The 144,179-nt window shown below is 37.6% G+C and overlaps 6 protein-coding genes across 23 annotated transcripts in view; 2 read left to right on the top strand and 4 right to left on the bottom strand.

The window, feature by feature from the left end:
* add2 (adducin 2 (beta)) overlaps nucleotides 1-4,311 on the bottom strand; it is a 14,500-nt gene extending 10,189 nt beyond the window's left edge. For 3 of the 12 annotated variants that reach the window (XM_067520212.1, XM_067520213.1, XM_067520215.1), the window contains exon 1: nucleotides 3,950-4,309. The gene's annotated coding sequence lies outside the window, so the exon portion shown is untranslated. Of the gene's footprint in view, nucleotides 1-814; nucleotides 984-3,949 lie in introns of those variants that run through there. The other 9 variants (XM_067520207.1, XM_067520210.1, XM_067520211.1 and 6 more) reach the window with 6 other exon arrangements.
* A 1,604-nt stretch (nucleotides 4,312-5,915) lies between these two features.
* figla (folliculogenesis specific bHLH transcription factor) lies at nucleotides 5,916-18,342 on the bottom strand. 2 transcript variants are annotated; one of them, XR_010915627.1, is made up of 6 exons: nucleotides 14,666-18,342; nucleotides 13,424-13,570; nucleotides 13,236-13,325; nucleotides 11,944-12,096; nucleotides 8,708-8,779; nucleotides 5,916-6,049 (listed from the first exon to the last, which is right to left on the bottom strand). XR_010915627.1 is itself a non-coding variant. In XM_067522567.1 (6 exons), the coding sequence occupies exons 1-5, from the start codon at nucleotides 14,870-14,872 to the stop codon at nucleotides 8,762-8,764; spliced, it is 615 nt and encodes a 204-aa protein (XP_067378668.1). In that variant the 5' UTR covers nucleotides 14,873-18,342; the 3' UTR covers nucleotides 5,916-6,049; nucleotides 8,715-8,761. The 2 variants fall into 2 exon arrangements, 1 of the variants encoding a protein (XP_067378668.1); XM_067522567.1 differs by having other exon boundaries at nucleotides 8,715-8,779.
* Nucleotides 18,343-22,981: 4,639 nt separating this feature from the next.
* On the top strand, nucleotides 22,982-57,356 carry hk2 (hexokinase 2). The gene is made up of 18 exons (XM_067521404.1): nucleotides 22,982-23,250; nucleotides 24,634-24,796; nucleotides 28,034-28,182; nucleotides 30,371-30,490; nucleotides 31,272-31,367; nucleotides 34,799-34,898; nucleotides 36,722-36,905; nucleotides 39,858-40,019; nucleotides 40,453-40,686; nucleotides 41,685-41,989; nucleotides 43,349-43,497; nucleotides 44,421-44,540; nucleotides 47,846-47,941; nucleotides 48,572-48,671; nucleotides 48,822-49,005; nucleotides 50,388-50,543; nucleotides 54,809-55,045; nucleotides 55,457-57,356. The coding sequence occupies exons 1-18, from the start codon at nucleotides 23,188-23,190 to the stop codon at nucleotides 55,599-55,601; spliced, it is 2,763 nt and encodes a 920-aa protein (XP_067377505.1). The 5' UTR covers nucleotides 22,982-23,187; the 3' UTR covers nucleotides 55,602-57,356.
* Nucleotides 57,357-59,417: 2,061 nt separating this feature from the next.
* On the top strand, nucleotides 59,418-77,382 carry LOC137136645 (uncharacterized). Of its 6 annotated transcripts, none has more exons than XM_067522238.1 (7): nucleotides 59,418-59,561; nucleotides 64,972-65,983; nucleotides 66,206-66,361; nucleotides 67,321-67,413; nucleotides 67,643-67,760; nucleotides 69,780-74,457; nucleotides 74,551-77,382. In XM_067522238.1, the coding sequence occupies exons 1-6, from the start codon at nucleotides 59,518-59,520 to the stop codon at nucleotides 69,842-69,844; spliced, it is 1,488 nt and encodes a 495-aa protein (XP_067378339.1). In that variant the 5' UTR covers nucleotides 59,418-59,517; the 3' UTR covers nucleotides 69,845-74,457; nucleotides 74,551-77,382. The 6 variants fall into 6 exon arrangements, with proteins under 6 accessions (XP_067378339.1, XP_067378333.1, XP_067378336.1 ...); XM_067522234.1 differs by lacking the exons at nucleotides 69,780-74,457; nucleotides 74,551-77,382 and adding exons at nucleotides 61,426-61,569; nucleotides 63,344-64,137 and having other exon boundaries at nucleotides 59,441-59,561; nucleotides 67,643-69,283; XM_067522235.1 differs by lacking the exons at nucleotides 69,780-74,457; nucleotides 74,551-77,382 and adding an exon at nucleotides 61,426-61,569 and having other exon boundaries at nucleotides 59,440-59,561; nucleotides 67,643-69,283.
* A 6-nt stretch (nucleotides 77,383-77,388) lies between these two features.
* Nucleotides 77,389-87,241, bottom strand: LOC137136208 (neuropeptide FF receptor 1-like). Its single transcript, XM_067521350.1, has 2 exons — nucleotides 87,171-87,241; nucleotides 77,389-86,659 (listed from the first exon to the last, which is right to left on the bottom strand). Exons 1-2 carry the CDS (start codon nucleotides 87,239-87,241, stop codon nucleotides 85,651-85,653), a joined length of 1,080 nt encoding a protein of 359 aa, XP_067377451.1. The 3' UTR covers nucleotides 77,389-85,650.
* Nucleotides 87,242-94,433: 7,192 nt separating this feature from the next.
* Nucleotides 94,434-125,029, bottom strand: LOC137136646 (neuropeptide FF receptor 1-like). The gene is made up of 3 exons (XM_067522239.1): nucleotides 124,823-125,029; nucleotides 105,633-105,993; nucleotides 94,434-96,462 (listed from the first exon to the last, which is right to left on the bottom strand). Exons 2-3 carry the CDS (start codon nucleotides 105,973-105,975, stop codon nucleotides 96,455-96,457), a joined length of 351 nt encoding a protein of 116 aa, XP_067378340.1. The 5' UTR covers nucleotides 105,976-105,993; nucleotides 124,823-125,029; the 3' UTR covers nucleotides 94,434-96,454.
* Between the last annotated feature and the right edge of the window lie 19,150 nt (nucleotides 125,030-144,179).

Here is a 144,179-nt window from a genome sequence, read left to right as displayed (position 1 = left end):
CAGACTGGAAACCAGCACAGACCACCCAATTTCCCCACCCTGACTGACTATTGTAGGTTTTCGCACAAAGTGGAGAGTGGACAGATATGCTTGCAAAACTCACTACTGTCATGACACCCACAACACACCCACAGCAGTCCAGTACCAACAGAAGCTCAACTTCAAGAAATGAAATTCTGTGACTAACAATGGCAGTTGCATGGGGACGGAATCCAGCATTTAGCTAGATTCACAACATTAACTAATCCCAATGTAGTACATTTGCTATTAAAATATTATACATTTGATTCCATTTGTGTATTCTATTTCAAAATATGTATGTCTGAAATACAACTCGAGAACAGCCTGAAGATATATCATGATGCCATCAAAAACAACCATTAAGTTATTGGAATAATGGACCAATTCATGGTAACTAGACAGTGCTAACAAAATTCAAATAACAAGCTGTGTTGGATAGATGAGACAGTAAAAGGGGGAGATAAGATCATTAGAACTTAAATAAGTTACAAAATACCAAATCACACTTATCCTACATTAGAGCAATTCCTAAGGATCCAGGAGTGAACACTAGAGCAGAGTGAGGTAAAATCTCAGTAGAGATCCATCAATGATGATCCACTATTAAATAACAATTGTCAAATCAATATGCTTACATATGTACATTTCAGTCGCAGTAAATGTTATTGTATTTGCATTAACATACAAACTGAGCTTGTTGCTGGCAAGAGCACAACAAACCTTATACTGGTGTCCACATTAAGCATTGACTCCCTTGTATTTACAAATGACGGCATTAAGACAAAACACCTACCCTTACATTAAGGATGCTGTATTCCTCAGGGCACGGGCCAGTGGAAGTGCAGAGCTCTAGAAAATGCAGCATTAGCACTAAGAGCTCACGGCAGTCACCAGCATCAGAACCACTAACAGGAAGTTAGTCAGTGATATGGTTCAGTAATTGAAAAAAGTGAAGAGTTGGCGTAAGAATATTCTGAAAAAAACTGGCCACTCCCCGAGTGAAACATATTTAACTCTCTCTCTCCCATAGACACACAAATACTATGCTGCAGGGAGCAGATAAGGTCACAAACACACCACACCCTCCCTCATGTGCCACATCTAACTAACTGACTCAATAACTTACCTACTTGATTAGTTGCTTTACTGTAAGAATCTATTTCTTCATTCCTGATCACATGCACTCTCAATCTCTTATACCTCATCTGCCTCACATTCAGTTCAAGCTTTCAAATTTGAATCCTTAGAATGGAGAGGGAATAAGAAATGTGCATCAGATGCACGGACATTAGTAAATCTCATTGCATTGCACACATTCCAGTCTGACAGATGGACTCAACCTTTAATGGAGTTTCTGGATAAACTGCACTTTCAGCAGTCATTGTTGGGTTCCCTGGGCTCAAAAGCAATACATTACTACATCAGCTACCCCAATGAATCAGCAGTACCCTAAAGAGGGGGGTTCTCAATCCTGGTCCTCCAGGTCCTCTGCGCTGCTCGTTTTCAACTAATCCTGCACTACATACTGCGCTGCTGATTAACTGGACCAGGTGTGTTCAGTCACTCACAAGCTGGAACATACCATTTCACTTTGTCTTCCTCCCCCAAACCCTCAAAGGTGGTATCATCTAGCTTCCCATTGACTGGTAGTGCATTGGGTTAATTGGAAAAGAAGCCAAGCAGGGGTCCTTGGGGACCAGGATTGAGACCTTCTGCCCTAAAGCATTATCTAATCTGCTCTTAAAAAAATATGAAAAACTGTACTGTTCAAGTATTGAATCTAATATATTCATTAAAGAAATGTATTATGGTTTTAAGCAATAAATGCAGATATTCATCTTTATAGTATCTTTATAGTAACATTCAAATGTATTCACGACTGTTTTTAACAACTCATTTATTTTAAGCAGCAGTCTCACAATAGAGGATGGTTCACAGGGTACATTACTCTGGGGCCAGAGGGGGCCCAGCTGCTGACAGGCAGCAGACAGAAAGGCTCTGTCTCTCCGGGGAGGATCCTAATCACTATGGGGAGACATGCAGATCTGGCTGCTTGCTCCATCCTCCTATCATTCTTAGTTGCATTTTTACAGTTAACTGTGCTGCATCATCACATTACTTCATAAAACCAAACAGCAAAAATCTGAATTTCAGTGTCACTTCCACAATTAATACCAATAAAAAAGTAAATAAATGTAAAGCTGCTTCGTTCTTCTGAGAGGGATTATGACATCTTTGACCCATCCCACCATAAAAAGAGGCAAACTAAACTAATAACTAGATTTTAGTGTATATCATCCTGACGTCTGTATTGACTGCAGTGCATCTACCCATTTGGAAGGAAGGAGACAGGTATAAGCAGATCTGAATTGATTTTCTATGGCTCCACTTTCATTAGGGTTCATGTCATATGTCATGGTCAAGTTTGTGAGACATTTTCAAATATTTTAGGTATGTTAAAAACATTCAACCTCATTCTTTATTTTATAAGCTAAAACAATAATGTTTTTACACTAGTGAAGACAACATTAACGGTTTTCTTGTGTATAGTATAATGCCTGTCTAAGGAAAAACACAATACCAAGGTCCCTAAACTAAACTAATTTACTGAATATTTATATACACATTTTTTTATATTATAAAAAAATGTATATTTATATTTTTATATATTTCTATAAACAAGAGCAGTAGACAGCACTAAGCAAATGTACAATACTGAAATTGACGACAATGGAAAAGCAGCTAAAGGAACCTCTTTCTCAATTACTTTATATTATGGGATTATGTATCTTATTTAGAGGACGTGTATAAGGCCTAAAGGATGAAAATTGATCATATCAAGCAGATCATATAAGGTTTAACAAACTTCTTAGTTTAGTGCTTTTTGGTCAGAGCACAACATATCCCATGATTGTTACAATGTGTTTACTTGTCCCTCGAAATCTCAAGTTTGCGTTTCAATAGTTACACATTTTATTTTAAGATGCAACTAGAAATTTGTATACGGAACAATGATGAGTGCATATCAGAAACTGGATTGAGAGCAAAAACTAGTATCAGCTTCCACATTACTGTGGCCGGAATCTATTCCAGGTTCAATGTATGCCATTGTGCTGTGGAATTAAAAACATCTGCACACCCCAATCCCAGAGCCCATAATGTATCACATGGGGGTAGGAAGAGAACACGCCTATTAATCAGACAGTCATCTGAATGCCGCACACAACATTGACACTAATTCTGCGGCCTCGTATATCAACCTAAAAGCAAAATATGGTTTTATGGGTTATAGCATCCTACGCTCTTCCTCCAGGGCAGCAGCCCGCGATCGACATGGCTGCCTAGCAACACTCGCACGCGCTGCAGCATCAGCACCAGCAGAGCATCCGCTAATGGCCACCCGCAAAATGCAAAGGCCATCGGCGACGGCACAACGCAACACACCCGCCTTCTCTCCGTGAAGAACCGAGCAAACACAAATACACATTCTTCGCGTTGTTCATTTGCTCACACAAAGCACAAACAGTCTGGGCAACGTGAAAATAACAAATAGCCATCACTGGCACGCTAGTGGCGACATTAGACACTCCATGGCTACAGAACTGAGAAGACACGGTCCCCACAGTCTTGCAGTCTCACTGAACACTAGACACAGGCTTCATCTCAGAGTAAGTGCACTTATCTCGGCACTTAATCTCCTGACCAGAGGGACAAACATATGATTCAGACTATCCATGGAAAGCGTAGTGCATCACCGTAAACATAAAGCGGCCATCGTCACAGACGGAGACATCAGTGAAATGCACACACACACACACACACACCGCTCATGCATGCGCCGGGTGAACCCTGTAATACGCCCATCATTTCTCCATGGTTGTGTTATTCGACTTAACTAAACACAAGCGTGATGAGGCCGTGAACTCACCTCAGTGCATCATCAGGACGGTCTCCTCTGTGCGGGTGCGGAACACCCACAGCCCAACGCCGTCCTCAGAATAAGCAGATGTTAATTTTAAGTCTGTCAGTGTTCGGTTTCGACACCAGGGTTCCTTTGTCAGACTATTTCAGGCCTTCCGCTGATACCAAGTCGGTGGACCCTGATGGTTTTCAAGGACCTGCCCACTGCCACGCCTGTCCTCAGTCTGACACCCAAAGGCTCCCTCTGAAACAACTACAATGCGAAGCTTTAATGTACTTGGTTATTGTATTTGTAAAGTATAACCCTGGTGGATTTAATGTCTGCTAAAAGGACAAATTGCCTATAGGCCTAGTTCATGTCCTACAAAATAATAGTCCACCATACATGCGCCACCTGGTGTGATTAAAGGGAGTTGTTTCAAGTACTTCTGTCACATTGCAATGCAAAAAGACATCTGCAAACCATGGTGGGAAATTAGCCCATCGAGTCAGAGGTAATATTACTTTAACTTTTAAACATTACTGTTTTTATTTGATTTGATTTTAGTATTAGGCAAATTCCACCACAAACAACGTAACTTTTTTCACCATGTGATTATTTACTTTGAAGAAATTAAGGCAAATTAAATAAATGTAGGTAATACTAAATACCCCCCATGATTCAGTAGATGGTAGATACACCTTTAGCAGCAGTAACTTGAAGTGTTTCCTATTTCACCACCAGTTTCTCACAATTCTGTGGAGGAATTTTGGCCCATTCTTCTTTAAGAAACGCCATCAGTTTATTGAGGTTTTAGGGGATTTGCTTCAGCATTTCAGTTGGGTTGAGGTCTGGACTTTGACTAGGTCATTCTAAAATGTTGATTCTGTCATTCTTCCAAATGTTCTGATGTAGATTCCCTTGTTTGCTTTGGATCATTGTCCTGCTCCGTGACCCAATTTCAACCCAGCTGTAGCTGTCAGACAGATGGCCTCAGATTTGCCTCTAGAAAACGCTGGTATAGAGATATTCATGGTCGATCCAACGACTGCAAGGTGCCCATGTCCTGTTACTGTAAAACAAGCCCAAATCATCACCGCTCCACCTTCATGCTTTCTGCTAAAATACGGTTTTGTTTTTACCAAACATGGCTAAATAACTCCACTTTGTTTTTCTCTGACCATAGGACATTATTCTAGAAGTCGTGTGCTTTGTTTGAATTAAGTTTTGCAAACTTCAGTCGTGTTTCCATGTTGTTTTTAGACAGAAGAGACCTTTTCCTGGGAACCCTTCCAAACACACCGTACTTGTTCAGTCTTCTTCTAATCATGCGGTGATGGACTTAAATATTCAACATGCTTAATGAGTATGATGGTGCTCGTTTATTTATTTATTTATTTATTTTATTTCTCTGTGCATTGTACAGTCTGACATTGTGGTGAATGTCCTGGGACCTTCAGGACGGCAAGAGATGAATCTGTTGATCTGCCATTTACATTAGTTTAAACAAGCTCCACTTCAACCAGAAACAACATGCAGGTTAAAGGATAATATTGGTCATTTTGTCCATGACCACCATGATGTTAGTGCTCTGTAATAACAAGTCAATGTGTATCCAACACTCGGGAGTGAAACACTTGTAGTTCGATAGTTACCTGAAATAACCTTTAAGGGGCTTTAATAACAATTTACTTATCATATATTAAAAAGCATGATCATTACTATTAATGGTATTTTATAGGCCACTTGCTACTTTATTATTAACCTACTGATCGTGTGGACCCTGAGATAGACCCCCCTGCCCCACACCCCTTTAGTGTGTGTAAATATAAAAATTCATGCTTTTGAACATATGGAGTAAAATATTATGCAATCTATAATGTAAAGTAAAGTAGAATTACATAAAATAAAAGTTGAATGAGACTTATGCTGAATATATAAAATCTGTTTTATTTTTCTTGAAAACACTTAATAGAAAAAAACAAATGATACTGTCCTGTAAATTTATTTGAGGGCTGCCAAAGATACAGTTGTGAAATATTTTAGAGAAACACATGAACAAAATTTGAATTTCAAAGTAAAATTAAAACAGTTTCTTCAAGATTCTTCTGTCAAAGCAACAGGCCCCTAAACAGACAAAATAAAAATTATTTTTGTAGACCACATTTTCAAAATCAATTCAAACCACTGAAAATTACAAGTAGTGGGATTATTATTTACAGTGCTTTGCAGAAGTATTTATACTCCATGAACTTTTCACGTTCTGCATGTTAAAACCCAAAACGTAAATGTATTTTATTGGGAATTTTATGTGATAGACCGGCACTAAGAACATCTCATGGAGCACTATACAATCCATCACTTAAAAAAGGGAAAGAGTGTCGCACAACTGCAAACCTACCAAGGCATGGCCGTCCACCTAAAATCAACAGGCCAGGCAAGGAGAGCATTAATCAAAGAAGCAGCCAATAGGCCCATGGTAACGCTGGAGGAGCTGCAGAGATCCACAGCTCAGGTGGGAGAATCTGTCCACAGGACAACTATTAGTTGTACACTCCACAAATCTGGCCTTTATGGAAGAGTGGCAAGAAGAAAGCCATTGTTGAAAGAAAGACATATAAAGTCCCATTTGCAGTTTGCGACAAGCCATGTGGGGAACACTGGAAACATGTGGAAGAATCGCTCTGTTCAGACAAGACCAAAATTTAACTTTTTGGCTTTTCTGGTGTAAACCTAACCCAGCACATCACCCTGAACACACCATCCCCACCATGGTGGCAGCATCATGTTGTGGGGAAGATGGGTGGAGCCAAATATAGGACAATCTTAGAAGAAAACCTGCAATGGTTTAGATCAAAGCATGTTCATGTGTTAGACCCAGTCCAGTCAAAGTCCAGACCTAAAGCCAATTGAGAATATGTGGCAAAACATGAAAATTGCTGTTCACAGATGCTCTCTATCCAATCTGACTGAGCTTGAGCTTTTTACAAAAATTAATGGGCCACTCTCTAGATGTACAAAGTAGGTACCCCCTAAAAGACTTCCAGCTGTAATTGCAGCAAAATTATAAAGTATGGAATCAGGGAGGCTGATGCTCGTCACACTTTTTCAGATATTTGTAAAAAAAAAATTCAAACCCATTTATCATTTCCCTTCACTTCACACGTATGTACCACTTTGTGTTGGTCTATCACATCAAACACAATCCCAATAAAACATATTTATATTTGTGGTTGCAATGGAACAAAATGTGAAAAATTCCAAGCGATATAAATACTTTTGCAAGTCACTGTAGTGCAGTTCATAATACATGAGAAACCATAACATAAAAATATATAATTAAACAATAAACAAGAATAAACAAGCCTGAGGGAGCAGGCCATCACTTATAATATATACCATATAATAATACACTTATAATATATACCATATTTTTGTCTGAGCCTATTAAGACGACGGTCATTTCAAAATAACTCTGTACCCTTTGTTTAAAGGCAAACCCAGACAAATCCTGGACTCTCTACCAGGGGGACACGACACATTTTCTCCCTTTCCAAGTTGAGTTAGTTAACACTGCAAACAATGTTTTTCATCGCTAAAGTAACCTTACTATTGTTTATGACACATACTTACCTGTATATTTATCATGGCTCATATGTAAAATTAGGCTTTTATTAATGTAGAATTCATGAATAATGGTGATTCATTAGTAATTCCCTTAAAAAAAAAAATGATTTGTCCATGTATGAACTGTAGCACTCTAATACACAAAAGGACTTGTTTCACACAGCAGAAGAGATTACTGATAGAAACAGTCCAACTCCCTCCTCGCCCACAGTCTTTACTTACATCATGAAATTGTGATGCATACTAATGAGAAATAAATTCTGTGGATTTATTGAAATTTGGACTTTGCACTCAAGTTTTTTTGTTCCTCATGACAGAAGTTTTTGTACGAAAAAGAACAAAATATCAATAATGCCAAGCTGAGGACAAATCCAGGAGTCTTGAGGCTTATTTTATTTGTGGGATATTAGCTACAACCTGGACAGTACCATCTGTCTCAGCTTTTACCATAGAGGTGTGATGGTTTATGCATGACACAAAGGACTTTTATGAATGCTGACTGCGTTAGCAGGTGTTCACTACAAGTTTGATGGTAGATGATTAGAATAAAACTGCAGATAAAGAATGAATGATAAAGAATATGATAAAATGTTTCAGCTTATTTGTCTAGTGTGGAAAAATGACAGGGAAAAAAGATTTGATTCAGTGGACGACAGGAAAGAATCAGATTTGACTATTTTTTTTTAAAAAATGTACACCCTCAATTACTTATATATGCAAGATTTTACATTGCATTACATTATTGTAAAGTATCGGTCACAGCTTTTACTGCTAAGTTTTTTCCCCAAAAGTGTCAGAGTGTGAAAAAAAACAGCAGCATCCAACCAAACCCTCAAACTGAAGCAGTTTTAATGGCATCAATAGGGTTTATTATTTCAACAAGTGTGTTTTTGGGACATATCAAGATTTCTTTTTTGAAAAAGTCAGTTTTGTACAAACCATAGATAGAAAATGCCTTAAAATTACAATGACTATTTAAACCACAAGGGGGCAGCGACTGTATATTCTTGGAATAACAATCCAGTCTGGGTATTGGTACTACTACCAATGCAATATTTAAACTCTTACCAGCCTTTGGTACGTTCTTAGTATTCTAAATTTGCGTGAAAATGTATGATGGGTAACTATATACAACTTTATGCATTTAAAAACTCCAACCTCGTACGTTTGTAGAAGCTTGTACTTGTAGAAGCCATCTGCTCTAAACACCACTCAGCAGGGTTGCGACATCTGTTGAATGGAAAAAAGAAAGTGGTAAGTGTTAATTTTCATGGGTTCATATTTTTCTTCTTCCTGTTCAAGGAAGCAGTAATTTGTAATCTGTAATCAGTGAAACAATTTGGTAAGGAGAAATCTTTTGTGCTTAAGCTTCAACTCTGTAGGGGAGGAAACAGGCATGGACAGCTGGAGACTCAATTTGAACAATAAAGAAACAAATTAACTCCTTAAGTACTTTGTATTTCTGCCTGTATTTTTATGCTTGTTTTTAAATTTTCCAACTGTAATCCCAAAAATCTTGGGAGCTTATTTCATGTCCATGGAATCATCATGTACACATAAAACTGTAAAAAGACCTATTTAGCATATTTTTCCTCACTCATACTCCTGTCACAGGTTAGTTAGAACACACCGAAACATAGATCTGTTTTTTCTTTTTCCAAAAGATAGAACATATAATATAACCAAAGAATCATAATCACATTTTAAAGGCAGACTAACGAAAGTGACACCAAGTTCAGAGCACAGAATGTCTCAATACCTAGAAGTGAATCACAGTTTACATGTTTTAAATTAGCTTCAATATCAAAATGTTTTTATGGCTGCAATACCAGATAGGGGCCACGTAACAGTACATAGGTCCCCTATTTTTGATCATAAGGGGGATTCTGATTGGTTTGTTTTGGTGATGGGGTATACAGATGTGAAGTGACATTATTGGTCACATTATTTTCATTTCCTCTAATTCACCTCTGCCGTCTTTGTTTTTGATGTCTAGGTTGCTAAACAAATAGAAACAGTGGAATTTTATTTTCCTGTAATTGTTACTTTGGTTTGGACATAGGTAGGCTGGTTTAAAACTTAAACATGCAATGCCAACAGTGTGAAAAGGCATAACATCATGACTGTGGCAGGTATGAAATAAAAAAAATAAAATAAAATAAAAATAAATAAATCTCATCTTCAAACCTCTTCAACTTGAATTATCCAATCAGATGATAAGGTACTTATCAGGACGGTTGATTGTTTCGGATTGTTAGGGCCACGTGACACTGAAGACAATCAAATGCATTGTGCCGATTGCCAGTTATAATTGTAGTGCATTTCAGCCAGATCATTTCAGGAATTAAACATATCCGATTGCCTATTGTCTGAAGGGTCTGTCTCGCATATAAAATCTGCTTGTCTTGTGTTTGAAAGGTTACACCAATAATCTAAAACTGCATTCACTTTGCCTATCAGAATGATTAAGTAACAGAGAGCTTTACAACTCCAAATTTTAATAAGCCTAGGGAAAACATTTAAAGCCAAAAAGCTTTAGGAATAAACGTTTTCTCCAGTTCCTGTGAGAATTTTAGACATTTACTTGAATGGCTATTAATGTTCAAAACTTGTTTTAGCTGGATATTAAAATTCTAAACAATCCACTGGACAGCTAAGCTGATTAGAGACACTGGGCAGACACTGCTTTCAAAGACTGGACATTAGACTCTTAAAGTTCATTTCCACCAACTGTCACAGATATCTAGTCTGACAGCAGATCTCCCTCGATTGTTGCTGATATCAGTCGTACAATTTAAACACGGTTAAAATAATCTTTGAGAATGACTGTTGGCAACTGGATATTGAGACAGAAAGCCCAAGTAGTATACCAAGGATACACTGTTCCTCAAGGACCCCAGTCCCTGAATTACCATCATACTTGTATCAGTAATGTTCAGTCAATCCGAGACTGGAAGATACCATCTTAGATCAGGGTGGGGTGTGGAAAGGCAAAACAAATAGGCATCATTCAGCTTCTAATTCTGTGCGATTACATGGACTTAAGTAACCAGGTTACACTGCTTTCTTGCGGAAGCTGGTTTCTTAATTGTCATGTAAATAGGAAAGCTGATTTCCACAGTTAGATTTCTGTCAGAGAACACAGAATTCTTTGCCACGTATACCTGTAATCAGGTTTTTAAATTAACTTTTTCTAACTGCACATGCACATACAGAAGGCTGAGACAGGAACACGCAGCTGAGTGAAAGGCTGAATGAAAGGAGGGATCATTAACAGGGTGATGCCACCTCATTTTAAAAACAAAGTCCACCTGAAGTTTTTTGGGGAAAAAAAATAAATCAAACGACTCACATTTTAACAATTTTACTTAAATCTAAATAATTTTTCTTGCCATTGGATTTTCTTGAGCTTAAATCAGTATAATTCAACAAAAAATAAATACATTTTACAGCATGAGGAAGACTGTGCGTGAGCCTCTTAAGTTTTTGTTAGTTTTTCCTGATGCACCTGTGGCACGTTCATTTTCCCTCTGATAAGTTTTTGCAGCAATGTGCTTGTTGTACAGCAAAGCCCAATTGTGCATCCACTCATCTTGTGGCACTTTGTGTTAGCTTAATTTTGAAAAAAGCACCAATTTCTCTCATTTACTATAGTATGGTACATTGTTAGAGTGGGATCCTGACACTTGAAATTAACTTAATTTTCTCATAGATATACATTTCCCTTTACCTTAATATGACCTAACCTTAAGATAAATATCTACCTCTGACTACTCCCAAGCCTGGGGATCTAATGTTTCCCCCCCCCAACATTTGGCTGATACCTTGCACTCTCACCTGACTGACTGGATTAAATGCAGCAAGAGCACGCATACATTTCTGCCAAGATGACCACACAGTGGCTCTTAAACAATCACATCAAAATAAGACTTAGTATAAAATACTTCGGGTCTGAACCCAGATCAGAGTCGCTATTGACCACTTGTGAGTTTGCTCTTTTGCCCGCAATAAATCTGCCCGACTGTTTGACAGGATGCTAACAAGGTTTAGCTAGTAGGTGTACAATCTTGTTGTGTAGAATCTTTGGCTAAATTAAACTGTCACAGCCTGGATGAAAGAGAGTGAGCTTGGAGTGAGGGGTAAAAGCATCACGCTGTGAAGGACAGGAGTGTGCTGAATTTATAGCAATACAAGAGTATCACTGCAAAACAGAACAGGGTACAAAAGTTTTTTTATGACAATCGGAAGCCATAATCGTAATTGAAATCAGAGTTCCAATAACTGCACAGCCCTACAATTTACTGGTTTAATCTGCAATACAGCTTCATTTTAACTGCGTGTATGATTAGAACGTAAGCAAAATGATCAACATTTTGATAATTTATAGGACTTACCGAAGACTGATCAGGTGCTAGTTGGATGATGAATTGGTATGCAGGCATCACACAGTGTTGCAACACCAGCCTGCTCATATCTCCATCCTCTGTTACCGGTTCTGGGGGTATTGCAAATCCATCTTCCATACGCTCATCTGACATGTTTAGCAGCTGTCAAGTAAAGGCATGCAAGCAATTCAAAAAATAAAACATGGGCTCGCTTTAAACTTAAAAGATGTTACACACTCCAAATCCTGCTTAAACAGAAATTTTGCGTGTTCTTGTACGAATACAAATATGGTGGCAACCGGGAACTTTTTTCTTCTTTTACTCATAAATAGTTAAGTTAAAGACAAAAAAGGACAATGCAGACTACAGGTAGAAATAAAAGTAAAATAACTAAGTAAAACAGTGTTACGTTCCGGTAAAGATGTACTTACTCTAGGTCTGCCTGACATCATCGGTCGCCGATACCGGTCGTAAATATTGAACATGTTTAAACTTATCGTTGTGAGAACGATTGGCAGAGACTCGGTCTTAAGACTAAAGGCTAGAATCTTTAGACAGCACACAATTAACAGTTGTCTCTGCCGACTATCAGCGCTGGACTGGAAGCGGTTGGGACCACCTAGGTCCAACCAGTCATCACAACTGCATTTATAGTCTAATATCATATTAAAAAGGCGAGCGCACATAAACACAAGATTAAATACATTCATAACCGGCCTTACAGCCGTTAAGTGTGTGCCAGCCTTAAGGTATTTAATTTGATACTAAACATTATGATGAGCCTGTTTTTTTTTTTTTTGTTTGTTTGTTTGTTCCAAGCCATCAGAACAGTCAGCCGGAATATCTAAAATCTTGTGTAAAACACTTACGCTTGGCCTCTTATTTCTATTTGTTCAGGTTCTGTATTGATGTTTTTATTTTTGTCATTAAAAACTCCTTGTTTGTAGTAATGAGTACCACTGTCCTGCTGTGTTGTATAATAAAAGGAGTTTGTTGCACTGTTTTCTCAATATGGATCTAAATGCCATCAAAACACTCAAGCTCATAGTCTGTTCTTAGACTAGACAGCTAAAGTTTTATTTTAAATGCAATATTCAGGAATACTCAGTGTTTAATATCACATGTACATTCATAAGGAGTATTTCCACAAAATCCACTACTTATGCAGGGAATTTTGACATAATGACATCCCCACATGAACACTTTAATCTGGATTTTTGCTTAGTTTCCTATTACATGTCCTCATTAAATGAACTAAATAGTGTGAAACCACCATGGACAGTGAAAAATAAGTTACTCACATCATCCACTCTCCATAAGTCATTGCCCAAGCCATCAGTCTGACCATAAGTGATTGCATTCTTTAGGAAATCAGTCCCACTGCCATCATCCTGAGAGACACAAAATAACAATAATCAGCATTACACAATAAGTGGCAGTGCTCTCCTTGGGAAAACAACAGAAGACACTTATTAGAGAAAGTACTTACACTGTCAGCATCCTGCAAAACTGCAACAAGCAATCGGATGTATTCTGTTGCAGCTTTAAGTGTGTCGACTTTACTGGGTTTGCGGTCTGGGCGCATAAGTGGCACCATTCGCTTTAAGCGGGAAAACATGGTGTTCAAGTTCCGGATCTGCACAGAAGCTCGGGGGTCAATTTTTTGTGGCAGATTGGATCATTGGAAAATTCTTTCACATGACAGGTAAACATAATTTAAATAAACATAGGATGAATAAAAAAATATATATATATTGAAAGACGTACACAAGAATTGAAGCAATGGCATCTTAATGTTGGCACAATTTCATTATTCACTGGCAGAACCAGGAGGAATTCAGTACAGTACAGCTTTCAATGCATTAGCTTTTGAGATTTATGTACATTTCAACCTTTTATTCAACTTAAAATTACACTTTGATATGTTACTTATTTGCCACCTCTGGAAATTAAGTACATTTAGTGAAGTACTGTTTTTGAGGTACTTCTACTTTGCTGTTACTTTTGCTCTACCACATTTCAGAGGAAAATAGTGTACTTATTCTCCACTCTGCATTTAAAAGCTTTAGTTCTTACTTTTTGTAGATGTGGATCCTTAAGACAAAATTTAGCACTTTATAATCTATCATTCTGGATTTACAACTTGTCATTACACAAAATAGTCAAAATGTGTTCAACTTTTTACCATCTATATAGTTTTTGTTCTACACGTTTTAAAAGTTACCATAATTTGTCTTTGCCCTAATATTTAGCTTACAGAGTTTGTGAAATAAATTTAAACTTAACATTTCTCATCAACAGCATGAAATTCAGTAATGTGTGCAATAGTTTTTAGTGGAGTAGTTGTACTTTAGTTACACGTAGCATGTACATTTCTAGTTCAACTTGAGTAAAGAATTTGAAGAGGTAGTGGGGTATTTTTTTATACATGGTATTTGAATTATAATATTTATTAAAAGGCAAATAGTTGCACTTTGACTTGAGCATGAAAACCACCAACACATTCTTGTTGTAATTTGTGGAATATTGACAGATACATGAAGTAAACACACACACACACGAAAAAGCACAGTATGCTCGATAACATATTTAGTTTGCTAACGTACAACTTACTTGTTAGCTGAGGTTAATGTTGGACCTAAGTGAGTAAGTTCTGACGGAACCTGACTTATCTTAGCCATCATCCCGTCAAACACACCAATAATGGAGTAGTGTTATTAAAAGAACTCACTCTCAGTCGTTCCTTGGCGTTGACCAATTCTCTTTTTTTGACAGTTTCACTGAATTCTTCGGCGACGAAGTACAAGCCGTCCTTAGTCCGTCTGAATTTCTCAATGTTGCTGTATACGGGGAGGGCGGACTCGCCCGTTAAACGCATCAAAATGTCACTCATTAATTCCTCCTCTGGCACCTTCATTTCAACACGAAATGCTAACATATACCCAACCTGACAGACTCTTACTTTCTAGCAGTGTGTTTTCCACTCAGTCCGCATGGAAACACCAAGGGCAGAGGCTGCACGAGGGCGAGCTGGGCCCGTCACACCTGTGCCCCACGTTTAATTAGTCCTCTGCCCTCATAGGCTGTCCATCACGACGTCAGGGGCGGATCTAGAAAAGGGTGGCAAAAAACTACACTATATTTCCAAAAGTATTCGCTCAGTTGGTAAAGGCAGTCGTCCACGGACCACAGGGTCAGTGGTTCGATCCCCGCCCCTGGCTATAGGTCGAGGTGTCCCTGGGCAAGACACTGAACTCCTAACAGCCCATTCCCCTCCCCAGCTGTGCAGTGCCGGTCCAAGCCCGGTAGAAATTGGGGAGGGTTGCGTCAGGAAGGGCATCCGGCGTAAAAACTGTGCCAAATCAACATGCGGACAATGATCCGCTTTGGCGACCCTGAACTCACGGTATAAGCCAAAAGGAAAAAAACAAACAAAATAACTGTTTCAGATATAAATAAACTGTGAAATAATAATAATGTGTTTCAAGGTGTTATTCTAGAATTTTTTTTTTACTTAAAGTAGTCAAACACATAACCATAAACAGTTGGGGAAAGCTAAAATCCATCCCTTGAAGGGATGAATGTACCTGATTGAAACTGCTACAAAATGTGTAAAATCATCTTAAATGTACACAATAGTATTATGGTCATTTATTTCAGCTTCAGATTTTGTCAATTTTTCTTTTGCTGAAAGTACTACAACAGGTACCAACCCCTTTACACTCAATCAGATTTGGTTGATGTCTCCCCTTCTGGCTCTTAGGGGTCTAACTATCCATCAATCTCGATCGATGCATCAGTCAAATACCCAACAATCTGATGTTTTTGATGCAAAAAAGTCAATGTACAGATAAATCTGAAGATCAATCAATTTTTTGATCCTGGACAATACATAATAAGTGACACAGCAACTTAGTAGCAACCAAGAAAACTATGTGAATACACAAAGTTTAGACTGATACACCCATGCAAAAAATGTCAGTAAAACATAGAATACTGTGTGCTGATTGTGGAGCACAGATGGCTGGGCAACATGCACAACAGGAGTCTTTGAAACTGTGACCTGTTATTATACCTGTGGGTATAGGATGAAAGAAGTTGAAGGACTTGATAAAGAAAGGAAAATGAAGACAGTGAGTAAATAAATGACTATGATTATGGCTTATTACATTACCTTGAATTTTGAGACAAGTCGTTGTCAGAGACCTTGTTCTGACCTTGAAATAACAGAATTGTTAACTCAGAAAAGAGTTTGAAGGAGCTTTCATCTCTTCTTTATGAAGAGAAAAGGTTAAACCGAATACAATTACTTTTTTTGTTCACTAAAAGCCCTTTATGTAGCCTACAACCATGATCTGACCCTTTAAAAAAATCTTTATTTAAGGATCTTTATCCAAGCACCAATTTTGTGTTTGAGAACCTTTTCTGTCATATTGGTTTAGTAATAACCTGCATCTTCTCTTCACTAATAAAATGAATAGAAAATGAATTTGAATTTTTATTTATTTGTTTATTTTCCTTTATTTTTATGTCGTATTAAAATACTTGAACACATATTTCCACTTTCCATATCTGTTAAGAATCTCATAATTTTTAGTTTCCGCCTATTACATCCATCATTGGGCACATCTGGTTACCAAAGATAATGGATGGATGGATGCTTATGTAAATACAAAGTAATGCAGAGGAACATGAAGATACGTACTTCTATCAAGCTAGACAGCCTGGAGAATATAGATTGATATAGACCGATTACAGTGGTACAGTATTCATTTTTGGCCAGTAAGTAAAGAGAAACTGCAGTACAGAAATTCTGCACCAAAATAAATAAATATATCTGTTAATATATTATCAGATTTATCAGATACTTACTATTGTTCTCCTTTGTGGGAAGCTAAATTTATTCAACCATAAACATTATTGCACTGAGAACTGAGACAGAGATTCATTTATTAAAGAAAGGCAGCCACATGCACTAGTGCACAGTGGGGTTACAAATGGCCGTTCACTCTGTTTACTTGGATTAAATCATATACAAATAACAATATTTAACTAGAATGGGCATTTCCTATAGAAAATACATGTGATTGCGAAAGCCAGCTGCTACAGCTGTAAGATCGGACGCCCTGAACACTTTAGAAGTGAAAGCACAAGAAAAATTGTTTTTATTAATATGAAAAAAAATATTTATTGCACTTCCATAAATAGCCACAGGGTGCCGTGCGTTGGAGGATTGAAGGCATGAACACTTTAGAATGGAAAACTGATGTAAAATAAATATTTTCACATTTGCAACATCATAACTCTCCAGCAGTTGGTGTTATGCTGCTATTGCTGCTTTCATCCATTGCTGCCAGAAGAACTGAAGCACTAATTAATGTGGAAATAAAACAAATATAAAATTGCTGTTCAACAAACATGTTGGAAGGTAAAGAGCACTATACAAAACACCTAAAAGAAAATCTTTTTTTATAATTGAAATTCCGTGATGCTGCTATCGCTGCCTGCTGCCATCACCCCTGTCTGATTGTCAACATAGAACAATTTAGAAGTGAAAATACAGAAGGAACAAAAAATAAATAAATCTTCTATTGCAGTTCCATAAATGGTCAGTTGGTTGCGTGGAGCCTACCAACTGAAGAAGGAAGCAGTACATCATGATGCAGTCGTGTACCTACTTTCAGTACTCTGACAGTTGTAGTTTTTGAGATATAAGGCCTTAACTTCAGCCTGAACCACCCCTAGTTGCAAACCTGCATGTTATTGCACAGGCGTGTGCAGAGTGGCATGCTACACGTATCCTTAAAGTAGTTTGGTTTGTTGAAGAGTTGTGCTCTAATGTCTATCACTGGCCACATGGTGTTGTTATAGAGGCCGCACTGTAATATGTGAAGCATTTCATCATGGTGCAACTGGGCACAAAGTTTCACAATGTTACCATGTGTAGTTTTTCCTGTTTATATGACCAGTCCCCTAGACTGCCATTCCAAATAATAATTCATAAAAATATTCATAATGTTCATTAGCTGTCAGTATACAAAGTAATAGCACACAATAGCACAAATATAAGCTAAAATAAAATATTAGCTGAATATGACATATTAAACTTTATACTAATACTAATAAGACATGATCATTTTAAAAGGTGTAACTTACTGAAAGGTGGCCACAGTGTAATTCAAAAATGGACCAGTTAGAGGTGTTTTGCTCTTAGCAGCCCAGGTTTGCCGTTGAGTAACTGCATTTCTTAACTACAATAACTCGTACTTTACATTTCGGATTGTAAGCTGAGATGCTCCCTTAGCTTTGCCATAGTTTGAAAATGTCAGCTTTATTTATGAATTTATGAAGAATGCTTTCCATATTTTTCTTTTTTACTGCTGAGAAATAAAATTCCCTTGTGTGAGCTTTAGAAGCTATCGGTCATTTGACAAAGAAACCCTGTGGATTCCCTCTTGCCCACACAGTCACTTAGCATCAATAGGGGAGAGGTCATCTTTGCAAATCTGCTTGCGCAATCATGCCAAAAGATGGTGTAACTCTAAAAATTCTAAAATGTAGTGTTAATGCATTTATTGCATTATTCAGCTACAGCACAAATATCATGCGGAAAACTGAAAAGTCAAGCACTACATTTTGTCATGCTGCCAAAAAAAATGGTTTTATATTGTAAATCTACTACTTTTAAAGCAAAACTCTACAGCTTTGCTGGCGGTTCTAAGGCACAGTGCTACAATGAAAAAGCTAACATGCAGACGTCACACAGGTATTATAACCCCCAAACCTTAAAGCATTAGGATTACAATCATATTATTAGCATGAGAACATTTGCTAATAAGCAGTAGACACAAAGTACATTTGAGCTAATTGAAATGCCACCACTTAATTAAATAAATTGAATCTTGGACCAGATAAACCAAAGAGGATCACCTCTTTAAAATCATATCAGTTTTATGGATATTAGTTCAATAGATGTTAATAGATTCTACTGAAAACTCCAAACGTGATTTTTTTGTTGCAATACAGGAAAAACAATCCATCACCAATTTCAATAAGATTCAATATGTGGGAACTTTGAATGTTTGTATTAAATTTGATACCAAACCATCAAACAAACTTAGAGATATTTCACAGAATGGGGGGAAGCTTTGACCTGGTGCTGGAACTATAGGGAAGTCAGCAAAGTCATTAGCATTGATCCTCTGGGCACCGATATTAGGTTTACATTTTGTGCATGGATGTATGGATTTGTGTATGGAAACCTAAAGCCAAAAAAGTCCAGATAACCTGTCATAATATGTGGAAGATTGCTTTTCTTTCCTTTTCATTTCCTCTTGTCAGATTGGCTGGTTTTGCCCAGATTTGCTGCAAACAGCAATCACAGTCCTCTCCACTTAAGTGGAACATGGTGTTCTCTTGATTACTTAATTTTTTATTTTTATTTTGCTGACCTATATAACACATAGATTCATAAATTAATACTGTTGTTTAGGACCATGTTTGTTTGGATAATCCACATATTGAAAATGATGAGATAATAAATGGTTAATGTTTTTGTATCTCATTTTGCAACTTTTGTGTTGACAAGTCCAACTATGAAAAACTCATTCATATTTGCAGCTGTTTAGTGACACTCCGTGTTCATTAGCGTATATATATATGATTTCTATCTCACACATTGTAGGACAAACATTCCAAATTCCCAGTGATTTGGAAAACAAGCTCATTATGATGAGATGGAAGCTTTATATTTTATATGATCTCTCGCAACTACATGCATGATGTACTGTTTTAAAACCCGCACAAGCAATCCTATTCTTTTGCCAAATGCCAATATAAAGATGACTATTCAGCCATGAAAAATAAGATTTGACAGACTTGGTGAAACCCTTTGAGGGAAACATACTGTGAAGTGGAAAAGACTGCCAACCACATACATTCTGAAATACTACACTGTATCAGTCTCTCTTGTAGTTTACCCGAACCTGACTATCCACATACCTGTCAGCCTTTTTTATTTCCTTATCTTCTAGGTGAGTCTGTGTTTAGGTCCTTGCACCTGCTGTGACAGCTGCACTTCTGTTCATTCTAATTCTAGAAAGAAAGAAAAAGAAATACATGCTGATAGTTGTCCCTTCGACAAGTTTAAAAGGTGAATGGTACTTGATAACATGCTTAAACCAAGAGCAATAATACAAAGAGGGCCTCCTTCTACCATCACTTACAGAGATATGTGTATGCTTATGTACAGGCTTAGGTATCAGTCAGTCTGTTTCGATCCAACTCAAGAGCAGGCAACACATGTGGGTTGAAGTATTTCTCATCTCCATCTGTTTCTCCATAAATCTCAAAGTTGGATTTAACAACTTGTCACGGGTTGAGTATTAGGATTTAAGGACCCAAGTAAGGAGACTGCAAGAGGAGGATTTAATGTTGAAGGGGGGTGAAAATTGCTTTACAAGGACGACAGGAAACTACATACAGAAAAGGCAACAGAGTAAACCAAAACTAATCCAAAACAAAGCTACAGAACATCAAGCAAATTTAACAAGTGAGGGAAGATAACTAAATTGCCACTGTGCCAGGAACAAGGGGAAACAGGAAACATAAATACATGCAGGGTAAATACAAAATACAGTAAACCAAAGAGGGTGAAAAAAACAAATGATCTAGAGAAGGAAATAACTAACCAAAAATGAACAGAGATGAGCAAACAAACAAACTGAGGGTTAAACCGATGCTGACTGAAAGGGAGAAATAAATAATCAAACCTCAGATCAAAAATAGTGAAAACAGAGTCCAAAGACAGAAATAAGGCAGAAGAGACTACTCTCTTCTGCCTCATTTCCCAAACAGGAGGGCACAATGTCAGGGGCCATGAAAAGCATAAGAAGAACTGGCAGGGAAATGTGGGGAAAACCCAGTTTAAATCTACAGGGTGAGAATGATCAGGGCTGATGATGAGTGGTAAACAGACTGATGAGGTTAAAGACAGGAAGTAGGGATGATGGGCTACAAATTAAAAGCTGGTAATAGGAAGTGAAGCAGGGGAAACAGGGACAAAGTAAACTCAGGCACCAGGATTGGGACATAATTAAGAGGACTTTTGTCCCAAATCACCCACTGGCTTGTGTTTAGCAAAATCCTTATCTATGATGATTTTTTTTCTTTTATTTCTCCGAAAACAAAGATATTGATCTTCTAATGCTGCGCTCACTTTTCGTCAGCCTGCTCATTCTTTGGGTAAAACTAATCCTGTTTCTGCAAACTGTTTGAGTGTCATGTTTTGCTTTTTAGCCATGATTTGACATCGAGAAAGCATGTACTCACTAAACTGACTCACTTGTCACCTCTGACTACTAGGGTAAGCAGCTTACATCACTGCCTAAAGAAAGTTCACCATATGGTGTATCTTACACCCAAAGAACCATTTGCAATGCTATTTCATGACACGTTTCCTCTTGCACGAAGAGCATTTCACATTTCTGGGTTGCTGGATTCCACTATGTGTGGTAATATGTTGCTTTAGCCAGCACCCATGCTGTAACCCTGTGCATGAACAGATATGTCATAATGCAGGAGAAGCCCCAGCCTAGTTGTTTGTCACCTATTTTAGACCATAACTCATTCTGGCTTAAATTTAGATCAAAGTGGATTTTAAAGTAATTGGCACTTGTCTTGGATTATTCTTAATGGGAGTGACTGTTCGGTGTGTTTCTGGCTTGGGGCTGTAAACATGCAAATCTGCCTCAAATGTCTTGTATGTTATTTGTATGTAAAATATTTTTGATGACCTAAGGTTTTTTAAAATGACTAAAAGCTGCCCATGTCAATGTATTAATGAAGTACTAATATACTTCAGGTGAAGAATATGTGAAATGTATGTGGCAATAGATGGAAGATTTTCTCCCATTCTTTCACTACAGTTACAGGAATTTATCTGGCATCTGTTTTTGTCACTATTTTAACTTTAAGATTACTGCCAACCCTGTGACCAAACATAACATGTAAGCTAGGCTATTAATAGATATTCATATGATACCTGAATAGTTATTTTACCATGAGGGGTGTACTGGCATGCTTTCAGGTGTGTGGAAGTGAAGGTGATAAGCACATATGCACAGAAAGACAAAAGGAGGATTTCTTGCTTGCTCTGTTCCTATTTGGTATGAAATTATATAAACTTTAGTAGGAAACTGCTACAGGCCCCAGGAGTGTGTCTATGGAAAATAACTGCTTAAATGAAGGAGAGTTTGTAGATTAGGCTTTCAGACTGACATAAAGTACACTCTATCAACACAGAAGGCGCTGTATTAATAGAAAAAGTTGTACATGTATTCCTAGTCTTAGCTCACAGCCAGGTTTAGTTTTGAAAATGCTGTTTGGGTGTGGTTGTTATTATTAATACACGGTTGTCAAAGAGTATTTTCTCTATATTTGAACCATTACAAGCAATGCACAAGCAATATTAAAAATCTTAAGTGTTGGACATAGAAAGCAGTATGAAGGATTTTAACTATGCCACCTTCTTAAATTTCTTTTAAACTAGCAATAAAAGTGTAAAAATAGGAATAGCATATGCTACAACTGAATAAAGTGTTCAAAGTAAGTTCAGAATAGCTAAAGTCATTGAGCTATAGTTATGTATTTGACTTTATAAAAATAATATTTACTAAATATTTTAGTGGTTGAGATGGAGCTAATTTTAATGACTTAATATACAGTTTGTCTCACATCATCTTTTATAATTTTATCATGTAAGATATTTATTTTCATGGTAAGTAGCTTAACTCAGATAAATGTAGTAAGGATAACACTGAACTCATTATGAGTATGTAGCAAAGTGAAGCATAAATAAATAAAGGGTAATATTTATGTAAAGTACTGGATTAAATTGACAGTTTTGTTACACATTTTGTAGTCGAAAGAACATAAAAGTCTGTCCAGAGGTGGACTGAGTTATGTCTATCCTCCTGTTCCCCCGCTGTGACTACTGTAGAGGAAGAATAGACTATGCCAATACTTCTCTCTAGCCAATCAGCGCCACGAGCTCCCTATGACGTCAGCCAACTACCAAGTTAAGGAAGCTGGAAGTTTCTGTTTCAGGACGACTACGTTTTTATTTACAAGTTTGAGTTAAAAAATATACCAAACGGAGGGCGAAACTGCTTTTTTGTATTTATTTTAGAGACTCTGTCTTTGTAGTTAAAGCAGAAGAACGGAAAGTGACTCGCATCACATCACTAAGTAACGATGTTAGCCTCAAGTCTTCTGGCTAATTATTGCACCGAACTCCATGATGACCAAGCAAACAAAGTGAGTAAAGTTACTGCTTTATAGGCTTAACGTAGGTTTGTTTCAGACACATTTGGCGCATATTTACGGGACATTTGAGAGTGTTGCCCTACAGGGAAAAGTAAAAACAGGGCCAAGCAGGCAGCCTGGCTACTAGCATACATGAAAAGTCAGTAGTGTTTTTATTGTTTTCTTAGTGGAGTAGTTTTACTTCTGTACAACTACCCGTAGCTACAATATAAAGGCCGTTGCTTTTAAAGTTAGTTTATCAAGTAAGAAAAGATGCAACCTCACCAATTTTAAAATTAATACTGGTATTGCCTTTGTCAGAACTGAAGTATTGATTAGCTCTGGGGCAATCAGCACTGTCAGTCACTTGAAGATATTCATTCATTCACACATTTGGCAATTATTTCTTTTGCTAATTTCCCTACTTATTTCTTTATTTTCTGGACACAATAGCAAAGATCACTGATGATAGAGGCACCTCCTATTAAACACTTTTGACACCAACAGCAAAAAGTGTAAGCTATCTAAGGGTAGATGTCGGCTGTGGTCATCATTTGCTGCTGATGTAACAGAAACTAGCTGCATGACCATCTGTTGTTTCGAGGAAACAATGCGGTGCCGATTTCCACTAACCTGACATTTGCAATCTATTTGTTTGTAGTGTTCAAAATGATAATGACCTGATGACAATGATTCAGCTAACCCGATGATAATATGGTGCTAACTATATGTAAAGTGTATCCCTCTGTTTAGCTGAGGTCAGTGGAGAAAAAAAGAAACTGTGCAACATAAGGTTGTTTGTTAGAATATGCTGCTTTCTTTTAAACTTCTTTTTACATAATTGTCATGTACAACAATAATTTCTCCCTATTTCTTAAAAAAAGTTGGATGATGTTCTGTACTTTGTTTTGGTGCTGTTTCTGCTATAAGGAAATGAAAATCATAGCACTATGTGTTTTATGCAATCATAAACAGAAATAAACAAGACAACCAGTTTTCAGAATTGGTACTAATACCGATATAGGTACAAACCTGTCAAAAGCCATTCTTACTTCCACACAAACCTAGATGGTTCCAGCTGGCCAATCTGACACAGGGGAACCCAGTGTAAATGTCCACTACTCCCAAAGGCTATTGACAGTGTGCAAAACTAAGGTTATCGTCAAACTAATATGGATTAATTGAGTGTTATCCTATTCATTTTTAGAATATAATATTTAGTGCATAGTGAGTTCTTTGTTTATACTCTGTTCATACTACTATTGACAGAAACACCCCCAGTTTTTAATTGTTATGACAGTACATTTACAGTTTCATTTACTTACTAACTGCCATAGTGCTATATGAGATTTCTTAGCTTAAGTGTAAATGTTTTTCCTCTACAAAATGGTTTAGGTGGACAAACACCTGTGCAGTTTTCAACTCTCAGATGAGAGATTGATGGATATATCACTAAGATTTCGACGAGAGATGGATAAAGGCCTGTGCAGAGATACCAACCCCACAGCTGCTGTCAAGATGCTGCCCACATTTGTGCGTTCCACTCCTGATGGAACAGGTAATATTTTCTGTATATAGAAAACATTCAGCCTACAATGGACCCAATTATATGACACTTCTCCTTTAGATAATTCTGGTCATGTTTTATTAGATACTCACTTCTGTAACTGTTGTTGTATTTGTATTTTGAGTTCACTTTAAAATCTTTTCACACCTACCAAAGCTATCTACCATTTAAAAGTACAGCCAGCTTGAAAATGCTTCACCTTCACACACAGTAAGATTTTGCAGTTTAGTTCTGCAAAATTACTTTGGGTAATTAATATTAAACCTAATTAGATCAGGTAGTCTCACTGAAACAGTCTGACTGTAGTTATCTTCAGTCTCCAGGGTCTTGACCTTGCATTGTCAAGTGCCTTTAGAGGACTCTAGTGACTTTCCACTACATAAATAAAACTGAATCTAATTAAAATGGATAGTCATTAAGGCTCAATCAGGATCAGGAATGAGTACGTCAGAGGGAGGTTTGTTTTGGAGGTAAAGTCAGAGAGGCCAGATTGAGGTGGTTTGGACATGTTCAGAGGAGCGACTGTGAATATATCAGTAGAAGGATGCTAAGGTTCGAGCTGCCAGGCAGGAGGTCTAGAGGAGGACCAAACAGGAGATTTATGGATGTAGTGAGAGAGGACATGAAGTTACTTGGCGTGAGAGAAGAGGATGCAGAGGATGGAGTTAGATGGAGGCACATGATTCGCTGTGGCGACTCCTGAAAGGGAATAGCCGAAAGGAAAAGAAGAAGTCATTAAACCTCAATCAGCTGTGAAAGAAATATCCACAGACAACACAAAATTGTGTAATAAACTTTTAACTATGTGAATGTTATAAAAATCTCTTGATCTCAGCTTTTCTTGACTTCAGTGACATATGTGAAGTTAGAGTAAAAAGGCCCAACACCAGGAAAAGTCCTGGTGATTTGAAAACTGTTATCGAGCTCACTGTGCTCCTGGGAACACTCAAAGGAAGTGACTTCATACACTTTTGCTCATCTATATTTAACCACAGTCTACAGTGGATGTCTACAGAGAGTTCCGTGGACCTCAACATTGGGTTTTTGTTTTGACCTGCCATGTGAATTGTAAAACTGTGTGTCTTGCTAAACTGTCCTGTCAGTTCAATTTGGCACATATTCACACCAATCAAATTATAGACACATGTCAAGGACAATGAAACCAAAAAGGATTTGTATTGTACAACCACAGCAAAGGGTCATAATACATTTGTACTGTAAGTGAATCATTTAATCCCCAACCCTTTTCTAGCTGTGACTAAACCATAAAATTCTGCTGAAAGCCTCTCTTCCTGTATGGTTAATAAGTGCAACAGAGGAGTGAGCTGTGGCTGTACTGCTCAATGTAACATGGAAAGAAACCATGGATGCATCATTAGAGTTGGATATAGCTTCACCTGTCAACTTTCCTTCCCAGTGGCCACTAGCGGTATTGCAGTGTAAAATCCTCATGCTGCAAAGAGTATTTTTCTAATTAGGACTGTGTGATATGTCCAAACTTTCATATGCTATTACAGTGGATTTCATATCCTTATAATATATTGTGATGAAACATATTTTCTGTAAATTAAATGAAAATACAACTTGGCCAGGCTGATTTCTTATTACAAATTTAAATTTATATTCTTGAACAATTTACTTGTATTTGATATTTTTTCTGCTGATAATCTAGGTGTTAATCTTCAAATAAGCATGTCAAAAAATGTACAGATATTTTATGGCTTTTTTCCGAAGAGCTTTACCTATATTATATTCCATGATTCTTGCTTAGGTTGTAGTTGCGATTGTCTGAGGAGTTAAGGGAAAGATCAGAATAATTAACATATTTAAAAGCTCAGGCACAGTTTTTATGTCAGATGCCCTTCCTGACCCAACCCGCCCCAATTTCTACTGGGCTCAGGAGCAGCACTGCGCGGCTGGGGATAAGGGTGGGGTATTTGGGGGTTCAGGGTCTTGCCCAGGGACACTTCGACATGGGTTTGGTAAGAGCGGGGTGCGAACCTCTGACCCTATGATCAGTGGGCGGCCACTCCATCAACTAAACCCCTGCCGGCCTTTAAGGTGGATTGATGTATTAACAATAACATTAACTAGTCCAGAAAGAAATGAAATGATTCTATACATTTTGATAGGTAATAATATCTGTAACTTGTCTTTATAATGGAGCTTTCTATTGGTGGTTTATTTGCTTGACACAAGTAAATAGATAAAATCTACCCTTTGGCATACTGTCTCCTACGCTTCCTCTCCCCTGAATGGCTCTTATATTCAATCTGTTTCGCATGTGTTTGTATTGCTATACTACTGCATCTGCGCCTTGTGGAGAAAAGCTGCCGTGTAGTGTCAAAAATATTTACATAATATACCTGTTATATATGTTTATAAAAAACCTGTGCAGATAAGGTTTTTTGTAATCTGATGTCAGTATAAAGTTGTGGGCCTAACAGAAGCCTATGGATTTGGTGGGGAAACACTAATACACTTGCACGGGACCATGCAATGCAGAAGCAAACCTAGGAGATATAAACAGCCATGAGAAGCTACTCTCAAACTTTTACATCTAACAGAGCATCTGATTCAACTTTGTCACTATGAAAATGTTTCCTTAGACTAATTTGAGTTGCATACTGTGTTATACTTGTTTAGTGCTTGAGTTAGCTTCTGGTGTGTGTGTGTGTGTGTTTGTAGAGTTGTAGTATTTAATTGTAGCCTTGGTCTTATATTTAGTTTTTCTTACTGTTTATGAGTCTTAAATATGTTGTTAAACTGAATACACCACAATTAACAGTGGATCACGTTGTGTTTATTCTGCAGAAGAATAAATGTCATGTATATAGAGTTGAATTTCCTGTTAGGTGTGTAACAATTCTGAATTTGAGACTAAAACCATGATACAAAAATCCATGATATTGTATCATGATACTGGAATGTGGGATATTGATATTTAAGTCAGACTCCAAGTGAGAAGTGTGGGAACATTTTGGTTATCCAGTGAAGCATAGGGTTAGTAATTTTCTTAAAGATGAAATAGTTTTGCCATCATATTTTGTAGTGTTGTTCTTTTTAGTGTTCAAAAATAATTGAAAAACTTCCAGAATTTTTTTTTTCTATGTACCCCTATGAATATAACCCTTTTGAACCTATATGTGTTTTTGTTTGTGTGTGTGTGGTTTTTGCTTATATTCTTTTGTTTTGTTTCTTTCTTTTTTTTTTTTCTTTCTCCCAAAGAACAAGGTGAATTCTTGACTCTTGATCTTGGCGGATCCAATTTCCGTGTGCTCCTAGTCAAAGTCAAGGCTAATGGCGAGCCAAAAGTGGAAATGGAAGATCAGATTTATGAAATTTCTGAACACCTCATGAGAGGGAACGGGTCAGAGGTAAGAAGCATTATCTATACATTTTACCTTTTGCCTTGACTGTTAACTGTTAATTGTGTTCATCATATCCTCACATCTAACCATTGACTATCATCTTAATCCTTATTTATGTCATCCTGTTATCCTCTTTGTTGTAGTAGTAGTAGTCATCTTGAAAAATAACATAATAACAGTACCTGTTATGCCATTAATGCATGCATACACAAATAAAATATTGACAAGAAGCAGCAAGTGCGATGGAGACTAACCATAATGGAACTTTAAGGTGACATTTTGTTATCTAACAAGTGTATGTTGGGCTCTTGCTCTGATGCTAACGTACATATGGAAGATGATTATTAGCGAAGCATAAGTATAAATGTACACTGTCAGTCATAACATTATCATCACCTGGTTGTTTAATTACAAAATGGTTATTTGGTTTTTAAAAAGTACAGTGAACAAATAACCCATGCTGATAAATCAGCATATAACTCCTTGTAATCTCATAAAGTGGTTGAAATCAGCTACACCTTTACCAAGGGTGATCTTTAAGCCTTTTTTTTTTTTTTTTAATTACTCGACATGTTGTCCTCTAATTCCCATAGTCAGTGTTGTTTAAAATACATTTTCTTAGTTGAGTATGTTTACTTTTGTACTTTAAGTTAAATGTATATAATCTACCTAGTACTTTTACTGAATTGGTGCTTGTAGTAGAGAATGTTTTTACGCTAATACTTGCATTTTTTTACTTGAGTGTTAAGTTTCTGTACTTTTATCACCTATCTACAGTATATCAGTGTGCTGCCTATGGGCATGTTTAGACTGTTCAGATTGGCCATGCTCACCCTTGTCCCCCTGTGCATTGTTGTGTTTTATTGATGTATACACAACCTAAAAAAAGTGAATCAATTTTCAGGTATTGAACATATGGAAAACATTACTTTTCTCACAGTGGAGAGAAAGAGAAGAGATGTTTCCATGTGGAAATATACAGTGTTTTATGTTAAATAGTATTTAATTAATATTGTGACAGTGTTAATTCGTTTTAGTGGATTAGCTCATATTAATTAACAGTATATTAATCTGTGTTTTAGACATTTCAGTTTCAAAATGTTCCTTTATATCTGAGAGACCATATCTAATCTGAATGGACAGACGCACAGATCAGAAAAAGCCCAAGAGCAAAAACAGCTTAGGCTGCTTAATTGTCCCTTTGCTTGTTGATTGAAAAATGGCCGTCTACTGGCAAACACCTAAGTGCCGAATTAGAAAGAAATTATAACTCTGATTGCAGAACAAAGAAAGAAAAAAAGAAAACCTAATCAAACAATTGGGCAACAACATACTAATAGTGCTTGTTCCCCAAAAAGGTGACTGAATTGACATGCTAAAGTATAAATTTGCAGATGCACTGAAGCCCTGGATTTTAAAGTGGGGGCTCCAGACAGAGCCAGGGCGTCTCAGCAATTTTGAGGAAAGAAAAGTTAATGTTAATAAATAGTAACAAGTAGCCAAGTATGGTGCTTAAAGGAGCACAGGATCAGCATCACCAGCTCCTGCTAAGTCTGCCTGTTCATTTGGCAGCAGCACCAAAAGTGTTTTCCCCTTCACCATTAACTATTTTCACAGCATCACAAAATAGTGAGGAACAACAAATCACCATTAGTAGAAAGGCACAGCAAAAGCTCAGCGTACCAGTGCCAAGTGCCTAAAAGAGAGAGAGCAATTTATCAACCGGAATATTTTGCAGATAACTTGAGAGCACTCATATTTCCCTGCAAACCGGTCTAATTCCTGAAAGTCAACTTAAACGACACACTGATTTACCTGTCGAGTACTTTTTAGGTTTACATGAAGTTGCTGAACAGAAATTGAAAAAAAGTCAGTTTTTATTTTGGTGTGCTTAGGGAAATTTTATACTGTATACTAGTCAGGAGTAAAGAAGACATATTTTAGTTGCCACAAGAAATATCTTCTCACCCTTGTTTCATAATTGTTATAATTTACCACCCATTGCTTGCCTTCCAACAATGGATCTTGCTCCACTAGCTACCAACTATACACATACACACACACACACACACACACACACACACACACACACACACACACACACACACACACACACACACAAACTACACAGAAAAAGAAACCTGTATTTTCAAGTCTCAGTTAATAAGAATAATGACCTTTCTCTTTCCTGTAGTTGTTTGACCACATAGCTGATTGTCTGGCTAATTTCTTGGAGAAGATGGGCATAAAGGACAAAAAGCTTCCCCTGGGCTTCACCTTTTCTTTTCCCTGTCAGCAGACCAAGTTGGATGAGGTGAGTGATGTAGAGGCTGCAGAGGTTCTTAAGTAATATTTGAATCACATCTGACAAATTTCTGAAAACTTCATGAGCAAAGACTCAACTGTTGGTAATATACATTTAGTTCCAACTTACCTAATACCAATACCTAATACCCCTGCAATTTCAAAGTTCCGTTTCCAGATATGTTTGCACAAACTTCAGATAAATTAAAATCACTTTAGATCTGTACATTTCAGTCATAAATATTAAACATGTTTAAAATAATCTTAATGAGAATGGCCATTAGCAACCAGATCTTACGACTTTATTAGAGCAGGGCTTGGAGTAGGCATTATGTTTGACGTGGTCAGTTTTCTTAAAACACCTCCAAACTGCAGACAGTTTTCTACCATCGCCTAATGGCTTAACCAACGTGAGATCAATGTGGTATCAGGTGCTGTATCAACAACGTTTTAAAGTACAACTATACAAGGGCAGAATGGGACCTGATACCCAATACTGGTATTGGCATCATGACATCTCTACTCTTTGTCAAAGAGCTCATTTGTACTTTTTAGGTCAGAAAAAATAGATTTGTGCAATTTAATTAATAATCTTTATATAAAAATGCGTAGTAAGCCAATGTAACAATAGTTATCTTTTAGCATTTAGTATATGTTAATAAATTTAACTTAAGCTGATCATTTGATCTGATATGGATGATGGTAATGATCACTTGAGACTGTATTCCATTCAGATGGTAGCTAGTGGAAATTTGTAACTCAATTTGTTTCTTGTTGTTTTTTATTTGTAGAGTATTTTGTTGTCTTGGACCAAAGGATTTAAGTCAAGTGGAGTAGAAGGAAAGGATGTGGTCAGCCTACTAAGGAAATCCATCAAAAAAAGAGGGGTAAGTGTACAAATATACAAAGACCTAGAAATTTCCTTTATCCCAAATAATATATATATATTTTTCCTCATTAAAGTCAAAGACCTGAACGAACAGATATAATGTACAGTATCTGGTGACATAGACTGGTTCAGTCTGAGGCTTATTATCTAAACCTCATCTCCATCAGTATTGATTTCTCCATGCCAGCTACATACATGTACTTGTACTTGTAGGGAACAGTAAAAAAACAAGAAATTAGTTTACAAAGACTAAAAAAGTAAGCAAACAGCTAGAGCTATTGGACAGGCAGTCATTAGCATTAGAACTTGTGACGTCAAAGCAATGCTCGTGCCTCTCACTGACAAGCACCAAGGTACACTACCACCATTCCCAAGCTTGCAGAAGCCTACCAGTGGGCCAAGGAGAGTGAGTACATGGACACAAATGTGTAGTTGCGGGCATACAGACCCAAAACGGAGGCCTGTTTACTGACAATGTTCAAATGTAGGAATGTTTTGGGAGGGACCAGAGAAAGTCTCTGGGAGCCTCTAGAAAGCCTCAGGAAAGTCTGGTAAATTAGCAGACAGACACAAGCTTTGGTTTTGTGTGATATCATCGATATATACTTTTATCTGGAATTCTGGCATTGTTAGCACTCTTAATCATCATTTATAAATTATAAATTATGTTATAAAAGATTTTTGGAGCAGCAAAGTTACAGAAAAGATACACAAGACTAAATCAATTGAATAAATCCTCACTTCGCGAAGGTTACAATATTCAGTTTTTGTTGTAACGCTTGACACTGCAGTCTACTGTTGAAATGCGTTGGGTATTACTAACAGGCGATTCTATCATTTATTTTACCACATTTGTATGAATCTCAGTAAACTACAAAAAAACTTTTAACAGCAGTGATTAAACAGCAGCTCAATAAATTACTCTGTAACAGTTTCAAATAAAACTGGACTTTATCATGAAGGAGTACTTACTGTAGGACTCTTGGATTAGACTGATTTACTAAAAACTGTCAGTGAAAATGCGTTTATCTACAACAAAGAGACATAAACTCAATACTTCCCTTAAATTAAAATCTATATAAAATAAACAACAGTGCTAACATTAATTAAAAAAGTGTAAACAGAATAATGGATCGGTAGAGGGGAGGGAGCTAGTGTCGTAGATGGTAAGTCTGCTAGAACCTGCTTCCTTTTAACGTACTATGAAGCCAATTAGGTAGCATAGTCTACATACAGCCAGCTTTTGTTTTAGTTGTTGCTAGTGACTATTGATTATTCACAACAGAGCACTGGTTTAACACTTACGTTACCAATTGTGGAGAGTGTTCCTGCAGTAGCTCACATTACAATAGTTATTTTCTTTCTCAACTTTTCATTTTGTTTAACAGGTGTTTTAATACTTTCCATTGGCTTTTACTCAATATGCTCCCATTACTCTCCTGCTGCTGCCCAGAGCAGATCCTGACCTTTGACCTCTGGGCAGAGAGGAGAGACTACATAAACATCACAATTTTCAGATCTATGTGCCAATTAAATGTATCCAGTTGAATACCAGTCAAATTGTTGACATTCATAATGGAATTGAGTATTTCTACAACATTTTTAGGACTAAGGACTTTTTAAGGACCTGGGGAAACCCTGAATGAGAGAATTTATTTGACCCCAACCAACAATTTTTCAGTATGTTTTATTCTACCTCATGTTTCAAATTATTACAACATGCTGCAAGATTCTAATCTGTTATTTGCAAACGGTTTAATATTAAACTTGTTCAATATTTCAGTTGTACTCTAAGGAGACCTTGGATAAAGTACATGGTGACACATATAGATACGTTAGTGTTATTGTGTGTCAGTTGTGTCTAGGAAGACACATCAGCACACTTGGTTTTGATAAATAGCTGTGGCTCAGGTTGCTCTTAGTTCAATTTGCAGAACTCTCTCATGAGAGTGTTAAGCTGTATAATCCAGTCTTTTATTTATGCCATAGTAAATACTCAAAAGACCATCTTGTTAAAATCCATTTACTGCCATAGCACTAACACACACATTCTTTGGGCCAATTTGATAGTTGATTTAGATTGGATAAAAATCACACACCTACATAATTAACTAAAAATTGTAGACTTGATGCTGTTTGAAAAGGGATGCATAAATAAAACAATGTATTGCATTGTACTTTTGAAGGTCGCAAGTTTAAAATTTGTATTCAATTTTTTCTTCAGTATTCCTGTTAAGTCAGTCAGTATACCAATGCACAGTAACACATTCTATAAGTTTAACATAAAAATTTTATTGCCTAAATAATACACTTTCATGTTGTTTAAAAAACGACTGTGTCCATTAATGTTTGTCTGTGCCCCTACATTTTTTGTATTTATGAGTAAGCAGTAGCACCACTGATAGCAATGCCTTCCCATCTAAAGATGAGTGGTAATGTGCGTGTGTCAGATCCTATAGCGACATACATCAACTTCACTGGCGTATTAACAGTTAAAGAACATGAAAAAAGGTTACATCATTGTTTACCTGTGATGGCTCTGCTATTACGTAGATCGCTGCTTCTCTCTTATCAAAGCTTAGTATGGGCTAAAGTTAGCAGCCTTCCATTTTGTCCACATATTTTCTCTTGCATGCATTCAAGGTGGTCTTAAAAAGCCTTTTATAATGTTTAAAAAAACTTTACCTGCAGAAAGGCTGTTATTAAAAATGGTCATGGTGTCATTCCTACCCTAATTTCTCTCTGTAATTCAATATCTGTGACCTCTTTTCAATAATATTAAATGTCACCATAGTCTAACCAACAGCACAGCTTTTATGCAGAGTTTGTCTAAAAACAAAATCAACATAAGGAAATAAATAGTCTAACCATTTTCATAAGGGATTAATAAGTTCATTATATCTACCCATTGATCCTTTGTAGCACTGTGACTGCAGTCTGTCATTTAGATTTTGAACATCCTTACACATTTTGCATGGAGATAACATGTTCAGAGATGCTCCCACATACAATCAGCAATGTTTCTACAAAGACAGAACAGTAATGGCCTGGCTTTCCAAACAGTGTTTCTGCTTGAGAACCTTCCATTGGTCCAGAACAGCTGGCTACTGTGGCAATGGATAGTCAGCAGTGTCAGTAATACTGATGTTGTCAGCTTTAAAATATGGCCAGAGCCATTATTGATTGTCCCAGCTACAAAATTATTTAACATGGCAGAAGCCATTGGCAAATCCAGGAAACAGCTAAAAACATTTTTTAAAAGTTGTATGGTTAAAATTTCTGATGTTTTTACCCTTTTTAAATGTAGCTGTGATTTATCCAGATGCCAGCAAATTGTTCCGCTAAATCATTTTATACCTACCACCGAAGCAAAAGTCAATAAGGTTTTTTTTGTTTTAATGCATGAAAATGAATCAAATCTCATTGCAGGACTTTGACATTGACATTGTGGCAGTGGTCAATGACACAGTGGGAACCATGATGACCTGTGGCTATGATGATCATCACTGTGAAATTGGTCTGATTGTTGGTGAGTTTATTCTAACTGAATGTGAATCAAGTAATAAGGATCAGGGAAGATCAGAAAGTGGTAATGTAAGCTTTAACATTACACAATAAGCAGGATGGAATGCATTGTCTTTTGGGGATGGTTAACATTTATCCTGTGTTTTCCTGTTTACTCTTTTTAAGTGTTGGTGAGTTAATCGACTGTAAACAGGACCATACTTAATTAAATAATCCTCTTCAAATAATTGTTCAGCTCCGTTGAGATGGTAATTGTGAGGGTCGTAGTACATGATTTTCATTCAATATTGATTTATATTATTAAAAAAATTTACCAATAATTTACCAATACTGATACTATACTGTTTTATAGGCTAATAACTGTTATATATTTAACCATAATGAGTAGAATAAGTCTACTTTAAAATGCCCCCTCTTGACATATTTAAAGAAATGTATAAAAATAGAGTAATACAATTCTACAGATAGTAATTTGGCTCCCTGGTTAGCTCAGTGTTTGGCATTTCAAATGAAGAATGTGTGTAAAGATGTGGGAGAGAGGAGGGAGAAGGATAGGTCACCTGCATATCTTGTAACAACTATTGCTTCATTCATTAGAATTCATCAGAATGCCAAACCACTAATAACCCCATCGAAATCACTGATATTGTGTGAACTGCCTTTTCCTCAATATAATTATCCTCTGAGGCCTTTTTAGGTTGTGTTTACACAGAAATAAAGGAGCGAAAGAAGGAGAGAAGAAAAGAAAGCAGAAACCACTGCTCTCCAGAAATGCTTGAGAAAAAGGTGTTATACAGGCCTTTTTCAAACATTTATTACCTTTAAATGGTGGCAAATCATCATTATACAGTATTACTTATTCTACTACTACTACTATTTCTGGAGTATTAAAGTAGTATTGGCAGCTGCACCATTTGCAGTATTAGCAAATGTTTTTATAGTTTTCCCAGACTGCTTCACGTCTGGATCAAAAGGTATCACATTGCGGCTCATTATAAGCCAACTGGTACTGACAAACCTGCCTGATTGCTCTCTTGGAAGAGATTATATCAGTACCCACGAGAAATGCCTATCTTAAATTAAGCAAAAACACTTATTCCACAATTATTATTTATTAAATGCTCTCCACGCCAACGCTTCACCCACACAGATTTTCATTTTTTTTGCTTGATTAGAAATCTCAAGATTGTGTGCATCTGTGCACTACATCACAGGTGTTACTAACAATGCTAATATTACACTTCGTTCCATTCAAGTCTTCCTTTCAGCTATTATTTTGCCACAGAAAGGCATTTACATTTCATTTATCCATTTTTCCTCATATGTCACATCTGTATGTCTCTGTAAACAAAAAATTCCCAGCATAACTCACCTAACTATAAATCCAGCAGGTCTAAAAAAAAAAAAAAAAAAAAAACAAAGACATGCATTGGTAGTAACAACAACTCACTTCTTGTTGCAGATGTTTGGTGCTTGGTTAGCTTCTTTATGTTTTATTGATTATACTGTGTTTTCTAGCATCATGCATCTCTAGTCTTGTCCATGTGTAATGATGGCTTGGCAAACTCTAGTAACAGTACAGTGATGTGTGTTTTCATTTTCAAACTGTCTTTTGTGTGGAAGGTTTTTAAATTATTGGCCCAGTGTGCAGAGACAAATGGGATCTTGGACTGAATAAAGAGTAATTCTTAGTTTTAAGAGAGATGGTGACAACATGATAAATTAGGTTTAAAAATGACACAGCAGTAACATTTTTCTGTTGTTTGGATGAGAACTGCTGAGTAAAATTATTATTGTTAACTTCACTAATTTGTTCTTTCCCTCAAGGAACGGGGACCAATGCCTGCTACATGGAGCAGATGAGGAATCTTGAGGTGCTGGATGGTGACGAGGGGCGGATGTGTGTTAACACGGAGTGGGGTGCTTTCGGTGATGATGGTGCCCTGGAGGACCTGCGCACTGACATTGACCGTGAAATAGATTCAGGCTCTCTAAACCCCGGCAAGCAGCTGTGAGTATCTATGAGTTAATCTTATCGTTGTACTACATAAAATATCTGTCACTAATGGTCTTTCTTATCGCTTTACTCACTAGTGGATTTACTCACCCACGATTAGGCTTGTATTAGGTTTTATTTGAATTTATTAAGCTGTTATTAGTCATTTCCATTAGTATGTATAATTTTTTGAATTGCTTGAATGACCTGCTCTTGTTATATTTAGTTGTAACTTCTGTTTGCTGTTTATGAAAGATCCATACCCTTTGTTATGACTTATACAGCATAAAGTATATTTGGGCCTTTCGAAATGTGGTCAACTACCCGATTTATTTTATGCTATTCCCGACAGCTCTACTTCTGTCAGTGAAACTCAACACTATCCGCACAGATATTTCACCTCATAGGGCATTATTTCTCTTGTGGCTAACAAGTTAGCTAGCACCATTTGACAACTTTACTTGAACAGTAAGGCAAATATTGTCACTCTAAATTTTACATTTACATTTACAAATATGAAAAAGAATGCTTTCCAGGGCATGATTCAAACCTTCTGATGGAAATACTGTGATTGTGATTTACTGTATATAGAATACAGTAAACTGTTTATTTTATTTTATTTTAGTTTAAATACCATGAGCTAAAATATCAGTTTGACTTCTTGTTAAATTCATATTATCAACAGATTTTTAGATCACTTTGTGGTCACAATTGTGCATCTTTAGTCTAATTGGCTAAATCTAACTGTTACATTACAGCAGTTAAATGCCGATTGTGCTTTGCTTTAAGAGAAATAACCCATTTCCAACTTTAACCGCTTTCTGTAACTGTACCTACATCTGCAAAGCTGGAAGGTGAGAAATCTGGGGCATTTTTACGCTGGTACCATGAACGAACACTGATGTTATCGGGTTAGGTAGTAACTTTGACTTGAGCTGTGTGCTGCCTCTCTGCTGCAGACAGGGACACTTAGCTGAGCTCCGTCCTCGGTCATACTCAGAAAAAAGAAGCTGCTCCATAACTTTTTTCATTATATGCTAATCTCAGTTGCGTCTTGAAAAATTCATATCTTGTGACTTCCGAACACAAATATTAATATTTTTGTGCTCTAGTTAACCTTAACAACTAAATGCACGCACTGTGAGCTCATTTATTATTTTGTCCCAGATCCCAAATCTTTCTGTCCCCCAGAAAAAGGGGCAACATTAATTTTGAGCACTGGTTGTGACTCATCGATGCATGTTATATAAATTGATTGTATTTTCATAATCGATTACATCAACACATCGCCCCACCCCTACTTACAAGCGATTGTCCCAATAAATAATTTTCATAATTTAAACATCTTTATTGGTCCCATAGGGAAATTGTATTGCCTTGTTACAGCTGCTCTCTGCATGAAAAGTAGAAGAAAGGAAAATAACTACCATCAAACAAAGACAATAAATAAACTATTGATCAATATGTAAGAAAAAAACCCCAGCTAGAGGAGTAAACATAAATGAAATAAAACATAAAAATTTTTTATAAAAACAATACTAATTATCCATTTGGACCATTCAGCCCCCCCCTCCAACTCAGGGAGATGAGTTGAACAGTTTAATGGCCACTGGGAGAAAAGATCTCCTCTGTTGTTCTGTGGAGCACTTGACTGTGATCAGTCTCTGGCTGAAAGTGCTCCTCCGTGCAGCCAGTACAGCGATTGTCCAGGATTGAGAGGAGTTTGAACAATATTCTCTCAGTTACATCATGCAGAGGGTCCAGCTCCTCCCCAGAACAGAACCAGCCCTCTTTATTAGTTTAGGTACTGTCTGCTACCTTCATATTGCTTCCCCAGCGAACCATAGCCAAAGCAAGAAGATGGCACTGGCTACCACAGACTCATAAAACATCCGCAGCACAGTGCTGCAGATGTTGAAGGACCATAGTCTCCTTAGAAAATACAGCCTGCTCCATTCTTTTCTGTATCTGGACGCTGCATTATCTGACCAGTCTTCCGGATGTCTGGTCTGGAGTCTGGTGTATGATGTCACATGCGCCGTCTGGCGATCAATATGGCGTGTGAGAACTCTCTGGACATGTAGTATAAACGGAGGCCCAACGCCAGCAGTTCAATGTCGGGACAACAGACTCTTTCAGACTTTTTTTCACGGGGACATGACCAGTATGAAACCACTCGTTCATGTGCAGGACCAGACCCCCTAGTTTACTCATTCCGCTCTCCTCTCTCTTCCGTTCCGCCCGCACTGTGCTGTAGCTGTCAATACTGATGCATGTGTCGGACATACCGTCCTGCAAACACGTGTCTTGAAACACATTGGACTACACTCTCGATAATTTCCATCCTCGCCAGTGCAGTCAACTCGTTCACCTTTTTCTCCAGAGATATCACGTTGCCCATAATCAGAAATGGGATATGTGGCTTGAGTTTTCTTTTCCACCCCCCCCGCTTTACCCTCTCTGTAACCTCTCACTGTTTCCCTCCATATTACATCCTATCTAAAGTGAAAATAGCTCCTGGAGAGGTCATAGTTTAAAAGGTAACAGATTTATTGTGAAGTCCAACACTCTTTAAAAAATCGAAACAGTTTAGAGATGTGCAGCTCCCTACATCTGCCTGTGTAAAGAGTACTGTGTGTAATGAAATTCAAGGGTGACTCCTTCACCCAAGGAAATGATCCACTCAAAGTTAAATCACGATTAACTAAGAATAAAACCTATGTATAAACATATCCTGTTGTCACCTGTATTGTATGTATTATTTTTCTCCAGAGATTCGTGAAATGTCACTTATTTTCCAAGTAAATGTACATGGTTCAATGTCTGTCAGGGTTTCAGTTACCTGCATTTGTGTTATTATGTGCATGTGTAGATACAGTGATGTAGCTAGTTGACTTCGGCTAGCTTAGACTACCTGATGACTTTTAGTAGATGTAGATGTTACCTTGTTTTGTTTTTTTGCTTTAGGTTTGAGAAGATGATCAGTGGGATGTATATGGGGGAACTGGTCCGTCTCATCCTGGTGAAGATGGCCAAAGAGAAGGTGCTGTTTCAGGGGAAGATGACCGCAGAACTCCTTACCACTGGAAGCTTCAACACTAACAACATCTATGCTATTGAAAGCGACAAGTTAGTTTGTTGTTTGTTTGATTGTGAAACTTGAAGGACAGTGTTATGGTGCTACTGTAAGGAGCAAAGAAATCATGTCCAATTAGAATTGAAACTATGAAATTTGCTCAAGGTCAAGAAATTCCTGCTATCAGATCATGCTATTAGTTTAAAAAGGCACTGGATCAATCGTCACCCTGTAAAACATTCCAGTGTTTGTATATTTATATATTATTACTAACTATTTGCAAGCTTGTTTGTTGCTTAGTTGTGGCAACTGTAAATATATGGTATCAGATCAGTATCAAAGAAATGAGTGAGTGAGTTAAATACTAATGTATTGTTGATGATCTTGCTTCGCCAGATATGCATCCGTTCAGTTTTTAGTCACATAATTTGATTACATCAAGTAGTCAGAGTTGTATTGATTGTGCATTTTCTGCATTACCCATAGAGAAGTGGAAGGCCTGGCAAGTGCTGAGCAGGTGCTTCGGGGTCTGGGTCTAGACCCCTCTGTTGAGGACTGTATAGGAACTCGGAGGGTGTGTCAGATTGTATCTACACGGGCTGCACACTTGTGTGCTGCCACTCTTGTTGCAGTGCTGCGGCAAATCCGGGATAACAAAGCAGCCCAAAAGCTGCGTAGCACCATTGGAGTGGATGGTTCTGTTTACAAAAATCACCCAGAGTAAGTAACCCTGAACACCATCTTGGTATAGATCACAAACATACACTTAATGTATAGCTCTTAGTTTATACACAGCAAAATTAACTCTTGAGTGTTAAACTCTCAAAGTTATTTAACACTGGCGATTATGCAGTATGCAGTGTCAAAAAAGGATTTGCAGTCAAAATCAAATTTGATTTGTCAAGTCCTAGCTATCAATGACTTATTGTCAAACCATGTTTATTTTTTGCTCAGTGGTTTATATTTTCGTTAGCAGTCATATCAGGCTATTTAGGTTCAATTGCCAAATATTAGATTTAATGAATGTCATTGCAGTTGTATAGTCGCTGCACGACTAAGTGCTTGTCAGCAGAATAGTCTTCAGCAGAAAGGAGGCAATTAAATGATATTACGTTGTTGACTGTACGTATGCAATATTGATTCTGTGTACTATCTTGATCCTGAGTGTGTTTGAACTGAAGAATGAGATAGAGAAGAAGAAACCCATGAGAACGGAGAACATGCAAATTCTACACACTGCGTGCAGCCAAAAACTGTTTGAAATTTCATCAATTTCTTTCAGAATTTTAAGAAATGCAGAAGAAACACAATTGAAAATAAAGTGCATAGGAATTAATAATTTTATAGGTCTTTTTGTTTTAAATTGCCTACAAAGGAGTTTCAAGGTTTCCCTGCCGGTCTGTTTACTTGTCGCATACCTATTGTTAAAGTTCTGCTTGCTTATTATACTCGCTTGGCCAGTATAAACTGGGCAAATGTTTATTTGAGTAAAAAGCCTTTTATTTTGTTTTCTATTTCCCAGAATACAATTAGATCCTTGGTGTCTTAGGTACATCCTGCTTAAATTAAACTAGTTGTGCTTATAGGTTATAATGTTCAGTTTTGGTTTAAACTACTGTAGAGAGGTGTATGATTGTGGAAGATGAACTGGTGCATGCACTGCATTATTATGTAAAGTTTTTACAAAGAATTGCAACAAACTCTATCTCCTTATTTAGGTTTTCCAGGAAGCTCAATAAGATGGTACGGCGACTTGTGCCAGACTGTGATGTGCGGTTTTTACAGTCCCAGTGTGGCAGTGGGAAAGGTGCAGCCATGGTAACAGCAGTAGCCTACCGTCTTGCCTCTCAACACGCAGAGCGTCAGCGCATCCTTGACACCTTGCGTTTGAGCCGTGCACAGCTACTTGAGGTCAAACAACGGATGAGTGAGGCCATTATGCGTGGATTGTCAAAGCAAACACATGAGCAAGCGAGTGTCAAGATGCTTCCCACCTATGTCAGGTCAACACCAGATGGAACAGGTAACTTTGAGAAAACCAATAACATTCCACTAGGCTTGTTAGTGGACTTGGTAAAATATACAGATGTAGCAGCCTAAAACCTGATTGGTGATTTGAGTTCAGATCTGTTGAGATGCTTGACAGTTCAATTGCAATCCCCCCACGATAATTTAATGAAATCAATAAAATAATGAAAAAATGAAATCTTTTACTACCCTTAAACATCAGTGATTAATTAATATTGGGATACTTGATAAACTGAACTTTTTGTGAAAAATAATGTACCAGAGATAGGAATTGTGGCTTCTTTTTTTGGTGATCAGCATTGTAAACCTTAATGCTACATGAATCCAGTTTCAGGTCTGTGTGTCTGTTTGACTGCAGGCTATGCACATACCAGCAGAGCAGAGAGGTTGAGATGTGGCTGTGTTTATTTCTGCTTTAAAACAAAGCACAGTGAAATCATCAGGAAATAACTTTTTATTTCTCAGCTTTACTGCTTTGTTCTGGTTAATGCTGCTCCCTCCCTTAAATAAGTCTGTATTCTCCTTGACCTTTCTCTCTGTTGTTCACTGAGCCAGAGAGGAGGAGGCATCTGATCAGTGCCAGCTTCCAATAATTTCAGATGTTCCATCTCAATATAAAAGTCTAAAATATCAATATACCTGTAAATATGAGTAAGAAAAGTGCATCTGTGCAGCAGTAATTTCAATAACCATGACATACAGCAATTGGACCTGACAGTTTCATGAACAGCAGCAGCAGGTTGTAGCCACCAGCATTAGTTTGAAGCATCTCTATTGAACTTGACTTCTATTTAAGCATAATTTCTGTATGTTGGATTTATTTTGAAACCCGACTTTTTTGCTGTGCTTATGTTGTGAGACAGCTATAGGGTAAGAGAGGAAAAGAGAATAATAGTGACACACTGCTGATACACAGCATATACTGTCTGAATAAAATATCTGTGCTGTAAAGTGCCATATTCAGACTTGTTTTTTTATTTTACTTATTATTTTACTTTTGGCAGACTTTAATTTAAAAACAAGGTAACATCACTTCATTAATGATCTTTCATTCAGCCATTCACTGTCCTGTCTGGAGCCTTTTGTTATACCCATGCACAGTTGAAAAAAGCTGATTAGAACCGTGGATACACATGTAGCCTACATGATGGTGAAATCTGTGCTCTCTATTAGAAATCTGTCTGGGAAAACCAGGTTTCCCCAATCCCTGTAAACGCACTGCATGTTTGTACTCCAAAGGCACCTGCTTAATTCCACAGAAGACCAGAAAAGATTATATTTAATTATTATTTTTATGTGTATATGTCTATGGGTATGGATGAATATGGATTTTTGTCTTAACTGTCTTCATCAGAGCATGGTGACTTCTTAGCTTTGGACCTTGGGGGTTCTAGCTTTCGGGTTTTGCTCGTGCGAGTGCGAAGTGGAAAGAAACACAATGTGGAGATGCACCAGAAGATCTACAATGTCCCACAGGAGACCATGCAAGGCACAGGGGAAGAGGTAAAGCATCACTAGGGGTTGTAATACCTCTGTACAAATTGTGTGCCCTTCATAGTCCATCCAGTTGTTCATTATCTATAAATGCTTATCTCAGCCTATCTCAGCTGTATTAGGTGAGAGGCAGGGTACATCCTGGACAAATTGCCAGTCTGCCTCAGGGCCAACACAGAGAGACATACACAGACAGACAACTATTCACACTCACATCCACACTAAAGGGCATTTTAGAGTCACCAGTTAACCTAACATGCATGTCTTTGGACTGTGGGAGGAAACTGAAGTTCCTGGAGGAAACCTGCAACCTTCTAGCTGTAATGTTCCAGTGCTAACCCCACCACCGCTGCCCACCCCTCCCTAATCTTCACTTTATATTCAGTGCATTTGGAAGGTTTTTGAACCCCCTTCACTTTTCTCAGTGTTATTATTGCAGCCTGATACTACAGTTGTTTAAATCCATTTCCCCCCCTCATTAATCTACATGCAGTACCCCATAATAACTAATAATTTAGAAATGTCTGTAGATTTAATAAAAAGAAAAAAGTTTACTATGGCACTTTACAGTTACAGCCTATAGTCTTTTATCGGTATAAAGCTACAAGCTTTGTGCACCAGGATTGTTTTGTTTTGTTTGTTTGTTTTTTCAAATCCTTTCAAGCTCAGTCAGGTTGGATGAGGACTGTCAGTGGACAGCAATTTTCAGGTCTCCTGAGAGATGTTCAATAGGATTCAAGTCAGGACTAAGGCTCTTCTCCCCTGGTTGTCTAGTGTCAAAGTCAGAGTTCTAGAAAGCATCAACATACCTTTATTTTGCTGTCTAAACTGGTGTGATATTTCAGGTGCCACTGTGTTTTATTTTTTATTTTTTGGCATAACAGAGGGTAAATGGGTAATGCATGTTTTTCTCTTTATTTCATGTGTGCTAGCTTTTCAGCCATATTGTGGACTCCATTTCTGACTTTCTGGAGTACATGGGCATGAAAGGAGCATCCTTACCGCTGGGATTTACATTCTCCTTCCCCTGCCATCAAAGCAAACTTGATCAGGTAATGTCTTCTTCAGTATTCAGTAGTGTAAGATTTGGCCTGACCTGTTTTTTTTTTTGGTTTTTTTTGCACAGTTTTATGATGATAAGCAATGATAAGAAGTTGGCAGTTACACATGTAATTCCTCTTCTCTGTAGTAGATTTTGGATTGTTAATTGATTGAGTAAAACATGTGGTTTTCATTAGTGTGAATTCTTAAAAAAGAAAGGAAACTTTTTTTTTTATGAGCTAAAACTTACCATTAAATTGTTTCTTTTAAAGTGATGGTCACAGCATCCTTACCAAACAGGAATAATTAAATCAGATTCTTTTCTACTTCACTTAGAGACACTTAAGTAAATCAATGGAACACAATGTCTATAAAGCGACCATTTACTTTGGACCAACACAATTTCTATATATTAAAGTCTTATCTGTCAGCTTATTACTACCCATATTATAAAAAAAATTATAATAAAATAAGAATTTGAAGAGATGATGAACTAAGGCTAGGTGATATGCAAAAAACCCTTCAGGTAATTCTTTTCATATCCAATTATTTATTTATTTACCTTTCGGCTTATCTCATGAGATCAGTCGCCACAGCGGGGATCATTGTCCGCATGTTGATTTGGCACAGTTTTTAGCCCTTCCTGACGCAACCCTCCCCAATTTCTAAGGGGCTTGGTCTGCTACTGCACAGCTGGGGATGGGAAAGGGGTTCAATGTCTTCCCCAGAGACACGTCGACATATACCCGGGACCGGGGATCGAACCTCTGACCCTCTGGTCCATAGACAACTGCCTTACCAACTGAGCTACCAACTTAGCAAATTACTCTATTTTTGCATTTTTGTTCTACCAACTCTCCATTTCTATCGTTCTTTCTACTCCTCCCTAGTTCCCATACACAACATTAACTGGTGTATAAAATCTGGCCAATCTGCCAATCAACAACATCTCATTAAGATTTCAGCTCCTGTTTTCCAGAACACAGACAGTGAACTTTGAAAATATACTCACATGCTTTGGCTATGGATCTTTGTCAGCTGATACCTTGCTCAGCTGACCCATGTAGCATTTGCATTAGCAGACATGTTTTAAATAATTACTTATCAAATACTCCGGTGTGGTTTTTTCAAATTTGCTGAAGGTTGTGGTCACTTTTGCACACAACACCTATTCCTGCCATGAATCCTTTCATTTTAAAACCAAAATGTATTTAAACAACATATGTGACTTCACTGTTTAGCTCAGTTTGGTTTTTTGCTTGCTGAAAACAGGGTTTGCTCCTGCTGATGCCATTTTCACTACAATTAGCAGCACTTCTACTGTTAAACTTGTTTGTGTCTTAAACGTTATCGTTCACTCTCACTCACTTCCTCTGTTGGCAAGGGAGGGCAGATCTCTGCATGTGAAGCCTGCCATAATGCTTATCTTATTATTGTAGAATTTGAAAGAAACTTTTAATTACTTTTTTGTGATTAAAACACTTGTATTGGATACCAGTGCCACTTGTGTAAACCATAACTCCAGAAATAGAAGAAAGGTGGGCAAACCCAGGCACAATCCATTTCACACTTTATACCCTTACCCCCGATCACCTGATCAGTAAGGGATCAGGCAACTGGGATTGGTAAAGGACTGCTCTGTTTCCTAAGCCACAGAGTCTTTGGTTTGATTCCTGGCTCCTGCCACATGTTGAAGTGTCCTTGAGTAAGACAATGAACTCCAAATTAGTTGCACCTGGTAAGTGCAGGCCAGCTCCATAGCAGCTTCCCCATCAGTGTGAGAATGGGTGAATGAAAAGCAGCGTAAAACACGGGTACAATTTACCACTGTACGTCATTCATAGCAAAATCAGGGCTGTCAGTGCTGTCTTGTTCTTTGAGGAGTCTCTGGCAGAACCATACGCTAGAAAAACTGAGAAAATACCTCTGTAACACTGTTCACAATTCCAAAACACACACGCCAACAGTACAACTTACAGAAACAATACACAAATGTTAGCAGTAGCAGAAAATGACTCTTTCTTCTACCTTGTTCGCCTGCATCGCTTTTGGTAGAGCCATGCAATAACGTAAGGATTGAATATGAGTAAATACAATATGCAAATATGACTGTGAAAACGCAGGACTGTCTTGCATTAACACTTAAGTTTGATAGTTAAGGTTAGTTCGCTAAATGGCCTATTGACATTGGGAGAACCGATACTATTACTATTACTGAAATTAAATTACTGAAATTAAATAGCAGGTCTAAAACATTAAACTAAGGTGACTGTGTGGTTAATATATTATTTGTGATCAGCCAGTTAACTAAGGAATGCGAAGAAATACATACCACTCAACCACCTTGGGACACCCTTACACTACACATGAATGCGCAAAACCAAGAGTTAGGACCAAGTGGTAGGGACATAGTGGAGATTTAGGATTGGGCCTATGAAAAATAGAGATTCTAGGAAACAGGAAAAACAAAAACAATGTCCTGAACTGAAACTGAAAAGGCAACTGAAATAAAAGCCCACATCTAAACAGTCATGTGTAGTCTTCCCATTCTGGATTGTTTGGAAGTAAAGCATACAGCACAGACACCATTGCAGAGTTCTATACATAAGGCAGCATGCTTGGAGTATACTAAGGAGAAATGGAAAAACCCAAAAGAGATTTTGATCAAGATTATGTCGTCTGACGAGACCAAAGGAAAATTATTTGGGCATAACACATGTTTTTGAAAAAAAAAACAACAAACAAAACAAAACAAAAAAACTCTGCTGATGCTTAGGGGGTGTATGACTGCAACAGACAGAGTTCTGCATAAGAATAATTGCAGCCCAATATCAGAAGCTTTTAAAGCAAAATGTACCATCAGTCAAAAGGCTAAAACAAAGTAGCAATAGATCCTTCAACAAGCCAATGTTCCAAAGCACAAAGCAAAGTAAACGCAGGAAAGATATTAATGAATAAGATTAATGTTTTACCATGGCCTTCCCAGTCTCCACAGTTAAAAATCATTATAAACTTTTGGATAGATTTTATAAGGCTGTACATGGTAGACAATAAAGAATGGGCTAAAACAACTAGGGTACAGGGGTACAAATGGTGTGCAAGGGGTACCCAGAGAGGTCGTGGGAGGTTAAAACTATATATATATATATTTTTTTTTTTAACTATATTTTTTTACACCTCGTGGCTGTTTTCGTTACATCTGATAATGAAGGAACATTTGCAATAGTTAATAGTTAAATGTGCAATAATCTTTGAGCAAAAATTATTTAAGTGGTTTTGTCGTTTTACAGTAGAACACTGTTGTTTGTTTGTCCAGGGCATTCTTCTCAGGTGGACAAAGGGTTTCAAAGCCAGCGGTTGCGTGGGACAAGATGTTGTTACTTTACTTAAAGACGCTGTTCGTCGGAGACGGGTCAGTACACAAAAATGTATTAGCTTTAAGTAATGCCTGAAACTTTCACATTTTCTATACTGAACTATGTTGAACATTTATTTTAAATTGAAAGAGTGACATCTTTGCTACACATCTACACTCATTCTTTATCTCACTCTGGAATCTTTAATAGGTTTATGTTTAATACGTGTTCTTCAGAGAGTCTTTGCACATGTGGATTCGGGCCATGTGTTGTTTCTATGGTTTTACCACTGTGTCTTTAATATACTGTACACTCACTGGCCACTGGTCAATCCAATACAGCAGCCTTGAATTCTACTTTTACAAGGTTATAATTTCTCAGTTTTAAGTTCAAACTTTCAGATAAGTGCTAATTTTACAAGGTGTTTATAATTTAGGTCATAGTGGGTGGTGGCGTCCTCCTGTGGTGCATTACTGTGTATTCAGAGATGGTTTTGATGTTGTGGTCACCCTCATTCATTTTAAGTGGGTCACCTTGAAATCTGCAGAGAGTTATAGTTTTATTACTTCAAACTATTGAGAGAGAGAGAGAGAGAGAGAGAGAGAGATTAGCACCTGTGATTACGCTACTTCAGTATAATACAGTAAAATTTATAAATCTTTTTGCTTTTGCTTTTCTGCTTCCAGGAATTTGATTTGAACTTTGTAGCTGTGGTAAATGACACAGTGGGAACCATGATGACCTGTGGCTATGAGGACCCCAAATGTGAGGTGGGGCTCATTGTAGGTAAGTGTGTCTACCACCTGAACTTTTCTGACAATGTGTTTGTGTAAACCAATTTAGCATGAGCAAAGATTGTTGGTGTGTGTGTGTGTCCCAGAGTATCTAAGTTTTAATTTTTAAATGAAGCTTATCATACCTCTTCTCTTAACTTAGGCACAGGGACAAACGTCTGCTACATGGAGGAAATGCAGAACATTGAATTGGTGGAGGGTGATAATGGCCGTATGTGTGTCAACATGGAGTGGGGAGCATTTGGTGACATTGGTGAACTTGATGACTTCTGCACCCAGTTTGATCGCATTGTTGACGATTGTTCCAACAACCCCACGAAACAAAGGTACTGAATGAGTAATTTAATTTATCACTTGCAGTAGTAAATCTCCTGTTTAAAACGCATTATCAACACTTATAACAAACAGTATCATATGTAATCAAATATGCAGTATAAACAAATTAGAGAAAGGACATTAAGGAAAGCGTCACAGTGAGAGATTCTAGATTCTTAGAAAGCTGGAGGGTTATTGATTTAATAAAATATTTGTTTCGTGAACTTAACTGGAGATATCCATTGAACATTTGTTCATAAGTGTAAATAGTACGGAACTGTATATAGTTGAAAAAAATACATTATACACTAGTTTTAATTTACTTCCACAGTCTTCTAACTTTGGCACATCTTATTTTCCAACAGCTACTTACTTTAAATAGACTACTAAAGATTCTGATTCTTTTTTTTTTTTTTTTATGGAAGGGTATTTAGCCCCCTGTGGGCAAATTAATTCTGCTGTCAATCTAAAATTAGATGCTGTTTGATTCCACTGTTTCTGCCATTGAGATTCACAAGTGATACACATTAACTGGACTGCATTAGAACTATATTTCATTCAATCTGTAAATGTAAGATACATTATTGTACATTTAGATTCAAAGCCTGAAAAATGTCAAGTTAGCTACCATGCCCAAATTAATTTTGGGTCACAGCTGATTAATTAACTTAACTTATATCCCAATATAAGTCATTTCATATCCCAATAACAATATAATGTTACAAATAAGACATTTTCGTGAATTCAATATATTTACCACATGATAAGGCTGATTTTTTTTATCACAGTTTGAATTATATAAGAAATGAAGAAAAATGTACTTACTTACATTAAGCGTGTCTAAAAAATGTACAACATACTTTTGTGGCTTTTATCTGAAGACCATCCCAATCAGTTCAATCACATATTTCTCCAAAGCAAAAATAATTATCTGTGAATTCAACTAGTCTTTTTCTCAATATTCTAAAAACATGACAGAAGTTTATCTTGATACCCTTTGACATCATCGTTAGTCTGTTGTGGAGACAGTTGTGGTTTTCCCAGAGCACACAGGCACGATGCACTGCTACTTTATTTTTTCTCCAAGTGATGGAAAGGAACTGTCGCATAATGCAGTTGGCATTCATTTACATTTTTTTTTAAGTGCTTGAAAATCGAGCCATCCAAGCAGAGCTAAGCCTTATTCAAATGACAAAAAATACTGCCAGGAGGAGTGCGATTTGTGACACAACCAAATAAATGAAAAAGAAATTAGCATAATATTAAACGATGGATGTTTTAATAGCGTCATCTGATACAAAACTTATCTGTATCATGTTATTTATGTGCATATTTTGAATGTTACCACTGTGTGGCTGTGGAACATTTTAAAGTATTGTGCTTTTTCTAATAGGTACGAGAAGATGATCAGTGGGATGTACCTGGGGGAGATAGTGAGGAATGTGCTAATAGACTTCACTACTAAGGGCCTGCTGTTCAGAGGCAAGATGTCCGAGCGACTTAAGACCCGAGGCATCTTTGAGACTAAGTTCCTATCACAGATTGAAAGGTGGGTGTTTTAGACTGTTCTTTCTCAGTGTCTCACGTCATCTCACCCCTGTTCACCATGGCAACTGCGTGGTAAGAATAGAAAACACGTGAGATTTTACAGTTCAATCACAAAGCCACAAAAGCAAGACAGGACATTAGTGATGTATCTAAGCTGCCAACTGAGATCACATTAGTCAAATCTATGCCTTAATTAGATGTTACAGTCCATGTAAATACCAGGAACTTAATTATCACACAGTGGATGATTACTGAGGACCTAGACAAACACAGATTTTTACGAAAAAAATTAAATACAGTATACAAACCTTTTAATCTCTTTTGCTGCAGGCTATAAGTCAACAAAGTATGGGATTTCACCAGGGATGGCCAAAATTCCGGTTTACATGTTTGTACTCTATATACAGTGTATGAGTCTCTGCTTAGTTCACGATAGTTTTTGCCTGTGGCTGCGTTACCCACACTCCCTGCTGAACTTGAGGACAGCATTAACAGTAACAAATCTTAATGCTGCTGTGAGCAACACACAAAATTTTAAAAATGCGATTTAATTGTATGTTTGGTTCTTTAATAGAAAAGTTTAGGGCTCTACCTAACAATTTTTTATTTTTTGTCGATTAGTCAATTGATTATTTTTTCGATTAATTGATTAATCTATCGATTATTTTGCCATGAAGCACTTTATCTTTAACTTAATATATAATAATATAGCATAATGTTGGGTAACATAACAAAGCAATGAATTTACTAAAAATTAAAATTGGAATTCAATAATAATTATTTATATTTCAATATAATAATTCAAAGTATTCCCTGCAGTGCATTATATCTCTCCCAATAAATAGGCCAGTCCTAACAGGTAATCTGTGTTTGACAGACTAATATGAAGTTTCTTCACGATATAATTAAAGCAAGAGCGTTTTCCATTCAAGTTAAAGGAATGTGGCGCAATCTACATTTCCTCAGTAAACAGTTGAGTTTACATTAGTTTAAATACTGTAACAGAATAAAAGAATGAACACTGTCTCAGTGTCCAACAGAAGCCCTGGCACATTAGGTTAAATACTTAAACCACTATATTTCAGCTTTAGGTGGATGTAACATGTTTGTAGCAGTTAGCAATTAACCAACAAGGTGACGGTGGATGGTTAACTGCGGTCACAGATGAAATTATTGCTTTTCTGCACATTTATGATCATTTAACAAGTGGTTTGATAATTTCCTTGTATGAATCGTTAATTTGCGGAGCATTTTTACGCCGAATGAGCAATAAGAAAATGTTTGCTTTCTTATTCTCTAACCTTAGTAGTGTCTTGCATAGTGCATATTTGGTGATTTCCGAACACAAATATTTATATTTTCGTGTTCTACTGAACCTTTAATCTAAATGTGCTCACTCTGAGGTGATCTCTGAGGTAAGTCAATTAGTCAATAGTCAGTTTCTTAGCCTTTCTTTTAATGTTCAGGATCAGAGGTAACAGGCTGATGCATTTTATTTGCCTTTATAAAGTTTAAACCATTATAAGTTATAGTTTTCCACTGTCTGACTATGTCAAAGTGTCCTTGGGCAAGACACTCAGCACCTTGCATGGCAGCCACTGTCATTGGTATGTGTGTGTATGAACAGGTAAATGAGACTTAACATTGTAAAAAAACTTTGGATAAAAGCGCTGTACAAGCAGACCATTTAAAATATTTTTGGTATTTTCCCAAAGATTTGTTATTTGTCTCAAGGGTTTCCTGAAGTTCAACCATAAGTGTGGGTAAAGCAACACAGACAAGCAGATATTCACACTTCTTAGAAACTTTGTGCTCTGAATTATTACTGTATATTATGTACAAAAATGTAAACGAGAGTTTTGCCGCCCGTGGCCAAATTCCATACTTTGCAAACATGCCTGTAGCAAAAGACATTAAAAGGTTAATTTACTGTTATTTTTATTTCATAAGCTTAAAAATATGAAAACTTGTGTTAGTCTTTCTAGGTCCTGAGTAATTATCCACTATGTGATAATTAAGTGCCTGATATTTACATGGACCGGAACCTGTAATTAAGGATAAATGCCAACATACCCCATCGCTTACTTTAAATCCTCTCAATAATTTGGGACTGAGCAGCGGTGTTCTATGCCCTGTCTCGTGCACATAATGTCGGCTTCGAATTGGGGGCTTGCAGGATAAAATCAGAAAAACGTCTGAAGCTTGTCACTCAGACATTTGCTTCCTCACATACCCTCCCTCCGGACAAAGTCAGGGGAATGCCAGGATTCCATTGCAAAGGGTCTAGAAACTTATGCAAGCATGAATATGAATATTAAATAGCAGATTTTAAACCAGTCTTTGCCATGGTGACAGCTTGTTACTACTTGGGAAAATTAATGTAATCACAGTAATGCACTACTAGTAATAAAGTGTATTACAGTTACAGTAAGTAAGAAGAGCACTTCAGAAGATTTATGTAATGCACATTAATAAGAAATAGCACAAATTCAGTACATTTAATGTAACATGATCAGACATTAAGCTTTTAAACTTTAGAAACATTTTTAGAAGCTGCCCGCTGTTCTCAGAATTTCTACTGAAAATGAAATGATTTGTGAAACAAATCAATTCATTTTCCTATTATTTAAATGTAAATGCAAACCCAGGGGTCTCCATTAGAATACATTTTCCTGTTTGTCTGATATTAGCTACAATTTGGATGGTACCATTCCAGTATTTAAGTGGAGCCATGACAGTTAATGTGCAAGATGTCATAACGTAGGAAGAGAGAAGAGGGCTTGTTAAAATGGTGACCACAAAAGGCTAGCACTAAACTGCTAGGCTAAGTTGACCCAATAGTAACTAGGATATTTCCCTGTACAAACATGGACATGAGGATAACTAGTAGACTATTCACAGAGAGGGAGAGACAGTGGAACAGAAGGAGGAAGCCTGTGTGTGAACAGCTTTTTCATGTGCATCAGAATAACCTTGATGCAGTAATAAGACCAGGCTAGAGTCTGTTTGTGCAGGGAAATAAATACAGCTGTGCTTTAGGACTTTGGCACATAGCTTGTGAGGACATCCCAGGTCCTCAGAGGAATATTTAGAAAGGCCGAGAGGAGGGGTTTTTTAATTCATAACTTGTTTTTATCCCTGCTGTATTCCTCCTAAATGTATGGTGACTCTATATAACTAGTGCTAATTTTGTTACTACTACCTTTGTTTTAGAAATCCTGGGAAATGAGAAATTGAATTAAATGGCAGTCATGTGGGCAGTGGTTAGCCTATTATCCTAACTTGTTTTTCCTTTCCACAAAAGTTTCAATATTTACTTTGATTTATTTTTTTTTATTAAATAAGACATTTGTTTTTACTTTACAATGCTCAAACTAATTTCAGACTTTTGTAGTAATTACTTTGACTTGACTATTTGAAGTCTGTAGTAATGAAACAGAAATGGTGTTTTAGTACTAAGTTTTAAGTCTAGCTCAATCGATGATTAAGAAAAGAGTCTGGGGCCAGAGTTGTACTAGATGATGAATTGTTATTTTCTTTGATTTACCTTGAGAACATGACTTTAGATTTTGAGTCTCAGTAATTTCAACAGATCATCAGTACTGTAGGTTACATCACAAAGCAAGGTCAGCTTATATATGAAACTATTATTGAATCATCAACTTCACTAAGCTGGTTATTTACTCTAATTTACCAAAATAAGTGCATTCACCTGAAAAACCAATAGATGAGCGTTTTTTTGAAGTTGGAGACAACTGTTGATTGCTTTTGTTAAAGTGGGTCACAACAGAGGCAAAAACGTTTTTTAAATTTAACATCACAATTTTACACACAACTTGAATTAAAATAGACGTTGTGCAGTAGCTAATACTGAAATACTAGAAACAATAAGACTGTGTCTGCCTGCTTGAATAAAACTAATACTTATTTTCTGAGTGTATGTTTGATAGGAAGGCTAGAGTGGGCACAGTATCTATTTGTAACCATGTCGCCTCATGTTCAGTTAAGCTGCAGTGATAAAAGACAAGTACACACAGGTGTTGCATGCGGTTAATACGCAACATTCATTTAACAAATTAACTTAAATCAGTGACACTTTTATCTTCTAAGGAGATTTAACATGATGAGCATGTAAGAGTTGAATATTGTGTGTTTGTAAGAATAAAGTTTGTGTACATGGCATTTAACCTGTAATGCTGTGCTATCAGCCACAAGCATCACATCTCTTAATTTGTGTAAACCTTTTCATTCTGTCTGATCCCACAGAGACAGTCTGGCCATGCGACAGGTCCGCACAATTCTGCAGCACCTGGGCCTCACTAAGTCCACCTGTGATGACAGTGTCCTGGTAAAGGAAGTGTGTACTGTTGTTGCCCGCCGAGCAGCTCAGCTCTGTGGTGCTGGTTTAGCTGCTGTGGTGGATAAGATACGACAGAACCGCAATCTGAATCAGCTTTCCATCACCGTGGGAGTAGATGGCACTCTGTATAAAACACACCCTCAGTAAGGAGCATTTGTGTACTGACGTACAATCTTTTTTTTTCTCATTTTCAAGTATCAACAAAGTCTGCCTTAGTATAAGCGCTGTGTAGTCAGGACACAGAACTGCAGTATTGATTATGAAGCACCAACTTACTAAGAAAACAGAGACCTTTTATCAGTCTATGCTGTGCATCCAAGGTTTGCTCTGCCAGCAGGGCTTGACTCATCTTTGACTTTGGGAGTTACATTAGGTCATCAAGATAATGGATGCACCACTTCCAGGACCATTAAAGTCCAATTGAAGTTACCACCGTTACTTTGTATTTAAACATCTCTTTATAATTAAATGTTAAAGAATAGCGAGAATTTGCCATGAACTTTGTTTGCAACTAAACCATTTCTATTATCTTTCCTTTCTCATTTATCCTGAAGTTTCTCAAGCGTCATGCAGGAGACCTTAAAGGATTTGGCACCACAATGCCAGGTGACTTTCCACAAGTCAGAGGATGGAAGTGGAAAGGGAGCAGCACTGATCACAGCTGTAGCCTGTAGGGTCAAGAGCGGAGGGCAGGACTGAATCCCTAAGAGTGAAGAGGACTGGATTCTTGTAGCAGGTCACCCAAACAAAGGGGCATAAACCCTGGCCTGGGTTTAGGAATGTACACACCTGTTAATGATGTGAGCTGCCATTAAAGAGCACAATTAGAAGTTATTAGGCACATTTTAAACACACAGCCCTTTTTCTGACCCCCCCCCCCCAAAAAAAAAAAAAAATTCTTCCAGCCTGTAATCTGTTTTTCTACATCTACAGAAGTATAAAAAACTCAAAAAGGTTTTGACAACACCACCTCACACATCGTTGCTGCCATGCACATGCTGTCATCTAGTCCTCACAATTTGACCCAAAGTCACACATCACCCTCAAGACCTGGATGCTCACTTGCTTCCTGATGTACCCCACCCCTTGACACGCATCACATAGTCAAGAGTTGGGTTACAGTTAAACCAGATCCTTATGTTAAAAAAAGCTGGATTTAGAAACATCTGCATTATTTTTTTCTTTAGAATATTTTGTTTGATCATGGTTTTCCTTTAACTAAAATAACATTTATTTTAACATTTATTACATAATAAATAACATTTATTATTCTGTTTTGAGAATGACCAAACACAACAATTCTTTTTTTCTTTGATTTAAAAAAAAAAAATTTGTTTAGTCTTTATGTCGGAATAAAATGTTTAAAAATATAATTTCAAATAAATTAAATGCAAATTTTCTCTTCACTGTGAACAGAGCTGAGAAAACTAGCAGAACTGACTAGGAGACACTGAAATGTAATTGGAAGAAACTTTTTTCAAGATCTAATTTATTCTTTGCAGAGGCCACTTCTTTGTGTCTCCAGCCTCTATCTGTCTTCTCTCATATCAATAATATGGTCTTATTACTGCATCAAAGTTATTCTGATGCAAATGAAACTAACATTAAACCTGTTGTTGTCACCCTTATTTGATTAGTTGGAGGGGGATGTTAATTAAAACTGAAGAATCGGTTGTACTGGGATATCGGTAGGAGAAATATGCTTAAAGGTTAAAAAAAAACATTTTAAAAAAGAGATCTCATCAGTCTATTTATTTTATTGCTGTTTTGTGTGAGATTTATTTTTCCTTTATGTGCCTGTGTGTTATGCAAAAATTTGAATAATTGTTTGTTTTCCAATAACTAATGTTTTATTATTAACTCGAACATGGATTTGCCTGACATAAATATGAATTCTGCTTTAAAACTTAAATGAAACAAAGATTTCCTCTTTGCTGCTCAAAAACTGTAGTGTATACATTTATAGGAAGAGGTTTCAAAGTTCTTAAGCCAACATTGCATTGTTTAATTTTTCACATGATACAAGCATTAAGCATCTGCATCACTTTTAATGGGATCATTATCACCCTGCTGTGCTACTGTCATCAATAGCGACATCAAATAAACACAGCCACTGTATAATTGGCCTTGAATTGCTGTTTGTCTCCATTCAGTGGAGATCGACTCGGGAGAAGCTCTCAGTCAAAGAAACTGGTCCACTTTCAGTGACACTGGAACTGTTGTAAAACAATTTATGCCAAAGTATTTTGACTGTGTGGCAGTCAGGGCTGTGAATATTTTAAACAGAATCACTAGTTCAACAAAAATAACATGATTTTTATGTGTTAACTAACTTCAGCTTTGTCCACTTAGGAAGAACTTTTCTAATATTTGCACCTTTATAAAACTTCACTCGATTCACTACTCTTGTTTTTCTTGTCAAGGTAAAGAAATAAAGGTCATTATTGAATCTTATACCCAATCTCATGTTACTTTCTACTAAGTATGTTTGTAAAGACAATTACATTTATTGGGGTTTTAAAAAATGCACCTAATTTGATCACCTGAAGAGGAAAGGATAATAAACTATATTTAAAGAGGTAAATCTAGTGGCAGGCCTTGGGGCTGGCTGTTGGACGGGAATACAGAGGGTTTTATTCATTATTACTTTATAATTAAATTTTTTTTAACTTGTTCCTGTCTATATGTTATTTGTTGTTTTATTATTATTATTTTTATTATTATTATTATTATTATTATTATTTAGAGTGATTTGTTTAAGGATGTTTCTGTAGACCTGATAATACTGTGGTGGGCCATTTAGCAAATATTATTTCTAATGGTGACGTAAGAATGGTGACTTCAATATTGATGAAATGGAGGAAGCTTGAGATACAGTTACATTGCAAGTTTTCAAACCCCTTTGCTTTTTGCAAACTTAATTTTAAATGAAAGGGTGAGAAAACACATATCGACACCATAATCCACAATGACAAAAGTGAAGCATATTTATAGATTGTTTCGTTAAGGTTTTTTAAAATTTTGAAATACATTTTCCAAAAGTAGTCAGATGCTTAATGTAGTACTTTGTAGCACCACTTTGGCAGCATTTACTGCTACAAGTCGACCTGGTTGAATCAACAAGCTTCTAACTGGATTTGGGCAGTTTTTCACTTCCTGCCCGATCTTTTCAGGTTTTGTCCATCGGACTGGACAAAACCTGAAAAGAGCGTAACCAAACCATTGATAAAATTCAATAATTTGGATCTATTTTTCTTTTTACAGATTAACATCTTTTTCTCAGTTTTTTTTTTTTTCACACTTTCTGACTTTTAGCTTCTGGTGTGTGGGACTGATAAGAGGGGTGGAACTGCAGGTTGCCTTCAGGAAATGAATTTCCTGCACCACACTGGTGCTTCTGAGCACATTTTCTACACGTGTGTGGTGCAGTCACTCACTGCTGTATAAAACATGTCGTGTTCTTTACAACAGAAAAGCAATGATATAATATGTAAAGGTAAAAGTCCTTTTAGGGAGGTGTTCATGATGAAGACAAGGCAACAAGACATAGGAGTTTCCCACAGGAAACAGAGGTTCGACTCCAGGATGCGACAACGTGCTTTAAAAAATAAACTTTCCCCACGGTAACACTTTAGATCACAGCCCGTGATTTAACGGGCAAGTACAGTGAACTTACTGTGTACTTATTATTAACAATGTTGCACGTCCACGGTACCTAAGGATGCAAATTAGTTACAAACTCTAGGGAATAACAGTGTAACAATATGAGAATAAGAAAAATACCTACAGTGTATGTATTTTGTAGTTAAGGGCTACTTAAATAATAAGTAGTACATACTTAAACAATATATGCGTCAAATCGAGAAGACAAAGGACTCCTGTAGTCTCCAATTGAGATGCTAAAGGACAGTAAAAGACAATATTTGATGCTGTGGCATGGTAACGAGTTGCTTAACTAGTTACATTAGACAGTATTTGCTGTGTACAGGCCTAAATACAGTAACTGAACTGAACCAAAGTGGTCGCACTAGGGGCCACTCCTGCCTGCCAAGAACAGGAAACTGAAGATACAATTTACAAGGACTCGAGATTCGACTATAGAAGACTGGAAAAATGTTTCCTGGTTTCAAGAGTCTGGCATAATCTGAATTATGTGTAAACAACATGACAACATGGCTCGATCATGACTTGTATTAATGGTTCAGGCTGCTGCCGCTGGTGAAATGGTGTAGGTGATATTTTCTTGGAACACTATGGTCCCTGGATACCAAGAAAGCATTTACATACTACAGCCAACAATGGTTGTTCTCTGTTTGTGTAAAGGCTTTTTGTGTTTGTGGCTGTTTTACACTGAAAAAAGTGAAACAGCTTTGTCATTCATTTAAAGTATGTTTCTACACTGAATTGATCCAAATTTTTTATTTTTCCATTTGAACCTGTTTTTCTAATTCGCTTCAAAGTAACCAGCACCAGGCCTGGTAAAACTTGCAGTGATTCCGTTTACTCAAAGGACATTTCTACTTCAGAGCAAAGGATTTACAAGTCACATGACCTCATGACGTAGCGCCAGCTCGCTTCGAAAGAATCTTTTGACCGCCATTATTTTTTCGCTCGCATGCAAAGAGAGTGTGCTGCACAAGAAAACTCCTGTTCAACAAGGTAAGATGTTAATCTTATTTTCAGACTTTAAGGTAAATAGCTTTTGCATTGTCAAATTTATGATAAGTGTCATGGACTACACACCAACTTCATATGCTGTACCAAACGGTGTGCTTGTTAGCCAGTATTAACTAGCTAAGCTCACGTTTAACTTTTCCCAAACCCATAAGAAAAGTTGGCAAAACTGCTAAACTAAACTTTATATTAGCTACATTTAGGTAATGCAGGCCAAAGATATCAAAAAGAATAGTTATGTGGTGAAAATACAATATAAATACTTGTGACATGCTAGCAGCATGCTTGTGGGTGTGTAACCTTAAGAACTATACTGTCGGGCCATGTACTTGCGCTACCTGTATTATATTAGTATTTCATATGGTAACTTTTTTCGGGGGGGGGGTTACCCGTGGTACTGTTTAAAGCCAGTGCTTATACTACTCCGTCTCAACCTGTGTTTGCCAGAGGGCGGGGGTTCCTCCGTCAGGTGCGCGCACACACACTCAGGTGGAGCCATGAAGGAGTGGAGGAGAGAGTCAATGTATGTGGATACTTTTTCTGAAGACAAATGTCGATATTATTTCAAGTGCTCTGTCTCTGGTGACTAGGAATCAATTTATTACAACTTACATTTCACCTCTTTACCATCGGTGAGGTGACGTTACAGTCGTAAAATGGCAGAGGTTAAACGTATTTTGCAGCCTGCCTGTGTTTGCGCCGAGCAGTGCTGTGAACCGCGGTCGGTCGAACGCAGCCGGCTTGGCGCAAATGCACTGTTCGGAAAAGCTGTCCGCCTGAACAGCTAATAGTCCAAGGTAACCCCGATAAGACCTGGCTGATTGAGAATCGTCACCGACATAAGACTTCTCGATGTGATAAGCACATTGCATGTCCTATGACGTGTTCACAATAAAAGCACCACGTTGTTTCGCTAGGGTAAAGCTTTTATTGTGAAGCAGCTACAGCACTTAAGGCTTGGTTTGTATTAGCAGTAACTTAACACAGCTCTTACTCGGCTGATAGCGATAATGACTGACTCCTCAAATTACAATACAATACTCAAAAGCAGGCACACAGGAAGAAAATAGAATTAAGATAGGCTAAAAAAGGTATACAATTTACTCTCAACTAAGAAATGCAAAAACTAAACATGACACCTCACGTTTTGTTTTTTTTAATTCATTTACGAGTTGGAAGGCTTTTCCCTCAGGGACTACTGTTTAAGCCATACTTCACAATTTGGTAAGTCTAGAAATGCACAACCATGAACATGTACATGTAAATTTTAATAAGAAGTTATATAACCAAAATTAAAATACATTAAGTTATAGGACTAAACCTGATCATGAGCAGATACTAATTAAGGTTAAATATGGAATAATGTTATTTATTTGACTTGATTGGATGGGGTACAAGAGTATGAAATTGGGAGGTAATATAAGTTCACATCAGTTTTATTTAAAAGTGAGAACTTAACAAGATTAGGAATATTGTAGCAGTGCAGTGTGCCTAGATGGCCCTTGGTTTAGTCTGTAAAATGTCTGTAAAAATTGTGATAGCCATGCAATTGTCCTATAGCCCAATGTGACATCTTTTAAAATGTTCTTTGACTTGTGTTTTAATCAATCCTAAAGTCAAGAATTTTGGAAATGTTTGTTTAAAATAATAGGAATAATCACAAGTTAAAATAGTTTGGATGAATTATCTTTTGATCAACTAATTAATTACTCAACTGTTTCCTGCAGCTGTAGTGAGACAGACACAGGATTTCGAATGTTTAATAATTTTGCCAACAGTTTATTTCAAAAAACTATAATTGATTCAGTTCAGATTCAGTTTAAAGATCAAATTCTTTGTTCTTTCCTAGTCTCCTGATGAATGTGGAAGTGCAAAGACTGTGGTACGTCACTTTCAAGAAGATCTGAGCTTCTTAAACATTACAAGCTTGAACACAGACACTATGGACGTCGCAATCCCTATCCATGCATCTATTTCAACTGTCCATGCACTTGTAAGACTTGGAATGCACTTTTGACCCATCTTTCAAGATGTCATAACCAGACATCCTCAAAACATGAACTGACAACATATCAATGTCTATTGTGCAGTTACAATCAACTTTCAACTTTAAAAAAATATTTTGAACACATAGCACAGCATCTAAAAAACAACGAGACTGTTGATTGTGTGTTTGAAGGGTGTTCATACAAAACAAATATTTATGGTTCATTTCGGACTCATAGAAGTAGAAAACATAAAGACTTCTCAGTAAATAACTTAAAGTCTGGAATACTTGAGAGACGGTGTTCAAGCATAGGTCATTCCACTGACAGTCATTCTTCTGACACTATTGAGATTGAGTGTGAGGCATTAGATGATGATTTAAGAACAGATGAAGTGGCAGATTCTAGCTTTGATGTTTTGAATTCAAATGACTTGCCATGCAGTATTGAGCTCAAAGTTGCCTCGCTGTTATTGAAGCTAGAACATATTTTTCTTGTTCCTAGTGTAGCTGTCAGTGAGCTTTTACAAGAATTTGACTATTTAATAAGTACTGCTTCTGTCCCTCTTATTTACCAAACTATATATCAGCATTTTCAGTATAGTGACTGCCAAGTAGATAAAACTGTTCTGCAAGAGCTAGCCACTGCTCTTTGTAAGTCACATCCAGTTACAGTTTCTTTTGCTCGTGACGGTCCACTTTCTACTGCATGGAAGCGAAAGACCTACTATAAAAAGCATTTCAATATTGTAGAACGTATAGAATATGTGCTTGACGCACAGAATAAGAAATCCTTCCAGTACATACCTATACTGAAGTCTTTACAGCAGATACTAAATTGTCAAACCTTGTTGGATGAAGCAATTAATTTGACAGCACACTATCCAATCCAAACTGATACAATTCAATGTAGATCCTTCTATGATGGCATTAATTACAAAGAAAATACATCACTGTCAGAGGACTGTGCTATTTCACTGATATTGTATGTAGATGATTTTGAAATTTGTAACCCCCTTGGCACCTCCAGAAAAAAACATAAAGTCTATGGGGTGTATTGGACGTTAGGGAATTTGCCTGCCAGTTGTCACTCCTCTCTGTCATCAATATATTTGGCTGCACTTATCCATACTGATGATGTTAAATCCAATGGTTTTGACATTGTGTTGAAGCCCTTGGTAGATGATCTTATTACATTAGAACAGCATGGAGTGTTCATTGCCAAGTTGGGAAAAACAGTGAAAGGCTTGGTTCATTGTGTAATAGCAGACAATCTCGGGGCCCATAGTATCGCAGGTTTTGTGGAAAATTTCTCAGGAAAATATATTTGCAGATTTTGCACAGCAGAAAATGTAGACATTCAAAAAAAAGAAGTCAAATCGGGAGCCTTCTGTCTAAGAAATAGGGATACCCATGCTCATCTCAAAGCTATTGAAGAAAATTCTTTGGCCAGTCATTTTGGTGTGAAAAGAAAGTGTGTGCTGTCAGAAAATCTGTCATATTTCTGTGTGACACAGAGTTTCCCCCCTGATATAGTTCATGATCTCTTTGAAGGAATTGTCCCTGTTGAAATCGCTCTTTGTCTCAATGTGTTAATTTCCAAAAAATATCTTACATTAGCCAATTTGAATGATTCAATAACCACATTTCCATTCAAGTGGACTGATAAGACAAACTGCCCTCATCCTGTGCCACTGTCCTACACCACCAAGAAAACAATTGGAGGAAATGCACATGAGAACTGGAGTTTATTGAGATTTCTTCCTCTTTTGATTGGATACAGAGTTCCTCCTAACGAACCAGCATGGCAGATCCTCATGGAATTAAAGGACATTGTTGAACTTGTTGTTGCACCTTATCACACCGAGGAGTCTATTGCTTATCTTGATTTCAAGATATCTGAACACCGGACAGTATTTCAAGAAGTTTTTCCCAGTGAAAGAATTCTGCCCAAGCATCACTATTTGGAGCATTACCCACAGTTGACCCGTCAGTTTGGCCCTCTTGTTGCACTTTGGACTATGAGATTCGAAGCAAAACATAGCTTCTTCAAAAGAGTTGTCCGTCACACAAACTGTTACAAAAACATACTGTATTCATTAGCTCAAAAGCATCAGTTTTACACTGCACATGTTTTGCACATGTGTAGATTTTCTCAATCCATTTTGGAAGTTACAGATGTTTCCAAACTTCCCATTGATGTCATTAATCAGGATATTGCGCAGGCAGTGAAACAGAAGCACCCACATATAGACAGTGTGAACCTTGCAAAAAATGCAAACTACAATGGTTTCAACTACAGGATTGGAATGGTAGTAGCACATGGGTCACTGGCAGGACTTCCAGAGTTTTGTGAAATTGTTCACATGATTATTCTACACACAACACTCATTTTCATTGTCAGGAAATTCGATGCTTGGTACATGGAACATTATCGAGCTTATCACGTGACCACATCTCCTGCCAGAGACCTAAGCCTTGTTGAGGCACAGGAACTGACAGATCAGTACCCTCTGGCTCACTACAGGGTTGATGGATGGTGCCTCGTATCTCTGAAGAGATACATACACACATAAGGTTAGATATGTATGGTTGTGGAGGTACCCATGTCTAAATGAAAAATGTAAATGTATGACATTATCCATAATGCCTGATTTATATTTTAATTACAGTTGTAGCCTTGAGCTTGGTTGCATTATGTCTGTGTGGTCAGATTTGGTATTATTAAGATAACACTTTATTCATCCTGAAGGAACTTATTATGCAAGCTATCCTAAGTTTACACAGATAAGAAAGATGGCAGGTAAAATTGATACAATTTAAAAAACAATAATTAATAGAAGTGCAGATGTTATTAATATTAATAAGGTGCAATATATGATATACAATCTGATGCATAAATACTAGGTGTATAATAGCTGCAGTTCTAAAACAATAGTAGTACATTAAGTACGCTGTTGTTTGATTTGATTTCTTTTACTAATTTTACATTTAGTACATTAGGTCCTCCTATGAACATTTTTTTTTTTTTTTTTTTTTTTATTTTTACAAAGGGGGTAAAAGTATTTCTATTAAAAAAAAAAAATGGCAATAAAGTACTCCAAGTACAGGCACCACTTCATTTTCTTTAATTAACTAATAGTTTAATGCTGTTAGTTACATAAATGTTAGTAGTGGTGTTAGTGAGTATTAATAATATTTTGTATAAGAATCAAAGTAATTGATTCTTATCAATTATCTCATTCTTATAAGTATCTCATAATGGTACTTAAATACAGTACTCAAGTAAATGTATTTGATTACTTATCAGCTCTGAATTTGTAAATATAAATTACATGTGGGTTATAGTTAAAAATTTGCAATACAATTAATACTTGCATTAAAATTATTGTTTATTTATTTATTTTTCAGATCCTTTGGATGTGCTGACATGGCAAAGAAAGGACCAGCGAAGTTGCGTGTTATTCTGAATCCTGATGATACCCAGAAGTTAATTCTCCCACAAGGAATTCCAGAGACAATGGAAGAGCTTATGAGTGAAGTCAGAAAAGTTTGTGGCTTAAGTGGGACTTTTAGGCTGCAGTACCAAGACAAAGACTTTGGAGATGCACTAGTAAACCTGACATCAACTGCTGAACTTGAGGATTTAGCCACTGTTAAGGTTATTCTGGTAACAGAAGACTCCAGGCAAACATTTGATCACTCTGTCCAGGATGAGTCAATTTCTGTTAATACAGATGACACAGAGCTTCTTTCCTCACCTTCTAGCTCAATTTCTATCAGAACACAAATGTGGCCAAGAGATTTTCCTATACCAACATTGTCCTATGACACTGAACTGCAGTTAGAAAAGGGAAATGCAGCATACAGATCAAACATGAGAAGGTTGGCACTTAGTTCAAAAATGAAATCAGATATTCTGGAAAAGGTAGCTGAAGAGATTTACAAGTTCAAAGCTTATCCAACAGATTCGGACTTCAGTGATGTTTCAGAAGCACTCATTAAGAAGCATCCATGCCTATCTGAACCTGGTTCATACAACGGCTGCTATGGGTGGAAACAGAGACTGAAAACCAAGATGGGCAACTACCGAACCCAACTTAAGGGCATTGGGTGTTCTGAGGTGCTTGCAAATTCACTAAAATCTAAACCTCTGGATGATGCATTGTCAGCAAAGAATGTAAAGAGACCAAGGCGAGGAGAGGCCAACCACATTCCTGATATTCCAGTTGGAGAGACCCTAGGAAAATTGGAGGATGAGAGACTGGCACTTTTGAATGAAGTGAAGAAGCAAAACAATCGCATGGTGATAAAAGAGAAAATGGCCAAGACCTTTTCAATTCGAAGGCAAGAAATTGTCGAGAAGGAAATGGGAGTAGAGGAGTTAAAGGAGAGGTGGCCAGCATTGTTTGGTGTGGATGAGGTAAGATGAAATGGTCAAAGACAAAAAAACTATTGTCATTTGGCAAAAGACTTTCAGAGTGTACTTAGGGTTACTGAAGTTTTACCAAGTAAACATTTTAATATAACTAATAACTTAATCATAAGAACAGTTTAGTGGGTACCTGTACAAAGAATGTTGCTTTGGATGTCTAGAGGATATTGTCGACAAACATCTTTTTTTTTTTCTTCCTTTTTTTTTAAGATTAATGCTGAATTTTTGAGAATTACAACAGTACCACTTCAAGCAAGATTCCTGGCTTCACTGGACAAGCACCACAGCAAGCTCATAGAGATAATCAGAAAGAGAGGAGGGACTGTCAGAGAGAAGACCAGGGACATCCTTAAAGTTCTTGATCAGGTTTGTACTTGCTCAGTATATTGAAAAATTTGTTTCACAAGCATATTATCTATATACTCATATAACCCTTACAAAAGGTCTATGGGGAATGTTGGAAGTGAGACATAAAATGTCTACATATGTCCAGCACAGTACAGATTACAGTGCAGTTTATTTTATTCACGCATCTATCTTATTACAAGACTTCTAATTTTTTTTAAAGCCTTGGTGATTGCCACTGTACTATGTCTTCAGTGGCAATATGACAAAATGAACACTATGTGTAACAGTCTGGTACCGTCTACCACTGCCTGACGGGCAATGCACAAAATAAAGTTTGTTTTCTTTTTCTTTTTTTTTCTTTTTTTACAAGCTTAATTTTTCAGGTACAATTATCATTCTACGATTGTCAATGCAGTTGATTGACGGTTAATTGACCCATCTTCTCTCACTGTCTGTCTTACACACACACACACACACAGACTGTACTGTGCCTGTCACTTGTATAATATGGCTACATTTATAAGAGTTGCTTGAGGAACCACCTAAAACTCTGTCCTTACACTCACTTGTGCATTTTCAGGTTAAATCGCTATATAGGACTTTATTTTATGGAGCATTACATGTCTACGGTTCAAAAGTGCATTTGTCAAAGTTGACAAAATGCTCAGAGTATGTCTTCTGACCCCTATCCACCACAACAATAAAACCACCAGGTGATGTTAATGCTGTAGATGATTGGTGTGCGTTTTTAATAAGGCTATGGGTAGTATGTTGGGTGAGGATGTTATTTAGAGATAAATGCGGCTAATGGGTCAGGTCCAGTACCGAGCTGTGCAAGTATGGGTTTGCAAAATTGGACCCTGATGACTCATCAGAGTCCTGGACCCCCCAGGACTCTGATGTCTAATATTGTTATTTTTCAGGCTGCATATTTGAACTAATTATTACACATTGTGTTTGTGCATGCATGTACCTAGTGTCTGGATGTGAATCTAAGAAGAGAGTGTCTACTGAAGTGCCTCATTGTATACTTGGGAGAAAATGTGGATCAACTCATTAAGGAATATCTGGTAAGCTTTTTGTAATCAATCACTTAAACAAAAATTAATGTATATCGATGTGGTTGAATGCAAACCAGTGTATTCTGCACTGTGATGCTGTGCATACACAACACAACTTCAACAAAAGATCATCATTTTGCACTTACAAAGAGAACATTAAGTAGTTGATTTTTACATTTTTACATCACACACTAATTCATCAGATAGAATAATTTTCTAATGTCTTCTATTTTATTAGGTTGTTCAAAAGAATGAAGCTGAATCAGAACTTGAGAGGTGCACCATGGCAGTGTTTGTTCTCAGGGAGAAAGATGATCTTCTCCAGCCACCGCACGAAATCGGGATTGTGATTGAAGGTGTGGAAGTCATTAATGAGTTGCCGTCAGTGTCACATGCATGCGCTATATTATTTGGCCTCATCTATGCACTAAACTTGAGTTATCCACCTGAGCTTAAATACACCTTTGAATCACTGCAGAAAGTTTTCATGGAGGTTGAGCCAAAGAAAATGTCACGCAGAGTGTGCAGTTTGAGTGTCAAGCTCTAAACATGAGATAAATCATGACATTTGGATACATCATTTTTGTTCTGTTCTGTTGTAATGGCTGTATTCAAAATCAACATTTTCAGATAGTTGGAGGGGCTGGCAAATTTTAGATTTTACATTAGAGCTACAGTGTATAATTGAATGATGATAAATTTTGTAGCATTCTTGCTGATCTTAATTTCATTAACAAAATAGACAGGCTTTTATTTATTTTTATCTAAAAAAAGAAGATAAAAAATACATTGCTTGTTCATACAGTGTTTTACCAGCAACAAAAAAAACTTCTCTTAACTTTTTGCTTTTGCAATATTTTAAATATCACTAATAGTCCCTAATAATTTCACAAAGAATTACCACAGTTGAACAGTTTTAGCAATTGTTTATACAGTTCTATGCAGATTGAAGTACACATCTCACGTTTTTTAACAATGGTGAGATGCACAAACTTGTTTTACTTCTCAAGTTTTAAGTAATGAAAACAGTTCTAGAAACGTATATTTCACTCCAAAGACCATAATTTACATCATACCTTTTTATTTTTATTTAATTTTTGTAAATTCCTTATTTTTTTTTAATGAACAAATGTTTGTGTTAATGTTATATAATACACTTGTGTTTCTGGGTATACATTTCACATCAGCACAGTTTTGTTTGTTTCTGTTTCCATATTTAAATATTATTTTTCTTACTGAAATTTTGTTGAACACAGAAAAGCTGTTGTGTATACATACAGGCTAATAAATGTACAAGTCTTTTGGAGGACAAAGTCTTTTTAGTGTGATTTTTGTTCTGCAGTAAAATACATTTATCTGTAATAAATCTTATAGTTTCACCTCAAGAAAAAAACAGCTTCACTGTAATAGAAAATCTTTGGCTGTTCCAATGTTAAAATGTAAGTTGTCACAAAGCAGAATATTTAACGGTTTTGATCTACACAAATTAATCTGATGGCTTAGGTGGAAGTATATTTTTGATTTGAGTACGGACAAGATATTGATTTAGGTAATATAATAATTTTTTATTTATTATGACTCATACTTTTAACTTGAGAAAATGTAGAAAAATTAGCCGTGACAAAATTAGAAGAAGATATATTGAGTTCTTCCAATGTAAAAGTTACACTTGTGTTTAATTATGAATGTGAGGTATTTCTAAAGTGAAATATTGGGTTGTTACAAAGTGAATAAATAGGTTTTTGACTTGTGTGGATGCAGGTTTTTGCTTTGGGGAAAAGTAAAATTATTATTAGCATTTAATCAAATTAATCGTTTCAATAAAAAGCAATAAAATTAGCTGTAACAAATTACAGCAATTTTTTTAGGTTGATCCAAAGTATCATTTTTTTCAGTGTATATCGTCATTTTTTTTCTACTATAGTTATACCAATGCACTCTATCATCTGATTCTCCTTAATGTACTTTAGTGGATTTGAACAAAAAGATAAGCTACGGTTTTCCTATCTCCACTCTAAAAGTATATTTATCTCTCATTTGGTATTAAATTGTATTTTATTTGACTCAAAAAGAGAGAAAAAAACATATCAGCCTCTCTGCTCTCTCAAGTTCACCATCTGCATCGGCAACTGATAAACCTCTATTGGTCAGCCACTAATCTGTAATCTAAAAGCTCAAAACAAACTGAGACCCCTTCTCTCTTCCGAATGTTCCAGTTTAAACCTTCATGTCATATCAAGAAATCAACTAATTAAATTGTATGAATCAGGACCTTCAGTAGCTGTTGGATCATAACATGTACCACAGCTGTACTCTTTTAATGTGTGAATACAAACAAATAGCATATAATTAATATTTGTACTATTTACATACAGATCCCACCCAGTCCTCCACCACCTCAAGTATAATCAAAGTCTGTGGGAAACACGGAGGTGATTAAATGGAATTTATCTGACATATCAATGATGGAAGTATCTGTATGTATGTATCTGTCTCCTCGTCACGCACACACCAATACTGCTTTTTGTGATGTCTCAAAGTCTTTGTCGTTAAAAAAAAAAAAGGAAATTCACCAGATGGTGGAACATTGGCTAATATCTATTAGGATGTTGGAAAACAATCAAATAAAGAAAAACAAATGACCACAAGTATACAAAACAACCACAAAGACACAATTTCACACATTATAATTTTAAGAGATTTTAAAAATGTTTCTCTATGTTGCCTAATCTCTGATTTTGTGTATAACTAGGTAGATGCAGTTCTGTCATAACACACCGTGATTGTGTCTAGTGTGGGGACACAACAACATCTGCAACAGTGTTTCACCTACAACCAGAGAAGCATCTCACTAATTTCTATGACGTCTGCTTCCATCGTTGTTGTTGTGCCCTGTGCTATTCAAAGAAATGAAGGCTCATTATGGAGTCTGCATTCAGTGGTGATTCTGGTGTTCGCTGAAGCCGAACCTCAGTTACACTAATTAAGCTTCACGTTATGGCCTTGGAATTCATACGGAGAAATGTGAAGTAAATGCTCTAAGCTCAAGAAGATAAATCCTTTTTGAATTGTTGTTAGAAGTTAGAAGCCAAGTAGAATCAAGTCATAAACATTCTAGTGCTAGTAACCAGTTGAACCAACTTTTGCCTTCAGAACTTTCTTATTTTTTCAGACATAGATTTAACAAGGTACTGGAAACATTCCTTAGAGATTCTGCTTTGTATTGACGTGAGAGCATCACGGAGTTGGTGCCGATTTGATGGCTGTACATCCCTGATGACAAGAAACCAGTTTGATTTTAGGTTTGTTATATGGGAAACTACATCGTTATGACAACATCACACATGCTGGCTTTTGAGCTGTGCACTGATAACAGGTGACATGGTTCAGCTCAGTTACCAAAGCCTATAATTGTAAACTACTGTTGTTTGTTTGATATAGTTTCATATACATGGCGTCTACACTGTGGACACTTTTGTGTTTACTGAACTTAAACTCCTTTAATACAACAATCATGCAGGAATTCTACTTTTTGTTACATAGTTTGGGATGTTCAGGTTTTCCTAACTCCACTAATATAACAACAATCTGGTGGACAAAATATTGGAAACTTAAGTAAAAATTTAAGGGACTTAGTCACTTCACAAGATAAAGAAACTTTAAGGAACCATTATACAGAAAAAATGCAAATTCTATTTTCTCTTTCTTAAATTTATTTGATTTTTTTTTAAGAGCCAGTTTTCATTTTACAGATATGCTTCAAAAACACTATTTTCTGTATTAGTTTTCTAAGTCACCCAAACACTATGTGTGTGTCTGATGTGTAATGTGTGAAATGCTTGTGACTTGTCACATTTCCACCAATGCAACCTTCACATGTGGCTTTGAATGAATGTTTCCATATGATTTAAAGGCAGCTCCTGGTCAGAACAATGGTGGGATTCAAACCCCAACCTCTCAGAACTAGCACAATATGTCGCGATGCTAAATGAATAGAATCTTTTTAGTTAAATGAAAGAAGTCTGATTTGAGTGATACACTGAACATGGTGTGATGTGGACACGAGGTCATGCCAACAAAGTGCAGCAAAGCAGCAGAAGCTGTTTGAGCATTTTTCATTTCTTTGATACATCAAATCAGTTATAGAATGTAACTTTAATCTAGTAACTAGTAAGTTTAGTCTAGTAAGTTTCTCTGATCCAAGAGTCTTGGTTTGCATTGAGCTGACCAGACAAACATTGGTGTCTTGGAGAAAATTGTGTGTTACAATAGTTTCCCAAGATTTCTCCACATTACTTATCATTTTAGATCTATGTCCAGATCGTGCGATGGCCCCTTCCTGGTGTTGCGTGGTTGGGGAGTCGGTGTTCTCTAACCCATTCTACCATTGAAAATTCTGGGAACCACAAGCAGGCCTGCATTCTGAGATGGAAGTGGTCTATGGGGATGATATGATACTATGAGGTTTTTTAGATTTAAAGCTTTATATGTAAGAAGTTTTAAATTAAAGGGTTTTAAATTCTATTCTAGAAATTATGGGCAGCTAATGGAGAGAAGCTAGTGAAGGTGATATGATCTCTCTAATGTATTAGCAGTCCAATTCACATCCTGGGTAATGACCAGTCTGAGCTATTTGTAGCTCTGCACTACCTCCACCTTCTCACCATTGATGTGAATTGGATTATCGGCAGGAGACTTCAGCTCCCTGGGGTCTAGGATAATCTCCTTTGTCTTGGTTGCATTCAGGATCAGGTTGCTGTCCCAGCTCCAGCTCAAACAAGTTCTCCCCTTCTGCTCTGTAGGCTGACTCATTGTTATTGGTGATCCTGCCTACAATAATGGTGTCGTCTGCAAACTTAGATGGTGTTTGTCTCATGAAAGTTTACAGTCTAATGTATAGAGGGAGAAGAGGATGGGGGTCAACTCACAACCCTGCGAAGCTCCTGTGTTTAGCGTGATGGCCTACATGCTTCCCCACACGCACAGTTTGTGGTCTGCCAGTGAGGAAGTCAAACATCCAGCTGCACAGGTGTGTGTTGAGGCCCAGGTGGTTGAGTTTACTGATCAGGTTATATGGGGGAATGGTGTTGAAGGTGGAGGTATAATCAATGAATAGCATCCACACACACGTGTTTCGCTGCTCCATGTGTGTCAGAGCAGTGTGGAGGACCAGTGATACAGCGTCCTGTGTATAAGCAAACTGCTATTGATCAAATGGAGGTGTAATCTTCTTCATTTGTACCAGGATAAGTCTCTCATCACCACGGTTGTCGCAGCAACTGGCCAGTAGTTATTCAGTATCCTGATTACTGTCTGCGTTTGTATTAGAATAATTGTGTCTGACTTTAGTCACACTGGTATAATGGCCTGCTTCAGCGAAGGGTTGTACACTGCTGTCATCTCCCTTGCACAGTGTTTCAGGACACGCCCTGGCCCTCCATCCGGTCCAGTAGCCTTGTGTGGGTTGATGTTACTCAGTGCTCCTCTGACCTCATGAGGGTTCAGCACCCGTGTTCCTGCTGAATGTCCCCTGTGATGACCACATGGTGATCTGCATGGCTGTCCAGTCAAACCTGACACAGAAGTGGTTCAGGTCCTCAGGGAGGGATGAGCTTGCGGTGGGTGTTGGGATGGTGTTGTTTCCTGCACTGTGTGTGATGGTTCTGATCCCCTGCCACATACAGTACGTTGGGAGTCTGAGTTGAAGTGCTCCTCAATGCGCTTCCTGTAGCAGCGCTTTGCATGCTTGATGTCTTTCCTCAGTTTGGCCCTGGCTGTTAAAAAGAACTCTTGGTCGCCTGACCGGATGGCTGCATCATGAACCCTCAGCAGACTAATCACAGCAGTATTCATCCACGGTTTGTTGTTGGGCAGTGTAGGTATTTTCTTCTCCGTGGTTACGGTGCTCATGCAGAAAGGGATGTAGTCCAGCGCTGATGAGGCATAACTGTTAAAATCTGTGTGATTGTTGTGTGTCACCATCAGCCTGAATAAGTCCAAATCAGTCTCTACAAAGCAGCCTTGTAGTCTGTCCATTGCTCCCTCAGGCCAGATCCTGATGGTGTGAACCGTGGGCTTTACTCTAGAAATGAGGAGTTTGTAGGTTGGGGTCTCAAAGAGGTTGATGTGGTGAGAGCGACTTAGGTGGAGGGAGGATGATGCTCTGTAGCCTTTTGTCATATTACAGTAAACAGGGTCAAAGATAGTATTATTCCCTCTGGTTGCTATTCCCTCATTTGTTGGAATTTTGGGAGTACAGTCTTAAAGCCCCCTGCCATTACAACCCCAATTTCAAGTTGGGAGGATGTGTAAAACAGAATGCAATGATTTGCAAATCTCATCAACCCATATTTAATTGCAATAGAACATCAACAACATATCACATGTTGAAACTGAGAAATTTTACCATTTCATGAAAAATATACATTCAGTAATTTAGCAGACACTTTTATCCAAAGTGACTTACAAGTGAGGAAAATATTAGCTCATTTTGAATTTTTCATTTTTTCATTTTGACCCCCTTTCCTTCTAATAGGTTTCTACCAATAGGTAGTAAAGTGCAATATAACTGCAAACCGTTTACCATTTAACAGAGCCGTCAGGAAAAGACAAGCTCATACTTGGGCCCATGTGGACACTTTGGACGAGCTGAACAAAACACGGTAGGCTCTGAAACAGAGCCTACTGAGCTGTGTAACACCGGAGCGGAAACTCGAAACACTGCTGGCTGAGAAAAGGGAACGATTAGGGAAGGAGCTTTCAGAGACAGAGAAGAGCTTCAGGCAGCAACTCTCAGAGCAGGAAAGGAGGTTCAATCAGGATTTCAGTGAAAAGAAAGAGATGGACTCCAAACAGAGCTTTCATACAGTACAAAGACACCAAGTCCAGAAAGGAACGTGTTGAGCTCTGTGACAGAGCAAAACTCCGCAGTGGCTGAAAGAACAGATGGACCTGGAGGAGATGCTGCTGGTTAAAGTTAATATGTGGAGTCAGCGGGAGGCAGAGAGAAAAGAGGAAATCCATCACCTCACAAAGGAAAAGACCCACCTTCAGGTACGCTGCTGACTCAGCTCCTCTTTCTGATTCCAATAACTCATTTCAGACGTTTGGACAAGAAACAAACTGTTGTTGTCTTTGTGTTTACAGGAGCTCACAGTGAAGAAGAAGCAGAAAAAAAGAATGAAAAGATTTTCTCAAGATGAATAAACATGACTCCTTCTTCCCTCTCCATATGACCCCCCCCCAATTTCTCTTCCTCAACACCTCCACCTAATTAACCTTTCACCCTCTACCCTTCCTAGTCTCCCCCCGCAACCATTCATTTTCTCTTAATGAATTTCTTCTACTGACTCTTGTTTTCTCTCCCCACTCTCCGCAGCCGTCCGCCCACCCTGAGCCTGGTTCTGTCGGGGGCTTCTTATCTTTAAAGGAGGTTTTCCTCTCCACTGGGGCCTAGTGCTTGCTTGAGGGGGATTTTTTGGCTTATTTATAATTCTGTAAAGTCTTGACCTTTAATAATAATACAAAATCAAGTCCACTTCTGATTTTCTTTTTTACATAATATAAATAGACTAATGTCACGTTATAGTTCAGATGTGACTGTTAGTTCTGTTGCATCTTACAGTCATAGTTAAACATTCTATGACAAAAACCTGCAGTTATTGCAACACATTCTCGTCCCACAACATCAGATGTCAGATCAACTATTGACGCTAATTATGTCCTTTAATTATGTCCTATCAAGTGTCCACAGCTAGAGAGCAGATTTCAAATAGATTTCATATGTCAAAAATCAGTAATATAAATTTTTAGAGCATAAACTAAAAGCTTTGAATGCCCAGGTACAAGGTATAATAACCTCTGTAAAAGATGTGTCAAGATGTGTTTTGTGTAGGAAAAAAATAATCTAACTTCGAAAACTAGTCCTGTGTTTTCGAGTAATGTGTTTAGCTTTTCTCATTCACACAGATGTCATCATGTCATCATGTCATCATGTCTGTCTAGTCATCATGTCTATTTGAGGTTATTGTCTGTTTCGAAGTTTTTTCATGTCTTGTGGGGACTCATTTCATGTGGCTTAGATGTCTTTGTGTGTCTCTCTGTGGTCATTTTCTGTGATAATTTCCAGCACCAATGTAATCACATATTGACACACACTATTATGTAATTTTTACCAGCATTTGTTGCAATGTAGCCTACAATATGTCGCTGTCATGAACTGAAATCATAACCTGGACTCACTTCCTTTATGGTCCTGCACACTAGATTCAGTTTAGCTTGGGACATCATGCATTCATTTGATAGCTGTTGATCATTATCAATAGTGCCTCTTCTGTAAGTATGCGCCTCTGTTTAAGACGTAAATAAAAACAATGCAATGATTTGCAAATCTCATCAATGCATATTTTGTTCGCAATAGAACATCAACAACACATGTTGAAACTGAGACTTTTTTTTTTTTATTTGCAGCAATTACATTTCCAGCCTTATCCTGCCCCCCTTCCAACTTTTTTGAGATGTGTTGCTGCAATCAAACTCTTAATGAGCTAATATCTTCAAACAGATATGTTGTTTATTTTCTATTGTGAAGAAAATATTGGTTGATGAGATTTGCAAATCATTGCATTCTGTTTTTATTTATGTTTTGCACATCTTCCCAACTTTTTTAGAACAGGGGTTGTACAACCTTGTGTCTTATCAAAATTGCAGGAGACTGAATGCATCCTAGCAAACAAAGATTCAAGGTGCAGGCTTCCAAACATAGTCTAGAAGCTCAGAAATGTCAGCACCGTGGTGTGGAGCACAGTCCTAGTTTATCAAGCAAGCTCACATTCGCTTACATTCCTGTTTCCCACTGTGTGTGAAAATGAGAGTACATTTCAGAGTGAGTAGTGAGTTATTTAATGTTTACAGAGGATTCACCCCCCAAAAGTTGCAGTTTGGCTTGAAGAAATTTACTTTACTCAAAAAGCAGCAGCAGCAATAGTTAATAATACAGTATCCGAACTGAACACGTGAGCATTAAGGTCTTTTGAGTTATTCATTCGAATAGTTTATTTTGTAACCATCACAAAAAATGAAAAACATTAACTCTAAACACAGACACATTAAATCTGAACACATCCATGATCAGCGGCTTTCAGCTTGTCCCCTCAGGGGTTGCCACACGTTGAATGCATTTTTTTTAAGCATGAACACATATTGTAGATTTTTACACAAAATCTGACACAGTTTGTTTATGCATTAACAACAACATGAAACACTGAAAGCTGGCATTCAGTTTATAATAACGTTGAACAAAGCAGCTGATGGTTAGCTGGTCGTTACACCCACTACACCCATTAGTGAATGTAGCATTGTCACCCATACCATCTTTTACAGCGGGTCTAGAAGCAGTTTAGTTAGTATCCTATCCAGTCAGGGATTATTTTAGGGAGGGGGGCTTTGCTGGGATACTCAAAATCTGCTCTAAACCACCTTTGACTAGATCACATTAGACTTTACATACAAATTTCATAATATAATTTAACCTCATTTACACAGACACATTTAATTGTATTTCTATTTGAAAATATAAATTAATATATAAAACAAAAATATAGATGCTAGCGCCACATCTGCGTGACATTAACTTTGTTTCTTCTCTCTACCGTAGTTCTTTCTCCCTCTCCGTCTCCTTCTGTCTGTCCCTTTCTGCAGGTGTCCCTGGCTTGTAGCTGTGTTTTTTCCAGTTTGCAGCTACTGGTCCTACCAACCTGCCCGATGTTTTGTTGTTGCTTTTTGTTGCTCTTTGCTTTTATCTCTTCACTTTCCACTCACCCGAACCAGTAAAGGCAGATGGCCGCCCACCCTCAGCCTGGTTCTGCTGGAGGTTTCTTCCGTTAAAGGGAGTTTTTCCTCTCCACTGTTGCCTAGGGCTTGCTCAAGGGGGAATTGCTGGATTTCATTTACATACTTGTATGGTCTTGAATTTATTATGTCAAGTACCCTGAGATAACTTTGTTGTGAATTGGCGCTATATAAATAAAGTTGAATTGAAATGAAATTCTATGCTTTTAAAAAAGAAAATGAGCTTTTACATGTACTTTGAGAGTGAAGCCGTGTTTGAAAGTTGCAGTGTGTCAGCACCAATGCAGCGATGCTATGGTCTAAGGCCTCTGTTGCCTTTTCCATGGGGTGGTGGTATGAGGTGTTTTGCATGCCTGATGAGATGGGAGCAAAAACCCCCACCCTGCCGGGGTTTCCCCATCCTGTAAGCACACCCTTCTCCAGGAGGATTTCCTGATATCATGTGCTCCTTCTGCACAAGTGGTGCAGCTGCAGACACCCCCCAGGTGCTCAAATCTATGGCTCCTCAATGCGCTGTCAGCACCTAGGTAGTGAGATATGTTGGATGCAGGGTCAATGTCAGCAATGATGACTACAGTAGTTGCTCCAAAGGGATTTATTCTGCAATAGACTCAATGACCTCCACCATGTCCTCTGTGCACATCTGTGTTATGCCACAAAACCTAATATCTTGTAAAGCAAAACAATACAGTGGCTGAAGCCAGCTGGACAACAGGTCAACAGCTCAAATACTAGACAAAGGTAATTAATACGCTGCCATCTCCACAGCGATTTGAATCACCTAAAGTTGTGGTAGTTCACCTTCATTTTTCTAACCTGTTAAAATAAATGATGGGTACGGTGACTTCTGCTCCAAGCTGAATGACACTAGCTCCACATAAAAGCTTTAGCAGTCACATTTAAGAAAAAAGACATTATGTTATCACCACCCTTCACATTAAAGTTTGTACAAGAAAACAGATTTTTTTGTTGTGGTTTGCTTTAGGTTGCATTTGAACACAGCCGTTTTGTTTTGTCCAACAATTTCACATATATTTTCACTAATAGACAAAGTAAAAAATTTGAACAAACCAAATTTATCTTAAGTACAAACATATAAACCCTTGTAGGCTACAAAAACCAAACCAGCATATTACATTCAGTTACACAGTATGAGAAAAGCCTAAAGAACATGTCCAGGTTTTGCACAAACATACAACAGCTCTTTTGGTTCTCTGAGGTGTCAGACAACCTTGAATCATTTCACCAGAAGAACTAATGCTGATAATATTAATTAATCTGACATCAGTAATACATTCAAATGATTTCATTAGTAATAACACATATTCCATCTCACTGTGCTCTGTCTATGACACCTGAGTTGTAATTAATGCAATTTTAAACACATTTGTTTGCTGTATTTGTAAACAAGAAGCTTTCTTACCTAAAAAGGCAAACATGTAAAATATTCACGTAATGCATTTCTTCAAGGCCTTAACCAAATACAAATATAACAATTCTGTACGGGATGATAAGGGCACGGTTCAGGAACAAATTAAAGTTTTACCACACCAAAATAAAACCAAAAGCCAAAAAGGCAAAACACAAAGCAAGACACAAAATGCCAAAGATTACCACTTTAACACATGCAAAGATATTCTTTTTTTTTATGGACCTTTATAAACAGTTACATCATTATTACATCATAGTGTTAGCAAGAAGCAAGACAAAGGAAAATTGGAGGCAAACACTGATCACTGCAGGCTAATTCACCTACTTGTGTTGTTAGGCGCCAGAATTAAATGACAATGAGTCTAACGTGAAGTTTTCTGAGGGATTAAAGATAAATCTGGTTAAAATGAGTCAAAAGTTCAGCAAACACTTCATTCTTCACTTCACTGCCTTCTAACTTTATATATTTAACATCCTGGTTATCCAGGACATGACATAGGTAGCAAACAAGACTTATCAGCTGATGTTTTTCACCTGAGCTTCTTTAAAACTGTTTCCTACAGCTGAGCCAGTTTGTTACTAATAAGGGTTTTCCATGTATAATCAAACCCATTTTATATAGCTGGCTAACTTCAGTGTGACACAAGGTGGCTTATAGTAGTTTAGAGAAAAGTACCTTTCATATGTATTAATGTGCAGGATTTAGCCTCATTGGGAGCATTTCACAAGGGTTTTTGTTGCTTATCATCAGTCTTTCCATTAGTTCTAGTGTTACTTTTGGTGGATGGTGGAAGGCAGCAGTATTTGTCCCTAATTTATTTTGATGGCAAAGTAATTTGCGACTTCTTGCACAACTTGTGTGTTAGTATTATCTTCAGTTTGTTGCAGCTATTCTTCCCCTTCTTACTTTGGCCTTTGCATGATTTTTGGAGGGTCCCCAGATTCTGGTTGCCTTTTAGTTTTGGTGGAATTGATGCAGAAGTACCCACCACTACTCAGATATCTGTTCTAAGACCAGCATTCAGACTAATTAAAATGTGCTGAGGAGCTTGGGCTCATTATAGTTTACTTCACCTGTGCATGTGTTCCAGTGCCTGAACAATATATTTTATTCAGTGGCTACTGTTGTAAAATGTGTATACAATCATTCATAATGTTAAGTGGACGTAATGCTATGTTAAATTCTGGGTGACCAGAAGCGTCTTTTTGTTGATTGTGCCTTGCAAAAGTATTCATATCCCTTGAACTTTTCCACATTTTGTACATAACAACCACAAATGTAAATGTATTTTATTGGGATTTTATGTGATAGACCAACACAAAATGGCACATAAATGGGAAGTGAAAGTGAAGTGAAAAGTGATAAATGTTTTTTTAAATTTCTTAAAAATATATATGTAAAAAGTGTGGCATACATTTGTATTCAGCCTCCCTGAGTCAACACTTTGCAGAACCACCTTTTGCTGCAATTACAGCTGCAGGTCTTTTGGGGTATGTCTCTACCTGCTTTGCACATCTAGAAAATGACATTTTTGTCCATTCTTCTTCACAAAATAGCTCAAGCTCAGTCAGATTGGATAGAGAGCATCTGTGAACAGCAATTTCTAAGTCTTGCCACAGATTCTCGATTGGATTTAGGACTGGACTTCAAATGGGTCAATATAACACATGAATGTCCTTTGATCTTAACCTTTCCATTGTAGCTCTGGCTGTATGTTTATGGTCATTGTCCTTCTGGAAGGTGAACCTCTGTCCCAGTGTCAAGTCTTTTGCAGACTAACAGGTTTAAAAAGCCCTATATTTGCCTTCATCCATCTTCCGCACAACATGCTGTTTTCACCACCATGTTTAACTGTGGAGATGATGTGTTGAGGGTTATGTACAGTGTTAGCGTTTTGCATTTAGGCCAAAAAGTTCAATTTTGGTCTCATCTTTCCATTTTCAGATAATGGATTGTACATTGCACCGTGAAATGTTCAAAGTTTGGGATATTTTTTTTTATAACCTAACCCTGCTTTTCTCCACAACTTTATCCCCGACCTGTGGGGATTTCCTTGGACTTCATGATGCTGTTTGTTCACTAATGTTCTCTGACACACCTCTGAGGGCTTCACAGGACAGCTGTGTTTATACTGAGATTAAATTACACACAGGTCGACTAATTTACTAATTAGGTGACTTCTGAAGACATTTGGTCCCACTGGATTTTAGTTAGGGGTGTCAGAGTAAAGGGGGCTGAATATAAATGCAGGCCACACTTTTCAGATATTTATTTGTAGAGAAAACTTGGAAAACCATTTAGCATTTTCCTTTAAATAAAATCTTAATCAAATACATGTACATTCACGGTTGTAAGATGACAAAACGTACAAAAGTTCAAGAGGTATGAATATGTTTGCAAGGCACTGTATGTGCAATACATGTGCCATATACAGCTGGCCGCTGCATAGATATCCCCCACAGACACCCCTTTAAATAGTGCCCAGGACACTGACACTGGTCTGGCTGAATGTGCTTGGACACTTTTACTGTCATAATCCAGGGAGATCACCTCTACAGTACAATCTAGTTGGTGCTGTTTTGACAGTGCTCTGCCTTTTAACAGATTAGTAAAGCATCCAAAGCACAAACAGGCCCCAGGAAGAGCAATTTTCTCAGCTCCCGAGATTCAAATGGAGGGAGGACAGGAGGTTTGGAGCTCTACTGTTATAAAGCTATGGGCTGCAAATGCCTTTAAGAGCATAGTACGGGTTGGAAGCAAAGTGACCTATAAATGTGATGGCACAGACAGAAGGAGGACAAATCAGTTTGGGTGGACCCCACAGTGACAGTGGCAGAACAGGTCAATAGGAAGGCTGCTTTCTCCTCCTCCTGCAGGAGGCTGTGGACATCCAGCCAAAAGCTGAGGATGTCATTGTCCTTCCTGTACTCAACTATCTGCACTCATCACTGAGCAGCGAGTTACCATTTTTGGTGCGTGAACAACCCCCCTGTTCCTCCTCCGGCTCCACATGGTCTCCCCAATTGTACACAGATGGCTGACTAGAACATTCAATGCCTGCTGACTCAGACGAGGTCAGGACAGTTGACTGGGAGAGGTGAACACCCTAGTGATTAATGGTGGCATTATAACTTATAGCACGTGAATAATGCTCAGACTGACGTATGCTTCATGCTGGTTGCTCTCCGTAAACTCCTTGAGAATGAAGGGACAGAATTAGACTGCTAGCAGCGCAGATAATTGGGGGCTAATCTGCAATAGTGACAGTACTTTACTGCATTTCTGCAGTGGATGGTGAAAGCTACAAAGAGGATGTTTCTACAGCAAGGGGAAGAGCAGTGGAACTAAAGGGGAGCAACAGTGGTTAGGTTTTCATTAGAGCATGTAGGTCTGCACCTATACTCTAACACACATTACCTGACAATGGTTAAAGGTGACTTCACAGCAGGGGGCACGCAGCAGCATTTCCCATACTTTCTGCTGTTGTACTGAGTGGATCTACTGAAGGGGAACTTTAAAATGATCCACACTGACCATTCTCTTACCATTTTTTGTTTTGCTTCTTGTTTTGTGCTGGCTGTAGGTTTAATAAATTGTTGTGTTTTTATTATGGATAAAATGTTGGACGGTCTCTCTACTTGTCACATGCCCTGAGTCTGTTTCACAATTGTTTCCCTGGAGCTTGCAATAAAAGCTAAGGTTAGAATGTTAAACAGTTCTGTGCTTTATTCCCATGAATGTACAATCAGCCACTGTGACAAGACACAATGAGAATATTAATGTGTCTTTGAAAAGTAAGGTGAGTTGTTGAGCTGACTGAACTTAGCTACAGTACATTATAGGTTGCTTACCTGTCAATCAAATATGATTCAACTCATTTATCATTATTTTTGACTTTGAGGCTGCATCCAATTTTACAAATGTTACATTATTTCCAGTGATGCAAATGTTCTAGCTGGGCTTTGAAGAAAGTGAAAAGAGCACAGCAGTTAGTTTATGGTATCAGGTCTGACATGACAGGTCTGTTAACAGCCTTTCAACAGAAATTACCAACATGTCGCTAACTATGTTTATATTGCGTGAATTTCTTGTATGTGCACATTAATTACACAGAGCTGTTACCGATTGGAGTTGTGAGTATAACATTTAGACTATAATTTTATCATTGCATTCACAATGTAACCTTATTAAGTTGCTCATTTGTTCCTGTGATAATAATAATTTTTCACTTGTTTCTATGCACATGTTCTTGTCTTACCGTAACTATTGGGATATTGAATTATTTGTACTACAGCATTACTAGTTATTATTCTTGAAGTTTCGTTGGTTTTTTGCTACTTCCAGACTTTCTGAACCTGCAGTCACCTGCACCCCCACCTCCTCCCACTCAATTTTCCCACAGGTTTCAACAGTTTCATCCTCTGTTCTTGATCTTTTGATCAAGCTTCATTTCTGTCATGTGAACACACACTCTTAGTATTTGCCTGAGCAATGGTGAAATCAGTCATCAAGAACTGGCCTAGGAAGAGCATCTGTAATCTCCTTCCCTCAAACATTTCTACTGGTGGAATGGGGGAGGAGTAACGGGGCACATCTGACCATTGAGATGGGAATTTGTTGTATTCATTTCTGAAACTAAGATTCTGCATGGAGTAATTAGGATTTAAACTTCTTACTCTGCACTAGGCTGCCAATTGCATTTCACGTATACGACTAAGGGCCAAACAATGCTGATCCATTTTAGTCACATTGTTCAGAAAGAGGATTGCTCTGACTGATTCTCAATATTTTGTATTTTGGACAATCTGAAGTAATTAAAGGTGTTTGAATTAATTTGATTTATTGCAACTAATGCTTTAATTGATTAAAACAAATATAAAACAACAAAGCAGGAGATGTGCAAAGATGTGCAGCTTAAGTGTCACAAAATGTAAACCACATTATGGCTGCACACATTTTAAAGCACACATTCCTCTTTGCCACCCAAGTAAGAATTAAGTGTCAGTGTGGCAGTTGTGTTGAAATCCACGGCAGCATAAAATTGTGTGGTTTAGTTGTCTGGTTTAATTAAGGAAGCTTCAAACACAAAAGTGATGAACTGTACAAGAGACTTTTTGCCATTGGCAGTACATTTAAAAAAAAAAAATTAGTTGTCTGAAAATATTTGAAGGACAGCTCTTTTGATGAAGGAAAACCACTGACAGTCACAATAATGAGACATAAGAGTGAAGGCTTGGCAATTTCAGATCAACTCATTCTTTTGTGTTGATTTAAATTTAAACTAAGTTGTTTACTTAGTTTGTTATTTAAATCCATTAATTAGTCGGATTGTAAATGATGAAAAACAAGAACTGCATTTTATGAATTATTAATGATGAACTGTGGATTGTTATTTTTTGTATTGATTAAACTATAATTTTTCATTAAAGAAATTGCTATTAAATCTTTACTGCTAAATGGCATTTGATAATACAAACATGTACCCAGATCAAAGTTACTTAGTGTGTAGGATAAAAACTGACCAGTTGTGTTTGTGTGAATTATTTCATAATAGGTTTAATAAAAACAGTTTACCTTGATGTTTATGCACTTGTGTTGCAGAGGTTGATTTTTCTTTACTTAGTACACCATTTCACAGTGACTGCAGGATTTCTTACTGTAAATATTACACATGTATGCGTATAATTATTTTGTTTTACAGTTCCATTGAAGCTACCACCCACCTGGAGATATATATTCTACTTTACTGCTCATTCGGATTCAATCGTGCTGAAAATGATGAATGATTTCACATGGATAAAAAGGACAGAAAGTACAGGAATATGATGTGAAGACTGTCAGCATGAGGTCATCTTTAATTATAGACTTTTTCCTTGAAGCTGAAGAGCCCGTTTCATAGAAACTATGAAGAAGCATAGAATGAATGACAGCTAGCACTGATCATAATAAAGATAATTGGGATTTTAGTTATGATTTTTGTTTAATTTAAATAAAACTTCAAAGCAGATAGATATGCCAAAAATGCATTTTTGAATTCTTACTCAATAACCGACTTTTACTGACTGTCAAAATTCAGTCAACGAATAGATTTACTCTTTAGAATAATTGTTTTAACACTATGGTTCTACGCTTGTTATCATTCCTTATTGGTCTAACAACTTGAATATGCAGCATACAATAAGTAGCATGCTGACAGAACCACACACTGCTTAATGCTCAATGCTTAAAAACATAGAACTTCCTGAGTCCTTTTAAACGGTACTGAACCACGTGTGTAGGCTCTGTGGTGAAGGACAGCAGCAGCAGCATCGCACACGTCAGTGGCCTTTAAATAGACCACCAGTGAAAAGCTAACACTAAGTGTGTCCTGCCTCAACGACACCTACACCACTTGACATAATGTATATGAAAAGGAATTTGAATTAGGTCCCGTTTTGTTATGTCTTTATACTTATACATACTAACTGGACATTTTATATTAAGTCTTACATTTTTGTGATGCTTTTAAATTCCACGCACTCTCTCTTCTCTCTGTGCCTCCACACACTAGGTGTGCACAGCCAAACATTTCTGTAACGGCATTAATGATGGGCATTGATGCCATGATCAGGCGTGTTGAACTTTGGGGTTTTCCCGGTCTGAAAGTGGCACCTAAGTTTTACCTCCCGCAGCTACAACGTAAAGCCCAGTAAAAGTGCTCATGTCTCTATAGTGACAGGGGTCAGTAACTGCTAACCAATGGGGACATCAACTAAGACAACAATAACCCCCCATCCCACTGTGCATGGCGTCATCCCCATGGGGGACTGAGCATGGGGATTAGAGTCTACATTAAAAACGAGGCACTGCCTACAACAACGATAGAAATGTGTGACCATCATTTTAAAGACGCCATTACAGTTGTAAAATGTAACACACTATGGCTTTTTTGGGTGTGGGGGGCTCGTTTCTCAGTAACAAGTGGCTTAATTATCCCATGCCTGGTACACTGAAACTGCCAGTGAACTAGCCCTCTCAGACTCTTCGGCATGAATGCCTTTCTGATGAACAGTTGCCGTTTCTATGCCCGGATGTGAAAGACTTCTCTCTGAGTGGACCACCACACACCCTGCCCTGGCACCTCTGTTCACCTCAGCTGTGTCTGTCACTTTGTTTTCATTGTGGACTCGACTTCTTAGCCTAAGTACAAGGTGGTTGTGATTACTAGAACCATCTCTGGAGTCACTGCTTCCACAAGGTGTTTGTACGGATCTTCCTTTCCTGCCCCACCTGGCCATCCTCTGCCACAGATGGCACTGCACAAGGCAACAGAAGGGACGGGACTTACACACCGCCTGAAAGCCCCTCTTAAAGTTCTCGTTGTAGTAGCCATAGATGATAGGGTTGACACTGGAGTTGGAGAAAGCCAGCCAATGGGCAAACGGGAAGATGTAGCTGGTCAGAAGGTCCATCTGGTCACTGTCCAAGCCCATGTAGTCTGTCATCATCATAAGAGTCCAGAGTGGCAACCAGGACAGCATGAAAAGCAGAGCCACTAGAATGAGCATCTTTATTACTTTGATCTTTTTTTGTGATATCATTGGCTGCCCAACCCTCCGACCTCCAACCTGGACTGTAGCATTTGCCAGCTGTGGCTCTCTGTTTGCGACCACAGAGGAACAGAGTTTGACACCAATACTTCCATACATCAGGGTGATGACAGTGAGGGGCACCAGGTAGATGTGAGCAAACAGGACTGCGGTGTAGATCTTTCTCATCTCAGGGTTGGGAAAGTTTTCATAACAGGTGTAAAGGGGGAAAGTGTGGTTGAAGTCATCGTTGTAGACCATGAAGTGGAAAGGAACTTTCTCCACAGTCAAAGCCACTGCAGCAGGACACATGATCACTACTGCAAGAACCCAGATTAGCACGATGGCCACCTTGGCGACGAGTACTGTCGGCTTGGGCTGTAGAGGGTACACTATACAGCGAAACCTGTCATAGTTAAGAAGAGCAAGAAAATCATATCAAAATCGATCCTTAATTCTTATTACTTAATAATTGTTTGTTTACATTATTCATTTTGTCTTTAACAGTATAAAAACTTCCTATCTCAAATGAACAGAACCAGAGATTATACTAAAAGGTCAAATTTCAAGCAAGGAAAATATGTACTACAGTCATGTCTTCATATTATATTTAGTCAGGTAAGTAATTCAGGTTTTATTTGTTTATCTGCTCTACACAAGATGGGTTTTATCAGAAATATAACACTGGTAGGGGAAATTTAGAATAGATTTATGGGTAAAAATAAAAGTCACGAAATGTTAGCAAACTGAACATGCTGATGATAGCATTTAAAACATAAATACTCCAGTCGTGTTGTCCTTCACAAATTACCTAAACAACATAAATCAAACGTTTGCTGATTCGATTTTTCATCAGTTAATCCTTAATCCCTTAATTATGTTCGCACTGATTCTATAAAACCACATAATGCACTAACCTTTCAACAGCAATGGCCACCAGGGTGAAGACGGATGCAGAAACAGACACGCCTTGCACAAAGCCACTCATCTTGCACACGGTGTTGGAAAAGGGCCAACCTGTTGGAAGAATGACAAATGCTCAGACTCTCGAAGCTAGAAGCTGGACCTCAGTGGGTATTAAAGTTACATTTTTTAGACAGTAGTTTAAAGTTGCCTTACATAGAACATCAAACTGGCATGATCAGATGGGGTATGCACTTTAATTAAGTCAGGGGCTGTGGTGACACTTCAGCACCCGTGGGCATGACATTAAATCCGTCTTTGCTATTTGAACCCCCCCCAACAACATAGCTTCCTTCCTTCCTCTCCATAAGCTCACCGTTTCATTCTCCCTGCCACAGCTGAAAGGGAGATTTCAGACACTCCTGACAGTCTAGGAACAGCCTCCCATTCATTTTCTTTGGGGAATTGATTGCGTAGAGGATTCCAGTATACACTGTCATGAAGAAGAAGCCTATTTGTCAGTAGTACTGGATGACTTCACATTTAAACATCTAAAGACACTGTACAATAATAGGGTGCAGTAGCGATGATCAAGTCACTACCAATTTTCCACTGACCTTTGGATTTTTGCAGAATATATGCTCTGTGACAATCAGATGTTTATGATACTTACATGTTTTGTTTAGTAAGGTAATTTATACAAATGACCAAAACTTTATGATGTTTATGCTGTAATGCTTATGTTCTTACAAACTACACCACAGTTGCACCATCACTACCACTAAACTTCGGATTTAAGATTTGATTTAGCACCCTCTTCTAGCGACCTGGTAAAGTTAGTAATTACTAGTTATACGTTAACCCAACTTGGCTGTAAAGATGGACGAGTCTCCATCTCCAGTCTGCTGTTGTTTGATGTTCAGGACAAACCATGTAGTCTCATTTAGTCACTTGTGAGCTAGACACCTTGTTTAAAAGCTCAAAAATAGGGTAACAAGTGGGGTATTTGTTGAGCAATGTTATGTCGGAGAATAACACGTGAAAATATCTTGAGCCTGTTTTAACTACATATCTTAATTCAGGCTTTTTACCAAAAATGCATTCAAAGAGTTTTTCCTCCAACATTGCTATTTGTTTAATGTAATTAGTAATACAGTAAAACACTGAACTAAAAAATCTTCTGCCCACTTGCTGGATTATGCAATTTTTTTTGCAATTTTGGTTTATTAAAAAGAAGAAAATATTTTGCATTCAAACATTCAACAAACACTCAGACATTTGGAGTTTATTACTTACAAAAGACACTGATATAACTCATTTCTTGCAAAAGAGATAAAGATAGTCGGGAATTGTTGATATTGACCCAAAGTGATCTGAAGAGCTTCAACATTTTTAAGAAGAACGCAGCATTATGTCATGCTTTGAGGAATGAGAGGTCAATAAATTTCAGACTTTATGAAGGTTTCATACTGAATAATATCAAGGCATCTGTGTGCAGCTCAACAATGACCCTAAACACCAAAGTAAATCTACCAAATGGCTTTAATCTAAGTGGCCCTGTCAGATCCTTGCTCTCTGCCTAAAAGTGACACTGACCTAAAGAGAGGAGGTTTAACCAGGTATTTAACTTCAGCCAGCTCACTGGAAATTTTGAACGAGTTTGATCCATGAAACATGAGGGCTTTAAGTATTTGGGTACACATTGTGTCTGTCTTTAAATGTGACAGAGATGAAGATCAGATCACCTGTTACAGCAATGATGAAAACAAAAAGTAATACTGAAAGTAGTCCCACAGGGTTCACATACATTCTCTTGACTTCTATTAGTCTGCCACTGTGATTTTTTATTGCTTTTGGTAAGTCAGACATCACTCATTTAACTAACAAATGTATCTATGAGAGTGAGTCACTGCCAGTGAACGTCTCCTCAGCCAAGAGTAGCATCCACAGAGACTGGCAATGCTCACAGGCTACAGGATGACAGGATGTTTTCATCAGAAAAAGATGACGCAGTGATTAATTAAACTTCGCCGTCTGCCCTTTTCTCATGAATATCATCTCTCCATCAAAATGTAAACACTGACACACCCACCTGCTCCAAATCCCCCACCATGTCCATAGTGGTTCACTTTCACAACTAGTCCCCGGTTTGACTCTACCTGCCGTCTGCACTCTTCTGTGTGGAGTTTGCATGTTCTCTGCTGTGCTTGTGTGGGTTTCCTCCCACAGTCCAGAAACATGTTAGGTTAATTGGTGACTCTAAATTGCCTCTAAATAAAAGGTGTGAATGATTGTCCGTCTGAGTGTGTCTCTCTGTGTCGGCACTGATAGACTAGTGACCTGTCCCGGGTGTAACATGCCGTTTCCCCAGTGACAGCTAGGATAGGCTCCAGCCCCATGTAATCCTGAACAGGATAAAAGGTTAAAGATAATTATTATAATAAATGTATAAACAAAATACATTAGATGCATGTAATCAGCATTACTGCATTACTGAATAGCTGAGCACAGTAAAATTACAGAGTACAGGATTTAAATTTGGATATGTAAAACAGTTTTAAACACAGGCAGATTGGAAAGAAAAAACACTGTGATTATGGTAACTAATTATTTTTTTGGACAATGTGCATATGAGCCAACAGTCTAAACGTTACCACAGTGACACTAAAGTCTGACTGACAGCTGATCCAGCGGAGCTTTTGCCGTCAGAAGCAGACGCTGCTTTAGGTGACTGTTCAGAGGACAAGTCTTTTTCTCCAGAACAAGACACATGGAAAAGATGCAAATGAGGGTAAGGGCTATGCTACCAGGAGACTTGGGATGTATCCACAGACTTCCTGACTGACAGAGGAAGCAGCATGTGAAGCTGAGGAAACACGTCTCTACTCTACTCCTCACACAGAAACAGATGGTCCTCCCTCTCACCAATCCATCAAGCTCCTGAAGTATGTTCACGACAGCACCCTCACTGAGCTCATTTCTGACGGGGATAAGTCTGCACATTCATAGAAGGTGCTGTGGAAAGTTTTCATAATAATATAATTTTAATTCTGCATTACATGTGTGAGAAATGTGTTCTATGAAAAACATTAATTAATGTGTGAATAATCCTAATATACCAATCAGGCGCATTCTAAATTTACAGGGTTATCATTTTGTAGATTTTAGGTTGAAACTGTCAGGTGATAGTTCTACTCTCTGTTTATTATTAATTTTAAATATGGTGGCCAAAACTTTTGAACCACCGCTTCCTATAATGCACGTCAGTATGACTCCACCACCCACTATGACCTCGACCTCAACACATAGAATTATCACCTTTCTTACAGTTTCAGCTTAAAAACTGAGAAGTTATTACCTTGTAAAAGTAGAAATTATGGCAGAGCCACTGTACTGGATTGCATCAGATTGCGAGTGAGGTATGTTAAATTATTGAGATAAAGGAAAGAAAGATACTTTGCAGCAGTGGGAGTCAAGGTCATCCTAGAGCACTGAGCTGTGTTTTTTGTATAAAATGTAGCCATGTAAAGAATAACATGAATGTAGCTGAGTAAAGGGCAATGCTGTGTGCAATATAGCTGGGTATGAAATGAGATCTGACTATAACAGTAGTAAGCTGTGTATAAAGGGGGCTGCACAGTCTGACCTGGAATCAGGCTCATGATTTTTTTTTTGTCTGCATGTTTTGACTGCTGCTCAGTGAATCTTCTTACCATTGACTGATTATTGGACGGCACAACAAAGTGTGGAGAAGATGTTTTGATCCATCTGGCCTTGGTCAGAACAACTGAACCACAGTACCACTGACCATCTGTTGACATGGTGCAGCCAAAGCAACTTGGAGCTGAACAGTAGACATGTTCAAGATTCCAGAAGGATCCCACCGCCTGCCCTGATCATCCTATGTGACCCCCCAGTAAACACTGTGGAATCCATCCACCTCCTGAGCACCACATTCGCCTAGACCTCCAAAGGGAGCACAACATCAGCTCCCTAAAACCGTAACTCCAAGTATAGTGCCTTCGACTACAAGCCTTACTGTAAGCTACTCATTCTCAATCACAATTGTACATGACAAACATGATTCACCAGGTTAATAAACAATTTGTTTAATGCAGGAATAAACATCATGTCTAAGTTTTAATAAGACCTGTAGAGAATTTAAAGAATGTTTAATGAGGGGGTGTCAAAAACACTGCTGTACAGATGAACACCAGCGATGTTTTGAAACTGATAGAGGCTGACTGATTTTTCAATCTTATGTCCACCTACCCAAGTCACTACAGAGCACATTGTGTAACATCTTTTCTATTACATCTCTGTTTGCTCTGTGGGAAGCAGCCCAAAACAATACAGAGCGGAAAAGTGTGGCACTACTGCTGTAGTGAACTACATCAGGGTAGATCAAACTGTTTCCTCCATATACTGATAAAATGTCTACACATCAGAACACCCAGAGCTTTATAAAGCAGTCGACCAAAGTGTTCCAGCTCCAATATCAAAAAAAATTAAAAAATTCTTACAAACTTTGAAGGCAGAATCTTTCACTGCAGTATTGGTACTAACCTCTGGCAACTGAGAGGTGCAGGGCTTCAGTATTTTCATTGTTTTAGTGTTGCTATAGTAACTGGCAGTATAGAGACTCTGCAAACAATGGCTCTGCCTTCTGAACACAATGAGATAATAAAGCTGAAGCTCCAACCTGCTCTGTCCTGCATGTCAACAGTAAGCTTGGTGAACAGTACAGCGTGTCACGCTCACAAGGAACGATACAGACTGACATGTAGGACTTAAGGACAGATGGTAAATTTCAACAGTTTACCTTTAATAACTTAGGCAAATGGACAAAAAGCATGGACTGAGGTTCAGGAAGATTTTGTAAGAAAAAAACAAAACAAAAAAGAATCCAAGGCAAAGAGCAAATTAGAAAACACAGGCTGACAGAAAATTTCAATTTTTGTCAACCTACACACAATGGTCTCTAATGACAAGGTGAAAATGTATTTTTAGAAATGCAATCCCAAGCATTTGGCCTTGTTGCACTTTTTATTTAGCACATTGTATATTGGTGATGAAAGAGCTCTTATGTATCTCAGTGGACAAAGCTTGATGTATTGATTTTCAGATGATAAGGTCACTCTACCTCACTGTGCTTTGGATACAAATGATGCAGTTTGCACAAAGTGTATTAAAGTGCTATGAGAAAGCTCCTTCTACGTAATGTTCACATTACATTGTAGTGGCCAAAATCCAATCTTTCTGACCTCAAGTGACTCAGATCAAAGTTTTCATAAGAAACAAATCATATTTTTCCTCATATGAGATCTGGGCCACTGTCTTTTGTGCTTCTATTTCTGATTCATATCCAATCTCTGACAATGCGACCACTGTCACAACACTGTCAGCTCTGAAGTCAGTGTCAGCACCCCACACTCTGCTAAAAACAAACACCGAAGAGCTACAACAGAGAAAGGGGTCAGTGGACAGACGAGGACATTTCAGATTTATTTGAAATTTACGGAGAGGCTTCTGTTCAAACCAAACTGGAAGATGTTGTTTTTGTACACTTTTATTGCACTTAAGTGTGCGTCTAAACTTCAACTTTGTTAGCGTTACAAAACAGTTTCATGTTGAAACTACTTCATTACTGGCCATTCTGAAAAAAATTTATGTATTTACGTAATGTAGCTACTGGGTTGAGTAAATAAAACAAGGTTAGATACTTACTGCTATACTAAATATGGAAAAATACATTTCATGAATCTGCCCTTATTAAATAATTAATTTTTAATTTCATTTTACCTGTTAAAAATGCAAATATCAAGTAGTTTCACAATTAAACTATTATGTGATGCAAACATTAAACTTTTTTAGGATTCACAAGGTTGCTCTGAAAATGTTCTATTTATTGCACTGTACTTTTCACTCCAATACATTTATTCCTCAAGTTTAAGTTACATTGATGAAATTACATCATTTGTTGAACACAATGCAACTGGGACCTATTATGTGAAGATACAACTCATTATAAATTGATGAAAATTACTGTATTGTACTGTGCTATTTCTACACTGTGGAAAGGACAATTTTTAGTTAAGACTTGAATACTAGTTCTACCACTGTTAATTTGTTTATATCCTGAAGGATGTGGAAGGAAAGTAAGACTGGATGTAATTTTTGGTAGTTAAAATAAAGTTTGTAGATATCAGTCAGTGTAGGCACGACTGGGCGCTGTGCTCAGGCAAGTCACTGAACACTGAACCGTACCATCTTACATGGCAGCTGCCATTGTGTGTGTGACCAAGTGTTTTAAGTACCAGTAAGGTGGAACAGTACTACAAATTGATTTTATATTACTTTACCTACACACTGTAATAACCTAATAATAATATTCAGATGACATGTTTCTGACTGTAACAAGGCTAATTAGTCGGCTATGTTTTTTTTTTTAAACTTAATGAATGTTAAATATTTCTTCATCGTCTTATAGAACTTGTGACATTGAATCCTCCAAACTTTCTGATTATTTTCAAGATTAGATTAAACTTTTTTGATGTGGTTTCAAACTTTTGGACTCTCCTGTCCCAAATAGATGCTCCTGATTCTTTCATCTAATGAAAGATATAATAAGAGTTGAATGACCTGTCTTACCCTTATGGAGAGAAAATATATAACCCACCAGCTTGTTTTGGACATTGATGGACCAAACCACTAAATCCAAAAGCAGTCAATTAAAGTGTACCAGCTAATGTCAAAATGATGTTTACAAATTTTGAAGGCAGAATCTTTCATTGGGGTATTACATTGCTCATGGAAACAAAGAAAATGGAAAATGGAAACAAAATTCCATTTTGCCTGAAAGATTTTAGAATTGCAACATCTTTTATTTTGAAGACCTGAGTGTGTTCGTTCTGCTAAGAAATTAAAAGCTGTGAAAAGTGCTTGCTTTTTCTCTTTACAACTTCAACAATGATCACAACAAAATAATTAGTTCCTCTTAAAAGTGTTAGTATACAAGTGGATTGGAGTGATATTTCAAGCAGGTTATTGTCTTCACATGGAGAAAAGAGTTCATTGTGTGACTTGGCATTATTGTGCTCAACAGGAGTTTGCTAAGATACATGACAAGCTACAATAGGTCTTACAAAAATCTTACACAAATCTTGCGTAATCTTACACAATGTCCTTTGCATGGATCCATGTTGACTGAAGAAAAAAACATAAAGCTTTTATGTTAAGAAACACTATCTTTATTGTAAAATGTGAAGTTGCTCGATTATATTACAGGTCACTGTCCTTTCAATCTGTGCAGGCACATTGAAATTAGAAGATTATCATTCTGGGGAGAAATATACTGCTTGGTCTCAGAGTCATGCAAGTCATGGGTCCTTCAACAGAATAATAAACTAATCATGCAGCATAAAGCACTGAGAATAGAGCATACGAGTCCTGATTTTAATCCAAACAAACACCTATAGAAAAGGAAGTTGGGAAGATCAGCATGTGACACAGGGAATAGTAGCTGTCAGTTAAATTTGTCAGCTTGTTTTTTTTTTAGTGAGACAGTCGATTATCCACAGCAGGTATTTTACCTCCACAATGCTTTTTACACTGACTAGTGACAGGGCTGATATTCAGTATTCAGTTTTACAAGAGGGGTTACACAGGGTCAAGATCTGTTAACACTGTGATTTGTTATTAATAACCTGCAGCTGCTGTCAACCTATTAATCCATAATGTTACATATAGTACAGCTCGTAGTACTAGACATAAAACAGAAAAGGAAACTAATGGGAGCTGAAAAATAAACCTACCTGACAGTTGACATGTTTTAGTTTGGATGTTTTATATTTTAAATACAAGTGTCAAAATTGATGAGATTTGTTTGTTTACATTTGTGTTGACAAGTTGCAAATTAAAATGACTAAAGCTGTGCTTTACCTTGTCAGTAAATGCAGAAACTTGGACCGTCAAGTTCTTTACATTAGTGTATTTAATGCGGAATTTTGAAATGCTATATGATGTTGCTTACGAAAGTATTCAGACCCACTTATTGCATATTACATATTTCATTTTATTAATTTATTTAAAATGTAAAAAAAAACCCATATTATTGCCAATAAGTCTAAACACATTCAGATTCTTTGTTGAAACAGTCCAAATTGTGGTCTGGTGCATTCTACCTCCCTTTCTCTTGAGATGAGCCTGCAGTCCAACAGAGGCAAATTTATCTGAAGTGACATAATTTTAAAATGTACACACCTGGGTATGTAACAGCATTGTATGTAAGGACAAAAAACAAGACATTTTTGATGAGGAAGAAAGTGATTTGAGGGTAGCTACTTGCTTTAAGGGTCATGCTTTTTTGTCTTCAAAATGTGATAATTGAAGGAATAATTAACAAATAGTTAAGTAGTAATAAATAGTTAACATATATTTCCCTAAAAATTAATAATATATAAACAAGTGAAATTGCATGAAAAATACAACTTAATGAGCTCTGTCACAGAAATGTCACAACATTTCATCATATTTCCTTACTCTAATTTAACAATTGAAAGAGACCGAGATACTGTTTAGTGTATTAAAAACAGATGCAGACATTATCAATCTATAATTGCTCTCAGCATGAAGCCAAGCATCGAGCCGTCACTCCAACCCTTGATTAACATTGATCTAAAAGTCATCAGCAAGGCAACTGCTTTTGAGATCATCAGTTCATCCATAATTTATCCAGAAAACAGGGTTCATCAAAGCAAGACAATCAAAATAAGACTGTACAAGCTCATTTATCACACATCACACTAAATGAAGACAACAACAATATCATTATCATCAGATGCAGCCATTTGAACAAGGTGGATCTATGTTCGCACATTCCACCTTGGAAAAAGCGAAAAAGCAAAAAAGCATGCGATCTCACTTGATCCCAAAAGACAAAAACAGAGCCAACAGTGTTTCACTTGCGGTACAGGCCATGTCCACATTCATCGATTCCATCTTTTATGGATAAAATAAGATAAGATCAAACTTTATTGATCCCACAGCGTGGAAAGTATAAAGTGCAAAAAGCACAAAATTTTAAAATTGGAATATACAATGTATATGCAAAAGTATTTACAAACACACAGCCAAAAGAATTTACAGTGATCAAGCATGATGAGACATATTCAGCTGAACTGTTGAGTTGTACAGTCTTGTACACAGAGTATCAGTCTGCCACTAAAGGGGCTGCACAGAGCCTCCAATTTCTGATACAGCAGGTGAGAGGTATTGTTCATGATGGATGTCTGCTTGGCTAACATCCTTCTCTCACCCAGAGGTACAGGCAAGGAAGAAAAAAAGAGAAACCGGGAAAAAAAAAAGCAAGATAGTGGTAAATGGAACAGTGGAGATAATAATGATTAATTATAAATAGCATAAACAAATAGCAAACTAAATGCTACTAGTGTAGCTTTGATTGTGGTAAAGAGATAACTTACGCTGGAATAACATTGTTTCTCTTGTTTACTTGGACACTTTCACACCATGAGTTAACTTAGAAGCATAATGTTTCCAGTTTTATTTTTATTATTTATTTTTATTATTTGCAGGCTGCAAATAATCAGCTAACTCGGACAAAGTCACAAAGTGCTTGATTGCAGCTTATTTCCCTCTGACACGAAGCCAACAATGACTGAGTCATCAGAAAACATGGGAGATGACAACTGCTGATGTTGTATGTAAAGTCTAAAGTGTCACACAACTTATGAAAGTAGTCTCCCTGTGTGCATAATGACAGCAGGATTTGAGCACATTAAAGAAAATCGGCTTATCCCGTGAGTTCAGGGTCCGCATGTTGATTTGGCACAGTTTTTACGCCAGATGCTTCCTGACACAACCCTCCCCAATTCCTACCAGGCTTGGGACCGCCACCTCACGGCCGGCAATGAGGATGTGCTGTTGGGGGTTCAGTGTCTCCCTAGGACATGCCAGTAAACAAAAGAAAAAAAACTAAAAAGAAGAAAAGAGGCAGGAGAGCTGCTGTAAATGGCTGCTGCTCTAGCTGGGCCATCTTGGAATCCCAAGAAATAGCCGAGACTTTACAGCATGTATAATTTAAAGGTTGTCATACCTACTATGTGTTTGTGTAAATAAAGACGAATAGAAGAAGCAATATAGCAGCTCTTGTTGAAACCCCCTCCCCCGTACAAAATGTTAGCAATGGATTGTAATTTTTCATCCAAGGTGACTGATTGAATCATTTGCAGGTCAAGTTATTAGGCTGTTCACACTGCTCCACCTGACAACCTGTTATGTAGATCACTGAATTACACCACACCTTGTCCACAGCCGTTGCTCATCTGATGGAACAAAGTCCTTACTTCAGGTCAAGTCTCTATATTCCCATATGAAAGATCACAAATTTGCCTCAAAGGCCTTTATGATCTGTGCAGCACACAATATCCTCTGTCCTTACAAACCTGAGACCTCCTCTATCATCAAGCCTCCAATCTTATTTTTGGACACATGCACTGTACAATGTTACTGGCCAGAAAGAGAAGTTTGCATTCACAATATAACACTTTCCTTTTTTAAATGTCTTTACGAATATGTTCAGAAGATCATTTTGAGATATAGCACACATGGTGACCTTTATGCTGTCTGCCCTTCACACAACAGACTGACAGTAATATTTGACAGCATTGCGACTGTGGCGCAGGAAGGTAGAGCGGTTGTCCACCAATCTCACAGTTGTTGGTTCAATCCCCGGCTCCTCCGGTCACATGTCGAAGTGTCCTTGAGCAAGACACTGAACCCCAACTTAGTTGCTCCCGGTGAGTGTTGGCCATCTGCATAGCAGCTCCCCCATCGGTGTATGAGTGTGTGTGTGATTGTGAGTGTGATTGGGTAAATAAGAAGCAGTGTAAAGCGCTTTGAGTGCCAATAGGTAGAAAAGCGCTATATAAGTGCAGACCATTTACCATTTAGCATTTATGCCTTATCACAGGTGGAAGCAATCATACAGTTCAATCATATCAGCACCTCTGCAGAAAAAGCAAAATCAAACCTAATTTGAACTGTGGGAGGCCACATGACACATCAGGAATGAAGCTGGGTTCATTAGTCAGCAATGTCCCCTGGCAACAAAGCCAACATACTTAACTTATTTTGAAGCGGACATTTTTACTAATTATTGTTTCAAAAAAACGATCACTTAACTTCACTAATTAAATTCCTTCCAGTGACTCCAGTGCAACCTCACCAACAATCACATTCTCTGATTTTAACACCTGTAGAAAAAAAAAGGCAGGGACCTGCTTTAATGAACTGTCTGGACTTATCAGCTTTGCTCTAACTACCAAAAGCTCATTAAGCTCGATCTAGTGACCACACACAGCCGTCTCCACATGTCCCTCCACTCTAACTCAGCTAGTTCCTTGTTTTTTGGCATTGAAGCCTGAAGCACAGAGCATGTCTTTAGGTTCAGATCTTTTGTTGCATCTCAGTTTACATATATATTAGAGAAAAACTTACAACAGTGTAAGACCAGACTACACAAACTGAACATGCCTATAAATTAGACACGTCTCAAGCAATGGGGAGATTGGTACAGGAATCCACCAGTGGTGGATGCAAAGTATATTTACTCCAGAACAGCAATTAAGTACTAATTTGAATAACTGCAACTCAAAGGCAAATATATAGACTATTATACTAGTATCATACTTTTTAATCCACTACTTTTATATTACATATTTATTTACTTTGTAGGTACTGACTTCTAAAGCAACTTATAACCAGGTAATACATAATTATGTAATTTCACCTGTTTGTACACTTTTATTAGCTGCTCCGAAGATTGAATCATCTCAACTGGTATATTCTTGGTTAGAAACATTTAGCTACTCATCCGAGCAGCCTCTTCAGTCTGAAGGAAAACGGACTAGCGACTCCAGATATCTTCCAGATTAGGCCAGAACACGTGTTCTGCACGTGTCCCCGGCTTTGGAGCTGTGTGTTTTCCAGTGTGCAGCTACTGTTCCTATCAACCTGCTCGATGTTCGTTTGTTGCTTTTTGTTGCTCTTTTCTTTTCTCTCTCCACTTTCCACTCACCCCGACCGGTCAAGGCAGATGGCTGCCCACGCTGAGCCTGGTTCTGCTGGAGGTTTCTTCCATTAAAGGAAGTTTTTTTCACTCCACTGTTGCCTAGGGCTTGTTCCAGGGGGAATTGTTGGGTTTATTACAGAATAAAGTCAAGACTATAAAGATGTAAAGTGCCTTGAGATGACTTTATTTATATAGCGCCTATTCACAACAAAGTTGAATTGAATAAGTAGAACTTATTTTGGCATATTTGTCTGTTTGCAGTTCACAGCATAAGTGAAAAACTCACAATGAATTTCTTCTCCATTTAGTTGAGATTTACAGGCATGTTGTCCTCAATATAATCAACGAATAAAATAAATGTTGATTTCTCAAGTGCTTCAAGTGGTTCTCTCCTTGAATCTGTACATTAATGAAACTCAACAAGGTTTATATATTTCAGATTTCTACAGAAGCATTATTCACAAGACACATATGAAAGAAATATCTAAATGTATACATTTGTTTTATCAGCAGCACCAAGTTCCATCCATCTATCCATTATCTGTAACTGCTTATCCTGTTTAGAGTTGTTGGAGGTCTGGAGCCTATCCCAGTTGTCATTGGGTGAGAGGTGGGGTACACCTTAAACAGGTCAATAGTCTATCTCAGGGACAGTCTTTGTACTGTAAGAGGAAACTCACAAGTGCAAGGAGAAGCTGTGAAGGCCAAAGCCAGCAGGTGGATTCAAACTACTACGACCTCACCACCATGCTGCCCATCATCAAGTTAATTAGTGCTTAAAAAGATAAGTTACTTAGAGGAGCAGTTCGACCTTTCTACTTGAATATTTACTGTAGATCACAACCCATTCTCATGGTGTCATGTTCCATTTCTTTGTTGTGCCCTTTAGTGTTTCATACTGAGGCTGAAGCTTTCCTCTGGCGTTGGTATGGAATGTACAGGGTGTCCAGTTTACTCCCATGTTAACCTACTCATCCCAGCATTTGCCAGCTGTGACAATAGTGGAGGCTTGAGCTTTGATATTATTATTGGGCAGAGGAGGCCTGATGCAGATTTTCTTCACAAATAAGATATTTTAAAGTTAACTACAGCAATGAAGAAGTGTACCAGTTTTTTCTTTTACTGATATCGCCGAAATTACTACACACAGAAAAAAAATGTGGTGGAGATGTTAACACCATCAGTTTTAATAATTAATTTAATAATGTTGTTTCTGAGAAATTGTGCATTCATTTTGTGGAAAACAATTTAAAGTGAAGTTACCAGTGTTACCATGGCAACTGCATTTACATGTTTAAAGTTAATATTCACCAGCTGAATAACTAAGTTTTACCCTTAATTGGGTAGTGATTCAGATAATGGATGGATACAGTGGTCACAATGTAAACTGTATAATGTGAAACTAAATGACTTTATCAACCTGAGGAAGTGGCATCATACAGATGCTTAAGTTCTCCTTTTCCAACATTCAGTAACGCTTTAGATTACAGTCCGTACCTTACCATGCAATTAATTTGCAGGTAACTTATTGTAATAATCATTTCAATCATGCAATAATCACCACATACACATACATATTTTTAGGTATGTAACAAGTTGTAGAGATTGAAAAATATTTACTTAGTACTTAGTAAGTCATGAGCTGTAAAAGTGAATCTCCTTTCTAAGTCAGTGATACTGACTGTGGTCACAGATTTCACCTTTGTTTATGGAAAATCAACTGTTTTTGTCAGTTTTGATAGCAGCACCATGAACAAATGAGCAGTGCTATGGTGATGTTCAGTACCAAAGTGTTTTAGGTTGAAGCACAACTCCCACAAGCAGAACTTGACCGGAGGACTTCTTTTAACCAAACCTTGCCAATAGACTTTGACTACGACAATGACCAAACAATATTAAAATTAGAAAAACATGGAAATACATAGGAATGGTGAAAGGTTGCTTAGTTATTGATATGTTTTCAAGTTGATAAATGGCTGAGGATGGTAAATGTACAATCATAGGATCATCGTTAAAATATAGTGCTAGTTTTACCAGTACCCTGCAATATTGGCATGATAAATATGATAATCTATAATTTTGTTATGCAATAATAATTTGCATGTGACACACATATAGAACCATTTAAATATTTTATATGACCAGCATATATTATAACAGTTGAGTGTTTTGAATAAAAAATGAATTACTTCAATAAGTGTTTCTAGGCAGCAATTAAACCAATGGTGGAAAGTAACAAAGTTCATAATTAAAGCAAGGAATCCTTTACTTTATCTGCAGTACTTTAAAGCCTTGTGTTTGTAGATGTGTTACTATGTTCCATTATTTCTGAACCACCAAAAGTGAGTGAGTGAGTGAGTGAGTGTATGGCTTTAATTCCTAAATGGTTAATGCCACACATTTGTCAAAACTCTTGAATTGAAGCTGGAAGTCTCGACTCAGCTGACATCTTGGCTGATTCATTCCATAAATATTCTTGCCCTACCTTTACTTATCATTTTATTCACAACCTCCCTGGTCTTGGAAGAATGAGGCTCACTGAAGAATGAAAAATGTAAAATTGAGTTGTTGAGAGTCTCTGCAGGGTAAAGTTCTTTGCTGCCTTCTCTGTACTGCAATAGCATCTGCAGGCCCACAGGCCTAACTGTACATGGCCGTCTTGGCAGGTTAGGCAAACTTTGTGATATCTTCCACTTGTCTCGATGGGCTTCTTGTGGTGTGGAAATTCTTGACAGACTGAATGTCTCCGTGCAGTCAAAGGATGCATGTCTTACTAGCAGAAACCAATTTTTATACTCTTTTCCCCTATACATTAGGTAATGATTACTTTACAATTTGATACCCCAAATATGTACCTCCACCATGTGATCTTCGCAAGTTACCATGACCAAGCATTACAGATGACCCTTTTTTCATCTTTCTTGTCATTTTATCAGTGGTCCATGTTTTGCTCTGATGTACTCATTTCTGATCCTGTCCATCCTCGTCACTCCCAAAGAGAACCTCAACATCTTAAGCTCTGCTACCTCCAGCTCTGCCTCATATCTTTTCTGCCACTGTCTCTAAGCTGAACAACATTGCTGGTCTCACGTCTGTCTTGAACAATTTTCATTTCATTCTCGCTGATATTCTTATCACACCCGACACTTTTTTCCCACCCGTTCCAACCTGCTTGCACTCGCCTCTTCACCTCTTTTCCACACGCTCCATTGCTCTAAACCGTTGACCTCAAGTACTTAAAGTCCTGCACCTTCGTCACTTCTGCTCCCTATAACCTCACAGTTCCACTTGGGTACCTTTGTACACACTCCTGAACGTCCTCATTCCACCACCAAGTCTCCTTGTCCAATTTCTTCTTTCCCAATGACAAGCAGAGTTTCAGCACCAGTCTCCCTTATCACATTAGCTGTAGTGGTCCAGTCATCTGGACGCACCTCCTGACCACCCAGAATCTGTCTTATCTCATCCCTGACAACTACACAACATTCTTCCTTTTTCAACTTCCACCAATTCATCCTCTGCCCTGCCTTAGTTCTCTTCATCTTCCTCACCACCAGAGTCCTTTTACACACCACCATCCTGTGTTGTCTTGTTATGCTCTTCTGCCATTACTTTGCAGTCACTGATCTCATTCAGATTACAACATTGACACAAGACACAATTCACTTGAATTTCCAGCTTCAGACTCACCCTGTCGGATACTCTTTACACCTCTAGAACAATTTTCACAATCTCCTCTTTCAGGATAACTCCGACTCCATTGCTCTTCCTATCTGAGCCATGGTAAAATAACTTAAAAGCTGCCCCTAAGATCCTAGCCTTGCTACCTTTCCACCTGGTCTCCTGGACACATAGTATAACCACCTTCCTCCTCTGCTTCATGTCAACCAACTCTCTAGCCTTCCCTGTCATAGTCCCAACATTCAATGTCCCTACTGTCAGTCCTACACCCGTTGCTTTCCTCTTCTATGAACAGAACACGCCTTCCTTCAACCAACAGTAGCCCATTATTTTTATTATATGCAGAGTCTTTATTGTCATTATTGAATTGAAAAATCGAATTGTCCTATTCATCATGCTAATGTTGCCAGTACAATTCGGACTATTTTGGCAACCATCAATTATTCTACTATTTCACATTCTCAGCAATTATTGACTTGAAAACCAATAAATGAGCAACTTTCTATTTTTACACTCACAGGCTATAAGGTTGTAATTACAGAAGGTTCTTTTTGTAGTTGAGATTAATTGGTAGACATTAGTGGTGATTTGCAGCAAATGTAGCAAAGCCATGGGGAACAGCTCAAAGCAGGAAGTATAACGTGTAAACACACTGCTCTTCAACTCAAGACATTCAAATGTTATCAAAATGAGACTTAAACTGGTGACACGACACTAAAAATATTATCACTGAATCACATAAAAGGCTGTTTGGATTTCTATGTGGTAGAATGTTGAAAAAGATCTTTAGCGTCTGTATAAGGTGAAGGTCTTGGGGCTGCGGCCCCCTTCTGCATATTGATAAAGTTAACACATCAATTAGCCAGAACATTATCTCAAATTCCAGATTTTAGTATGTCAGATTCATTTTTAATCATTTACTGTAGGTACTGGCAAATGGTATATCGACTGCACTTATATAGCACTCTAGCTTAGTACTCAAAGTGCTTTACTGCTTCTTATTCACCCATTCGCACACACTCACACTGATGGGGGAGCTGCTATGCAGCTGGCCAACACTCACCGGGAGAAACTAAGTTGCGGTTAAGTGTTTTGCTCAAAGACATCTCCTTGAGCGTTTGTTGAATGACCGAAGTACCTCCTGTATCATAGTTGCCTAGAAATACCCAGAAATAAGGGCTTGGATTGAGCAACAACCTGACTGAGCATCCCTGGGTAATTTCTAGATTTCATAGATTTCCATAGTTTTCATCTGACAGTTGATTGTTGTTGTCTTTTTGGATTTTGGGACTTTGTTGTTTGTGTGTTGTGTATTCCAAAACACAAGCATCAGTTCTTCAGTTCTGACATGTGTGTAGTAGCTTTTGTTTCTCACAGTGGAACAATTATTGAAATTGTATAAAGTTACAGACAGTAATTTTACTCATATTAACACAATAAACATTCTCCTGCAATTGTGTTCACTTCTAAATCATACTGCTATATTTTTTAATTGGTAATTTCACATGCAATTTAGTAGTAGTAGTAGTTTTTGTTGTGGTAGTGGTGGTAATGGATTCTTTTCATGCCAATTCCTACTATTCTAGTTGTGGCTACTATCGCTTGTTTTGTATCTGCCTTAGAAAAAACAGTTAAATATTTTATAGGTTTTTTATATGCATGGGTGGCAAGGACATAAAATCAATATATGACAAGTACTATATGGGACCACCTGATGGAAATCCAGAATGGACAAGACTTATGCAGTAGACTAATTGCCAGCTACATGCCAACTGTAGAAGAGGAGCAAACACAGGAAATGTGAATGACAGGTGCAGGTGGATTTTCGTAATCTTCCACCATAACCTGGACAGCTGTGTTTTAGGTGTTATTTGAGTGGGAGACCGTGAGGCACATCTGACACACACTTTTCATGTCAGTGTAGTTTTCTAATTCCGGTCTTCAAAAGAGATTATCTCAGCTTCATAGAGAAATCTTCCAGAGGGCACAGCAGGGTACAGCACTCCACTGCTCCTGCGTTCTGACTGGGATTTGATGGAGAGGCTCAGACTACTGTGTGTGGCTGATATGATAGGATATGTTTGGAACATTCATATGCAGTTTAATAATAGCTGGCTCCCCCACCTGTGGTCAACAGTAAAGCTGGTGATTCTCTTAAGATGCAGGGGTTGCTGGCAATAAAAAAAAAAAAAAACAACAACAACATGGAATTAACAGACCCTTTTGAAAGTAGTAGAACTACATAACCCCTGCAGTCATTGCTACGTAATCTATGGCCACATCTTGGTGGGCACAAGTTTAACTCACAACAAAGGTCACCACTGAGGATTATTTGTCCACTTACTGAAAACAGTTTATGTTGTTCATGTTGTCCAGCATGTCCTATTTGACACTATAAAACTTGTATGGACAAAAGGAGTATGGAGCTGGTTTCTGAAATCTGTTCACTAATAGCTATCACTATTAGTATCACTATTATTTGTGATACTTGATCTAAATAGTAAATGAAAGATTGTCTCCACTCAAGGCCGTACAAGCATGAGGTAGCGCCTTAATTTGATGGAATCTATTATTATAACAGCAGCATCAATCATTATCAAATGACATCTGTTCAAGGCTTAACATAAACAGAGGATTATTAAACTAGAACTGATTTTCGCACATTGTAGGTGAGACAGTAAGGAGTTTTGGCAGATCTTTCTACCTGTGATGAGGTTGTCCACTAGTGTTGTAGGGATGCAGAAGATGCCCACCAGTAGGTCACTAATAGCCAGGTTGAGGATGAAAAGGTTGGTGACTGTGCGCATACGGCGGTTTTCCAGTACAATGAGACACACCAGGATGTTCCCCACCATACACAACAGGAAGATGAAAAAGTAGGCCAGGATGTAGCTGGCAGCCACAGACAGAGAGTGCTGATAGTAGGGGAAAAAGGTTATGTTGGTCATGTTGGTGGCACCATTTAGGCTGGAGTTTATACAGGCTGCTGCGGTGGCTGAGCCCTCCATTTCAATCCCTTCCTCGCCCAGGTTATCCAGTATCTCCATACTTTAGATGAGCCACACCTAAAGGAAAAAACAAAGAGAGTGACAGAGTGGAAGAATACTTCAGGAACTAAGTCAGAAACAAATACAAATATCGCAGCGATTTGGTGTTTTATCAGAAAAACCTCAGTTTATTTTCTAATGACATTGGACTGAGAAAGGATGTCAACTGACCGGTGGCAATGCCTCTGAAAAAGCGATGGGCTGATCATAATTAGGTACAGTTGCTTGTCTGCAAGCTTATGCAGCCAAATAGGATCATACTGGATCTTAAATTTGTGTGTCACAATGATGCTCCCTTATTTACATGTCTTCTACTGGTCAACTGGTGATTAGTAAAGTAGAAAACGAAAAGTATGTTGAAGTGTCATAATCTACATGTGGTCGAACATAACCCCAAAAAAGTTAACTGGCAAGAGGGAAACTAAATTATCTGGCTTTGGACAGTTTGACAGTGAAATTACATATGAGAGCTAGTAATAAGACCATACAGTAAAAATTTGGATTTTTCCTAATGATTTTTTTTCAAATGAAGTCTGGCTCTGCTCAAGTCCACTACAACTAGGAAGAGGGTTGGAGCCATTCTGGATGACAGCAGCTACTGATAATCGTTAATTGACTGTAGCACCTATCCTACATAGCTGAACAGCTCAGACATAGTCGCTCTTATTAGTTACTGTAGGTTACTTACACAAGTAAAAGCAAGCGTGAAGTTAGCAACAGCAGTGGACACAGCAGTGTTGCTTGAAGCATTAGACAACAGCATTGCCGAAGTAAGTGAGTGGGTGATGAACTTGATTGAGCAATCTAATAAGTTGCATCCACACACAGGGTAAGAAGAATGAACCAAAACCCTATAGTGTAGTAAAAATTGGGTGTTTAAACATACCACATCAACAGGAAAACTTATAATTCTTCTGAGTTCTGAGTTGCTTTCACTCAGTAACAACTCAGTATAAGAAATAGTACACATCATGTGTGAAACTTGGGGCCCAAGTTGCAGCTATGGTGACTCACAACTTTCCTGAGTTCTGCCAATCAGCTGTTTAATTGGGTTTGTGTCAGTGACAGACTATAATATAACAGATTGCAGATTCCTGCAGTCAAACTGAACACTTCACTCTGCGTGCAAGATCCATAGCACAATGACTTAAGAATGAAAAAACTCATTTAAAGCGGGGGCTATTTTGAGCAAAACAGAAAGAAGTCATTTTATTCTGTAAGAATAAAGACAGGCTTGACTGCTTGACTGCCTGGGAGTCAATGTCACTCTTTTCAAGAATAACCCCTAGCTTTCATCACTTTCTGAAACTCTGTCAGGCCCAGTGTGGATTCAAGAGGACAGTGAGCAAAATCAAAGAACTGCAAATTAATTTTCAGCTGCAAGAAAAGTATCAGGGTGAAGCAGGTTAAGTGAAAAGTCATACAGTAGTTTGTTCATGTTGAGTTAAGGGAAACATTCGGTTCCAGAGACAGAGATAAAGTCAAATCTGCATCAGTTACCGGGATAACTTACTCTGTGAACCTGGCAGGTTTTCTTCAACCAAACTAGAGTTTTCCTCTGTCTCCTTTCTTCTGGGTCTGAAGACAAGAAGTTCAGTTTCTTTAGTTATTTGTTCATATTGAAGCACAGATCTGTACCATATTAGCTGTCCAGATATCACAAATGTTCGTGTTTCTACACAAATGTGAAATGTTGTACTCCATATAGCACAGGGAGCACCACCCATTGCTGTGCAGGGCTTCAGGGATGCAGGGCTGCCCTTCTTAAGGCAGGTGTCTCTAACTTGAAATCTCTTCATTTTAGCCTGGCAAGACTGATGTATGCACACTGCAGAAGCTTTTTTTTTTGGGATGCATGAATGGTTGTGTTAACTCTCGGTCTTCAGGTAGGCCTGGTTATAAATTAGCATTTTTATAAAAGTTTAATATTTTTTTATATTATTCACCAATTTTCAACTTGCTTCCTATGGCTTTAGGCTGTAAAATGAACATTAATCGTTTTAAACGTCCCTCTGACACCCCTACTTCAAAATATTTCTCTGCTCCTAGCTGAAAAACGTACATCACCCAGATGAGTTTTTTTATCATTAGGAGATCTGATGATGTTTCGAGTAGCTTTGGAAAAGTCCAGAAGTTACAAACCCCATAGTATGAGTGACGAGATGACAATCTGAACTGAAGGTTACTTTAAGTGATGTCACCTCGAGGCGTTTGAGCTAGAAGCAGAGACATATTTTACTGTATGCAAGTCAACTTATACTTTCTCCCTATAACTTAGTGCCAATCTGCTCTTCTGCTTATGCTGAAGTGACCTATTGAGAAATATTTTAAATTATGTGTATATGATGATGTAACCTGGGTCACAAAGTAAGATGACTCTGTATGAGGAATCTGGTAAACAAATACTGAAAAGTTGAATAAACTAACAGCATGGAATTATTACAAAGTTCCTACAGACTCCAGTCAGACACACTGTTTTGCTTTAACAAGGGTTATTGTTGTAATTGTTGTGACACCCTGGCTCTGTTGATAGACATGAGTGTCCCTTTTTGTTGATGAGAACAGCAAGCTTCTGGGCTGTATTCATCAGCCAGATTGTTTGATTTGAATGTATTACAGGACTGCAGCATCAAGATGATTTGCTACACTGCTGACAACCTCGATGTTGTACATGTTGGAATTGTCAGGAAATGCCAACCCATGTTGAGAGCAAAAACTCAAATCATGTGTTGGCTCACGGAGTGTCTGAAGTACATTTTACGCTAAGCACAGAGTATGAAGACTCCTGTGTAAAATACTGGCTCACAGAGACTCACAAGACCCTGGCAACGCAAACGCACAATGCTGGCACGATGCCTAAAAGACATTTTCTCTGGCAGCGAGCATTTATAAGGGAAGGTCTAAATGGGACTAGTTTTGCATATAATTTGGTGTATATATGAACCAACGTTTAAGAGAAAAAGGCTGCAGGCTGTGTCACCTGTCATGAGAGACACATCACCAGGATGGAAGAGGTTGATAGATTTGAGATATATATATAATTTGTGACAGCGGTGTTGCAGAAGCATGAAAACACTGTACCCAATCATACGAAAAATGATAGTTATAAACATATCATCCTTGTTGAGTTATCATCTAGGAAATTTATTTCACATCATTTTTTTTTTTAATTTTCCGACATCAAGAAGCAGACAAATTTAATATCAATTTATGATTCAGCTCATTGATATCATCTATTGAAACAGTGGGTGGCTGATTAGTTGTAATGGCAAACAATATTAGTTTGACCTCCAATAAGTACAACCAAATATCCATGTGTTAGGCCATTAAAGTAGAGTAAATGATTGGTTTTGGTCTGTATTGATTTTAGTATCTTCAAACCTTAGTCTCGAGGCGTTTTTTAATTTGGAATGTGTGATATGACCGCTTTATATTCATACATTTTAATTAGCAATGCCCACAACATTATATGGGGACACGTTTCCATTGGATTCATGAACATTGCTTTGTGTAAACTCTTTTTCAAACGAGACTACGATTAGAAATGTGGACAGAGTAAACTATGGTGCTCTAATGGTCAACGCTAATATTCAGTATTCTCTATCCACTTAATCTTTTCTGCTTTTATTTGATCTTGTTTGTGTTTTGTTGAATTATTTAAGTAAACTAATCTGTGAAGCACTTTGGTGAACAATTGTTGCTGTCAGATGTGCTCTAGAAATAAATGACTTTGCTTGTACTGTATGATACCGGCAGCTTTCGGTCACAGAGACAGGTCCTGATGTTTGGTTTCCTGCTGAACAAAAAGTACAAATAACAGAGGCATGTGAAAAAGAAAAACCCTCCCCTACAGGGGGACTGGCTGTTCAGACAATAGGATAATCATCAAATCAGCCCAGCGTGATGGCTTTCAATTAGGCTTTCCCTTCATGCTGGTGATGTCTGAAAAACAAACAATTGCCAACAGTGTCTGCACACAGTTTATATCATGTGATTGTGTAGGATGGAATTTGACAGAGCTGCTGAGTAAAGAAATTAAATTATAGGAGATATTACGCTATGGCCCCTTACACTGTGTCCATTCAAAGAGGGTCTCCACACCCATCCTCCCTGTTCTGTATGAAAGGTAACAAACTTCACTTGTGTTAAGTTGTCAGAATGAGTTTTTTAATATTGTAGAGTTAAAGAAACAGGTGAGTTTTCAAAGATGTCTCTAATCCCTATTTTACAATATTTTTGAGTCTATGAGAAATAAGCAAGTAAATAGTCACATTTACTTGAAAAATTGAATGAATTGTTTTCCTTTTTGGGGAAACGTCCTCCATACATGAACCAGTTATGTTATTACAGGCTTGATTAAGAGCGTGGACAAGATTGGGATGGTAGAGTGAATGGTAGAGTGAAAAGACCAGATTGAGTGTAATTCAGGTTCCACTGCCTGGGCTGCATCTTTTGTGTTGTGGGGAGACTGGTACAGAATAGTCCAAGTCTTGACAGCCAAATTAGGATGGTCTCAATCTGTCAATTTAATATGAGTTGGTCGGAACCTACTGTCCCTGGGGTTGTATTAGAGGGGGAGTCAGGTGATACCCTGTGGCCTCTCATGTTCCTCATATGGCTCCAATCATCATGATATTTGTGGAATCAATTCCACAAATATCACATATTCACGGAACACTCTTTATTCCTGACATTGCATCTAATCCTACAGTTTACACATGACAGTGACTGACATGTTACTGTTGTCCAATTGGAACATGTATCTGACTATATATTCAACTTAAATTGTGGAACTAAGCAAAATTCTTTAACAGTCCATAACCTCCCATTGCAACATTTATCTAGTGATAGACAGTGAACCCCTGCTGACAGGTCTGCTGACTGATTGTACTTGTTGATCGCTGCCTTGTGGTCTGCTGCACTTTCAGGGTCCTGGACTCTGCGGGTTTCACCAGGTCAATTGTTGTAATTCAACCCCCTATTCTTCAAATCCTCTGCTGCCTCTGTTTTTTTGTAGACCATCATCCCATTGCCCAAAAATGAGCTTGGCTGGTGGTGGAGTTTAAAATGAGTCCTCTTTTTATTGAGAATCTTTTAAATCTATGTAACCTCTCTCCTCTTTGTTAGCATCTCTGTTGGGAAGTAGACCCTCATTTTGCGGTCGTAAATCTTTTACCAGTCCGAGATCAATGCCATGCTCCAAGAAGCATATGACCACAACCTGGGTTGTGCTCATTCAGATGGATAAACCTTCCAGTTTCCGTCCGCGCGTCTGCGTGTGTGTGACACATGGTTCCCTGCCTGGTGTTCGAGAACACAAACAACAGTATGAACTGGCCTGCATGAATCTAACACATTGTCCATGTCTGGACCTGGAGGAGCTAAAAGCCCTGCTGTAGACTCCATTGCCCATAATCCCACGGACCACAATTTATTATATATTTCTTTAACAACAATTTTTCATCATCTTCCGGTTTAAGATGGGCTTCATCAGTGCAACAAACAAGCCTCATATCAAGACCAAACTACAAGTACCTTCTCTCATGTTATATGAGCACTGATGCTTGTTGACAGCAACATAGTCCTTTCCTAAAAGTACATCTGTAAAGTCCAGCAGTGGGGGCACTGGGACTTGCGGACAGGTTCCAGGATGTCTTCAGTATATACACACCTGGAGGTCACACCTTATTCACAAAAATGACCTCAGTCTAAGTGCTGCTAATTGGACTGCTCCAGTATCCTGATTATCAGCATCTGTGTGGAAACTCCTCGTTTGTCATTCTGACAGGGAAGTTCACTCTGGGTGTTTTCTAGATCACCTCTGTGACAACAGAGTGACCCAACAGATCAATCATGCAGATTCCTGCAGTATGGTCAATGCATCTAAATGCATTTTCATAGAAAAAAAAATTAGGTACATATCAAATAGACATCTATCGTTGGAACCAAATTGCTTAGTAAAATGGCTTTGTTAATGCAACTTGATTATAAAGTGAGCCTTACTTTTCATCTGCAACATTCAGTTTGTGGTCAAACTGCAGCCATTTTTGCTGCATCGCCTGTTAGACTTGAAGTCTAGGCACATAGTCTAGGCTATCTAGGCTTCAAATGCCCACTGCTTCTTTTATCGGTGTTGAAAGATTCTCATTTGTATGAAACTAATTTTCAGTTGAACATCCTCATTAATGAAGTTGACCAACACTTCTGTAGGGTTCTGCTGTCTGCCCAGACCACAAGCCTGCTGTACAGTAGCTGCATAATTTTCTGAATTTGACAACTCTTGTTTAACTTGTATCTTTCTTGTACAGCCTTTGGATGTAGCCTTTGGATTGGAAAAATAAGTGCATGATGACTGTTCATCATGCACTTACTAGTGCAAATATAATCTCAAATAAACATAACTTTTTACAACATGCCATTATTTATTTAACAAAAATTAAGATGAAAAATTAAATTAAAAACGTGGATAATTCTATCTACCCCCTTACTGCTTCCACAACTTTAAGAGGGGAAGTTGCAGCGAGGTGCTGCTAATAATCAGCCCCTGATTAATTGATTCTCAGAAGGTCTACAAACCTCTATAAAAGCTGAACTTTTTGCAGTTTTCTGGTCTGGAGCATTCAGGTGTGTCTGCTGAGAGGAAAAGACACAGGCAATGATCTTAGAGAGGTAATTGTTGCTGCAGATCAATCTGGAAAGTCTATCTGGAGTTTTTCCACATTCCATTTTTCACAAATAGAAATCATTCAAGACAGTTATCATCCTTCGACAACGATCTTCCTAGGAGTAGGCATCCCAGGACATTTACCGCAAGGTCAGAAAGTACAATGCTCAGGAAAAAAAAGAAAAAAAAAAAGAGCAACATCTTAGAGCCTACAGGCCTCACTCAGCATGTTAAATATTGAAGTCCATGACCACACATTTAGAAGAAGAGTGCAGTTTGTTTGCAAGGGTTGCCAAGTCTTTTCTCTCTAAAAAGAACCTGAAAGCGCGACTGAGGCTAAAAAAACCTCATCTGAACCACCACTAGACTTCAGACTGAAACAATGTCCTATGGACAGAGGAGACCAAAGTGGCATTGTTTGGCCTTAATGCCCATTGCCATTTTTGGTGAAAACCAAACAGCATTTCAGCACCTTCTACTCCACTGTCAAGCATGGAGGTGGAGGGGTGATGATTTAGGCTCGTTTTGCAGCCACAGGACCACATCCTCTTGTCTGTTGCCTCGGGCTATTCACCAAAAGCCTCCCCCTTCTTTGTTCAAAAGAGTCCAGAGCTTGTTGAGCTACAGAATTCTGCTGATTGTGTTTAGGTTGTCACATTATACGCTCTGTACTTGAAGACTAACTGTTCATTCTTTAGCATCTAGTCTATGTTTCGCTGTGTACATTGTTTCTTTTATTATTTACTGTCGCTTCATGGCAACTGAGGTTAGCTTCAGGGTTCTTGTGTTAAAATTACCATTCATCCCATCTATTCATACTTAGCCTTTTCATTGGAGAGGCACAGCCTTCACCGCCAACTTCCTACACGCCATTCAAGAGAGAGTCTATGAAGTCTGCACTTAGGCCGTCAACACGAGGTCACTGACTATCATGATATATAGTTTTAAAGAAGGCTGTGCATGCAGACAAGCAGGCAATCTGGTAGACTTGGTAAGCTATGCCAAGAAGAATAGGCTAAAATTACACATTAAAATAATGAAGCACAGTTTAAAGTAAATCCAAAGAGGTGGGAGGTTAAAAATGCAAAGGGACATACAAGGAAGAGACACTTTTTTAAAGTGGGATTGCAGGATTTCTCATTATTTTACAATAACTTTTTTATATACACTCTGACTACTTTTGTTAATTCTGATGAGATAGCATTTGTACTAGCTGAATGTGCATTAGATATTGTGTTGATTGAAAAAAAGTGTTCTTCTTTTTGCCATTTCACACAACCGGAATGCAAGGTTTTGCTCTCAACGGTGCTGTTTGACCATCAGCATGAGCTTCTTCACAGTTCAAAGATTTAGTGCCTTTCACTAGTATAATAATATGTACCCTTGTTAATTAGATGAAAAGCACTTGAAATGAATAATTTGGCCAAGACCTTCAGTGACCCTCCCAGCTAAATAAATGTTTAAAATCTTCTAAGGAACATTGCTTTTGTGCAGAGGCTACCAATAAAATGACTTTGGACAGCATCTGTGTATCCAACATATTAGGTCACCTTGTTTCTAATCCAGTAAAAAAAAAAAAAAAAAAGAAAAGAAAAGAAACTATGGCTGTCAACACTCCCACCGTAATGTGCGTGAGAGATAATTTGCACTAATTTTTTATAAACTCATAGCACAGCAGCAGCACTGCACTGCAACAGCGAAAGGGGAAGAGGCAGCTAAGGTGAAACACTCTGACTGAATACTGTTACTGGAATCTTATGCACAATAAAAGCTTTTTTTGAATCACTGGTCAAAAAAAGAAAAATGTCAGCTCTGCCCACCCTGCAGTCTCTAACCCACTGTAAGTATGTGTGTCAAACATAGTGGGTTTGTCAACTAATCAGAACAGTCCAGTTATTGATATTAAGTCTATTTTTCTTTGTTGTTTATCAATGAATTTTCACTCAGTCCTCAGTTTTTTTAGCTTCGCCAAGTCAGTAACACCACTACCATGTGTCCACTTCTATGTTGGTAAAAATATCAAAACCTGTACCTTTAGAAAAAATTTGCAGTTTACTAGTAGAGTCATAAGATTTGACATTTGAATCGATTGATAGGTCTAAAAACAGTCTTTAAAAACCTAAGTTACTTTTACTCAGAGAATGGCATGTACATTTATGATGATTAGAGAAACAATTCTTACATTACTTAAACCCAGAGTAGGAGCCAGTACAAAAGTGATATTTTGCTGATGGCATGTATACAGAAGTACTGTCCTTTCACCATCCTCTTTGGACAAACTCCATTTATCCACAGAAACACTGCTCTCTCCAACTACAACAATGATTTCAAAATATCCCATTAATGGCAGCAATACCATTTCTATTGTTGACTGTATAGTTTGGCATGTGTTACCACCAGCTGCAGTCTGGTGCTTTCTCTGCTCACCTCAGCATCATTTCATCAGTGTATTTTGGCTCAAACTGATTTGGTACATTTATCATGTAGAAATTAATCCTCCTCTGGTCAGAGCTCCCCACCACCTTCTACTCCTCATTATTGATTCCATATTCAATAGAACTTAAGGGGCATTTAGATATACATATACAACAGCCTGGACCAGTGACAGCTGCCTGTCTATTGTTAATGAAAGGCACACTTTGCTGCTGGGTACCCACTACAGCGCACTTCAGATTGAATTGAACTTCATGCAAATACTGCATGCTCAATGGCAGTAGGGAGAGTCTTGATTCTGGTGGAAATAAAGTCAGAGAGTCCATCATTCTAACCTCTTATCCTATTCAGGGTTGCAGGGAAGCTTGATCCTATCCCAACTGACATTAAGCGAGAAGTGGCGTACACCCTGGACAACTCTCCAGTCTACCTCAGGTTTAACACAGACACATACACAGACAGACAACCAGTCATACTTACATTCACACCGATGGACAATATCGAGTCACAAATTAACCTAACATGTCTAACCCAACTGACAGGCATTTGTGAATGCAGCCTAACAGCCAATTTGTTTGGCACAAACTACTTGAATTGTCTTTTAAATAAACAAAAGTTTGTTGCCATAGTGTTTAGTCAATTTCATAGTAGTCTGCACACATGGAGCGTGAAAACTTAGATACAGTATGTTTACGGTTTGTCATTTATATAGGTTTCATACATGCTCTGATGTACAATCACACTAAACTTTTTAGCTAAATATAAAGGGAACATGTGACTCTACATGTACAATGTACAGTATCATATCTTCATGTGGCCAGCTTTAATGGATGCTGCATGTTTATGTTGTAGGAGGGCTTTGCGTCTTAAATGGTAGGAGGAATGAAAAATCACGTATGGAGAAGTTCTATATGTTAAGTTCTGACGCATCCTGACTTTTATAACCCAAAAGTAATAGTTTTAATTTCAATTAAATCTCATGTAACAAGATGTTTTGCTGAAAACCTTCATGTCCTTCTTCAGTATTGAAATGCTATATTATATCAGCCAACAAGAGCAATTTTATAACAGCAATTTTTCACAACATCCACCATCTGTGGTTAGTACTGCAAGGTCATCGCAAGGGTGCGTAAACCTCAATAAAGCTTTTCATTACATTAGCCGTAAAAACCACTTTGTGTTTGATCATTACTAATGTTGGAAGTTGTTGGTTTTATTCATTCACAGTCACTTTAACAATGGCATATTTCAAGCCACTGAAGTGATTAAAGCAAGTGCATCATATAAACCTTTTAACTTATTCATGTTATCCGCAGTTGAGATTATGTTCCTTAGTCTTCACTGCCGAATCTGACTTTTTGAAACCCTCAAGATTGACTCACTGTAACTGTCCTGAGGGAATGGATGTGTAGTTCCACATACTCTCATTAGGACAGGACAATCTTCAGTGAAATTATTGCCAGTGTTTGGGTTGATTACCTTTTTAAACTCCCCCCCCCCATATTCTACTTGTTTGCCTTTCATAATGTACTAATTTGTCTGGTTCACTAATGAGAATTTTTAATTAGCTCTAATTTATTAAGTTTCGAATTATGTAATTAATTTGTGCAGTTCTCCTCTGATGAAGCCGTTTTATCTGAAAGTGTCAGATAACAGTCTGCAGATATCATTTTAGCAGCAGTTCAGATGTACTAGATAAAAGTACTAGTGATTGCAGGGAACACATGCTGCCAATCAATAGAAACTGTTGAAGGTAGAATAAGAAAACCAATGTATATTTTAAAAATGGATTTTGAAGCTTCCATTTAAAATTTCTAATCAAGTTACAGTAGTAACCTAGCAATTGTATAAACACCATGTACTAGCTTTTCAAAACACATTTCTTCACATCCAGACTCTCTAACCACATTAATCAACTTCTGACCAAAGAAGCTGAAAGATTTCTACACAGAACAATCGTTGAGGGAACTGTTCCATTTTTAAGAGGAATATTCAACACAATCCAAAGGAACTCTTTGCCCTTTTATCAGATTTTTGTTCTGATGACCATGGAGTACAGATCAAAAACTACATGACAGGCTCAAAATCAACTGGGCTTTTTCTGAATTTGGAGCCTTTAAATTAACAGAGTCAGATTCTTTAAAAATTAATATTCTAATAAATCTCATAACATCCTGTATGTGTCTTCTGACGCAAATGACATTTCTTCAACTTCCAGAGGGAGAGCTGGCATTAGTCTGTCTCAGGTTTGTGCCTTTAGGTGAACACTTTTGTGAGCTACCACTCTGAATATTAACAAGCACACTGCAGAAATGTGTTACACACAGGTCTGACAGTCACTTTCTCTCATTTTGTCAGTGTTTTCATAGAAATCTTCTGTAGAAGGTTTAAGAACAGTTCCCCTATTAACACTAACCAGTGGACTATGAAGCAATGCAGCTATGTGACATTTATTCTTTTTAAAGGCTTGTAAATTGTCCTCTTTAGACAGAAATCTCATACACACCATTAGCACTGTTTTAGTAATTTATGGTCATTTTACCAATTATATGAGCTCTGTCACGTGAAAGATGATAGAATCCAATGATATACCAATTAAACACACTCAGCATTGCAATATGAGACCTTTAAGGTTTAACCAAGTAAAAACCTTTAGAATTTTTTCTTAATTGTACGTTTTTAGAACTAAAAATTTACTGTTAAGGCTCTGTGAGGCTATGCATTAACAAAGTGTGGAGGTCATGAAGACGTTAACATTTTCTTTGTCATTAGCATAGCTTTAAGAAAAAACATCTGTACAGATTTTCACATTCCACAGAGAATGAAGCCTAATGTTGTTGGTCTTTATGCTGACCTCCCCTCAAGAGCCAACAGCAGGTAACATGTTTTGAGATCTCAACCTCTACCATCTGCATTAGAACGAACATTTATGAAGCCCTGGGGAGGTTAGCATTAACAGTGGCTTCAAAGGGTTTTGAGAGCCCTTCATTAGCCTTTTGCATACTTTGTATTGGAGATTTGAGGATATTTTTAAACAGCCATTTTTGCCCCAAAAGTTAAAGCCGTGACCTCAGGTCAAAGAGAAATCAAGTCTGTAAATGTATTGATATAAAACAAGACATTGCAGATAAGACATCAAAAAAATAGGGGATAAGGATTTATCTTTGCACATACATAGTGTAATACGTTAGTATAATCTTTGGTTTAATGCCATAATTACAGATGTATATCTGTGTTCCCAGATTATAGTCTATTTTAACAAGCTCACACAGTACAAGCATACCATTATAATTATTTTTGCATCGGATTTGACAGCTCAGGTGTTTTGGACAAAGATTGTTGCACAGTAATATGAAATAGGTTTTATCAGTGAATTCATATGAATTTATTACTGATTATGACAGTGACATTTGCTTTTAGTGAAATTTTGTTTTGCCTGAACTGTACGTTTGTGTTTCTCAGACGTGGATAAAATTGTTGAAGCACTCAACAGTTTCAATAACTTGAAACTGAAAAGAAAAGCTAGTGGGTTTGATTTTGCTGAATGTTTTTAATAATACAATAAAAGGCCAAATCAAACAGCAGGGCTACTTTTACCAATTTAAATAGGATGAATGATTCTAAAATTTATGTTTTTCTAACAAATTTGTCTAGGCCTTTTGAATTTATTTTTATTTATTTTTTATTAATTTTTTTTATCAAAACTCAAAAGCAAAGTCAGATATTCTTTACTTAAGTTTATTTTCTGCCATTCACTGGAAATTCAGCCAACCAACAATTAATTTTAAAGTTAAAAATCAGAAGTTTTAGATTTTGAGACACCTTGTCATGAAATGGCCTCTTTTTTTTTTTTAAACAGCTACAGCATCTTAGCACAGCCAGAGTTACGCAATAATCACTCCGTTCGCAGCAGTACAAAACCGATTCCCCAGCAGAGAAAGACATTTGCAAAGTGCTTGAACAAACCACACATTCAGTGGCATTCCATCACTAAACGTATGAATTCTGTCCAAGCCATTTTCACAGTTGTAAAATATTTGTTAGTAGTGGGACTGTCTGTGGATGTATATAGCTACTGGATTCCAGGTAGGACATAACGGTACGATCACACACAGAGCACCAGGAATATTCAAATAATCTTGTTCACTGATTGTAGGAGGTTGACAGGTGTAGCTTAATGTAGTCAGTGGATGACTATAATTGTGCTTCTTTTTGCAAGATAAACAAAGTGTATACATGTAGGCTATAGGTTTAAAATGATATATTTTAAGTCAAATAAATTAAGTCAATTATGTATGAACAATATGTAACAATCAACATAAATATCGTGTGAAACTAAAGCGAAACTCACAGTTTACACAGACAAACTGCCATCTGAATGAGAAGCCCAACTTTCTGCTACTGTGCTGAGGGGAAAAGAGGTTCACACCTGAACTGAGTCCTGTATTTAAAGCCTCTCATCAGACCAGGCTCCTCCTAATTCCTCCAGCTTTGCCCTTCAAAACAACAGTAGGAAACAATTTTTGCCTTTATGTGTGATGGTCTTTATCCTATATGGTAGGTGAAATGGTCTCAGTCTATCAAGAATGTAGCCAAGGAGCTGAAGCGAAAGTAAGTTTTCATCCCCCCTACATTAAATTTTAATGTAATCCAGCTCTGAATCCACATATTTAACCAGAATCTTAACAAATCGACAGGTTGTTGGTTTAAAAATGTGTCATCTTTCAGCTGATTCCTTTACAAGTCACTACAGGAGATCTGTTTACACCTCTCAGTCCTCCGCGACTTTCCCTGCCAGACTGAGTGTGTTTAATAACTTTTTTATTCATCAATTGTAAAAAATATATATTACAGAGCTTCATGAATTAGTTAATGTCAAATGAGCCTTTTATTGCATTACCAGTTACAGGACAGAGGGTGACCCTGACTGTAAGCTGAGGCCAACAAGTTATCTCTCAAAAATAATACAAGTTCCTAGGATAACGTGTTGAATGATAAACATTTAAACAATGTAATAAGTCCTATGCAGCCTCCAAATAAAACAATCACCCCTCTGCCCTGACCCTAATAAGCAGACTGTAGACACAAACAGGAGGTGCTTTCAGGGGCCCCACAAATAAATAAATGACTAAGTCTGTCTTATTTCATTAACTGCATTCCCTTTATCTAGTTTTAAGATATTATATTACTATAGGTCATATGACAAATTCAAAGGGTTCCATTGTAAGGGTTCTACACATTAGCAGCATCACACTCAATGTTTAATATTATTTACCATGACTACACAGTGCTTAATAATATTATACGGTGGCTCACACAGGTGTCCACCTAAAGGACACCTGTGTAGATTGGATGGATTAGAACAATTGGGTGAACACCACTTATTTTTTGTAGCAGGTGTTGATGGCGTGAAGCAGCAAACCATTTGACATTTGTGTTACAGATGTCCAGATACAAAGCATCATTATCAGACCCACTCTGGGCAAATTTCAAAGGAAATACAACTGATGCAACTGCAATTCTTTATTGCCCTGTGTTTGAGTGGGTTAAGGCTCTGAGCTCTTCAGAAACACAGCCAACGTATGCTCTGCACAGGTCCCACAATGCCTCCCTGACACACTGACTGCCTGGTCACGCTACTTTCTTCATGTCCACAACCAGCAGCAAGCAAGAAGTCCACTTACATCGAGAGGAGAAGAAATATCTATTTTCTAGGATATTATTCATGATTTGCAGGTGTCAGGGAGATTCTATTGATTTGTTGGAGAAGTGGGATGTCTGGGACTAGCACATTTCTGTGGTTGAAAATGTTAATTTTCAACATCTTATGTGGCAAGACCAACCAAATATGGCAACATGGAGGTGTCAAGTTTGGGCTGCACTGCAAACAACATCATGCTGGGTTGCTCATAAAGGGCACAGGCCCTTTCAAACATTTACTCCATTCACTCCCCAGGGCTTCCTAATCCTGTAATATACAGATGCAGCATTTACACCCTAAAAAATGCTAAACTCTACTGCCTCAAAGCCAGTTTTCATCTTGTTCATGAAAATTGCCATAATGAGCAGTGTGTGAGTTTAGTAAGTGAAGAGGGGGAGCACAAGCTGACCACACATCGTATATTAACATGAAAAGCTAAAACATTGAGATCATTAAAAAAAAAAATTGACCCTTTTTATAAAGCACAGTATTTCCGAAACCTTATTGAACTGGTTTCTTTCTTTGAACAGATACTAAACCCTGGGGCTGCCCAGTAATGTCCTGATGGGGCATTGACAAAAGCCTCTTGCAGAGGATTTTACTGAGAAAGGAGCTATTCTGTAGTGCACAGCTATAAGCTCTATATTATTATAAAACACATTTAGATGCAAATGATTTCACAAAAACTTTATTACAGGAAACATCAGTAACCTCACAACATCTTATGATTTCAATCTCAGTGAGACTTGTCTGTGACGGTAGATAATACTATATTTTCTCCACATGTACAACAGCAGGATATTTTATATTTTTTAACTATATACATTCCTTTGTCACTGTCGACTCAGGTTAGTGAGAGAAACAAAAACTTATTTAATGGTTGAGTCTAATAAGATGTACGTATGCATGCATGCAGTTCCAAACCCCCACCCCTTTTATTCTTAAAATTTTCAGGCTTGAATCTGAATGTGGATGGCACACGTGAGAACAAGCTCTACCATTTGTATTGTGGTTTATAAATGGCAGAAAGCTTTAAGTAGCTCAAAGCTCATATTAGTGACTAAGCACCAAAAGCAAAAAGAATTTTTTCAGTAGTGGGCTGAAAAATGGAAAATCTGCTAAATTGAATTAAGCTTGGTTTAGATTATATGTAAACGTAGAGAATAAAAAATGTTTGAGACACAAAAAAGGTAAAGAATCTTTATTTCTTATTTCTATTAAAAGTGTATAAACCTTTGAAAATCTCTACATAAACATCTGTTGAAACCTTGTAGACATTTTGGCTGAGGCTGAACGACCCCTCTACCACCAGTATCAGTCTAATAGTCTGTTCAGCATCTGTACAGTATGGGGCAGGTCCCTTTTTAACATTAGACTGATACAATGCAAATGTTTTATATTTTCAGATATAATCATCAACATTTTCCTGATTAGGATCTTTTTTCTAGCTGTGCTTAAATAACACAAACAACTCACTCATTGCAGTTTTATAGGGACATATACTTTTCAGGGATACTGGATTAAAGGTACCTTTCTGTAGCTCAGTATTGCTAACAATAGACATTTGGGTAATGGTACTTTGTTTGCAAAAAAAAGTGGCATCATGCAATCATTGGATGTCTCTGCAAGTTTGGTGGAGCACAACCTTTTTTTTTTTTTTTTATTATTTTTAAATTTACAAGCAGATGGTTAATTGACATGATCAAAAACATCAATGCTCATCTGTGAAAGATAGTGTAGGTAATGTCATGGCTTGGGCTACATGGCAATATGAACTCAGAAGTCTACAGAAACATTTTGTCTGCCAATTTAAAGATGCAACCAAACTGATCGGGAGATCCTTCATCACACAGCAAGATAATGACCCACAACATACTGCTAAAACAACACAGAGGTTCATCAAGGATAAAGGTTTTAACCTGGTCAAGTCAATCTCCAGATTTCTCCAGCGATGAGCGCATCACAAAAGAAGAATGCAAAAGTTTGCAGTTCAAGTTATTGCAAGCAAAGGATTTGTAACTAAATATTCAGTCTTATTCACTTTAATCTATTTTAAGTCTATCTCCTCAACACTCAAACAAAAGGTGCCATCTTCTAAGTTGTGAATCAGATCCAGAGATAACTGGAAATAAAAAGCTGAAATGTTGATCTCTTGTCTCATTCATCTTTCGATGTCAAACCCAAATGTTTTCAGTCTACAACAAAAATGAAGGAATTGACCTCAAAGTATATATATTTAAAGCAAATCATTTTAAAGCAAACATAGAGTAAATAAACCTTAATATTAGGTTGCACATCTCTCAGTGCTTCTGTCAGCAGTTGCTTTCATTTAATATCCCATGTCTTTTGGTCAGGACACCTGTGATTTAATTCCTTCTCAGGACATCCCAAATTGTTGTACTGGCTATTTTCAATGTTTGTGCAATGCCTCAGATTTTTTCTCAAATTCAAAATAGCTTTTCTCCCATAGATGGCTCCATGTTGAATTCTTAACAACGAATACAGTCTTCACAGGTAAAACCCAAGGCTAAAACTAAGTCATTTATTGATTTAGTGATTGAACAATCAATCTCACAGGACAGACCGGGGCAACAAGAATACTCTGTCAGTCACATGTTCCAGTACCTTTCCTAACCTAAAGTGTGGGTGATCTTAAACAGAAGATGCTGTGCTTGATGTTTTGCAATGTATTTCAATGTAAATACCAGGTAAGAAAGACTGAAATTCACAACTTTTGAGCTTCAACCCAAGTGTCTTCAATGCACAGCAAACAAATGAATAGACCTCATCTTTCCAGTACTTTTGGTGGGGACTGTATTCAAGCTATTTTGCAACCAGAGAAACTGCTTTAAAAAAATGACTAAAATGTTAGTTCTCTTGACAAATGACCTGTATGTGTCATCAGTTTCTGATCTGTATTCAAATCAGAGTAAGTGTGACATCCTCAACCTACTAAAAAACTGTACATGAGGTTTTGAGGATGCATGCTTAAAAAAAAAAAAAAAACGAGAGATGAGATGTGAGATCCAGTCTGTAGTCTCACTACTTTCTCAGGAGAGACATATCAATCAAGCATGAGACTGCAAGGATTATCAATGCACAAAATACTTTTTTTTTTTTAAAGGCCAGAATAGTTTATGATCCAACTATCAACAATCTTGCAGTAGATCCAAGCATTGTTTAGCTTGGACCTCCATTTACTATTCTGTCTTTAACACTCAATTACCATCAAGATTTTACTATTCAAAGTCAAAAGACTAGATGTTTCCCACCTGAATCAAAGACCTTTGGTAAGTGATTAGGTAAAAGCTCATGCTCTGTTTGCAGCTGTTGGCATTTGCCATAAACGGGTGAGGTGCTGCTAGCTGCACACTTGATTAAAGCTTCTTGTGTAATTGTGGACAAAACAGCCTCTTATCTCAAACAAAAAGACTGTTTTCTACTGTTTATGTTGTGCTTAGAATTTAAGGGGAGATGCTGCTGCTTATCTGTAGCACTGAAGCAGCTGAACGCACAATGACAGCACTGCTTTGCATCCCCCCTCCCCCCAACATGCATAACACTATTAACTTAATTATAAGGATACTTTTTTACTCCCTCTTTTTAAATAATATAACCATGCTTCATGAAACCATGTTAAAATATTACATTAAAGAAATGAGGAAAAGCCATTTATTCTCCAACTCCCGATGATAAAGCCAAAGTCTCAATCAAATCAATACTCTTTTCAACAATAAAAAAAATAAATAAATAAAATAAAATAAATGCACCTAATTTCGATAGTTCACTGAATTTCCCCAAATTTCTTTATTTATTTGAGAGAAAATGGGGGGGACATGGTGGATTTGACCAAAAGCTGCAACTTTAATGTTTTTTTTAAAAAAAACTTTTATTTAACTGTCTTGAACGCGCCGCGTCCTTTAAAACAAAACACTGATTTCTTTCTGGCAATAAGATCAAAGCCCAGTTACTGTAAGTCCACATACTGTGGATGAGAAAGACGTTGCATAAAAAGCCAAATATGTATCTGAAACATAAAAATGACCTACCTCTGTGCTTTTCAAAGCGCCTTAACTCGCAGACGTCAAGAGCCGCGTGTTGAGAATCAGAGAATGAAGAAGCCACAGGTGCTCCGCGTCCTCCACGCTGGTCCAGAAACCGACTTGGAATATTCACACGAACAGTTAAAAATGGCGTTAAAAGTCTGGATTTAAAGTGTGAAGTTTCCGGTATAGAAGCGACTGTGCTCTACCACAGAGTCGCCGCTCTGTCTGCGCGTACGGAGGAGAGCGCTCATGGCGCGTGGAGGCGCGCGCTATGTAACCTAATTAGTGTCCACAGAGGAGCACGAGACGTGATCGTGACTTCAGACAGAGGTACAATTCCAATAACGTCTACACATTTCATAATTTCTTTTCATATAGTCAATATATAGAGCGGTATTTAAAAAAATAATAATTCTATTTTGACTTGTATTTCACGTAACCAGTGAACATCTGGTCATGTAATAAATGGTTAGTTTTGAGCAAAATCTTAATTACACAGGTGAACGCAATCAGCTGACAAATTAGAACCACCTGCAACATCCGTGTTTTTCAAGCCAGGGGTTTGTTCGCTGCTGTGGCTGCATCTGTCAGCTTTCCTTCATTTCTTTAAATATGTAACTCAAATCATTTGTTTGTTTTTGATTTGGACTCAACTACCTCGAGTCAACAAACTCCAACAAAACATTGTTATTTTATGAACAAAAACTCCATCTTCTATTTCAGGCTAGATAAACTGTGACACATACAAAGATCCTAAAACAGAATTCTACCTCACTAATGTAGAAAAAAGCAGAGCCCTTAAACCATAATATAGACTGTGTGAGGGTGTGTATCAGGACCCAAGTGAGGAGACAGCCAAAGATAAAATGTACAGCTTCATTTTCTCCCTGGAGCGACAGCTGATCTGATCTGTTTCTATAGCTAAAGTAAAGTATCTGAACAAGACTGTGCACACAAGGATCTCTGCCTTAATTCTGCTTAACATAAGGTTCAACACATTTACTACACTGTAGTCTATTTGGAAAAACAAAAAATAAATCAAGAGAACAAAGATTTCTGATCCCAAGTAAAACATTTTTGAGTGAGCCCCACTAACTAGCCAAAACTGGTGCAAATTTATGGACTATGTATTGTGTTACATTTTGCCCATTCATGAAAAGCCAGACGCATAATCTGGACACACACAGGACTTGGAGTGTTGCAAATAAAGTATTGAGCATTGATCTCTGTGGTCTATTGTACCTGCTGAATTAACTAACACTGACAAAAGTGAGATGCTCATCTAAGAAAAAACCCAAATACTGTCAACATATAACAACACATTTTAACCAAGTTCAAACTATATCATTACTTCCCAACACTGATTTCTGCCTAAAATGCACTACTTGGGTTTTGTCCTACTTTGCTATTAATCTCCAATCAACCCCAATATTAAGCATTTTCTGCAAATCTTCTTCTTCTTAAGAAGAATCATTATGACGTTAAGTCATAATGAGCATGTCATCTGCCTTAACCATCAACTTACACAATTTCTTTGACATGCCAAATAATTTACATATACTAAATGAGTCCCAAACTGTTTTTATCTAATTTTTTAGAAAACAGGCAACTGGTGCTCAATATAAAGACTTACTAGCTTTATAAAACTTTCCATCAGCTCCTGAGGATAAAAGTCTATGCTGGAGACCTCTATTTACCCAGCTTTCTGAAAATCAATAAAAAACACAAATGATAATTTGTTTTCTCCTTCTTGCTCTAACAATTGAATATATAATTGAATAAATAACAAATAAATAACAATGATATATATATATATCTTTGTAGAGCAATTTGAAAAGGAAGTTTAAAACTCTCCATGGAACAAAAGGAAAACACAAAGAAATGTAGGTAAATATAATTCCCTTAATTGCATCGATGTCCCTTGTTTCTTTTGCGTGTGTCTTAGTCCCTCCCAATAAAGACCATTGGAGTCATTCAAGGAAAAGATACAAAGAGAGTGGAAATGTGCTATTAGAGACATGAGACGTCCTTTTTTCAAAACCGTCAGGCTCAGCTGGATCAACAGTGCATCAGACTTTGAAGTTACTGTGGTCAATTTAGTTTTACTGATGTCTGTATTTGTACAAAAACACACTGTCCAAATAATAATTAGGACTCATAGGTCCCACTGTCTGCACAGTGTGTTTTGTCTTTATAAGCCTGTAAGTTTGAATATAAACATTTGCTGATTTTTTAAAAGCTGCCTTCTGTATTTCACTGTTTAACAACAGCGGTGTGTTAATTTATTCAATAAACTGATCATTTGTTTGTACATTTATTGGTTTTCTGTTTGTAAATTAATTTTTTAAGAGGATTTGATTATTAATTTGGAGAAATGCATCATTAGATCAGATGTGAATAACATAAATACATTGCAGTCCTACATTTATGCTAAACAGGATTGTTCAGTCTCTGGAAATTATGAAAACAACTAAAATAGCATATTTGCTGAAAGACATCCGACTCTTGTCATGTCAATAACAGTGATATTCATACTAGGAAATAGCAGATACTAAAGAGAAACCCAGTGTAAGTTTCTGATTGCTCTTGGCTATATATCAATAGATAGACAGTTAACACAGATCTAAGACTTGAACCAGATGGTGGATCTAAAATGACATAAAATAAAAATTTGGGTCCCCCATTGCTTCTGTTTTATTTACGATTTGTATATGTCAGTATGAAACTGCTGGTGATGTGCTGCAGTTTCCTACAGTGTCAGTCTGATCAGCTGCAGCGTCGTGCGAAACACTTCTGTAAAGGATGCTCTCGAGTATCATTGCTGATCTTTTCCCAAACATCAACCTTCAATCCTAAACATGGAGACTGGAGCAATTTATGGGCGCCGGAGGAAGAAGAAGTTTTAAAAATAGGGACATGAGATCCACTGATGGTAAAAGATCTGTAAAAAAAGGTCAGGAAGCATTTTGATAAGACAGAAAAGCACACATTTGTTCTTTGGCATCAATACGTGTGATGTTCTTTGGCACCTTTGAAAATCCAGCAGGCTGCATTTTGTACTAATTGTTTTGGGGTTTTTTTCTTGTTTGGTTTTCCTTGCAGCAGACAGTGAGGAGTGCGTTATAGCAATCAAGGTGAGACAACAAGAAGGCATGAATAACAGTTTCCAAGTGACAGAAACAACTTGATTTCTGAGATTGTTATGAAGAGAATTCACCAATTGAGTTTTTTTTTACTAATGTCAAATCGATTTCCCCATTACCACGTAAATTTGTGGGAATAATAACCAAGCGTTTCTGTGATTTCAGGAGTCACAATCTGCAACAGTTAACGGACACTGGATGTGATTCATTTTGTAATGTCGTCGAGACATTTTAATAAAATTCTTATTAAAATTGATCTGGCTATTGTCTACATAAACACGGCCAACCACATTCTCAAAGTGTTTAACTAACAATGCAAGTTTAAAAGTAAAATCAGTTGGAATTCAGCTCTGGTTTTTATAATAAAGGACACAAGTAGGAATACCGGGAATTACAGGTTTCAATATATTGAAAGATAAGGTCTGCAATTTTGTCCCGCAAAAGGCAAGGCAAAATAAATGCTGCTATTCTTGAGATATGGAAAATTCAATAGAAGAAAATTCAATAGAATGGAAAATTCAATACAGCACACAACACTGCACATAGCACAATAACTTACAGTAAAAGACCATAGTGATTCATAGTACACTGGCCAAATTTCTGTAAGAGTCGAGGTCCTCTTATGGAGGCACAGACTGGTCGTGTCATTGCAAACTTTGCACACAGTCAGTCCTGTACATAGTTTAAAAAGCGCCTCTGCTTACCAGACGATCTGTGAATCTTATCTGATTTTAGCTTTTTTTGTGTGTGTGACATATTCCCTTGTTGTCTGAGAACTATTATAAATACATCAGTGAGCCCAACCACTGCCCATCGTCACAAAAGATGTCGGTGTCTTTTTTCAAAAATGTGCTCCAGAAAATGAAAATGAGATTCACTTTTTAACATTTTTGAAATGAAGCTTGTGCACTAGTTTCAGCTTCTCGTGCTACTCATACTGTAGCAGAATACTGACATGAAAAATAACTCTCACATGTTTTAAGGCATTTATGTGAAGGTGTGTAATAGATGATCCCAATCTAACAGAAGTGTATCACAGAGACCAGCTGTGGCGTGGTGTCTGTTCCAGCTAATTCTGTCCATGCTACGTAAAGTGTCCCACATTCTGGATCTCAGGTGAGCTGAGAAGTTGAGAGGTTATAAATAAAAGTTCATCACTGTCTCTCCCATCATGCAGCTCCTGTAGTATAATTCATCGCAGCATCTGTTCTGCCTCAGTTGACATTGCTGTGCGTTGACAGCAGCTGCACCTGTTGTGTTTGGGGTGCTCACATCTTTTTTCAAAGTGGAAACATTGGTATCCTGTTGTTCTCAGTGTCTCCACGTCAGCACCTCTCTATGTTAAATTTCCTCTTCCTAATATTTGTGAGTCAGACTGTGTCGTAGAAGTTTTCCACAGAAATGATATTGGTTTTGCCCACCGAGGACACTTTTGGCCCCAAAATCAGAGAACAGACATAACAGACGACACAACAGCAGAGCTAAATAAGTTATCGAGGTATTGCTTTTAAATCAACATTGCATAGCATGAATCTACACACTGGGCTCTCACCTAATCACATTTGACAGAGGTTACATCAATAAAAATTGTTTTCCTGTGCAGCCCTGCAACAGACTGACGACCCCCTCCACCATGTCCCCTGCCTTTCAGATGTCCTTTCACAGGGCATAACTTTATTACTTGCAGCTGAGAGGCATATTTTATCAAAGCACACATAACCTCAACAATGTCAATCAATACAATCGTCTTTCTTAACTTCTGTGTTTGCCTGTAATTATCCTTTACAACAATAATCAATTTTCAAAGTATTTTCCTCGAAAGCTGCTTTGTTGTATTTTCCCTCCAGTGTGGGTGGAACAGAAGCTTCTACATAAACAGTCAATGGATTTGAAGCTTCCTCATCTCACCATTCACCCTTATCTCTGTTGCTGATGCCCTGTATGTTTATTTTTAATGGACTGTCAGATACCATGACTGGCGGATGAGCACAGACAACGTGTGCATTCATACAGCAGTCAGACGTTAAAAAATGCAGGAGAATTCCAAGTACAAGGGGGAAATGCATCCCCCTGGCAATCAGTAAGTCCAGTTGATGAAAGGGTCAGCACTTCGTTCCAGAATGAATAATAAATATTGAGCAACTGATTACAACCTTTAAAATATATTTTACATATCTGAGTTCACCTGTTAGTGTCAGTGGAAGACTGTGACAACAGGAGGCAGGGATAATGAGTAAAAATGAAAATGAACAATGCAAGATTAAAAAATGAAACAAAAATGGGTTTTGAAAATATGTTATGAATAAAACATGCAAGGACACATTAAATGGGTCTCAGGCAAGAATATTTTCATTATTTCATCTTAAAGTTGTTCTGTTTTCCTCTGTGAGGTTTGCTCATACAGGTGTTCCACATCAGATTTATTTAGTCCCACTGCGTATGAGAACTTATTATCTTATCTTGACTCAAACTTTACGAACTACGTGTTAGGATGAGGCAGCGATAAGCCAGCAGAAGGGGGGGATACGGGTATTAAATGAGCTACAGCTAACTTAATTTAGTTTCAGCTCTATCAGAGCTGAGAAAGAGACAGTTAGGTCACACCTCTGACCCTATGGTAGACAGATTTTTCTAAGGTTTCACCTGATATACTACGTCATTGCTTTAGTCGTCATAAATGGATCTGGCTTTCCATTGTACTACACTGAAAGCTCTGAGCATCAATTACCAACCGGTACCCTAAGCATCAGCATGTACTGCAAAAGGACTGGACAAAGAAACGCTTTTGATGCCTCAGGAATGAGAACAGGCTGTTCTGTGTGACTAGTTGAAAGATATAGATATATTAAATGTTCATTCCTACTTGTCAGAATGCAGTGTTAGATATCTTGTAATATGCATTTGAATAATCATACACTATTTCTTGATATCTGAAATGTAATTATAGATATTCAACTGAAAACTGTTAAATGTTCAAAAGTATTCCCATAGAAGCAGTGCAGGAGAGTAACTGAAGCTAAAGTATAGATCTCATTACACTGGTATCGGTCAATATCAATACCAACATTGGTACCAATATTACTGATATTTAGATCGATACCCTAACCACTACAAGAAACCCTCATTAGCATATTCAATATTTAGATAAATCTTCTTTCAAGAGTTTCTTGGATGACTCAAATTAACAAGAACATAAATACAATGAACATAAATGAAACATAAAAACTGTACAAACTAAGAAGTTATTCTGTTATTCAACACAACAAAATAAAATCATTAGACTACAATGATTTCACACACTATAAATATACATTCAGAACATGATGATAAAAGCCTGAATTTGTGAGAGAATAACCTGGCAGGTATCATCTGTGAAATACATATGCAGAACTGGAATGAGAGGTTAGAGTATTGAAAAAACCTGTGATTTTAAATTGCTAATAAATGCAGTGCAAAATATTCATGATCTAATGAAGGTCAGGGCTGTGGTTTTGTAAATGCTTTTTCACACTGTGCCGCTCATAATTAACACTCTCACTTTTTGTTTAAGGCTGTCATATGACATGCAAGTAAAGTTTCAGCTTTGGAATAAGTAACAGCTGATGGAGAGGTGACTCACCACAGAAGGCGTTTATGTTTGTTTGTTTTTTATTTCCAGAAAAAAAAATAGACAGGTAGCAGAAAAGGTATGCAGCCAAAGAAAGACAAGAGCATATGGCAGAAACCCAAAGTGAACTGGCTTAGGGCTAGTGAAAAGGTTACTGGCAACAGTTAGATCTGGTAGCTGCTCTGGAAAACGACAGTGGGGCAGAAGCTGGAGAAATTGGTAGATGGGATTTATGAATATACTGTGAAAAAGGTTTGGAGGTTCTGAAAGGAGGAGCAATGCAGCAGTAAAAATAGTAAATTCAAAGTGGCAGCAAGAGATAAACATGGTTGTTTAAGAACAAAAGCTGCTCAGAAAGCAGTGGAGAAAAGCTACAGTTGGTGAGAAAAAGGGCGGTGAGGTCTTTAGTGACCTTTAGTCTTGGTAAGTTTAAGGAAAAGAGAAATTCTGAAAATCTATGTGAAAAGGGAGCTGGGGCAGTCATAAGATAAGTTTACTATTTAAGAGGGAGAAAACTGTCACAGGGGGAGCACTAGTAGCCAAATGGTTACAGCACATGCCACATAACTGCAGCAGGCCTACCTGTCTGTCCTCATGGTAGGTCTACCAGTAGATGTGGCCCCCGACAAAAAGCAGGGACATTAAGACACGTGGACCTTAGCAGTTACACCATCGAGGCCAGCATCCAACCCAGAGCTAAAAAATATCATAGATTTTGTGGAGGATCATAAAAGTAGACTGCAGAAAGCACCTTTTCCTGGGGTGTGGAGATTTGATGGATGTGGGGCAATCAATGCCAATTTTCCTTCTGATTATAGAAAGTAGCATTTTTCTACAGTATAGTGGCACAACAATTGTCAAGCTACCCTGCAAAAAAGAAGCTTATCTACACCTCAGTAAAGAAAGTCAGCATGCAAGGTTTTTCTGAAAGCTTGGAGTTCACACTCAATATCGTTATCAAATTCTGGCAAAATAGAGACTTGTGTATGGTATTAGGTTTAGAAAATGATTCTGGTTCTGTACCACTTAGCCTATTATCAGAAGCATTTGATTCTTTTACAGTACCAGTCACAGTCAAGGGGTTAGTGATAAAAAATTTTCAGGACATTAAGATTTGATAAAGAACAGGAGAGGGAAGTAGAACCTAAAGGATGCTCCACGAGTGCAGGTAGATCTTAAGGGATCTCCAGCATGGACACACTTCAATGCCTACTTGGAGCAAAGCAACAGCAGCTGACTGGGTTATTTGAAATGTTTTGTGGGGTGAGCAGCATGCTGCTAACAAGAGGTCTAATTCTTCCTGAACAGTAAACCTGGCTGGTCTCTTTGATAGAATTTTAAAATTGGGTAGATAGGAATGGAGTTGTGTAGGTGTCAGAGCTGGGAACTCCAGTCTGCAACTTACACTCGAGTGACACTAAAGTCACAAAAACTTGCTTCTTAACATGAGATTTGACCTTTAAAGACTCAGCTTGGACTTGGAATTCAGAAGTTGAAAATAATCTCAATTTTATTATACAATAAGAAAGTGTCTAACAAGCCCAATGGTTGTTACTGGTATCAGAAATACTGCGTACCTGCGTATGCCTGTCAGACTGGAGCTACATGCACGCATGCAGTTGAGATAATGGCAGAGAAGCAAGGCTGATCTCACTGATTTCCATCCCCAAGAAGACAAAATAAAATCAGCAGCATGAGATTACTTTGGACATTCTAAAAATGAAACAGAGGTTGTCCTTCAGAATGGATATTGACTTTGTGGAGGCAGAGCAGCTGACAAGGGAGGAATATGAAATATGTTCGCAGACTTCAAAGAACACCATCTCTTAATGCAGGTCAATGTATTTGTCCCATTCATTACTTTGATCCCTAATTAAAAAAATAACAACTTTTTGGAACGCGAACTTTGTCGACCCTGAGAAAGTGTTTTAGGTGAGTAAAGGTGCAGATAGGATCAGTCACACCTACAGTAAATTGCCATCTATTTTAATAATCATTTAGAGCACTTGACTGCATTTTTCACCAACATCGGGAGATAGTCCGTGTGAGATGCGTTGTCACTTGTGAAGAAATACTACAACACCACAGAATCTTGTGCTGTTCCTTGGTTTTGTTTGATAATTTCCAGGTTTGCCCTTAATGACAGAAGTTCACGAATTTCGTTATCCTTCCAGTTCAACATTGTTGTTGTGTTCGTTTCCTAACCCCCCAACTTACTCATGGTGAATTCTCCAGAGTTTTACCTCTTCTACTCACAATTCAGCTCAGTTGGAGATAACCTGGAATTTGCACTAAGAAGCTGTCTGGGTAAAATCCAGGTTATGTCAGGGATGACAGACTTTGGTGTCTGTGTTCACACATACACCCCCCCAGAAAAAGTCTGGATAATGTCTGAATGCCCCAGCATGTCTGATATGTGTGAACACACTGTTGAGCCTTCTGGGTGTCATTAACCGAACTGAACTAAACAAGAACGATGCTGCTGAACACCTGCCTGAACAGAATTTGTAATAGTGTCAATGCTGGTAGTACAGATACTTCATTCAGAGCAGTTTGCTATTTTGGATTTTTCAATATGTTGATTTAAGATAGGAAAACTCCTTTTATCCCAAGGGGGAAATTCAGCTGTTGCGCCAGAACAGTCAAAAGTAAAGAGGAAGGCACAATTTGAGTCATAATAACAAAGTAGGCAAACAAAATAGGAATATTAAAGTAAAAGAGAGAAAACAACAGTTAAACATTAAAAATTCAATAAAGATGCTGAAGTTGACATCATGCCGTGCTGAAATCTGTGTTGTGAGGAACCAACTTGGAAGCTAGGTTTTGACTTTCTGTCACCGCTGTAGGGCCGTGCTGCTGCCAGAGTCGGTCAGTGGAGGAATCCTGTCTGACCATTGCTCCATCTCCATCAAGCTGGAATTATGCAAATAACATTTTAGCCAAACAAAGGTAAGCCAGTAGCCCTTTGCAACCACTAAAGGAGGCTGAGCACATACCTAACAAAATGTGAGGTAACTTAAACTTTTCTATACTGTCGGTCTTTGAAGTGTGACAATGAGGTGTTGTTGTTAGTGTTATTGTTTGGAGGCTGCACAGGTCTTTTTGTACAGTCATACATTCGTGGGCACAAAAGGCTGCCTAAGGTGCTCCAGCTTGCTTTTTAGTGGAATTAGTCTGTAGCTGAATGAGTTTGTGCCACAGTACATCAGAGGGGGTGAGTGAGGTTGTCCAGACATGCACTGATCTCACCCACTGGTCTCTTTGTCTTCTTGATGCGTGTGTTCAGAACCAGTTTCTGCATCCACTGATTAGGACAGTGAGCAGAGGGTAGAAAGCAGCTTGATATGTTTTTTTCGTATTCATGCCACGATCCAGCATAAAGAGGCATCCGTGCTTTTAATTTTAACCCATGCCATGTTTTTGGACAAACCAGATCACTTCTCTCTGTTCTTGGAGCTAGTTTTGTTTAGAGCCTTGTTTAACAATATGATATTTCGGGGGCTGCCAGAGTTAGTGGCTGGCGGTTAGAAAAAAAGGTGTGAAATGCAAGAATGTGTGTTGCATACAAATTCACCTTTAAACAGGATTTTCATTGCTTCAAGCTACTTCTGAAGAGGGGACATATTCATATGTAAGCTAATATGAGTTCTTGGAAACATGGTTTAAACCCCACACATTGTTAACAGGTGACTTATATATAACTATAGATCTTATAGATACTCCAATCCCAGCATCAGCATCAGGGGACTTATTTGGCTTGTGGAATGGAAAAAAGTCCTTTCCCCTGGTCCTGAGGATGAATACAATAAAGTAATGAATTGCCACACATGTCCTTCACATTCCTATTTAATACAAATGTGCATAAACAAGACACATGAGATCAGGCAACTGATCCACTAATTAATTATCACTGCATTTCCTCTGCATTGAGTGTTAAGATGAACGTCAGGTTAAGTAGGAAGCCAGAAGCCGAGATAAGGTGCAGAGCAACTGTTTATTTTCACCCACAAAGAACATACAGCAACATGACTAACAAACAAACCACTGAGGACCACAGATTGCATATTGATTAAATATTGATCCCCACAATATCGATACCAACATTTGTTTAAAATTAATAATGTTTTGTTTTACGAAAATAGTGTCAATAGGATTGATACCAAAGCACCCACCACCTCTATGGATATTTACAGACTCTCTTGAATAATCCACTAAAGCTGGGCTCATATAAAGAACATACTGAATACAACAACTATATTTTCTCATCTTAATCCATCACAGTTTTTGCAGTCCAGCAGGGAAATTGCTTCACTGCTTGAGGCCTGACATTCTCTTACGAAAATGATGACATCACAGCGGAGTCAACGCCTCAAAGATTCCTCGTATATTACATTTAAATATTATTGTATCCTAGCAGGAGCTTGTGTGCAGTGTAGTTTTAGCCTTGCATAACAACTAGTCACCGCTTTTGCAACTCTGCCTGTGGCAAAGCAGTTGGCAAAAGCTGCACTTATTGTGCAGAGTTTCCAAATGGTTTCTACTGGTAGAGAGTTTTCTGACTCTAGTTTGACGACATGGTGCCAATCAGACTAAAACAATGCACACAGTTTTCACATTACCATAATTCGTTTCTCTTTTTTCTCTCTCTCCCAGTGTTGACCAATCTGAAAAAATGAAATGCCAGAAAGTTTAACGAATGTATTTAAGTAAAGAAAACAGACAAAAGGGAATGTGTGTGATTTGATTTATTTTAGTAATGTTTGGTGTAGGATTTGTAATATGTAAAAAAAATATATATAGTTAATAGTTAAAATGATCAACATGAATCTGACTTCTGTCTGAGAAGTCAGATCACTAAAGGGAATTGGAAACTTTTGCTGGTGTATGGCATGACATTGCTGGTTGGCCACTATAAGTGGACACTGTTTCCTCCCCCTGTTTTGTATTATGAGCAAAAGTTGATTACTCATTATGCAAACTGACCCATTCTCAGAGTAATGCTAATGTTATATTATTGGATTTTAATTTTTGATGCATAATGTGTCCATCAAAAATCTATTTAACGTGGTAACTGGTAACTGGAACTTTTGGCTCATTCTAATTCCATTATCTTCTGTATTTCGCTGCTGCTGGGAGTAAAATGTTTTTCATGCAAGGACAAAATGTTATTTCACCAGCAGCTTGTACAGGTAGTGAAATGTATGGTTTTCCCAACACATCAGCAGCAAAGATTAAACAGGAACAAAGGACAGACCAAGCAGCCAAGAAACATGTTCTAACACATGTGATTTTGGAAATCCAGTATACATAGAATCATATTATTATTATGCGTATTTAAATGATGATACAGTACAGCCTGCTTTACTTCTACAGTGTGTGTAAAACTGGACATGTTCCCCTATTGTTGTCCACCAATCAGTTGATTTATTTGCACTAATCAACAGAAAATACAAATATGCTTTTGCATGTGAAAGTAAAAACAGATTTCTAAAAATATAATACAGAAAATAAATGAATGTGTAACGTCCTTACAATGTTTTTCTCCTGATAATGTGCCTAGTTCAAACCTTTGATTTGTTTTGTGGCTTTTATTTTATAACTTCCTGTAAGACGGATGCGTTTTATTTTGAAAGGACAGCCAACACATAAAAAAGAACGAAGCTTAACAACGGTAAGAAGACAGTTAAAGGTAACAGACGGAGAAATAAAACGAGACTAAAGACATTAAGGAGACGGTTACGGATTGTGTCTTTTTGTGTTTAGCTCCAGTTGAAAGTGTTAACAATGTTGGTTATGATTTATATAAATTTGTAAGACATTTGAATTTTGTGTTGATTAAGTTGCTAAATTGTCTTTATGTTAGCTTAACGTAAAACTGCTATACGACGTATTAACGGTCTAATATGGTTTGAAATTATTGTTATGTCTGTGTTTACTTTGTGTAGCTCTTACGTTGGTTTGAGGAAAAGGATAAAGAAAATAAACTATTATCAGACCATCAGTAAGGCTTTAAAATGCTGCCTGGACGCTACAGAATTCATTACTTAACCCGTTTCACGACACTCAGCTAAGTCATCACTTGTGCAGCCGTCTGGTTTTAGAAGTCATATTTAGTTAAATGTGTACAGTGAATATTAGTAATAGAATATTAGCGATTAGTAATAGAAATACATCTGAACACCTGCCGGCATGTCCAGTTACTGGTGAATCGGTATCCTGATCAAAAAGTAAACCATAAAGAGAAAAGAACACTTCCTGAAATGCACAAATCATAAACCGATAAACAGAAAAATCTTTCAGAGTAAAGTAAAATTATTAAAAAATGCAAGGAACATGACAGATGCTTATATCTGCTGAGAGCAGGTTGTCTTCAAAAACTGAATGACTGTGCAATAATGTGAGGGACTAGTGAGGGAGGCCACCCAGACACCTGTGACTCCACTGAAAGAGTATTGGATGAGAGACAGTCTACAGCAATAGTTGCCTGGGTTCTTCCGCGGACAAAATTTCAGAATCAGATTCAGAATCAGATTTATTGCCTAAGTATGGAACACATAAAAGGAATTTGCCTCAGTCATTGGTTGCTCTCAAGGCTCTCAAGGACATGTCCATTACGTTATTTGTATTGGAGACACATTTGTATAGAGACACACAGAAGTAAAGAGAAGAGTGAGCAGAAAGTAACTCTGAAAGGTATTTAAAAATAACATAATAAATTGCTGAACATATTTTGAGCTCTCTTGGAAAGATGTAGTTTAACAACAAGTGTGCTGGAGATGGTTAAGACCTGGGCCTTAGTTCAGTACAGAGTGATAGCAGGATATGAATATTGCTGATGGCTACTCGTGTTTAGCATATAGGCAACTGTGTTGGTACAGTAGCATTTCACAGTAAATGTGTTGCACCAGCCTGGGTTTAAGGGTCGCTTGTCGTCAGCCTGTAACAGAACCAGGGCCACCAGAAATGAATGTAAATAACTGCAATCACATTCAACATGTTTGCCGTGCATGATGAAGATTGGAACATGCAGTTTTTGCCTAAAAGATCTACACAGAATGTTATGGGTGAGCTGTTAATCTAGTAGGTCTAATGAGATTCCGCAAGAAGAATCTTTGTGTCTGCAGACAGGTTCTCTTGGCCAAAAGAGGTGCAATTTCAACAGACTGCTAGTCTCACCCCTCAACCTCTGTGCTGTCATCTTAAACTTTCCAAAAGAGCAGCTGTTAGCGATATTTATTTTTAGAGACCACAATTAAGTGTAAAAAGCTGTGTAAGAACGGTCTGAAGAGGACTGTGAGTCATAATCATCTGTGCTTTTCAGCCACTGCAATTTAATGTTAATAGAACTGTACTGATTTTTAGCTAGAAGGGAGCTGATTTAAAGACTTCGTGGAAGGGGACTAGGTAAACACTTTTGTGTCTTGTCTTGCTAACACAGTGTATTGTTCTTGATTTCACTTTGTTTCCACGTCTGTGTACTGAAAGTTCAAAGGGTCTACAGCAAAGGCATAAGGACCAAATTTAATTGGAGTAAATGTTACTATTTGCTTTTTTTTTCTTCTAGGACTGTTCCCAGGCATTGCAGTCTGTGCGGAACCACTGAAAAACTTGTTGTTTAAATGGCATAAAAAAGTATGGTACCACCTCAGTGGACAGAGTTTTGTACCATGTGATCTTCAGAATACAAATGATAAAGTTCATTTTGCTCCTCAAAGGTAACTTACCCACTAAAAACATAATGTTCATTAGGTTCATCAATGCTCATGTCTCTGGATTTAAATTAAGCTTATAAGCAACGAGCTAACATTTGCTAGATCACCAAGTCCACACAACCACAGAATATTAACAATTTGATGTCAACACCCTGTGAGCCAACATCAGCAGAGTTACTGAATGTAACAACAGAGAAATGTGAACAATCAGTGGCTGCACTGAGTTAACTTACCTGCACAGGCTGGTGCAGCTTGGCTGCAGAGGTTTTATACGTATTTAACTCCAGTTTATACTGAATAATGAAGCTGTTGAATTCATCACTTCTTCATGCTCAACTTCAGCCCCAACAGAACGTGACTGGGATTTAGATTCATTTAGTTCTTCATTTAGTTTGTATGTGTCCATGTCTTACTTTAGTTAGTGCAGCCAGTTCTCCATTATCTTTACCAATTAAGGAAATATGGGGGTGCTGAGGCTGTCATTAGGCTCCACCCCAGCTTTGGCCTACTGTACATGTTGTCAGTGTGTTTCAAGGAAAAGCTAATGTCGTGTTTAGTGCCAGACAGGGAATTATGCACCCGACTCATCTTATCACAGAGAGGTCTTCATTTTTAAGACATTATTTAAATTGTAGCTAAAGAAATATGCATCAGGCTTTGTAAAAGGGGCCCTGGTAGATCAGTGGTAAAGAATTGGGTTGGGATGCAGAAGGTGGCAGGTTTGAATCCCACCCCAATGGGAGTGGCCCTGCCCAGCCACCAAGTGCCACCAAAACGAATTCTGGTGTAAAGTATGGTGTAAGTAAGTAAAGTACTTACAAAAATGTAAAATTGGAATATACAATGTATATACAAAAGTATTTATTTACACACAGCCAAAAGAATTGACAGTACTCAAGCATGACAACATAGCTTAGCTGTTGCTTTGTACATTCTTACAGCGGTGGAACTGGCAGATCTGCAGTACAATGAGGGTGTATCAGTCTGCCACTGAAGGGGCTGCACATAGCCTCCAGTGTCAGATAGAGCAGGTGAGAGGTATTGTTCATGATGGATGTCTGTTTGACTAACATCCTCTTCTCAGAACCTCCTCCACAGAGTCCAGTGGGCAGCCCAGGACAGAGCTGCTCCTCTTTACCAGCTAGTTCAGTTTCTTCCCGGTCAGTTCTGCCTGCACCCCAGCAATTAACTTTTTGTTGAGGTTTGTCAATAGGTGCCACTACCTGACATCCGCACTGTTTTTAATTTTAAGACAGCAGGAAGAAAGGGCACCTGATGGGGCTGCAAATTACTACTGTTATTTATTCTATTTAATTTCTTGTTTGATTTTTAAATTTTTATTTTTATTTTTTTTTTTTTGAGGGCAGCAGCTTGCAGCAGCAACCCCTCCAGCAGGTGGTGCCCCAGGCGATGAAATTACAGGTAAGTCATTTACCTTTGGGTGAAGCTAACAATGAAACTGATTCACCAGTAGAAGGCAGCAATTTGCAAACAAGGGACCTAGAAAACATAGTAAGCAAGTGTTATCAGGATCAGATCACCCTGGTGCAATTGAATAGCTAAGACCACTGACCCTTTTCTGTATCCTTTGAAGCAGCCTCTGCTGGCATTTGCTAAGGATGGAGGGAGGATTACATTGTTTCAAAAGTGCACTGCTGCAAGTGAAAATATATTTAATGTTAATGCAGTACAATGTGAAGTATATTTTACGTGGGGGGGGGGGGCAACCGATTTGAAAAGCTTACCTTAGTAGTAGAGTATATTGTAAATGGTTTTCACAAATAAATCTGAATGCTGATCAACCAAAACTTACCACAAAACAATAGGTTACAAGAAATTATGACATTGCATAAATGTGTTGTATGGAACACAGGTAGTACATTTACCGTGAAATGATTTTGTTTAAAACTGTAATTCCTGAGTATGTCATACTATGTTTAAAATCCAACTGGTACTACCTGAGGTAATGTAGCAATAAAGACGTTAATACTTTGGGAAGTCTACATACGAACATAAGAATGAGCTATACCTCACTTGTACAGATAAGAAAAAATTGAGATTTATATGAATATTTGGACTAAATATATATGAGAGGAATGCAATTAAGAAAATATGTTCTTCTCAGCAATAACCTGTTTTATTTGGTTTATTTTTTTTCCTTTTATTTTGTATTTTTTTGATGTTATGTGAGAGTTTACTTATCGACAGTGTTTCTTTTGTTTTGTTTGGACCACTCTACCTTCCTGCGCCACAGTCGCCCCAGGTGTTGCCAGTTTTGTAGCCATTGTATTCACAATTGCTATTTGTCACTAACCAAAAGATGGGAGTGAATTGGGAGAAAGAGAGGAAGGACAGAAGGGGAAAGTCCTTGTCATGCTTCTTTCAAAGGGCATGAGCACCAACATTTGCAATGTCATCATCCAGATGGTTAAAAAAACTGTTGTTAATAAAGTCAGGGAAGCAGGGATGTATTTTGAGCACCTCCTACAATAACTTCAACAAAAAGCCAACCTATAAAATCATTTGTTGAACAAACATTCAGGAACACTATGGACATCTCCCATCTAGATTGATGTCTGTTGTTAAACACATAATGTGAATCTGGTCCTTTCTGACATAAGCTGTGCTACAAGTGGACCATGGATGCTCAAGGTATTTAACATGGTATTTAGGATGTTTGAAGACCTTGAGAGTGGTGTGTTTGCCGAACGGATTCTGACTTTGGCTAAAATTGAAAACACCATGAAGACGGCTGATACATAATACATATACATTTCATTTACAATAGAACAGTACCTCAGTGGTTTCACTTTATTCAGCAAAGCATTTTTTCCCAATTTATTCAATAGTATGTGAGAGTTTATAAGTGCTTTCCTTCATGTTTTTAATCTGCTTGACTCATACTGTGTATCTATGCTGAGGCATTGTTGCTGCTCCCAGTTTTTGTCATTATTTTGAAAGAGATTACTCGTAATAATCTCAGTAAACCTTTGTCCTTTTGTCCGATCACATTGTCACAAATAAAATCAACAAAACTACCACTAGTTCCACAGAGATTTTCCCAGTGCTTTCTATTTTTGTTTTTTACGTTATTCAAGTAAAAATGTAACATTTGGCAGAACAGAACAGAATATTTGGGTGAAATTTGCATACATTTCTTTACGTTCCCTCCAGCACTTGGAGGATGCAGACGCATCAAACAGGCATTTGACATTTGTATTTGGAGTCACAAAATACTGCATTTTTCAAGTCTATTCTCTTTTTTTTTTTTTTAACTACTAACACCCATGGGGAAACATTGGTACATTTTTAATCCCTTACTGTGAACTAGCAAAAAGAGTAAAACACTTTATTCAACATAATATTTAATGGATTGTATTTAACAAAAAGTTGTAGTAAAATAATAAAAATAATATCTGTCCTGTAATACTTTGTATGTCCTCCCTTTGCATTTATAACCTCCAACCTCTTTAGGTGCCCTCTGAGCCCATTATTCATAACATGTAATTTATTATAGGGACTAAAAAGGTCATGGTAAAACATTCTCCTAATTCTTATTAAACCATTCCTGAGCTGACTTTGCTTTGTGCTTTGAATCACTGAATTGTTGAAGGAACTACTAACTTTTAATTTTTAGCTTTTTGACTGAATGTAGTAGGTTTTAGTTTTAAATTGTCTGACATTGCGCTGGATTCATTCTTCCTTCCACTTTATGCAGCGCTCCAGTGCCTGATGCAGACTTACAGACTTATAAATATTGTGTTTGTTGATATTTCATACTTTGGTTAAAGTCAGATCACATTTCATGACCAATTTATGCAGAAAACCAGGAAATTTTAAAAAACTTTTTTGCATCTGTAGATGATCGCTCTATTAACTAAGCCAAAATTCGAATTCTTTCTTCCCTCTTTGTTTTGATGTAAATCACTTGCTTTTAACACAACTTTCCAATATAATTTGTGCTTTAGATATTTAGTGTTCCATTTTTACTGCGTTCTAGTAAAGTAAAAAGGCGAATGCATGTCACTGCTGATTTTATTTTAGGGACACAATGTCATAAATACTTTACCTTCTCAATTATAGTTATTTAAACATATGGTATTGAGGTGAATTACATTCCAATTTAAATTCTACAAATGAGTTCAAATCTGTATTTTTCAAGTAAATCTGGTCTTTTTTTAGCCCATGCACATATTTTAAAAATATCAGCAGAGAAGCAGAATGGATACTTTCACAGCTTAATTTCTAGGTGCAGGAATTGAAGACTGCCGGAAAAGGTGTGTCAGAAACTTTCAAGGGGTCAAAGGAGCTGCAAAGCTTTTTGGGGATTGGGCTAATGGGAAATTGCAGCAGAATGACTGTGAGATGGAGGTGCCGTCTGCCCTACCTCGAAATGAGAGGGAAAAATGAAGTCAATGCGATATAAGGTGTCAATAGATAAAGCATTAGCAGTACTGGCAGGTTTGGGGTCAAAGTCCACAGATTTCTTCCGAACACAGTCCCAGCTTGTATTCCCAGGCACTTTTCGAACAATGGATAACTTTACACAGACTTTGCCTTGACTGTGGATTTTTCTGCTTTAGGGAAGGGGTTCCTCCTTCAACACTACAGATGCTGATCCAAAGATCAACTGGACTTCTTTCCCTGTTTAGAAATGTTTCACTACTCATCCAAGCAGCTTCTTCAGTCTGACTGAAGCATAAACGGTCTGCATTTGAGCCAGAACAGGGACTTTAATATTTCCCATTGGCACTGAAAACAAAGCCTATGTTAAAAAATTAAACACTGGCATTAAAACAGTTTTATTGCATTGGCATTAAAGAAAATTAATATTAGTGAGGAAAAAAAATAAGATTCAAGAACTTGCAGTCTGTTTCTTTGTGTGACTTTTCTTTCAC

The sequence above is a fragment of the Channa argus genome, chromosome 11, assembly GCF_033026475.1.
Source record: "Channa argus isolate prfri chromosome 11, Channa argus male v1.0, whole genome shotgun sequence".
Taxonomy (NCBI): domain Eukaryota; kingdom Metazoa; phylum Chordata; class Actinopteri; order Anabantiformes; family Channidae; genus Channa; species Channa argus.
Note: the sequence above shows the minus strand (reverse complement) of the source record. Positions and strands in the feature narration are given on the sequence as shown.

Excerpts from the sequence above, each read along its gene's own strand:
- LOC137136646 (XM_067522239.1), bottom strand. The coding sequence starts at position 105,975 with ATGGAGATACTGGATAACCTGGGCGAGGAAGGGATTGAAATGGAGGGC.
- figla (XM_067522567.1), bottom strand. The coding sequence starts at position 14,872 with ATGTTAGCATTTCGTGTTGAAATGAAGGTGCCAGAGGAGGAATTAATG. Across the intron at positions 13,571-14,665 it reads ACGCCAAGGAACGACTGAGA|ATCCGGAACTTGAACACCAT; the intron begins GTGAGTTCTTTT and ends GCTTCTGTGCAG. Across the intron at positions 13,326-13,423 it reads TTTTGCAGGATGCTGACAGT|GATGATGGCAGTGGGACTGA; the intron begins GTAAGTACTTTC and ends TGTGTCTCTCAG.
- LOC137136645 (XM_067522232.1), top strand. The coding sequence starts at position 59,518 with ATGCAAAGAGAGTGTGCTGCACAAGAAAACTCCTGTTCAACAAG. Across the intron at positions 65,984-66,205 it reads CATTGTTTGGTGTGGATGAG|ATTAATGCTGAATTTTTGAG; the intron begins GTAAGATGAAAT and ends TTTTTTTTTAAG. Across the intron at positions 67,414-67,642 it reads AACTCATTAAGGAATATCTG|GTTGTTCAAAAGAATGAAGC; the intron begins GTAAGCTTTTTG and ends CTATTTTATTAG.
- LOC137136208 (XM_067521350.1), bottom strand. The coding sequence starts at position 87,241 with ATGAGTGGCTTTGTGCAAGGCGTGTCTGTTTCTGCATCCGTCTTCACC. Across the intron at positions 86,660-87,170 it reads GTGGCCATTGCTGTTGAAAG|GTTTCGCTGTATAGTGTACC; the intron begins GTTAGTGCATTA and ends TAACTATGACAG.
- hk2 (XM_067521404.1), top strand. The coding sequence starts at position 23,188 with ATGTTAGCCTCAAGTCTTCTGGCTAATTATTGCACCGAACTCCATGAT. Across the intron at positions 36,906-39,857 it reads CTAAACCCCGGCAAGCAGCT|GTTTGAGAAGATGATCAGTG; the intron begins GTGAGTATCTAT and ends TTTTTGCTTTAG. Across the intron at positions 48,672-48,821 it reads TGAGGTGGGGCTCATTGTAG|GCACAGGGACAAACGTCTGC; the intron begins GTAAGTGTGTCT and ends CTCTTAACTTAG.